General features: G+C 34.6%; 1 pseudogene; it reads right to left on the bottom strand.

Annotated features, from left to right (window-relative positions):
• Window positions 1-26,481: 26,481 nt before the first annotated feature.
• On the bottom strand, window positions 26,482-26,674 carry LOC137751854 (ATP synthase subunit epsilon, mitochondrial-like; annotated as a pseudogene).
• Between the last annotated feature and the right edge of the window lie 117,505 nt (window positions 26,675-144,179).

The raw sequence follows: 144,179 nt of genomic DNA on the forward strand, positions 1-144,179 counted from the left end.
CAATAACAAACCCAAAACATTTAAGAAAATGGGAATAGGAACATACGTATCGATAATTACCTTAAATGTAAATGGATTAAATGCTCCCACCAAAAGACACAGACTGGCTGAATGGATACAAAAACAAGACCCGTATATATGCTGTCTACAAGAGACCCACTTCAGACCTAGAGACACATACAGACTGAAAGTGAGGGGATAGAAAAAGATATTCCATGCAAATGGAAATCAAAAGAAAGCTGGAGTAGCAATTCTCATATAAGACAAAATATACTTTATTTTATTTTATTTTATTTTTTTAAATAGACTTTAAAATAAAGACTATTATAAGAGACAAAGAAGGACACTATATAATGATCAAGTGATCGATCCAAGAGGAAGGTATAACAATTGTAAATATTTATGCACCCAACATAGGAGCACCTCAATACATAAGTCAAATAGTAACAGCCATAAAAGGGGAAATCAACAGCAACACAATCATAGTAGGGGACTTTAACACCCCACTTTCACCAATGGACAAATCCTCCAAAATGAAAATAAATAAGGAAACACAAGCTTTAAATGATATATTAAACAAGATGGACTAAAATGATATTTATAGGACATTCTACCCAAAAACAACAGAATACACATTTTTTTCTCAAGTGCTCATGGAACATTCTCCAGGATAGATCATATCGTGGGTCACAAATCTAGCCTTGTTAAAATTAAGAAAATTGAAATAGTATCAAGTATCTTTTCTGACCACAACGCTATGAGACTAGATATCAATTACAGGAAAAGGTCTGTAAAAAATACAAACACATGGAGGCTACACAATACACTACTTAATAACTAAGTGATTGCTGAAGAAATCAAAGGGGAAATCAAAAAATACCTAGAAACAAATGACAATGGAGACACAACAACCCAAAACCTATGGGACGCAGCAAAAGCAGTGCTAAGAGGAAAGTTTATAGCAATACAATCCTACCTCAAGGAACAGGAAACATCTCGAATAAACAACCTAACCTTGCACCTGAAGCAATTAGAGAAAGAAGAACAAAAAAACCCCAAAGCTAGCAGAAGGAAAGAAATCATAAAGATCAGATCAGAAATAAATGAAAAAGAAATGAAGGAAACAATAGCAAAAATCAATGGAACTAAAAGCTGGTTCTTTGAGAAGATAAACAAAATTGATAAACCATTAGCCAGACTCATCAAGAGAAAAAGGGAGAAGACTCAAATCAATAGAATTAGAAATGAAAAAGGAGAAGTAACCACTGACACTGCAGAAATACAAAAGATCATGAGAGATTACTACAAGCAACTCTATGCCAAAAAAATGGACAACCTGGAAGAAATGGACAGATTCTTAGAAATGCACAACCTGCCGACACTGAACCAGGAAGAAATAGAAAATATGAACAGACCAATCACAAGCACTGAAATTGCTATCCTTCTCAAACTCTTCCAAAATATTGCAGAGGGAGGAACACTCCCAAACTCATTCTACGAGGCCACCATCACCCTGATACCAAAACCAGACAAAGATGTCACAGAGAAAGAAAACTACAGGCCAATATCACTGATGAACATAGATGCAAAAATCCTCAACAAAATACCAGCAAACAGAATCCAACAGCACATTAAAAGGATCATACATCATCATCAAGTGGGGTTTATCCCAGGAATGCAAGTATTCTTCAATATATGCAAATCAATCAACGTGATACACCATATTAACCAATTGAAGAAGAAAAACCATATGATCATCTCAATAGATGCAGAGAAAGCTTTCGACAAAATTCAACACCCATTTATGATAAAAGCGCTGCAGAAAGTAGGCATAGAGGGAACTTTCCTCAACATAATAAAGGCCATATATGACAAACCCACAGCCAACATTGTCCTCAATGGTGAAAAACTGAAACCATTTCCACTAAGATCAGGAACAAGACAAGGTTGCCCACTCTCACCACTATTATTCAACATAGCTTTGGAAGTGTTAGCCACAGCAATCAGAGAAGAAAAAGAAATAAAAGGAATCCAAATCGGAAAAGAAAAAGTAAAGCTGTAACTGTTTGCAGATGACATGATACTATACATAGAGAATCCTAAAGATGCTATCAGAAAACTACTAGAGTTAATCAATGAATTTGGTAAAGTAGCAGGATACAAAATTAATGCACAGAAATCTCTTGCATTTCTATACACTAATGATGAAAAATCTGAAAGTGAAATTAAGAAAACACTCCCATTTACCATTGCAACAAAACGAATAAAATATCTAGGGATAAACCTACCTAAGGAGACAAAAGACCTGTATGCAGAAAATTATAAGACACTGATGAAAGAAATTAAAGATGATACAAATAGATGGAGAGATATACCATGTTCTTGGATTGGAAGAATCAACATTGTGAAAAAGACTCTACTACCTAAAGCAATCTACAGATTCAATGCAATCCCTATCAAACTACCACTGCCATTTTCCACAGAACTAGAACAAATAATTTCACAATTTGTATGGAAACACAAAAGACCCCGAATAACCAAAGCAATCTTGAGAACGAAAAATGGAGCTGGAGGAATCAGCCTCCCTGACTTCAGACTTTATTGCAAAGCTACAGTAATCAAGACAGTTTGGTACTGGCACAAAAACAGAAATATAGATCAATGGAATAGGATAGAAAGCCCCGAGATACACCCACGCACATATGGTCACCTTATCTTTGATAAAGGTGGCAAGCATATACAGTGGAGAAAAGACAGCCTCTTCAATAAGTGGTGCTGGGAAAATTGGACAGATACATGTAAAAGTATGAAATTAGAACACTCCCTGACACCATACACAAAAATAAACTCAAAATGGATTAAAGACCTAAGTGTAAGGCCGGACACTATCAAACTCTTAGAGGAAAACATAGACAGAACACTCTATGACATAAATCACAGCAAGATCCTTTTTGACCCAGCTCCTAGTGAAATGGAAATAAAAACACAAATAAACAAATGGGACCTAATGAAACTTAAAAGCTGTTGCACAGCAAAGGAAACCATAAACAAGACAAAAAGGCAACCCTCAGAATGGGAGAAAATATTTGCCAATGAAACAACTGACAAAGGATTAATCTCCAAGATTTACAAGCAGCTCATGCAGCTCAATAACAAAAAAACGAACAACCCAATCCAAAAATGGGCAGAAGACCTAAATAGCCATTTCTCCAAAGAAGATATACAGATTGCCAACAGACACATGAAAGAATGCTCAACATCATTAATCATTAGAGAAATGCAAATCAAAACTACAATGAGATATCATCTCACACCAGTCAGAATGTCCATCATCAAGAAATCTAGAAACAATAAATGCTGGAGAGGGTGTGGAGAAAAGGGAACACTCTTGCACTGTTGGTGGGAATGTAAATTGATACAGTCACTATGGAGAACAGTATGGAGGTTCCTTAAAAAACTACAAATAGAACTACCATACGACCCAGCAATCCCACTACCGGGCATATACCCTGAGAAAACCATAGTTCAAAAAGAGTCATGTACCAAAATGTTCATTGCAGCTCTATTTACAATAGCCAGGACATGGAAGCAACCTAAGTGTCCATCATCGGATGAATGGTTAAAGAAGATGTGGCACATATATACAATGGAATATTAGTCAGCCATAAAAAGAAATGAAATGGAGGTATTTGTAATGAGGTGGATGGAGTTAGAGTCTGTCATACAGAGTGAAGTAAGTCAGAAAGAGAAAAACAAATACAGTATGCTAACACATATATATGGAATCTAAGGGAAAAAAAAAAGGTCAAGAAGAACCTAGTGGCAAGACAGGAATAAAGACACAGACCTACTAGAGAATGGACTTGAGGGTATGGGGAGGGTGAGGGGTGAGATGTGACAGGGTGAGAGAGTGTCATGGACATATATACACTACCAAATGTAAAATAGATAGCTAGTGGGAAGCAGTCGCATAGCACAGGGAGATCAGTTCGGTGTTTTGCGACCACCTAGAGGGGTGGGATGGGGAGGGTGGGAGGGAGGGAGATGCAAAAGGGAAGAGATATGGGAACATATGTATATGTATAACTGATTCACTTTGTTATAAAGCAGAAACTAACACACCATTGTAAAGCAATTATACTTCAATAAAGATGTTTAAAAAAAAAATAGACAAATACATGCAAAAATTATTTAGCACACTGCCTTGATGCATAATTAATGATTCATAATATTAGTTATTATTCTTATAATTAACACAATTAAAATAATTGTCTTCTTTTCAGGCTATTAAAAATTGAATGTATTTATTATCTTGTGATGGTTATATGCTATCTTAATCAATAAATGATATAGTGGTGCTTGTGGCATGTGGTACTTAGTGACCTAGATTTTGAATTATCATCACCTAATCAGACAATGACATTGTTGAACTTAATTTAATAGGAATGTAGATAGTATGTGTATACAAGCTTGCAGATTTCATAAGAAACAAAAATTAAAGACTTTTAAATTTTTTTTAAATAATTTTATTTATTTATTTATTTTTGGCTGCTTTGGGTCTTTGTTGCTGTGCGTTCTCTAGTTGCGGCAAGCAGGGGCTATGCTTCATTGTGGTGCACAGGCTTCTCATTGCAGTGGTTTCTCTTGTCACAGAGCACAGGCTCTGGGTGCATGGGCTTCATTAATTGTGGCACGTGGGCTCAGTAGTTGTGTCTCACGGGCTTAGTTGCTCCACAGCATGTGGGATCTTCCTGGACCAGGGCCCGAACCCATGTCCCCTGCATTGGCAGATCGATTTTTAATCACTGAGCCACCAGGGAATCCCGAAGTCTTTTTTATTAAAAATAAGATATCACTTATACAGTTTAAATTAGGGACAGTGTTATTTAGTGGTTTTATTGCATTACATTTTTGGTGTTTTCAAGTTGGTTTGAAAAATGGATACTGATAATACAAAAATGCATTTAATATTATATAATAAACATTTGATATTTATCTCATGATTAAAAGAATAAGTGTGTATTCAAAAATTGTAACTAATATAAATAAGACAAATTTAAAACTTTCTATGTGTTCCTAATAGAGATCGATTTATTCTTGCCACATTCATCTATGGAGAGGTATGTGCAAGCAGTGTGCTAGACATTGAAGATGTGGAGTGGGGGAATAGTGAACAAGAGAAACTTGGTCCCTGTCTTCAAGGAAGTTATATACAAATGGGAAATCTAGAAATCAAATTCTTATTTAGAGAGCTATAAAGGTTATGACAATATGCAGACTCTTTTGAGTCACATGGTAGTGAAATCTTAAACTTCTTTGAGGAAATATGCTTAAAATAAAATCCAAACATTGAGCAGATTTGGCTAAATATAAGTTGTAGGAGAAGGAAGGTATCTAATTTGGACAAAAGGAATTATGTGTGCGAATCCTAGTGAGAGGAAAACAAAAGGAAGAAAGATCTATTGTGGCTAGAGAGTGAGAAGTTAGAGTTGACTAATCAATGACAATGTTGTCACCATTGGTTTCAAAGACCAAAATATGTCCACATGAGGTTTTTTCTTAAAGAAAGAGGTTAGCCATTGATGTGTTTTGAAGCAAGGGAGTAATATAATAATATTTTTAATTTACAGATGTCTGTCTGTGTTCAGCGGGGAGAATGAGCTTGTGGCAGCAAATGTGGATGTAGAAAGTCAAATTAGTAAAATTGGTGTGAGATATAATGCTAATTTATACAGTAAAGAGGCACTTGAAATAGATTTAAGGAGAATCCAGACACATTTGAAGTGATTAATAATAAAAAGTTATTAGCCATATAGACTTTGGAGACAAATTAGAGTTGAAGTATTGGTTTTGCCATTTATTAAGTGTATGCTTTAACTCTAATTTTGGGCAAAATTTTGTATTATTTATCTCTAAATTATTATTGGTAATAATAGTATATACATCATGGGGTTGTTTATGGATTACATTAATTAGTTCTTGCAATGTACTTTGTCTGTCGCCCAATATGTCATATTAATACAAGCTATAAGTATGGCTGCTAAAATAATACAAATCATGAGACTTGATTAGACAGATGTGGGGTTAAGGAAGTGAAGAGAGTCAACTATGACCCCAAACTCTCAAGACTGAGAGACTAAATGAATGGTGGAGTCATTTAATGAAGGCTAGAGCCTGGAAAATGAGAAAAATATTCTAGGAATATTAAGGAGTGGGATGATTTCTATTTTAGGTAATAATGTCCATATTCCAGGTATTCTATTATGATTAAGTAAAAATAAAATGAAACATATGTCATAGCTCAGAGCCTTCCAAGTATTAAATAATGTTTACATGTTTATTTTTTTCTTATGTAGATGGAACCAAATAGATAATTTTGATTCTTTTTCTAGCTAATTTTTCATCCCTCTATTTATCAGAATGCTGTTCTAGCTGTTGTCCTTCTTCCATACAACCTTAGCATTTCTTTCTTTCAATACTCCTTCATTACTACAAATTGAAAAAAAAAATTGTCTCTCTGAAAACCATGAATATTTCTCTCTTGATTACAGTTTTCATAGGTCTTAAAGCCTAGTCTATGCTGGGTTTTAAATTCCTTAACTATGAAACCATTCAATGGTGTTATTTATTTCAATGCTGTTTTTTCATTCAACCTAACAATTTTGGAAATTCAATTAATTAATTAATTAATTGCAATTAAAATTTACAAATTCAACTACTATTTATTTTTTATTCAATGTAATGATTTACAATTTTAATCAATATTTATTTGCAAATTCAATTAATATTAATTATTATATACAAAAACTAAACTTGTCTTAATATTCTAAGCCACCTCAAATTATATGTCACCAAGTCTCTTTTGTGAAACCTTTCACTCATCCATCCATTTATTTATTCATTCATTAATTCATGTACTCATATGTCTGTGCCACAACAGTTGTTTTTGCTAGGCATTCAAAACACAAGATTTACAAGTTCATTACATAAATTTATATATTGAGCACCTACTTTGGGTCACTATTTTAGGTTCTTGGAATGATTCAGTAAACCAAACCCTGGCATTAGTTGAGCTTACATTCTATTGTTGGGAAACTGAGAGAAACGTAAATAATAAATAGATTTCAACATAATTTTTAGAATTTAAAGTGTATGGAAATAATATAGCAGTAAAAAGAGAATCAGGAATTTGTGGATACAGAGCTCGTAGGGTTAGCTGCAATTTAAAAGAGAACACAAAGATAGACTTTGTTAATTTAACATTTGAGCAAAGACTTGAAAGAGTTAAAAGACATAACCTTGAGGATATCTTAAGGAAGATTATCTCAGACAGAGGAAAAACACAATACAAATACTGTAAAGAAGAGCAAAAAGGAGACAAGTGTGACTAGAACAGGAGAGAAGTAATGGGAAGTCAAGTTATGAAGGGCCTTGTAAAGTATTTAAATGGCTGTGGCATTTAACATGACTGAGTAAATGGGGAGTGAGTAACAATTTGAATGGAGCAGGGATCAGCACTCTTATTCTGTAAAAGGCCCAACAGGAAGTAATTTTGGCACTATACAGTCTCTTGTCATAACTGCTCATCTCTGCAGTTTTAGCACAAAAGCAGCTATAGATAATACATAAGTAAAAGGGGATGACTGTGTTCCAATAAAAATTTATATACAGAACAAACATTAAAGGTGGTGGGCCAGTTTTACTTGTGGGGTGTAGTTAGCCAGACCCCTCCCCTGGAGTAGAGGAACAGCATGATCAAACATTTATGTGTAATGGATAACTCTCAATGCGATGTTGAGAAGAGACTCAACAGGGGTATGAGTGAAAGCATGGAGACCAGTGAGAACACTATCATCATAACGAAAGTAAGTTGGTATGGTAGCAGTGTTGGTGGTAGGAAATGGTTGGATTCTTCATATATTTTGAAGGTAAAGTAAACAGGAATTCCAGACAGATTGGATATGGGTTGTGAGAGAGGGAGGTCAGTGATATTGTTAAGACTGGTACATGTAACTGGAAATTTATAAATTCCATCAAATGAGGTGGGAAGAAAACAATTTACTCATTATAAGAGTAAATTGAGGGGTAAAAATTAGAAGTTAACTTTTGGACATTTTCAGATTCTGATGTTATTATATATCCAAGTATGATGACAAGTAGGCAGAAAAATAAAATAATCTGGAGTCCAGGACAAAAAATATACAGAAAACAGAGATTTTGGAGTCTTCAGCTATTGTTTTTAAAGCCACAGAACTGAATGTGATCACCTAGTTAATGTAAGTACATAGGGAAAAAAATGGAGAAAGGAGTAATGATTGTCACATGCCAATATAAAGATAAAGGGAGAAGAGGGGAACAAAAATGTAGTGGTAGGGGCTTATTGTTGAAGAATACAACTAAGTGGATGACTATTTTTTGTGAAGAATACTTGCTTTACAATATTATATTAGTTTCAAGTATACAACATAGTGATTCAAATTTTCAGGAACAAGACAAAGATGTCCATTTTCACCACTTTTATTCAACACAGTTTTAGACGTCTTAGCCACAGCAATCAGAGGAGAGAAAGAAATGAAAGGAATCCAAATTAGAAAAGAAGTGAACCTGTCACTGTTTGCAGATGACATTATACTCTATATAGAAAATCCTAAAGAAACTACCTGAAAACTACTAGAGCTCATCAATGGATTTGGTAAATTTGCAGGATACAAAATTAATACACAGAAATCTGTTGCATTTCTATATACTACCAACAAAAGGTCAGAAAGAGAATTTAAGGAAACAGTCCCATTTACCATCACAACAAAAAGAATAAAATACTTAGGAATAAACCTACCAAAGGAAGCAAAAGACCTGTACTCTGAAAACTATAAGATGCTGAGGAAAGAAAACAAAGATGACACAGATGGAAAGATAAATCATGTTCTTGGATTGGAAGAATAAGTATTGTCAAAATGACAGTACTACCCAAGGTAATCTAAAGATTCAATGAAATTCCTATCAAAATACCAGTGGCATTTTTCACAGAACTAGAAAAAATTTTTTTAAATTTGTATGAAAACATGAAAGACCCCAAATAGCCAAGCAATCTTGAGAAAGAAAAACGGAGCTGGAAGAATCAAGCTCCCTGACTTCAGATTATACTACAAAGCTACAGTAATCAAAACTATATGGTATTAGCACAAAAACATAAATGTAGATCAATGGAACAGGATAGAAAGCCCAGAAATAAACCAACACACTTATGGTCAGTTAATCTACGACAAAGGAGGCAAGAATATAAAATGGAGAAAAGACTATCTCTTCAATAAGTTGTGCTGGGAAAACTGGACAGCTACATGTAAAAGAATAAAATTAGAACATTCTCTAACATCATGCACACACACACACACATGCACACACAAAAAACTCAAAATGGATTAAAGAACTAAATGTAAGACCAGATACTATAAATATCCTAGAGGAAAGCATAGGCAGAACACTCTTTGACATAAGTCACAGCAATATCTTTTTGTATCTGTCTCCTAGAGTAAGGAAATAAAAATTAAAAAGTGGGGCCTAATTAAATTTAAAAGCCTTTGCACAGCAAAGGAAACCATAACAAACAACCTATAGAATGAGAGAAAATATTTGCAAATGATGCAACCAACAAGGGATTAATTGCCAAAATATACAAACAGCTCATACAGCTCAATTTTTAAAAAATCAAAAATGGGCAGAAGATCTAAATAAACACTTTTCCAAAGAAGACCTACAGATGGCCAAAAGGCATATGAAAAGATTATCAACATCACTAATTATTAGAGAAAGGCAAATCAAAACTACAAAGGGGTGTTATCTCACAAGGGTCAGAATGGCCATCATCAAAAAGTCTACAACAAGTAAATGTTGCAGAAGGTGTGAAGAAAAGGGAACCCTCCTACACTGTTGGTGGGAATGTAAATTGGTGCAGCCACTAAGGAGAAAATTATGGAGTTTCCTTAAAAAGCTAAAAATAGAGTTACCATATGATCCAGCAATCCCACTCCTGGTCATATATTCAGAAAAGACGAAAACTCTCATTTGAAAAGATACGTGCACCCCAAAGTTCATAGCAATATTATTTACAATAGCCAAGACATGGAAACAACCTAAGTGTCCATGGACAGATGAATGGGTAAAGAAGATGTGATATATATATAGAGGTACAAACTACTATGTATAAAATAAATAAGCTACTAGGATATATTGTACAGCACAGTGAATATAGCTAATATTTTATAATAATTATAAATGGTGTATAATCTTTGAAAATTTTGTTATTTTTTGGCCTCATTTTTCTTTTTATAAGTATAGTTGATTTACAGCATTGTGTTAGTTTCAGGTGTACAGTACAGTGATTCAGATATATATATATATAATTTTTTCAGATTATTTCCCCTTATAGGTTATTTATAGGTTATTACAAAATATTGGGTATAATATCCTTTACTATAGAGTAGGTCCTGGTTGGTTATCTATTTTATATATAGTAACGTGTATGTTAATCCCAAACTCCTAATTTACCACTTCCCCACCCCATTTCCCCCTTTGGTAACAATAACTTGTTTTCTATGTCTGTGAGTCTCCTTCTGTTTTATAAATATTTTCATTTGTATAATTTTTTTAGATGCCACAAATAAGCAATATCATATGATATTTCTTTGTCTGGCTTACTTCACTATGATAATCTCTAAGTTCATTCATGTTGCTACATATGGCAGTATTTCATCCTTTTTATGGCTGAGTAGTATTCCTGTGTGTGTGTGTGTGTGTATTCCATTTTTTCTCTCCATTCATCTGTTGATGGACATTTAGGTTGTTTCCATATCTTGGCTATATTATGTAATACTGTTGTGAACATTGTGGTGCATATATCTATTTGAATTAGTGTGTTTTGGTTTTCTTCAGATATATACCCAGGAGTGGAATTGCTGGATCATATGGTAGTTATATTTTTGGTTTTTGAGGAACCTCAATAATATTATCTACAGTTGCTGTGCTAATTTACATTCCTACCAACAGTGTACAACAGTTCCCTTTTCTCCACATCCTTTCCAAATATTTGTTATTTGTGTTCCCTTTTGATGCTAACCATTCTGACAGGTGTAAGGTGATATCTCAGTGTGGTTTTGACTTGCATTTCCCTGATCATTAATGATGTTGTGCATCTTTTCATGTGCCTGTTGGTCATCTGTACATCTTCCTTGGAAAAATGTCTATTTAGGTCTTCTGCTCATATTTTAATTGAGTTGGTTGTTTTTAGTATATTGAGTTGTATGAGCTGTTTATATATTTTGGGTATTAACCCCTTATCAGTCATATTATGTGGAAATATTTCTGCCATTCAGTAGGTTTTCTTTTCATCTCATTGAATGGTATCTTTTGCTGTACAAAAGCTGTTAAGTCTAATTAGGTCCCTCTTGTTTTTATTTGTTTGTTTGTTCTGTTTTGTTTTACTTTTGTTCCCTTTGTGTTAGGAGACAGATACAAAAACGTATTGATGTGATTTATGTCAAAGAGTGTTCTGCCTATTTTTTCTTCTAGGAGTTTTATGGTTTCTGGTCTTACATTTGGGTCTTTAATCCATTTAAATCTTGTTTTTATATATGGTGTAAGAAAATGTTCTAATTTCATTCTTTTACATGTAGCTGTACAGTTTTCCCAGCACCACTTGTTGAAGGGACTGTCTTTTATCCACTGTATATTCTTGCCTCCTTTGTCATAGAATAATTGAACATAGGTACATGGTTTTATTTCTGGGCTCTCTATTCTGTTTCATTGATCTATGTGTTTTTGTACCATTACCATACTGTTTTCTTTCCTTTTCTTTTTCTTTTCTTTTCTTTTTTTTTTTTTGGCTGAGCAACACGTGGGATCTTAGTTCCCCAACCAGGAATCAAACCCGTGCCCCCTGCAGTGGAAGCATGGAGTCCCAACCACTGGACAACTAGACAATTCCCACCATAATGTTTTAATTCCTGTAGCTTTGTAGTATAGCCTGAAGTCAGGCAACATGATACCTACAACTCTATTCTCCTTTGTCAAGATTTTTTTGGGTATTAGTGGTCTTTTGTGTTTCCATACAAATTTTAGAATTATTTGTTCTAATTTTGTAAAATATGTTTGGTGTTTTGATAGGGATTGCACCCAAGATTGCCTTGGGTATTATGGTCATTTAAACAACACTATTTCTTACAAACCATGAACACAGTATATCTTTCCATCTGTTTGTGTTCTCTTCATTTTCTTTCATCAGTAAGAGAATGATGTTTTAACAATGCCAGGCAAAGAAAGCAATTAAATGCCTCAAATGCTGGTGATATGTCAAATAACATAAAAACTGACATTTCACCACTAGACTAATAAGTGTGGAGATTATTGCTGACCTTGATAAAAAAAAATTCTCTTAGAGTAAAAGTTGCAAATGTCTATTTGGAGTGGATTTAAGGAAGAAAGAGATTAGTGAAATTGGGGACAGAATACAGAAAACATTTTTCTAGGACTTTTGTGACAATAGAGAGCTGTTGATTAGAACTTTAACAGGGAAAGTTGGGTCAAGCAAGAATGTTGTTTAATTAGGTCCCGTTTGTTTATTTTTATTTTCATTACTCTAGGAGGTGGGTCAAAAAACATCTTGCTGTTGTTTATCATGTATACATGGGGGGGAAGGGGAGGTGTGTGACGAATTGGGAGATTAGGTTTGATATAAATACACCACCATGTGTAAAATTGATAGCTAGTGGGAACCTGCTGTATAGCACAGGGAGCTCAGCTCGGTGCTCCATGATGACCTAGATGTGTGGGATGGGGATGTGGGAGGGAGGTCCAAGAGGGAGGGGATATAGGTGTACATATAGCTGATTCACTTCATTGTACAGCAGAAACTAACACAACATTGTAAAGCAATTTTACTCCAATAAAAAGAAAGTTGTCATTTAAGTTAGAGAAATAAAAACCTGTTTTCATAGCAGTGAAGATAGCAAAGAAAAGAGAGAAACAGTTGTTCTGAGAGAAAAAAAAAAAGAATTGTTGGAATAAAATCTTTCAGAAGCCATGGAAGAAGATAAGATCCAGTGCAGGAGAGGAGGAATAGGTGAGAACAAGGACTGTTTATTCATAGAAATAGGCAGTGAGCAAGAATAAACAATGAGAAATAGGAAAAAGAAATGTAACGTAAGAAATGAGGCTTGAAAGCACAATGAACAAATCTGTTTTTCTTAACAGTATTTCTGAAAAACATAATTCATTTGATACTTTGATATTTCCATCATCAACAAAATGATGTGGCACAAATGATTTCAGAAAGAATGCAAAACAGATGTCAAGAAATCTTTTATTGTACAGAGACAAATAAACATTAAGAATGACCCACAAAGCAAACTGGATTTGGAATCATTGGAGCCCTGTAGGAAATAATTTAGACACATCTTTGGTGATCAAAAGTTTTATGAAGGAAAGAGTTTAATGAATTGCATGATATTTAGTTTTTTAACCAACATTTTCTGTTTTATGTTTTTCCTGATGGTTTTGTAGGAAGATGTATTTCTTCCATCTGTTATTTACCATTTTAGGTACTATAGACTAAGCTTAAGAATTCAACCTAAATGTTCAAGGAACATCTTCATTGACTAACATTAGATAAATTTTAAATACAATTGTTTACAAACATGAAAATCTATTTTCTGCAAATGCTTAATTTAATAATAATAATAAATTAAATAAGGCAAAATGAATTTTTCTTAGTTTAATTGAAAAAAATTACTCATTTACTCAAAAACATTTGGAAATTTCAGTAGATATATGTGGAAATACTTTAAATTAAGTGATTCATAAACCTTGTGAATCTCAATATCTCACTTTTTGTTTACTTCTGTCTGTGGATAACAGTGGATTTAGGGGAAAACATAAGAAGGCAATAAATTGGAAACTAAGAAATTATCGTTATTGCCTACTAGATTTTTGAGAAAGTATTATTTCTTTTATGTAATTTTTTCCACAGATGCTATTTTTATTGTGTTAAATAATGTTTATGTAGTTCACCACAAATAACTGGAAATAAGGTTTATAAAGTTGTAAATATTTTCAAACAATTTAAAATGCATTCAACAAAGGAGAAGTGTTTTACATTATAATGATTAATGAAAGATATGTTCATGTATTTCTATTGTGTGTACTGTTTAATTGCCAGTTTTCCCTGCTATTGAAATCAAAGAAAGAAAGTACACTTTATATGATTACTGTTCAAATATAGAAAAGATATGTTGGATGGTATTCTTGATTATTATTTATAAATATAGTAGGTATTAAATTGAGAGCAAAAGTTTATTTTGATTTGACAATTATTAACCACATTTATTTACTTAGTTCAAGTGCAATTTTATTCTTCATATAATGAGGTCATAATATGGAAAGCTCAGCAAAGCTTTACCTACATGATTCCCTGATTGAAAAATTGAATTAATGAAAAAAATATACAAATTATGGGCTTCAGCAAATTTCAGTGACTTCATTAGTGCCCACATCTGATCCAGTTGACTAAAAAATGCATGCTTTTCAAAATACTAATTTAAACCTTTCTTTTAACACTTTGCAATTCCAATATTTGCAATTTCAAATACTGTGTATATGCTTTAGCATCCTTGTATAATAAAATGATATTTGGCATGTCTCTATCTTCTTGCAATAAGGATTTAAGAGTGGTTGTTATTTCAGACATTTATGTTAAAACATCACAACCCATTGTATACATATCTTTACTGTTTTCATTTATATTTGTGGAGAAACGGGTTTATAGAATTTGTGTAACTTGTCTGAAGTCACACTACAATCAGTTTTAGAGGGAGTATTTTATTAAAGCAGATTCATTAAAATATTTCTTAAAATGCCTATACAAATATTAACTACAATTATTTATTTTAGGAAGCTATTCAATTCACTTAGAATTATTTCCTGTAATTCCTACATGAGACATTACTTACTGTACCATGAAGAAGGTTGTTTATTTTAGTCTTATTGACTAATCCTCTGCTTTTCTTCCTCTCTCCAGTGACAATGGAAGATGCATTCTTCCTCCTATGCAAGGCAAATTCTATCATCATGATCATAATATTTTCTCTCCATCTTCTCAATGACCCCAATGCAATTCACTTTCTTTTTTTTAATAGATATTTATTGGAGTATAATTGCTTAATAATACTGTGTAAGTTTCTGTTGTACACCAAAGTGAATCAGCCATATGCATACATATGCCCCCATATCCCCTCCCTCTTGATCCTCCCTCCCATCCTCTCTATCCCACCCCTCTAGGCCATCACAAAGCACCGAGCTGATCTCCCTGTGCTATGCTGCTGCTTCCCACTAGCTAGCTCTTTTACATTAGGTAGTGTGTATATATCGATGCTATTCTCACTTTGCCCCAGCTTCCCCTTCCCACCGCGTGTCCTCAAGTCTATTCTCTATGTCTACATCATTATTCCTGCCCTGCAACTAGGTTCATCAGTACCTTTTTTTTTTTTTTTTTTTTTTTAGATTCCATATATATGTGTTAGAATACGGTATTTGTTTTTTCTCTTTCTGACTTACTTCACTCTGTATGACAGACTCTAGGTCCATTCATCTCACTACAAATAACTCAATTTCGTTTCTTTTTATGGCTGAGTAATATTCCATTGCATATATGTGCCACATCTTCTTTATCCATTCATCTGTTGATGGACATTTTGGTTGTAACACTTTTTTCCTGGATTTTCTAAATCTCTCTTTCTACTCAAACATTCTAAGATACATTCAGGAATTCTGATTTCAGAATAAACTAATAACCATGTAAGTAACATTCTCTTGACTTGGTTTCTATTACTGTCTGATCTCCATTCATTTATCTAAATGTAAACTTCTAACAGGAATTTACTACAAATATTGCATTTATTTACATATTCCCCATCCACAATTCATTCCTTTCTCATCTAGCTTCCCATCTGACCTACTCCTTCAAAGCCACTCATGCTACATTTATGATGACTAAGCTGTTACCTAATCAAATGGAAACTCTTCTTTTCTCAGAATCTTTTATGTCAGCCACATTAAACCCAACATACCACTCCCATCCTCTTAAAGAAACATTATTCAGGTGTAATTAACATACAATAAATTCATATTTTTAAATTATAAAATTTGAAAAGTTTGACAGAGGTAATGTGTATGATTGCAAATATCATAAAAATAAGAAAATGTATATACCCATGATATCCACATGCTTCCTTGTCTGTTTTATATTCCCTTCTTCCCATTTTTTTCTTGCACCAATACTCACAGATGTTTTCCATCCCCAGGATAGCAGTGATATACTTTCTGTCACAATAGATTAATTTGCATATTCTAGATTGTGATATAAATACAATTATATTATGTTTCCTTTTTTGTATGACTTCTTTTATTCAGTGTGATTATTTTGAGATTCTTCCATGTTGAATTGTAAATCAATATTTCAATTGATTTCATTCTGAGTACTATTCCATCATTGATAATACCATAGTTTGTTTATCCATTTATACATCAGTGGATATTGGAGTTATTTCTAGTTCTCAGCTATAATAAATAGAACTGCTGTAAACACTCCTTTGAAGCTTTATGTAGACATATGCTTTTATTGCTCCTGGGCAAATACTTAGAAGTGGAATGGCTGCCTGTTGTGGTAGTTGAATATTCAACTTTATAGAAAACTGGCAAACTGTTTTCCAAAGAAGCTGTTCCCTTACATCCTCACTACCATTTAGTATGGTCAATGTTTTTAAAATTTAAGCCTTTTTTACTATATGTGTAATGCTATCTCATTGTGATTTTAATTTGTAATTCCCTAATGAGTAAAGATGTATATTTTAAATCTGCTTATATTTTCTCTATATAGATTTTTGTGGAAGTTTTTTTCAAATATTCTGACCATTTTAAAACTGTGTTTATTTTCTCATTATTGAATTTTGAATACTTTTAGACATTCCTTATTAATTATATTATCTAATAATACTAAACCCCAACATGCAGTTTATCTTTTTATTACCTTTACACTGTCTTATGAAAATAAGTTTTTCAAAATTTTATGAAGTATAATTTTTCAATTTGTTCTTTTATGGATCACATTTTGCTGCTATAACTACGAAATCTTTGTCTAACCTACCAGCACAAAATTTTTCTACAAACTGCAGAAAATAACATTGAACTTAAAGATACAGTAATAGAAAAAATTCAAATTCAATCACTCAAAGAATAAAAGAGTGAACAAAATAAACAGAGCCAGAATTAATAATGGGACAGTCTAACATAAATGTGACTGGATTCCAAGTAACAGGAGAGATAGAAAGAAGAGAAAATAATATTTGAAGAAACAATTGCCAGAAATTTTCAAGTTTTTTTAAAGCATAACACACAGATCCACAAAGTGCAATGATACACAATAAATGATGAATACAAAGAAAACCAGTCCAAGGCTCATTGAAAGAAAAAAATAGAAAATCAGCCTGAGTGGGGAATAAAGAACCACATTAGGTAGGGAGGAACAAAGATAGAAATCACAAATTTCTTGTAAGAGTCTAAACAAATTAATATATGAAATGGCATCCTTAAATTTTTAAAGAAACAAACTCTCAACTTAGCATCCCATAACTAGTAAAAATGCCTTTCAAAATAAAGACAATAGATTTTAAACAAGCGAAAGCTGAATCAATTGCCAGAATGGCTGCTACATTAGAAATGTTAAAACAAATTGATCATTCAGAAATAAATGTTGCCATATTAAAACCTGAATTTACAGAAAATAATTTATAAAATGCTGGAAATGATAAATACAAAAATACATGGGCAAATAAAAATAGTTTTTATTGCAATGTCTTTAAACAATAACTGATTATTTAAAGGAAAACAATAGCAATACATTAGGGGGTTTGTATAATAAAGGTCAATTGTACAACAGTGGTACATAGGATGAGAAGAGAGAAATAAAAATAAAAATATATTACCTTATCATGTTTGCATTATATATGAAGTATTTTTATGCTATTTGAATGTGAAATGTCACATGCAATGTGTGTGTCTGTGTTTATAGCCACTTCAAAAAATGAAAGAGACATGACCAATAAGCCAATCATAGAGATAAAAAAGGAATACAAAAATAAATATTCTTAATTAATTTAAATGCTGAGAGGAAAAGAAGGACAAGACAAAAAAAGTGAGGAGACAAAATACAAATAATAAGATGATAGATATAAACCTAATCACATCACGATGAATATGAATGATCTAAACCCTCTAGGTAAAAGGCAGAGATTTCCATAGTGTGTGTACAGAAGACAAAACTATGCTGTCTATTAAAAACAGAAACGTTAGTTATAAAGTGTGGAGACAGATATACTATCCAAACTCTAATCATAAGAACAAGGAATGTTTCCAGATATATAAAGTGACTTTTTTTTATTGATAAAAAGTTAGTTTATTAGTAAGACATAATTTTAAATGTGTATGTTCTTAATAACAAAATATATGAAATATGATAACTCATAGAACATCAAAAGAAGAAAAAGATAGTTGAAGATTTCTACACAAATCTCTCAGAACATTATAAAATAATAATCAATAAGACATAGAAGATATAAGTAACTGTTGATCAATATGAATAGATTAGTATTTATAAGGGATTCACTCAAACTAAGAAGAAGACACACTATTTTCAAGTGTGCATCAGACTGTCAACAAGGTAGACTATAGAAAAGAATTATCAATAAATTACAAATGATTTAAATCATATAGAGTATGTTTTCTGAACACAATAATATTAATAAAGTTGAAACTATTAATGACTATAAAGTATATATTTGTCATTTAGACTGCTGGGATTAATTTTAACTCAAATCATTTTATACAAGTTGAAATTAAAATATAAAAAATGATACAACTGAAAAGCATAAACTCACTGATATTGAAAAATCACTAACAGTGGAAAAGTTTAGAACTTAGGGAATTGTACTAAGCATTACTAGAATTCACAACAAATGTATTTAATAATATTAATTGGCTAAATATATAATTATAAATTCCATATAATAATTTTTATATTCATATTACCAATATAGTATATCAGATAAAAGCATAGATGCTGAAGTCTGATTTTCTGAATCTTGTCTGCATTGTGAGCTAAATAAATTGCTTAACTTGCCAGATCATCAATTTTTTCATTTGGAAAATGATATTTATAAGAAAAATTTTATCATAAGGTTTGTTTTCTAGAATTGAAATAAATTTTTTTCTTATTCTATGCCTGCATGTTGCTTGGAATACAGTGACTAGCCAGTGGAATTATATTCTTTTAGTAGTCACAAAGGAGCAGCAGTGATAGTAGTAGAGGTACTGTGGTAGTGTAGCCATGTTATTACCATTTATTCACAATATGCTTATAGACTAGTAAATTACTCCAATATCAATGCCTTCATCATGTGTTTTAGGTCTATATTTTTATAACTGCGGTTTTTCCTTGACTTTAGCCTTCTGGTAAATTTCTTCTTTCATCCCATATGAATGTGCCAGACCATACAGAAGATTCCAGAAACAAAAAGATGAAAAAAACTTGCATATTTTCCATCACCATGGAACTTTGGATATTGCAGAGGGGGGTGAAAATAAATAATACACAAATAGATGCATACTTACATACTTTAAGGTTGCCATATGTACTTTGAAGGAAACAAAGAAGGTGTAGTGTTGGAAAATAATTGGAGATAGAGCATGACCTACTATGGAATCATACTATCAAAGAAGTCTTCACTAGTGGAGATGCTGTTTAATCTGAGACTTGAAAGCAGAACATGGACACTGGAGAGACCAAGTAGTGTTCCAGGACAGAGATAATAGTAATCAGTCCAAGAGAAGAGTAATACTGCTGGAGAGAGAAAATTTATTTGAGATATTTTGAAAGTGAGATATTAAGATTAGCATCTAATACATTGGGAGTCATAGTACAGTTAGATGGTATTTTAAACCTTTGGGATGGATTTTTGAAAAATATATTGGGTGGCCTAAGACAGTGCACTGATGAACTTCCACATTTTGGGATCTGAAAGAAAACTGATGGACGGAAAAAAAAAAAAAAGACAAGACTGGTTAAGACTGAGAAAAAGCAGAACAAAAGATAAATAGCACTATTGTAAAGGAAAAAAAGGTAAGCAAGACATAAAAGGACAGCATAAATTTTTCTGAGAAATCCAAATTAGAATCTTTAATTTCCTAAAGTATTTATATATACTACATAAAAGATTGCTTCATGTGTACACCATATATCTAAGGTTTAGGGTTAAAAAAATTAACTGGATATTTCTTTGATATCACTGATTAAAATTATTTTCCCAAAGTTCTTATTTTCTCTGCCTTTTCATTATAATCCTTTTATTTATTTATTTATTTATTTATTTATTTATTTATTTATTTATTGTCATCAACAGTCACCTCTATCAAGATGGCTCTTTATTTTTCTTTTTTCTAACTTTTTCCTGAATACCAAGTTGAAATTTCTAATTGCCTGCTAGATGTTTCTGACACATACACACACAATAATAAAATGGTGAGAGCAATATCCTACATCAGGCAGAGAATTTAGCATAAGAACATATTGTTAAAATTTTATCTAGATATTTAATTTAACTTCAAAATTCTTTTGTACAATCATTCTGAGTTCAAATAAAATCTTTGTTAAACTGTTTATATAGATATTTTAGCTGGTTAGCCTAGAGTGATCAATTCACTTTTGTGGTTTCACTTGGGATAATATATATGCATATTTTTAGCATAAAGTGTTTCTAAAAATCCCTTTTCTTCAGTCTTCTTAGCACATACCTTCTGTTGCTGTTAGATGATGTATCTGCCCTCTCAATTCCCTCTGAATTTTCAATGCTAGCTGCTTTGATACCTTGGTTATTTCTTTAAAATACTATCTCTCTGACTACAACATTGCATCTAGTTGTTTCCTTAACTTCTTCATTCCATAATCTCTTCTTAACGACCACTCTTATAGGACAAATTTTTTTACAAATAAACCTTTTTAAAAATATACTAAAAACTTGCATTCTATAATCTTAAATTGCAACAAATTTTCTACATAACACGCACAGCAGTACTACTCTGAAATCACCTTCAGTTTGATATAGATATATTTATTTCAAATAATTGTTATGAGTTTATAAAATATATGTATCCTTTAATTTCTCAGATGATAATCTGAATATGTTTTTTGAACCTCAAGTGCAATATGTATAAAATATAGCATACCACCCCACTTTGCCCCCACACACTCCTACACAAAACCACTCAATTTTGGACATCTCTATTTTTAGTATTTTTGAATGAAGTCCTTATTATCCAAGACAATTTTTCTTATTTCTCTTCTTCTAAATTACATTTAATTACTGCATCCAGAGTCTAGACTCTGGAAATTTATTTGACTTTTCTATATTGGGTTTACACTGTTTTGCAATTCCCAAATAGATTAAACTGCTTCAGCCATTTTCACTTCTGTAAGTGTTGGTAGTCCCTTCCTTTTAAGAGGAAGAGACAATGTCATCATTTGTTTTACATAAACAACATATCGATATTAATAGGCTTGCCAGGGAAATTCTACCATCAAGGTAAACTACCTAATTTTTCTCCACATAATTAAGAAAAATAAGAATGCTATGCATCCATAAAAAATTTGTTTTTCTAAGAAAGTTAATTTATAGTATAAACATATGAAAGAGATATTTATCATTTCATCTCATAGCTACCTCATGTGTTTAGTGGTTGAGTTATGAATATTGGATGGATCTCTCTGGCTTTTAGGGAGGGACACAGAATGAATAGCACCCAGAAAGAGGGACGGACATGAACTAGATGGTCACATAAAGACAAAACTAATGTACATAATCAAAAGACAATGTAGACTCTTAGTGAGAAAGAATACATTCAAGAGTGGACTCTTATTGCTACCAAGTCCAATCTCATACTGCTCACCACACAACAGACCAATAGATTGAGAGATGAGCTGCTGGGGCAAGGAATAGCAACTTTATTCAGAAAGCCAGCAGACAAAGAAGATGGTGGACTAGTGTCTCAAAGAACCATCTTACCCAAGTTAGAATTCAGGCTTCTTTTATACTAAAAGAGGAAGAGGTGTGGCTGCTTGTGCAAGCTTCTTGGTGCCAGAATCCTTTGTTCTTGCAGCTGTCCATGTAGGTCTGGTCAAAATGTACCTATAAGCATCCAACAAGACAATTATTTTCTGCTCTGCAACTTTTTATCTCTATTTGAATGGAAAAGTGTTATACCTTTAAAAGTCAGAGCCTTGAGAATGGGCTATTATGTATATATCAGGTTAGAGGCAACATTCTTTTACAAAGGTGCAGAGCCAGCATGACTAAGCACAGGCAACAAACCACAAGGGTTAGAGTTAAATGAATAGATCCAGTGTAGAGTCAGGTTTGTTCTTCTCTGTTACACTATGAATTTTAGTGGGTTTCTGTTTTCAGCTTTCCATATGTGTCTTTGAAATTAAGCCCCTAAATTCTAAGGAGACATGTAAGAATCTTCCCCAAAGTCCCCTATCATAATCCAATTTATGGGTTATATCTCCTTTCTAGAATTTAATGGCAGTTAGTTCCCATAACTTGTTTTAACATTTTTTATTATTCTGTTTTTTATATTCTTTTTTGCTTCTGGTATTTCCTCCGTATCACCATAACAGGTTGAGATGCTTTTTTATTTAATTGCATTTATTCCAAATATCTTTCTTAAACCTCAGAAATCTATTTCAATGTCTGCCCCAAGTTTTCTCACCTTAAAAATCCATTTTCAATATTTTTTCCTCTTCCTAACCCTTGGAAGATGGTGGCACTAGTGATAAAAAATACTGATGATATTAACAATTATCATGAGTTATTTTGCCTTATGTGCCACACTTTCTGCTTAGTGTTTTTCTTCTAGGTCTACACTCCCAAGTTGTATATTTGACTTTAAGTATCTCCTATACTTTGACAATGGAACAAACTACATTGTTACTCTTTATTTGTAACTTGAAATCTAAAGCATTTTTCCTAACTGCTTTTAATATTTTCCAGTCAGATTTCTACACAGTGGTCACATGAAATGAGCACCAGAGTTAGATTCAGAAAACATTTGAACACTATTTGTTTACTATATATGTGCTGTCAATAGGCCATGGTAGACTTTCTGAGCCTTAATTTCTGCCTCATTTGTGAAGTGTAGCTACTTACACAATAGTGAGATAAAGTAAGATATCAATTAGATGTGCCTGATGGTTTTCTGTTCATATTTTGGAATCCATTGAATGCCTTTTAAAAGTTTATATTTTTTTCTTCTCATATTTTTTCTTTTCTCTATTCACAGCATCACTGAGTTTATTCTGTCAGCCTAATTAATTTTTTCTATCATCCATTAATCTTTCTCCTCCCTGCTTCCCATTGTTTTTCAATTATATTATGTTAAAATAATATATAAGAATTATACAATTATATAGTTAGATAAAATCTAACTTTTCAACTTTTTTCTATTTAACTATTGTAATTTAAGTACCCATTACTTCTTTCTAACTAACTTTTTTATTAAATTGAATTTCCTATTTATGCTATTGGCAAATATATTTCTTAGTCACCCAAATTAGAAATTTCCCCTTGACATATTTAAACTCTTTTTTTCCCAATTTAGTGATTCTTATGTCTGCACCTAGGAAACTTAAAATAAAAAACAAAACCCACAAAGCAATGCTAAGAAAAATGTCAGTCACAAGAAGGTAAATATTATGAGATTCCACTAGGCCAGTCAAATTCATAAAGACAGAAAGTAGAGTGGTGGTTTCTAGAGACTGGGGGAGGAAGACATTGGTAGTTATTGTTTAATGGGTACAGAGTTTCATGTTGCAGGATGAAAAGTGTTCTGGAGGTAGATGGTGCTGATGATTGTACAACAATGAGAATGTACTTAGTACCACCTATCTTCAAAATGGTAAAATAGTAAAAGTTATGTTATGTTATCACAATTAAAAATGAAAATAATAACATGTAGGATTCAACTCTGGACTTTTTATCTGTACCCATAAGGAAACCCAACCAATCAGATTCCTGATTTTTTGGGAATTAAAATATAATACAAACTACTTGAAGATGGAAAAATCCACAAAGCAAAACAAAACAAGCAAACAAACAATTCCTGGAACACCATTCAAAAACCATTAAATCAGAACTTCTGTATGGTGGTCCTGGGCATCAGTAAATTTAAGTGTCCCCAGGCATTTATTATGCAACCAGAATTGAGAGACACTGCTTTGTTTCCCCATGTATACATTCAGAAATAAAGTCTTATAAAGTGAATATATTCATCACTGTATTGAGCAATTCTAAAGTAATAGTTTTGTTAACCATTTTAGTGCTGAAATATAAATGCTATTCAATTAATACTAACTGAGTCATTTGATTAATATGAGAGGAAACATCCTAAGGACCAAAGAGATTCTTGAGTTATGTTGAGGACAAGTAAGCTATGCTTGTGAAAATATTTGAGCCACTATTGGAAATTATGATCTAAAATACAGAAAAAAGACAAAAATTTGGGCAAAATTCATGTGGGGAAGACATTTTTAGTTTTGGCACTTTGTGATATTATAAAGAGACAACATCAAGAATGAGAAGAAAGAGAGTGAAAACTAAAACATTCAGATAAATTAAGGACTGTCATAATTTAAAACTGTTGTACTCAGAATCAAAACTCCTACATGCAGGTATTATAATAATCCATGGAGGAAATTGAGCAAAATAGTCATTTGCTCTAAAGCTCTGTAGTGAAATTTGTTCACTTGTTGAGTAGGATTATTAATATTTTCCTGAGTTTATGTGAGAAACATGTATATGATAACTGAACATTGAAAAGCAACCCTAAATATAGAATATTAATATTTTTGTGATTATTCTTGAAGTGAGAAGGTAGGAATACATCCAGGGAAACACAATATCAAAAAAAGTACAAAATATATTTTCCTATGTTACTCTCTACATTTTTTATTGTTCAGGGTGGAATGAAGAGATAGGGAGGATGGGGCTTCCCTGGTGGCACAGTGGTTGAGAATCTGCCTGCTAATGCAGGGGACACGGGTTCGAGCCCTGGTCTGGGAAGATCCCACATGCTGCGGAGCAATTAGGCCCATGAGCCACAACTACTGAGCCTGCGCATCTGGAGCCTGTGCTCCGCAACAGGAGAGGCTGCGATAGTGAGAGGCCCACGCACTGCGATGAAGAGTGGCCCCTGCTTGCTGCAACTAGAGAAAGCCCTAGCACAGAAATGAAGACCCAACATATCAATCAATCAATCAATCAATCAATCTTTAAAAAAAAAAAAAGAGATAGGGAGGAAACAAAATATTTTTGAAGAAAAAAATTTTAGTAATTGGTACTGGTTGAATCCATTTCCCAAGGAAACAGTGAAGAAGGAAAAGAAAAATATGTCTTTGCAGAATATTGTTAGAAAGTTAGCAAGGGATATAAAATGATATGCTACAATAAGATTTTTTTTTGATAACAGAAGTCTTAGAATCATTCTCAGTTGAATAGGCAAAGTGCAGTAAACTATTAAAGATAGGAAAATAAAATACTATTTTTCAACTATCAAATTGAGCAAAATTTCAAATGATAATAATGAAGACAATAGCGTGGTTAAATGAACCACTGACCACATATGGTTGCTAAATACTTGAAATGTGGAAAAAATTGAGATGAGCTGTGAGGTAAAATAATAGTTTTTGAAGACTTAGTATGAAAAGTGAATAAAAAATAGCTCAGTTTTTATAGTCACTACATTTTGATATAATATTTTAAACACATTAGGTTAAAAATATATATATACATTAAGACTAATTTCACCTTTTTTACTTTTTAAAATGTGGCTACTAGAAAATTTAAAATCACCTATGTGTCTCAATTTCTATTTGTTTCGAATGGAGAATAAAATGTTCTCTACTTATTACTTTTACTTTTTTAACAAATAAATATTGAAAGTAATGATGTGTGCATCAAATTGCTGACTTTTCTTTCAAGGTTTAATTAGCTTCTACCACCTTATCACCTAATTAAGATTTAGCTATATTTCAAAAGGTGACAACCTCCATGGTTTGCACAACCATGGAGCTCTTCCTTTTGAATACTAATGCATGATTCAGATGAGAATGCTTGTGTCTGCTTCTTCCATCAGAATAAGTTTATTCTCAAAAGACTGCATTTAATCAGTCAAAGAAAAAGACAATTGGATGTCATCACATCACTTCCCCATTTAACTCAAGTTAGAATTACTTGTTGTTTTGTTTTGTTTTTTTCCATGAAGGGAGATTATTTTCAATCTGCCATAACACATGTCCACATTACATCTTCATCTTGAACATGCAGCATTTCAAGCTGTAATCAGGGTAGATTTTTTCATTTTCACAATTTTTATGCTGCTGCCAGAAGTCTTCTTGGCATTTGCTTTGAATCCTGTCTTCAGTGCACCCCCCCACTGCTTTTGCACAGATCTGGGAGTATCAGATGTAGCTGAGTTCAGCTTGTCACCAGTATGCCACCATGATGCTGCGAGAGGGGGTGCGTCAGGCCGAATCGCGAGGACCTGTCAATGTCGTCTCAGCTTGTGGCCCGGCTGGCAGAAGGTCAGGTCTGAGAATTACTTGTTCTTTGTTTTTCTGGATTTTTCATTTTCCACATGCAGTTTTGGATATATGAGATTTATAAGAACTTATAAATATTAATTTTAAATTAATTGTTTTAAAAGATTGAAACCACTCTTGTTTTTCTTAATTTATATTCAAAACTTATATTTTTCTATTCTCCATAATAAGATACAGGGCATATTACTAAAGTATTTTTTAAATTTATTTTTATTTTTATTTTTTATTTTTTTAACATCTTTATTGAAGTATAATTGCTTTACATTGTTGTGTTAGTTTCTGCTGTATAACAAAGTGAATCAACTATATGTATACATATATCCCCATATCCCCTTCCTCTTGTGTCTCTCTCCCACCCTCCCTATCCCACCCCTCTAGGTGGTCACAAAGCACCCAGCTGATCTCCCTGTGCTATGTGGCTGCTTCTCACTAGCTATCTATTTTACATTTGGTAGCGTATATATGCCAATGTCACTCTCTTACTTTGTCCCAGCTCCCCCTTCCCTCCTCCCATGTCCTTATGTCCATTCTCTACATCTGCATCTTTATTCCTGTCTTGCCCCTAGGTTCTTCAGAACTATTTTTTTTTTTAGATTCCATATATATGTGTTAGCATATGGTAATACGTTCTAATAGAGTTACAACAATATTAAACTATTTTAGTAGTCAATTTTTCAAACTAAACTATATGCAAAGGGTTTAGTAGTTTACAAAAGAATAAAATGTTGCAGTTGAACAGGAAAACTGGATCCATGCCTGGTTTATATCATGCAACCACTATACCAGGTTTGGAGACATGTCTGCATTATCATAAAATGCAGGACTTCTATTCTTATTTATAGGAAAATATAATTACAAAGAAGTTGTGAAGCCAATAAAAGTTTAAAATTTAAATATTTTTAAAAAATTTTCCAAATATAAGTTTAATTGTATTTATCAAATTTAAATTTAAATGTAATCCTTCATCATTTAAAAAATAATTTTGTAATTTCTCCATCTTCAATAAAGAAATTTACTATCCTGTATTATTGCCACTATAATTTTATATTATTTTTACTCTGATAACTAATACTACTAACTATAACACTTCTACTACTACTACTTCTATTACTGCTACTATAATATTAACATTAATATGTTAATGTTATTAATATGTTGGTTAATTAATATTAACCATCCAGGGGTTGGTTTTGATTTGTATTCAAATGTTGATATTATTATTAGTGTTTGTTTTAAAATAATCTTTTTATCTCTCTCTCTCACATCAGAAACTTATAGAAATATAAGCATAATTACATTGATAAAAGCATTTTCAATCATAAAAAAATAGTTGTATTATTCTACAGTGTGTCTTGAAGAAGAAAAAATTAACTTAGGAATATTGAAATTAAAAGTTCACCACAGACATTATTAGCTCCATCTTTCAGTCTATAACAAACTGAAAACAAGTAAAACTTTAGTTGTCATTAAAATTAAAACATAATGAGAATTTTTATCTACCTCTTTTACTTAAAATTACTTAAGGGGAATATTAAAAGTTTTGATTGGAAATATCACCACAATAAACAAATTATAATGTTATAGCATAGGTATTCCATAGAGTGAATTAACATCACTATCTAGGGATATTAGGATCCTGTGAAGTTGCATTAATTTAAGAGCTATCTTTTTCCCTTTGCAAAAACATTGGTCATCCATTTCTTTGTCTTCTTGTATTAGTTCTGGGTAATAAATATCTATTATACATTTTTTTAAATTTTCCATTTTACTTTCAGAATCTATGTTTTCATCTTTTCTTACTTAATTGTTAAGTGGAACTGACTGTTTAATTTTACAAAACATATTTGGGGACACATTCCATTATATAAAATAGTTTTACTCTATATTTACACTAGTTTTACACTCAATATGTTTATGCCAAAGATCAATGTATAATCTTAGATTCTATCTTCTCTGGAAGTTTAAATTGCAATGGAGAATTCTGTTTTATAATATGCAGGAAGACACATGAATTCCTTGTCACTAAGTCTTGTTACCAAGACATCTTAAAAGAGGTTTTTGTACTGACTGTTACTGTCTAAATCAGCTGTTTCATCAATTCTGAAGCTATTTGTAATCAAAAGTAATGGTTGTCTCAGTTGCTACTTCTTAGAGTTCAAAGCAATATATTAGAAAATCACATGTATAAAAACTCTACTGAACTTCAGATAGCAATATTGACAAGGCAATTACATCATACAACAATTACTTTTTGATGTTATTAGCAACTGTCAACTTAATTTCATTAAAAGTTATGTCATGGTGTTCAGTATAGGATATTAATATAAAGGTCAAAGATAAAGATTTATCACAGAATACAGATTCATTTGTTAGAATATGTGAAAGAGATTTTAAAACTTGCTCTCCTAAACATGAATGCAATATCCATGACACAGAGTCTATTAAAGGAAGTAGGTCACAATTTATTCTAGTCATTTTTTCAGATTTGTGAAAAAATAGAGAAACCGTCATCCAGAAATAAGGAACTGATTATCGGCTTTCAATATGACTAACAGGTTCCCCAGTTAAAAGCACGCTTCCTAAAAAAGATAGGAAGACATATACAAGGGTATCACATAGATGCAAAAATGAGCTTCATTAAGAAGTGATATGGAGAACAGCATTTCAGAAAGTTTCTTTGTAAACTGTTACATTTGTAAAGTGTTTTGAGATTGCTTAACCACTTACCCAATCCCCCAAATTTAGTTGGGACAGAAGTTTATTTAAGATCATATTTATTTATTGGCCAAAGACATCAAAAGGTATGAAAAAAATCTGATATTGATAGTAGAATTTTGTAATATTATTATCTGGTTTAGTTCCAATGAAAACATGCATATCAACATCTGGTCATGATTATTGAAATTGTTTTCACAAATTTTCAGGGCCAGAATTTCATTGAAGTAAACATTAAATTGTTCAAACTGTACAGATTAGTTAACCAAAGACAAAGATCTTTTTATTTTAATAATTACTGAAGACTGATGGTGAATATGCTGTTTTCACTAACTCATAATTAAATTGCACATACTTTATTTTGTTAGCTATAGTTACAGTAAAAACTACTTAAAAAATTCTGTTAAAAGGATAATTGAGGCTGTTTACCAAGAATAATCAAAACAAAATGAAATATATACGACTATAGGAGATTATTTTTAATGTTATATCCCTTTTAAATATTCTTAAAATATCTTAAAATGCAAAAGAAATATGACCCAACATTCTACCAAAAGGAGAGCATACATTTTAAAATAAGAAAGTTTTAAGAATGTTCTTTAAATTAATATGTAAATCAAAATATAAATTACAATTTGACTAATAGATGTAGAGCTCTTTACATAAATACTAAAAAATGTTAAATGTATGATTTTTCATGTGGTACTGAAACTAAATAAGAAACATACTAAATAAGAAAATATTATAGAAATAACCATTAAATTCAGTAAAAATATGACTGTTATATAATTAGTGGCACAAAAAAATTATTATATTGTAAAATAATAGAATAGATTTTGGGGGTCAATATAATTAAAATAAAAACAAATGTTATTTTAATTGTTCAGTGTTAAACTAAATATTAATGTGTTGTTGAATAACTATTATCATTTCCAGGATACCTTTATGCTTTTAAAAAAGTTGTAAATATTAATGAACTTTGAACTAACTATGATCCAATAAATCCAGTGAACTTATTTAAGGCATGTTAGTGGAGAGCAAAGGCAACAAAAGCTGGCCTTTGTGCCATGTTGAATAAGATGCAAGAAAATATGAATGCAAAACTGTCAACAATCTATGGGTTTCATAGCCTAAAAGTACAAGTTAGGCCAAATTTATATTAATATCCTTAAATTACAGTCATTCTCCATTTGTTTTATTGGCATAGAATCGAGGCTTAACTGAGCTTGATCCAGAGAACTCCCAAGGCCCAAACACATTTCCTAGAATTCTTTCTGATCACCATTACCACTTGAGTATATTCAGACTACCCTTCAAGAAAGACACACAAATTATTGCCTCAGTTCCTTGCTGCTCAAAAAGTTTGTAATTAAAGACTGTTCTTTCTAGACTTCCAGTTTCTACTCCAACATGTAAAAAGTTTGCAAGTCATCAGCCCTGCCTTCACAGCAAGAAAAGTATTAAACAGTTGAAAGCCAATGATTTTTCTTAGATTTATTAGAGAATTAGATCACTGGTTTTAAAGCAAAAATTCTACTGGATAAAGTTAAATAGGAAAGGAAGATTTTCTTCTGGATAATTAAAATAGGGGAGAGAGATTAAATTTAACTCCACTGACACAATAAGCAGGAAGACCTTTAAGCACTGGGATGAACTAGTGGAAAGTACTGCAGGATATTAGGGGAGGGGTTACTCAGTGAGGTCAAAGGCTTATAATCTGGGAGAAACCTGTCTAAAATTTAGTCAAGCTCAGGGGAACATTAAGGTTGTCTTGGTCACAAAACAAACTATCACTCTGAAAATGAAGGGGAGAAAAGAAAAAAAAAATAGAGATCAGCTTATCTGAAGCAGAAGCTGATGATTTCAGTAACCTTCAGTGACACAGTAACTGATGAATTCCTGGAGGCAGACCATCTGTATTAGATGTCCTAGCTAATGTTATAAGATGTGAAAGGAAATTAAAGGTATACAAATGCAGAGAGAAGAAAGAAAACTGTCTTTGTTCATAGATAACATAATTGTCTAGGAAGAAAATCTCAATGAATCAATAACAAACTCTGGAATTAATAATTGATTGTTTGGTATATCTGTTAATATACCAAAGTCAATTGCTGTCTTCTATACCAGCAATGAACAATTGGAATTTGAATTTTAAAACATAATACCAATTACATTAGCACCAAAATAAAAGAATACTTAGGTATAAATTCAACAAAATTTGTACTGAATCTAAATGAGGAAAATAACAAAACTATGATGGAAAAGATCAAAGAATATATAAATAAATCAAGAGATATTTTCTTTTCATTAATAGAAAGACTCAATATTGTTGAAATGTCAGTTCTCTCCAACTTGATTTATAGACTCAAAGAAATCCCAGACAAAATCACACAAAGTTATTTTATGGATTTTGACTAATTCTAAAGATTATATGGAAAAGCAAAATACCCAGAAATGCCAACATATTACTTATATGAATGAGAAGAGAAAGTTCTCACTGTATGAAACCAGACTGCAAAATATGTGAGAATTAGCAGATTCCTCAAATGCCAAAATCCTCACAATGAAAAAGTGACAAGTCATACAAAGAAACAAGAAGCATATTTTAAGGAACAAATTAAATATCTAGATACTGATCCTAAATAATGAGACATATGAATTGTCAAATAAGAAATGAGACATATGAATTGTCAAATAAGAAATTCAAAATTGTCATCAAAAGGATGTTCAATAAATTAAAAGAGAGCACAGATAGACAACTAAGTGAAATCAGGCAAACATTGCATAAGCAAAATTAAAATATCAACAAAGAAATAGAAAATATGAAGAACCAAGCAGACATTATGGAACTGAAAAATACGATAACTGAATTGAAAAATTCATGAGAGGAGCTCAACAGGAGACCTGACCAAGTAGAACAAAGAAATAGCAAATTTATAGGCAGAACTTTTGAAATTGCAGAGGCATTGGTTGAAAAATAAAAAGTGAAGGAAAATGAAAATAGGTTAAGGGACTAATGGGACATCATCAAGAAAAACGTACAAATTATGAGAGTCCCAGAAGAAAATGAAATAAAGGGGCAGATAACCTACTTGAAGATATAATCACCAATAACTTCCCAAATCTAAGAAAAGAAATGGACACACAAATTCATGAAGCCCAAGGAACTCCAACTTGGATAAAGAGACCTACACCAAGACAAATTATAATCAAATTGACAAAAGTCACAGGAAAAGAGAGAATCTTGAAGGCAGCAAGAGAAAAGCAACTTGTCATGTACAAGAGAGCATCTATTAGATTCTCAGCAGGTTTATCTGCAGAAACAGGTTAGAAGGGAGTGGGGTGATATATTCAAAGTGCTGAAAGAAAAAAAATGCCAGCTAAGAATACTATATCTGGCAAAAGCATCTTGCAAAAATGAAGGAGAAATTAAGATTTCCCCAAATATGTAAAAGCTGAGAAATTTTACCACCACTAGAAATTAACCTCCAAGAAATGCTAGAATGATTTCTTCAAGTTGAAGACAAAGGACAATAAACAGCAATACAATGCCATACAAAAATATAAAACTCCCAGATAAACATATAAGCAAATATATAATTCTGTATTATTGTAACGTAGGTGTGTAAATCACTTTTAAATCTGGTATAGAATTCTAAAATCAAAAGCATAAAAAGTAATTATAAATCTATGTTTGTGAATGTGCAATATAAAAAGAGGTAATTTATGTCATCGATTACAAAAATGAGGTAAGGCAGAGATGTAAAAAGTAGAACTTTAATATGTGAATAAAGTTATTATCAACTTTAAATTGTTGCAACTTTAAGACATTTTATGTAATGCAATGGTAACTACAAATAAAGCATCTATAGAATACACACAAAGGGAAATGAGAAGGAAATCAAAAGAGGTCACTACAAAAAATAAATTAAATGAATAAAGCAGCAAGGAAAAAAAGGATAGACAAAAAAGCTTCAAAACATGCAGAAAAAAATTTACAAAATTTCAATAATAAGTCCTTCACTATCAGTAATTACTTTGAATGTAAATGGTTAAAAGCACCAATTTTAAGACATAGGCTGGTTGACTGGATTAAAAAAAAAAAGAACAGGTCCTACTCTAGGCTGTCTATAAGAGAATCATTTTTTCCTATAAGGACACACAGAGGCTAAAAGTAAAAGGTTGGAAAATGATATTCCATACAAATGGAAATCTCACGAAAGCAATGATAGCCATAATTATACCAGACCAAATAACTTTATGACAAAATCTGTCACATGAGAAAAAGAAAGACATTATATAGTGATAAATGGGTAAATTCACCAGAAAGATATATCAATTTAAAATATATATGCATGAATAGAGCTCCTAAATATATGAAGTACATGCTTACAGAACTGAAAGAATAGACAGAAACACAAAAATAGCAGAAGGTTTCAATAATCCAATTTTAGTTATGAGTAGTACCATCAAACAGAAAATCATTAAACAAGGACATGAACAACACTATAGAGCAAATGGACCTAATGGACATATACAGAACACTCCCTCAACAACAGCAAAGTACACACTCTTCCGAAGTACACACAGAACATCTCTAATATAGACAACATGTTAGGCCACAAAACAAATCTTAGAAATTTAAGAAAATTGAAATCATACAGAATATCTTCTCTGACCACAATGGAAAAAAAAAAAAATAAAAAATAAAAACACCTAGAAATCAATAGCAGGAAGAAAATGGGAATTCCACAAATATGTGGTATTTAAACATTGCACTCTGAAATAGCCACTGGGTCAAAAGGGGAATCAAAAATAAACTTAGAAAATATCTGGAGACAAGTGAAAACAAAAACACAACATAACAAAACGTATGAAATACTATGAAGGTGGCAATAAGGGGAAAGTTTATAGTGGCAAAACCCTATATTTAAAAAGAAAAAAGATCTCAAGTCAACAACTTAAACTACATCTTAAGTAACTAGAGAAAAGAGCAAACTAAACCCACAGATAGCAGAAGGAAGGAAATAACAAATATTAGAGAGAGACTAAGAGAGAGAGAGAGAGAGAAAAATGAAATAGAGAATAGAGAAAATAGAAAAAAATCAAAAAGCTAAAAGCTGTTTTTTTTTAAAAGATTAACAAAATTGACAGTCTTGCTACATTAAGGAAAAAGAGAGATGACTCAAAATGCAAAATTCAAATTGAAAAAAGAGACATTACACCAATGTAACAAAAATAAAAATAATTACAAAAGACTGTTATGAACAATTATACATCAAAAACTGGATAATGGAGAAAAAATGGATAAATTCATAGAAACATACAACGTACCAAAACTGGATCATTAATACATAAAATATCTGAATGGACTTATAAATATTAAGGAGATTGGAATGGTGGTGGAAAACGTCCCAACAAAGAAAAGCCCAGTACCACAAACATTCAAGGAAGAATTAATTAACATCCTCCTCAAATTTTTCCTATAAATTATTGTATGAGACTAGCATTATTTGGATACCAAAGACAGATATAAAACTACCAGATAAGAGGACTAGAGGCCAATATGCCTTATGAACATTGATGCAAAAATTCTAAATGCAAAATACTAGCAAACTGATTTAAACAGGATATTAACAGTATTATCAATACATGATCAAGAAGGATTTATTTACAGAATGCAAGGATGGTTCAACATATGTAATATACCACAATAGAAAATGAAGGGCAGAACATACAAGATCTTCTCAACTGATGCAGAAAAATCATTTGACAAAATTCAACGCCGCTTTTTTGATAAAAAACATTCAACACACTAAGAATAGAAGGAAACTACTTCAACATACTACAAACCATATTCTAAAAGCCCACAGCTAATACCATACAGAATGGTGAAAGACTGTAGAATCAGGAACCAGGCAAAAATGCCCACTCTCATTATTGCTATTTAACACAGTACTGGAAGGGAAGTTCTAGATAGAGCAATTAGACAAGAAACAGACATAAAATACATCTATGCTGGAAAGAAAGAAATAAAATAATCTGTATTTGCAGATGACATAATCTGATATGCATAAAATCCTAAAGAGTCCACCAAAAAAACTGCTATAACTAATAAACAATTATAACAAATTTGCAGGACAAAAATTAACATAAAAAATAATTTGGCATTCTATACTCTAACAATGACCAGTCTGAAAAGAAAATTAAGAATGCAATCCCATTTACTAGAGCATCAAAATGTTAAAATACTTAGGGATAAGCTTAACCAAGAATGTCAAGGACTTGTACAGTGAAAATTATAAGACATTGCTAAAAGAAACCAAATAAAATACAAATAAACACAAAGACATTCCATGCTCATGGATTGGAAGATTTAAATTCTTAAAATTCCATACTACTTGAAGTGATCTGCAGATTCCATGCAATCCCTATCAAAATTCCATTGGCATTTTTTAAAAATAGAATAAAACATCCTAAAATTTATATGGAACATCAAGGGACCTTGAATAGCCATAACAATCTTGAAAAGCTGGAGGACTTTCACTTTCTGATTTCAAACGTTACAAAGCAACAATAAGTAAGACTATGTTGTAGAGGCATAAAGACAGATATACAGACACACTGAACAGAAATGACAGCCCAGAAATAAATCCTTGTATATAAGGTCAAATGATTTTTGAAAAGGGTACCAAGACAATTCAATGGGAAGAGGACTGTTCTTCAAAAAATGGTGTTAGAAAAACTAAATATCCACATGCAAAATAATAAATAAGAACCCTTACCTCATACCATATACAATATTATCACAAAATGGATCAAAGTTGTAAATGTAAGACCCAAAACTTTAAAACTCCCAGAAAATATATAGGAAAAAACTTTAGGACATTGGATTTGCCAATGATTTCTTGGTTATGACACCAAAGGCAGAGGCAACAAAATAAAAAATGAACAAGTGGGACTACATCAAACTTAAAAACTATTTTGTGTCAAAGGAAAGAACTAATAGAGTGGAAAGGTCACCTACAGAATGGGATGAAATAATTGCCAATCATATAGATGTTAAGGGATTAATATCCAAATTATATAAGAGGACTTCCCTGGTGGCACAGTAGTTAAGAATCTGCCCATCAATGCAGGGGACACAGGTTAGATCCCTGGTCCAGGAAGATCCCATATGCCATGGAGCAACTATGCCCATGCGTCACAACTACTGAGCCTGTGTACTGCAACTACTGAAGCCCGAGTGTCTAGAGCCTGTGATCTGCAACAAGAGAAGCCACCACAATGAGAAGCCTGTGCACTATAACAAAGAATAGCCCCCACTCGCCACAACTAGAGAAAGCCCGTGCACAGCGACAAAGACCAAAAAATAAATTAATTAATTAAAAAAAAACTTACATAAGAAATCTCTACACCTTGACAACAATGACCAATTTACTCACTTAAAAATGGAAATAGGGCTTGAATACACATTTCTCCAAAGAACATACACAAATGACCTACAAGCACATGAAAATATGTTCAACATCACTAATCATTAGACAAAATATAAATCAAAACCACAATGAGATATTAGACCCATTAGGATGGCCATTATCAAAAGAAAACACCCAAAAAACAGAAAATAATATGTTGAGGATTCAGAGAAGTTGGAACCCTTGTGCACTGTTGGTAGAAGTGTAAAATGGTAGCAATGTTATGGAAAACAGTATAGAGGTTCCTCAAAAAAAATTAAAAAATAGAATTGCAAGATGATCCAGCAACTCTACTTCTGAGTATATCCCCCAAATAATTCAAAGAAGTATCTTGAAAAGATATCTCTATACCCATGTTCATAGTAGCATTATTCACAGCAACCTGGAGGAGGAAGCAACTCAAATGTCTATCAACAGATGAATGGATATAGAAAATATGACATGTACACACAATGAAATATTATGCAGCTTTAAAAAGTGGAAATTCTGTCATGCTACACAAGAATAATCCTCAAGGATATTATGCTAAGCAAAATAAGTCAGTCACAAAAGTATCTAAAGTAGGAAAAATCATAGAAAAGAGAAAGTAGAAAGGTGGTTGTCAAGGGATGAAGGAAGAAAGACGGGTAGTTAGTATTTTGTGGGTATAGAATTTCAGTGTCACAAGATGAAAAACTTCTAGAAATCTGTTGCAAAATAATGTGAATATACTTAACACTAGTGAACAGTACATTTAATAATGTTTAAGATGGTAAATATTATGTATTTTTTACCACAACTTTTGAAAAATGGGCAAAGACTTTGAGTAGGCATTTATTAAGATATGCAGATGGTCAATAAGCACATGAAAAAATGAATGATATTACTAATCATTAGAGAAATACAAAGCAAAGTTACAGTGAGATACTACTTTCTGCTCATTAGGATGGTTATTATCAAAGAAACAAAAATAAGTATTAATGATGATGTAAAAAATTGGAACCCTCATGCACTGTTAATGGGACTGTAAAATGGTGCAGCCATTATGGAAAAGAGTACAAGGGTCCTCAAAAGACTAAAAATAGAGTTTCCATATAATCCAGCAGTTCTGCTTCCAGGTATATACCCTGAAAATTAAAAACAGGGACTCACAAAAATATACTTTTACACCTGTGTTCATAACAAGATTATCCATAAAAGTCAAAAAGTGGAAGGGAAGCAATACGTGTTCACTGACTGAAAATGGATAAATAAAATGTGGTATATATATAACAATGGAATATTTTTCAGCCTTAAAAATGAGGAAAATTTCTGACACATGCTACAACATGAATAAACCTTGAGGACATTATATCAAGTAAAATGTCAGTCACAAAAATACAAATACTGTATTATCCTACTTATATGAGGTACTTAGAGTAGTCAAATTCATAGAGACAAAAAGTAGAACAGAAGTTACTATGGGTTAAAGGGAAGGGAAAAGGGGAAGTTAATGCTTAAAGGGTACAGAGTTTCTGTTTGGGATGATAAAAATGTTATTGAAAAAGATAGTGGTAATTGTTACACAACTGTGTATTTAATGCTATTTAATTGTATACTTATAAATGGTTAAAGTAGTGAATTTTATGTTATGGAAACAAATGAATATGAGTTTATTATAGAGGATAGAGGGACGGAGGAAGATATTTTTATCTAAGCTAGACAGTGAAAGGTATAACATTTTAGAAGAGAGGAAGTAAATGAACAAAGAAATTTATGTGTGCACATAAATGAAAGGTAATAGAGTGAATATGAACTTGTTAGAAAATCTCCCAGTATTGAAAAGGAGATCATATCTTGGTGATTGAAGAAGACCTTAGTACTACAGAATTTATTTTCTTCTAACTGATGAAACAAATTTAAAATATAGGTTCAAAAGTGTTTTCTGTATATTCATATAATGTATACATAGTTTATATATAATAGACTATACAGTGAAGATATATCTCAAAAAGTTGACTTTACCATAAAATTTTAAAATATTAAACAATATCATGGGCTTACTATGAAATGTGTACTTTATATCCCTCAACTTACTTATTTTTAACATCTTTATGAAATACTAACTCTTAAGTAGGATGAGGAAAGTACAATGTATTTAGATGAAACAATGTGACCAAAATCATGCACCTACTAAGTTGTTGAACCAAGATTTCAAGCCAGTCTTTCTAATATCAAGGTTCTGTGCTTGAAAAGTTCACAATGCTGCCCAGCATGATACCTACTTAGACAGAGAACATCATGAGGGATAGGATTATAGGGGGGCAGTGGTTACTTATATCTCGACCTAGAAGAATTTGGAGAAGTAACACTTGTACTTGGAAAAAAAGTCATTATATTTCTCAGTTGTTTTCAAGAAAGAGCAGAGAATTTTATGAATAAAGAAATTATTATAAACAGAGAAATGTAAGTTCATAGTTACTGTAGGAGACACACACACAGTTCAGACATGTTTTGAAAGGTAATTTAGTCAGATTGTTAAGGGCATTCATTAAGGTTATAGGATGTAACTTAGATTGTACTGTAAAGGAAATAACAAGAGATTTAGTAAGTGAAAATAGACTGTCAAACATAATTCATAACTTAACAATCTGTTCCATTTGGAATACTTAAAAATGTGAAATATAAGAAATAATATTAATACATATATATGGTATCTCTCTCTCTCTCATTCATATATGTGTGTATATATATATATACACACACACACACACACACACACACACACACACTTGTTTGCCCCATAAAATTTCTAATCAGCTATATGTATACATATAACCCCTCCCTCTTGGACCTCCCTCCTACTCCCCCATCTCATCCATCTAGGTCATCACAGAGCAGCGAGCTGCACTTCCTGTGCTTTATAGCAGGGTCTCACTAGCTATCTATTTTACACATGGTTGTATATATATGTCAATCCTAATGTCCCAAATAGTCCCACCCTCGCCTTCCCCCCTGGTGTTGGTGTCCAGATGTCCTTTCTCTATGTCTGCTTCTCTATTCCTGACCTGCAAATAGGTTCATCTGTACCATTTTTCTAGATTCCACACATATGCATTAATATATAATATTCGTTTTTCTCTTTCTGACTTACTGCACTCTGTATGACAAACTCTATGTCCATCCATATCTCTACAAATGACCCAATTTTATTCCTTTTTATGGCTGAGTAATATTCCATTGTATATATGTACCACATCTTCTTTACCCATTCATTTGTCATTGGACATTTAGGTTGTTTCCATGTCCTGGTTATTGTAAATAGTGCTGCAATGAAAAGTGAGGTACATGTGTCCTTTTGAATTATGGTTTTCTCAGGGTATATGCCCAGTAGTGGGATTGCTGGATCATATGGTAGTTCTATTTTTAGTTTTTAAAGGAAGTTCCATACTGTTCTCAAAAGTGGCTCTATCAATTTACACTTCCACCAACAGTGCAAAAGTGTTCCCTTTTCTCCACACCCTGTCCAGCATTTATTGTTTGTAGATTTTTTGATGATGGCCATTCTGACCAGTGTGAGGTGATACCTCATTGTAGTTTTGATTTGCATTTGTCTAATAATTAGTGATGTTGAGCATCTTTTCCTGTGCCTCTTGGCCATCTGTATGTCTTCTTTGGAGAGATGTCTATTTAGTTCTTCTTCCCATTTTTTTGATTCGTTGTTTTCTTGATATTGAGCTCCATGAGATGTTTGTATATTTTGGAGATTTTTCCTGTGTTCATTGCTTCATTTGCAAATATTTTCTCCAATTCTGAAGGTTGTTATTTTATCTTTTTATGTTTTTTTATTTTCTTTGCAAAAGCTTTTAAGTTTAATTAGGTCCCTTTTGTTTATTTTTCTTTTTCTTTTCATTACTCTAGGAAGTGGGTCAGAAGGATCTTGCTGCAATTTATGTCAAAGATTGTTTTTCTTATGTTTTCCTCTAAGAGTTTTATAGTATGTAGTCTTACATTTAGGTCTTTAATCCATTTTGAGTTTATTTTTGTGTATGGTGTTAGGGAGTGTTCTAATTTCATTCTTTTACATGTAGCTGTCCAGTTTTCCCAGCACCACTTATTGAAAAGACTGTCTTTTCTCCATTGTATATTCTTGCCTCCTTTGTCATATATTAGGTGACCATAGGTGCATGGATTTATCTCTAGGCTTTCTATCCGGTTGTGCTAATCTATATTTCTGTTTTTGTGCCAATACCATACCTTCTTGATTACTGTAGCTTTGTAGTATGATCTGAAGTCAGGGAGCCTGATTCCTCCATCTCTGTTTTTTTTTCTCAAGTTTGCTTTGGCTATTCAGGGTCTTTTGTAATTCCATACAAATTGTAAACTTTTTGGTTCTAATTCTGTGAAAAATGCCATTGGTAATTTGATAGGGATTGCATTGAATCTATAGATTGCTTTGGGTAATATAGTCAATTTGACAATATTGGTTCCTGCAATCCAAGAACATGGTGTATCTATCCAAGAACATGGTGTATCTATCTGTTTGTATCATCTTTGCTTTCCATCATCAGTGTTTTATAGTTTTCTGAGTACAGGTTTTTTGCCTCCTTAGGTAGGCTTATTCCTAGGTATTTTATTCTTTTTGATGCTATGGTAAATGGGATTGTTTCCTCAATTTTTCTTTCTGAACATTCATTGTTAGGGTATAGGAATGAAAGTTATTTCTGTGCATTAATTTTTGTATCCTGCAACTTTAGCAGATTCATTATTTGCTCTTGTAGTTTTCTGGTGGCATCTTTGGGATTTTCTTTACATTATCATGTGCTCTGCAGACAGTGATAGGTTTATTTCTTCTTTTACAATTTAGATTTATTTACTTTTCTTCTCTGATTGCTGTGGTCCAACTTCCAAAAATAAGTTGAATAAAAGTGGCGAGAGTGGACATCTTTGTCTTGTTCCTGGTCTTAGAGGAAATGCTTTCAGTTTGCTGTGGGTTTTTCATATATGACATTTATTATGTTGAGGTAGGTTCTCTCTATGACCGTTTTCTGGAGAGTTTTTATCATAAATGAGTATTGAATTCTGTCAAAAGCTTTTTCTGCATCTATTGAGATGATCATATGGTTTTTATACTTTAATTAATTAACATGGTGGATCACATTGATTGATTTGTGTATATTGAAGAATCCTTGCATTCCTGGGATAAATCCCACTTGATCATGGTGTATGATCCTCTTAATGTGTTGTTGGATTATGTTTGCTAATATTTTGTTGATGCTTTTTTTGTCTATGTTCATCACTGATATCGGTTTGTCATTTTCTTTTTTAGTAATATCTTTGTCTGCTTTTGGTATCGCAGAGATGTTGACTTTGTAGAATGAATTTGGGAGTGTTCCTCACTCTGCAATTTTTTGGAAGAATTTGAGAGGATAGGTTTTAGCTCTTCTCTAAATGTTTGATAGAATTTGCCTGGGAATCCATCTTGTCCTGGACTTTTGTTTGTTGCAAGGTTTTAATCACAGTTTCAATTTCATTACTTGTGATTGGTCTGTTTATATTTTCTATTTCTTCCTGGTTCAGTCTTGGAATGTTTTACCAGTCTACGAATTTGTCCATTTCTTCCAGGTTGCCCATTTTATTGGCATATAGTTGCTTGTAGTAGTCTCTTATGATGCTTTGTATTTCTGCAGTGTCCATTGTAACTTCTCCTTTTTCATTTCTCATTTTATTCGTTTGTGTCCTCTCCCTTTTTTTCTTGATGAGTCTGGCTATAGTTTTATCAATTTTGTTTATCTTCTCAAAGAACCAACTTTCAGTTTTATTGATCTTTGCTATTGTTTTCTTCACTTCTATTTCATTTATTTCTGCTCTGATCTTTATGATTTCTTTCCTTTTACTGACTTTAAGTTTTCTCTGTTCTTCTTTCTCTAGTTGTTTTTGGTGTAATGTTGCATTGTTTATTTGAGATTTTTCTTTTTTCTTGAGGTGAGATTGAATTGCTATAAACTTCCCTCTTAGAACTGCTTTTTCAGTGTCCCATAAGTTTTGGGTCATCATGTTTTTGCTGTCATTTGTTTCTATGTTTTGCTTTATTTGCTTTATTTCCACTGATTTCTTCAGTGATCTCTTGGTTATTAGCAGCACACTGTTTAACCTCCATGGTTTTGTGTTATTTACAGTTTTTTTTTCCGTAATTGATTTCTAATCTCATAGCGTTGGGGTTGGAAAATATGCTTGATATGATTTCAATTTTTTTAAATTTTCTGAGGCTTGATTTGTGACCCAAGATGTGATCTATCTTGGAGAATGTTCCATGTGCACTTGAGAAGAAAGTGTATTCTGCCACTTTTGGGTGTAATGTCCTAAAAATATCAGTTAAATTTATCTGGTCCATTATGTCTTTTAAAGTTTGCGTTTCCTTATTAATTTTCTGTCTGGATATTCCATCCATTGGTATAAGTGGGGTATTAATGTCCCCCACTATTATTGTGTTACTGTAGATTTCCCCTTTTATGGTTGTTAGCATTTGCCTTATATATTGAGGTGCTCCTATGTTGGGTGCATATATATTTACAATCGTTATATCTTCATCTTGGATTGATCCTTTGATCATTACGTAGTGTCCTTCCTTATCTCTTGTGTCCTATCCTTATCTCTTCTTTATTTTGAAGTCTGTTTATCTGATATGAGTATTGGTACTTCAGCTTTCTTTTGATTTCCATTTACATGGAATATTTTTTTCCATCCCCTCGCTTTCAGCATGTATGTGTCCCTAGGTCTGAAGTAGGTCTCTTGTAGACAGCATATATATGGGTCTTGCTTTTGTATCCATTCAGCCAGTCTGTGTCTTTTGGTTGGAGCATTTAATCCACTTACATTTATGGTAATTATTGATATATATGTTCCTATTAACATTTTCTTAAATGTTTTGTGTTTGTTTTTGTGGGTCTTTTTCTTCTCTTGTGTTTTCCACCTAGAGAATTTCCTTTAGCAATTGTTGTAAAGCTGGTTTGGTGGTGCTGAATTCTCTTAGCTTTTGCTTGTCTGCAAAGCTTTTGATTTTTCCACTGGATCTGAATGTGAGCCTTGCTGGATAGAGTAATCTTGGTTGTAGGTTTTTCCCTTTCATCACTGTAAATATATCTTGCCACTCCCTTCTGGCTTGCAGAGTTTCTGCTGAAAAATCAGCTAAGAACCTAATGGGGGTTCCCTTGTATGGTATTTTTTGCTTTCCACTTGCTGCTTTTAATATTTTTTTTTAAATAAAATTTTTGTTAATTTGATTAATATGTGTCTTTTTGTGTTTCTCCTAGGGTTTATCCTGTATGGAATCTCTGTGCTTCCTGGAGTTGGGTGGCTATTTCCTTTCCAATGTTAAGGAAGTTTACCACTGTAACCTCTTCGAATATTTTCTCAGACCTGTTCTTTTTCTCTTATTCTTCTGGTACTCCTCAAATGTTGGTGCATTTATTTTTGTCCCAGAGATGTCTGAGACTGTCTTCAATTACTTTAATTCTTTATTCTGCTCCTCGACAGTTATTCTCACCATTCTATCTTCCAGGTCCCTTACTTGTTCTTCTGCTTCAGTCATTCTACTCTTGATTCCTTGTAGTGTATTTTTCATTTCAGTTATTCTGTTTTTCATCTCTGTTTGTTCCTTAGTTCTTGTAGGTCTTTGTTAAACATTTCTTGTATTTTCTCAATCCATGCCTCCATTCTATGTCTGCGATTTTGGATCATCTTTACTATCATTTCTCTGAATTCTTATTAAAGTAGGTTGTCTTTTTCCACTTCATTTATTTGGTCTTGTAGGTTTTTACCTTGCTCCTTCATCAATAACAGGTGTTTTGGTAGTCACATTTTTTTGGTATGTTGTACTGTGTTCCTGTCTCACTAGTTGTTTTGCCTGAGGCGTCTGCCACTGGAGTTTGCAGGCAGTTGGGTATAGCCAGGTCTTGGTGCTGAGATGAGGATCTCTGGGAGACCTCACTCTGATTACTATTCCCAAGGGTCTGAGGTTCTCTGTTAGTCCAGTGGTTTGGACTAGGTCCTCCCACCACAGGAGCTCAGGCCCAACCCCCGGCCCATGAACCAAGACCCCTCAAGCTGCATGACATGGCAAAAAAAAAAAAGGAACAAAACAATAACAAAGAAGAAAAAAATTTTTAAATGAGAAAACTAACAGATATATTAGAAACTATAAAAATATAAATGAAACAACAACCAGAAGGTAAAACAGAAACACAATAGCAAAAAGAAAACAGGGAGGAAAATTCCTTGGCTGGGCAGTGGAGCTTAGGTGGGGGCAGGGCCTATGCTCAGCATCCACAGGGTTGGAAAATGTCTTGGGTGGGCGGGGGCAGGGCTTAGGCTCAGTGCAGTTCCTCTGTGCTTGGAGGGCAGAGGACCAAGCCCGGGACCCCAACAGTCTTCCCAGGACCTGAATGGGTGGGGGAAATACTAGCTGCATTCCCCTCTGATCTTCTGAACCCCTGAAAGTCTCTCCCTGCCCCCATTGATCCCCTTGCAGTGAGTGGGCCTCTCCAGACATGGGAACTCGGCCCATCACCCAGCCACCCCTCTGGCACATGTGTCCCATCCTGCTTCACCTTCTCCACCACCCCACCCCAGCTCCCCTCTATGCCTTAGCCAGAGATCTGGGGTTCCTCTCATCCCCTTGGGTGTCAAGGTCCCCCACCAGCATCTGGTATGTGCCCTAGTTGTGAGGAGACATGAACTCTACATCCTCCTATTCTGGCATCTTTGCCCCTTAAGATTTCCAGTTATATTAGATTCAAGCAGTTGAACTAATTTGGATGCTGAGTTATCAAGGATGGTGTCGAGAGACTATTAAGAGACTTTGTATCATTCAGGTCCATTCATATATATTTATTCTCCTTCACACATTTAACTATATAGGAGACCCACTATGATCCAAATTATTCCTTTTAAATCTGCATCTCAATTGTTTGATGATTATTGTGTCCCAGAAGGAACTAAAGTAAAAATCCAGCAAGTTGAAATGATCAAAGGCTTTTGAGTCAGACTCAAGGAACTTTGCCAAAGCACACACTTTGGACAAGATAGTAAAATTTTCAAATTATTCATTTTTTATGTATTGAATGGTGGGAATTTATTGCTACTCCATGATGTTACTATGAGGACAATGTAAAATGGAAGACACATAGTAGTATGATCAGAATTATTAGCTACTATCTTTCCACCATGTCTACTCCTGGTCATTACTTTGAACTAAGATCACCAATCTTTCAGTTTTAGCTAGAACATACTGCACCACATTTAGCAACTAAATCTGAGTTTGATCTAGACAGGCAACCTGGACATGAGGTTGTGTTAAAAAAGGGTCATAAACAGGAATTGAGTCATTGAATATTTAAAATCTTTTCTCATTATTAGTGATTTAGTTACAGAATTTTGGAAGGCAGAAGGACCTTCAAGATACAATTTGATAGCACTGTAAATATATTTCAGTGTTTTTCTCAATTTTCAATTCTTTCCGGGTAGCTCCAAGATGGATCTCTGAGGAGGATTAGTGCTTTATGTTCCCAGACTTTACTGAATACTGAAATCATGTAGTGAGCTTCTAAAACTCTTGATGGCAAGGTCATATCCTGTATCAATTAAATCTGTATGCCTGAAGGTAAGAGACAAGAATCAATATCAATATTTTTAAAGACCCTTCTCTTCTTTCACCTCATGATGATTTTACTGTGCAGCAAAAGTTGAGAATCTCTGGCTTTGGGAAATGTTATCTTCCAATTTGGGATTCAAAGATTTTTATATGTAGGCAGAAAAAAAATTAAATTATGTTATAACATAAATGAACAATCTAAAGTTATTTACTTTTAATTATCAACTGCTGATAAAATTATTAGTTTTTTTCAAGTATTCCAAGTTCTATTATTATTTATTGTTTAATATACAAAGTAATATAAAACTTATATTATTGCATTTCTATAATTGCAAAAATAACCCTTAGCTTTAAGTGTTTGGATTCAAATGGGGAAGGAGCATAAATGGCAGAAGATTTAAATATTGGGCAATCAATCTAAATTCAGATATCTAAGGATTTTCTACCTACTTTCTCATTGAAAATATAATGTTTCCTGGGTTTTTTCCTCTATCCAATTTGACAAAAATCATGATGACATATAATCATCATCTCTCAGCTTATGCTTTTAACTGCATTCAGCAGGACTTTTTATCAGAAGTTATGTAATAAACTCCATTACCAGGTAGATATTACCAGAAATTGTTATCAGTAACTCAAGTTGTTTTTCTGTGACTTCTTCTAGTATATCTCATTTTATAATATTTGATTCCACTTAAATTAATTATTTTCTTCTCTTAAAAATTACTCTCTAACACTACCATTTTTGTTAGCTGCAATGACCTTCATTTACTACACATATTGTTGCAGTTTATCACTATTTAGGTAAAATTTACTTTTGCTGAGGACTTATAAGTTTTATCCTTATCACTAAGTTTTGTATGTATAACATATATATATGGAACATATATATATATATATATATATATATATATATATATATATATATATATATATATATATATATATATATACCCTTTTAGTATGTCACATAGTTTCTTTCCACTCAGTGAGTTGTTGACATGATGCAAAATTTATGTCAGGAAATACAATTATCATACAGAATAACCCAATTGCCTGCTTAGTGGTAAACAAGCTGAAAAGAAAATAGTGAAAGCACAGATCAAGTAATCATGTCCAATCATTGTCATTATGTAGGATGCCTTTTTATAAGAGTGCTGGGTGTTTTTTGTTCTTTTTCCTTTTTTTCTTCTTACAGTATGATATCAGTATATATTTTCTGTTAGAAAAAATATTATCATATATATTATTCTATCAATACACTTTTATTTTATTAATTATTTGCAATGAGGACCTGAAAATCATAACACGCTGATATAATAAATTAAGCATATGCTATACTGTATTTTATAAATATATATTGCATGAGAATCTAAGACCAATCACAATGTTGCCATCAAACTCCACTGACAAAATATAAGTAGCATAAAACTGCTTGAATGAATAATTAAAATTTACTATCGGGGGCTTCCCTGGTGGTGCAGTGGTTGAGAATCTGCCTGCCAATGCAGGGGACACGGGTTCGAGCCCTGGTCTGGGGGGATCCCACATGCCGTGGAGCAACTAGGCCCATGAGCCACAACTACTGAGCCTGCGCATCTGGAACCTGTGCTCTGCAATAGGAGAGGCTGCGATAGTGAGAGGCCCGCACACCGCGATGAAGAGTGGCCCCCGCTTGCCGCAACTGGAGAAAGCCCTCACACAGAAACGAAGACCCAACACAGCCAAAAATAAATAAATAAATAAATATTTAAAAAAAAATTTACTATCAAATTATTTTTAACAAGCTCTTGCACAGACAGATCATGCTGGTTTTACGAATGTCTTATATCAGCAATGGGGAAACTTTAGGAAATCTATGTACATTCTGAATAAAAAGCTTTCAGTAGTCATGAGGTTATTGTGTGGTGTGTCTGGCAATAGGGTGTGCATACATCTATGTGAATATATAAATTGTACTCAAGGTTTTAAATACAAAATGAACATATTAGAAACTGAGTTTTTCTTTTAAGTAACCAGATGTAGAAAAAAATTGATGACACCTATTACACAATAATTTTGGGAAGTTATTAACTTCCTAATATTTTTACAAGAAGAAATCCTTAAATTTATTTGTGTTGCTCTTTGGTGCTCAGTGTAATCCAGTAATTGTCTGAAACACATATGCATATACTACTTAACTAATCATTGGTACATATAACAAAATGTATATTCACAAAAAAATAATTTCTACACTTAAAAAATAAGTGCTAAACATTATCCCTAAACCAACACTTTCAGAAAATTCAGATTTCATCTTTTCTGTTTAAAGTTGCTCCAAACTTCTTTTTGCATTTTAAGACTTAATTTGTATAATAGTTATTGTCTATGTAGTAACACTGAGCTTTTCATGGTTCTCCAAATAGTTCCTCATTAGCCACTTCTTCCTAAATGGACAACAAGTTTCAGAAATTCGCATATTAACATTTTAAACTTCTCTTTGATCTCACATCACTTACCACTTTGCATAATGCCTGATTTTGATATCCTTTTTATATTGTTTTTCAAATTAATATCCACTCTCCAAACCATCAATCTGTATTAAGCTGTAATCTATATGAATGTTTGAATAATTACTAATATTCCTGCTACAAGGTTAATATTTGTATCATGCATTACAGTTTTATAATAATTTTATGTCAAGATTACCTTACATTTACTTCAATTTCCAGCAAGTCGGCCAGAAACTTTTTTTTTGCCAGAGACTTCTCAGTGGAGAAGTGATTCTTGTAGCATATAAAAACTTGAGTCCAGCACCTTGATTTCATTAGTATCAATTATGATAAACTCAAATAACAAAGCAATGATTAAAAAGTATAAATTGCAAAGAACATATTATATCAATGAACTAGACTGGCCATTTGCTGCTAGTTTGTTTCCAAGGACTATTTATAATATTGACTTCAGTTTTTAATTTTCTATATCATTGGGACAGTTATTTTGTGAAAGTATTTCTCTTTCACCTTAGGCTAACAAGGATAAGGTGAAGTATTTCTGCTAAACAACTACTAGATTCCTTTGTGTTTACATGTTTGTTTTTGAAAGAAAATCTCATTTCAGACTTGTTAAAAATGTGAAAGAGTTCATTGGAGGAAAATACCGCATTCAATTATTATGTACTGACTTTATTTAGTCAATCCCCTGGTACATTTAAATCTGTCTATATAAAATTTTTAATAAAATGTTATGATTGGTAAACTTGATACCATCACAAATGAAAATTCTACTAAAATTACTTTTTAATTGGAGAAAAGTATTTTAACTGAGAATAATTTGTAAAGTTTTTTAAAATTCAAAAACAAACTAGTATAAGGAAAGTAAATATATTGTGAACAAGTTATCCTCTCCTGATGAGAAGGAGACAGGAAGGTCAGAGAAAGAGTAGTGGACATGATGATGGAAGCAGAGGTAAGAGAGACTTGAAGATGTTGCACTACTGTTTTGAAAATTAAGGAAGGGGGCCATGATCCATGGAATGCAGGTAACCTCTAAAATCTGTAAAAGACAAGGAAAGAGATTCTCTCCCAGGGCTTCCACAGTACAGCTTACCAACACATGGATTTTAGGTCTTCAGATCTCCTTAACTGAAAGATACAAAATCTGTGTTGTTTTAAGCCACTAAGTTTATGGTAATTTGTTACAGCAACTACAGGAAATTAATGCACTCTTATTAATTAATTAATGTAATAATACATTCATTAAAACAAACTTTGACTTGTAAATGAACTGAGGAGTAAATGTGTTAAATTCTTTTATTTATGATTTTAGCTTTTACTTATGAATACTTGCTATAAGACATCTCTGTGCTAATCACTTATCTCAATTAATACTCCAAAGGCTAAGAGATAAAATTTATCCAGGTTTTATTTTTGTAGTACCTTGTTTTTATACCAATTAACAGAACTGAAATGCAATATATTTTAGATATATTTATTATATTTATTTTTATCACTGAAATACAATAACGTCTTTTTATTAGACAGATATTTAATTGTTTTAACCACTTTTTATCATACTTAGAAAACCTAGCCTTAAGTTTAGCCCTAACAAAATGTTTTTGGTGGTATGGTGAGCTTTTATCAAAGCTCCTCAAATTCTGCAAATTCTCAACTTTTTACAAGGTAGATGAGTATAAAAGTTATTTTCAGTCTCAATTTAGCACATTAAAATTTTATCTCAGAAATTATTGAGTACAGGTATACCTCATTTTATTGCACTTTGTTTTATGGGTTTTTTTTTACAAACTGAAGGTTCGTGGCAACCCTGAGTCAAGCAAGTCTATTGGTGCCATTTTTCCAACAGCATTTTCTTACTTCCTGTCATTGTGTGACATTTTGGTAATACTCATAGGATTTCAAACTTTCTAATTATTATTGTATTTGTCATGGTGATCTGTGATCAGTGATCTTTGATGTTGTTGTTGTAATAGTTTCAGGGAGCTACAAACCACCCCCATTAAAACTGGCAAACTTAATTGATAAAGGTATGTTCTGACTGCTCCCCTTACACTCCATTGTCTATCTCTGTCCCCCTCCTCAACCTCCCTGTCCCCTGAGACACAATAATAACAAGTTTGGCCAGTTAATGACCCTACAATGGCCTCTAAGTATTCAGGTGAAAGGAAGATTTGTCCATATTCCACTTTACATCAAAAGCTAGAAATAGCTTAGCAAAGAAGGGATGTTGATAGCTGAGATAGGCTGAAAGCTAGGCTTCTTGTGCCAAACAGTTAGGCATGTTGTGAATACAAAGCAAAAGTTATTGAAATAAATTAAAAGTGCTACTTCAATGAACACATGGATGAAACAGCCTTGTTGTTAATATGGAGAAAATTCTAGTGGTCTAGATAGAAGATCAAACCAGCCACAATATTTAATTAAGCCAAAACCTAACCCAGGGCAAGGTTCTAACTCTCTTCAATTCTATGAAGGCTGAGATAGGTGAGGAAGCTGCAGAAGAAAAGCTTAAGCTAGCAAGGGTTTTTTCATAAGGTTTAAGGAAAGAAGCTGTCTTCATAATATAAAAGTGCAAGATGAAGCAGAAAGTGCTAATGTAGAAGCTGTAGCAAGTTATCCAGAAGATCTAGCTAAGACAATAAATGAAGGTAGGTACACTAACAACAGATTTTTTATGTAGATGAAATAACCTTTTATTCAAAGAAGGTCCCATTTAGGACTTTCATAGCTAAAGAGGAGAAATCAATGCCTGGCTTCAAAGGACAGGCTGGCTTTCTTGTTAGGGGCTAATGCAGCTAGTGCCTTGAAATTTAAGCAAATTTAAGCTCATTTACCATTCTGAAAATCCTAAGTCCCTTAAGAATTATGCTAAATTTACTCTGCCTGTGCTCTATAAATGGAACAACAAAGGCTTGATGACAGCAAATCTATTTATAACATGGTTTACTAAATATTTGAAGCCCACTCTTGAGACCTACTGCTCAGAAAAAAAATATTCTTCTCAAAATATTACTGTTCAATGACAGTGCACCTGGTCACCTAGGAGGTCTGATGGAGATACAAAATGAGATGAATGGTGTTTTCATGCCTACTAATACAACACTCATGCTGCAGCCCATGGATCTAGGAGTACTTTTGACTTTCAAGTCTTATTATTTAAGAAATACATTTTGCAAGGCTATAGCTGCATAGTGATTCTTCTGATGGATCTGGGAAAAGTCGATTGAAAGCTTTCTGGAAATTATTTTCTTCTTATGGATGAGCAAAGAAAGTGGTTTCTTGAGAGGAAGTATACTACAAATGAAGACAGTTGAAATGCAAACAAAGAATTTAGAATATTACTAAGCTTAGCTGATAAATTAGGGGCAGGCTTTCAGAGGATAGACTCCAATTTTGAAAGAAGTTTGACTGGGTGTAAAATGCTATCAAAGAACTTACAGAGAAATCATTTGTGAAAGAAAGAGTTAACCAATGTAGCAAAATTCACTGTTGTCTTTGCCACAGCCACGCCAGCCTTCAGCAACCACCATTTTGATCAGTCAGCAGCCATCAACATTGGGGTAACACTCCAGCCTGAGAGGCAGACCAGACAGTCTCACTGCATGAGTGACCTGTAGGAGAGGCAAGCCCAAGTTACAGGCAGTGCAAGAAGGTGGTCTGGAGATCAGTCCAAGGATTTGGAGAGTGTAGAAGTCTGCCAAAGGATCCTTTTAAAATCTGTTTAAAAAAAAAATCCCGCTGCGTTCTAAAAAAACCAAACCAAACAAAACAAAACATTGAGGCAAGACCCTCCACTAGCAAAAAATTACAAGTCACTGAAGGATCAGATGACGGTTAGCATTTTTTAGCAATAAAGATTTTTTAAATTAAAGTATGTGTATTATGTTTTAGACATGCTATTTTGCACTTAATAGACTACAGTATATTGTAAACATAACTTTTATATGCACTGGGAAAACAAAAAATTCATGAACTTACTTTATTGTGATATTCACTTTATTGTGGTGGTCTGGAACTGAACCTGAAATATCTCTGAGATATGCTTGGGTTCATTAATGCTCTTCACCTTATAAGCCCTGTTTCCTTTTTTCTGGGAACATAATAGGATTTTACTTTCTCAACTCTTTTGAAGATAAGCACAATCATTACATTGGCCAGTGAAATGCAAGAACAGGAAATAGATATCAGTACCCTGTTGAAACATTCATTAAGTGCCAGTACACATTTCCCTGTCAAAGCACAGGTGAATAATTGCATTGATATGAGACCTTCATTAGCCTCTATCCCTTTGTGACCTGTCTGCCCCTTCTTGGTCATGTGGTGTAAATGAGAAATAAACTTTGTTGTTTTTAGACAATAAGATTTTGGGTTAAATTTTGTTAACCACCACATAACAATTTAACCTGACTGATATACTAGCACCCAAAACAAAGTAATTTTAATAAAAAACTATACCACATTTAACCTAATTACTAGTTTTTTCACTCTCATTTCCACCATCATTATAAAATCTATATTCAATTTTGGAGATAAGGTGATAAATATCTGTATCCTGATTATCTACAGATTCTCTATAAAGGAATACATTTTAATTGTTATAAAATCAACTGAATTTCTGTTCATAAATTTAATTTCTGCTTGAGATATAACATATGCAGGGCATAACTGCTTAAAAATAATTTGGTTCTGCCACTGTGCCAGAGAGGTTTGCTGTCAGATTTGATATAGGAAACTTGCAAGAGACAATATTTTCTTGATCTTCAAATGCAAAAGTATAAATTATAAAAGTTATTTGAAAGAAGCAAATTTGAATTCAGGATTTTATTGGAATGTAAAGCTTATATTTCTCCTTGTTTATAACTTTACTGTTTTCCTAAATTTTTGTCAAGTTGTAGAGCCTCACAATATTAAATTCTTCTCTGTCATATTTAGTAACTTAATGTTTTACTTCTATAGCAGGTATATAATGTGTGAACCTAAACCAAAGATCTAGCCACCTCCTTCCCAACCTAACATGGCATTTACCACTCTACAAATACTCTCTCCCTCTCCTCTCTCTCTCTCTGTCTCTCTCTCTCACACACACACACACACAGAGAAATTTATGACTATCTCCATTTTTCATTAAGAATTTCAGCTGAGGGGCTTCCCTGGTGGCGCAGTGGTTGAGAGTCTTCTTGCCAATACAGGGGACACGGGTTCAAGCCCTGAACCAGGAAGATCCCACATGCCGCAGAGCAACTAGGCCTGTGAGCCACAACTACTGAGCCTGCTCGTCTGGAGCCTGTGCTCCACAACAAGAGAGACTGTGATAGTGAGAGGCGCACGCACCGCAATGAAGAGTGGCCCCCGCTTGCCGCAACTGGGGAAAACCCTCACACAGAAACGAAGACCCAACACAGCCAAAAATAAAATAAAATAAAATAAAGAAAGAATTATAAAAAATAATAAAAAAAAAAGAATTTCAGCTGATACCACAAAAGAAGCTCCAGTTGAATACTATATAGGTGATATATTTAATTGAACTGGCCTATTATATGCTGTTATGTTTTATTATACATAACATTTACCATATTGTTCTAAGATTACCTGAGACAACAAAATGCATTTTTAAGCCATTCTTTGGTCCTATATTATATTCCACACTCAATCCCAGTTCCATCAGAAAAAAAAAATTATGAGCTTATGCTTTTAGTATACAACAAAATTGTCTCCCTGCTTCACACTTACTAATTAGTACAGTTCCAAATTATCATTTCCCTACACTGGAAGTTTCCTTCCAGATTATATTTTTCATGTTATACTGGTACATTTCTCATGTGTTCTCCTACTTCCCATCACCACTGAGTTCTCATTTCAGAAAAACTTTCAAAGTGAATTTATTTTATAACAGTTTTATTGTGGTATAATTCACATACCCCCTTTAAAAATTATACAATTCAGTGGATTTTGGTGTATATCCACAGAGTTGTGTTATTGTTATTACTTTCTAAATTTCAAATATTTTATAACTCCCCCCAAAAAGCCTATAGACATTATTACTCATTTCCCATTCCTCTCTAGCAAACCAACCCTAGCAATCACTAATCCACTTTCTGTCCCTAAGGATTTGTCTATTCTGGACATTTCACAAGAAAGGAGTTATAGGCAACTGTGAAATCAAAGGCAAGTAGGCAAATTCACAGGATATTAAAAATCAAGTTCATACCACACCAATAAAAGTATTCAGTGTAATAAAAAAAAATGGTGTTTCACTAATGATGGACCTTTCTATGTAAAGAGTTGATTCCATTTGTATTTTCTGTTCTGCAACCTAAAGCCTTCAAGATAATGAATAATTCTAACCTCTAGAATCACTCAATGAAAATGATACTGAATAAACAGGTAAGGACATAGATTTTGCTAAAACCTTAAGTCTATAATTACATTTAACTTATTCGTTTTTGTACCAAGACTCTAATGGAACAACTGAAGAGCTAAATGCTTCTGTGGGACAGATAGTTAATGGGAGATAGTTCTTTTGGTATTACTTATAACAACTTTTCGCAATATTCAAACACTATCGTGTGATTGCTGTTTTGATAAATTATTGCTATTTATAATTAACAAACTTGGAGGAGCTGGGCAAGATGGCAGAAGAGTAAGACGTGGAGATCACCTTCCTCCCCACAGATACATCAGAAATACATCTACACGTGGAACTGCTCCTACAGAACACACACTGAACGTTGGCAGAAGACGTCAGACCTCGCAAAAGGTAAGAAACTCCCCACGTACCTGGGTAGGGCAAAAGAAAAAAGAAATAACAGAGACAAAAGAATAGGGACAGGAACTGCACCAGTGGGAGGGAGCTGTGAAGGATGAAAGGTTTCTACACACTAGGAAGCGCCTTCATGGGCGGAGACTGCCAGTGGCAGAGGGGGGAAGCTTCGGAGCCACGGAGGAGAGGGCAGCCACAGGGGTGCAGGGGGCAAAGCGGAGAGATTCCCACACAGAGGACTGGTGCCGACCAGCACTCACCAGCTCGAGAGGCTTGTCTACTCACCCACCGGGGTGGGCGGGGGCTGGGAGCTGAGGCTCGGGCTTCGGTCAGATAGCAGGGAGAGGACTGGTGTTGGCGGCGTGAACACAGCCTGAAGGGGTTAGTGCACCACAGCTAGCAGGGAGGGAGTCCGGGAAAAGGTCTGGAGCTGCCGAAGAGGCAAGAGACTTTTTCTTGCCTCTTTGTTTCGCGGCACGCAAGGAGAGGGGCTTGGGAGCACCGCTTAAAGGAGCTCCAGAGATGGGCGCCAGCAGCGGCTATCAGCGCAGACCCCAGAGATGGGCATGAGACACTAAGGCTGCTGCTGCCGCCACCAAGAAGCCTGTGTGCGAGCACAGGTCACTATCCACACCACCCCTCCCGGGAGCCGGTGCAGCCTGCCACTGCCAGGGTCCCGTGATCCAGGGACAACTTCCCCGGGAGAACGCACGGCTCGCCTCAGGCTGCTGCAACGTCACGCTGACATCTGCTGTCGCAGGCTCGCCCCGCATCCGTACCCCTCTTACCCCCGCCCTGGCCTGAGTGAGCCAGCGCCCCAGAAGCAGCTGCTCCTTTACCCCCGTCCTGTGTGAGCAAAGAACAGACACCCTCAGGTGACCTACAAGCAGAGGCGGGTCCAAATCCAAAGCTGAACCCCGGGAGCTGTGCAAACAAAGAAGAGAAAGGGAAATCTCTCCCAGCAGCCTCAGAAGCCGTGGATTAAAGCTCCACAAACAACTTGATGTACCTGCATCTGTTGAATACCTGAATAGACAATGAATCATCCCAAATAGAGGAGGTGGACTTTGGGAGCAGGATATATTATTTTTTCCCCTTTTCCTCTTTTTGTGAGTGGGTATGTGTATGCTTCTGTGTGAGATTTTGTCTATATAGCTTTGCTTTCACCATTTGCCCTAGGATTCGGTCAGTCCATTTTTTTTTTTTTACGTAAAAATTTTTTTCTTAATAAATTTCTTATTCTATTTTATATTTATTTTAGACTCTTTCTTTCTTTCTTTCTATTTTTTCTCCCTTTTATTCTGAGATGTGTGGATGAAAGGCTCTTGGTGCTCCAGGCAGGCATCAGGCCTGTGCATCTGAGGTGGGAGAGCCAAGTTTAGGACACTGGTCCACAAGAGACCTCCCAGCTCCACGTAATACCAAATGGCAAAAATCTCTCAGAGATCTCCATCTCAACACCAAGACCCAGCTTCACTCAATGACCAGCAAGCTACAGTGATGGACACCCTATGCCAAACCACTAGCAAAACAGGAACACAGCTACATCCATTACAAGAGAGGCTGCCTAAAATCATAATAAGGCCACAGACACACCCAAAACACACCACCAGACGTGGACCTGCCCACCAGAAAGACAAGATACAGCGTCATCCACCAGAACACAGGCACTAGTCCCCTCCACCAGGAAGCCTACACAACCCACTGAACCAACTCTAGCCACTGGGGACAGATACCAAAAACAACAGGAACTACGAACCTGCACCCTGTGAAAAGGAGACCCCAAACACAGTAAGATAAGCAAAATGAGAAGACAGAAAAACACACAGCAGATGAAGGAGCAAGGAAAAAACACACCAGACCTAACAAATGAAGAGGAAATAGGAAGTCTACCTGAAAAAGAATTCAGAATAATGATAGTAAAGATGATCCAAAGTCTTGGAACTAGAATAGACAAAATGCAAGAAACATTTAACAAGGATGTAGAAGAACTAAAGAGGAACGAAGCAATGATGAAAAACACAATAAATGAAATTAAAAACACTCTAGAAAGGATCAATAGCAGAATAACTGAGGCAGAAGAACGGGTAAGTGACCTGGAAAATAAAATAGTGGAAATAACTACTGCAGAGCAGAATAAAGAAAAAAGAATGAAAAGAACTGAGGACAGTCTCAGAGACCTCTGGGACAACATTAAACAGACCAACATTCGAATTATAGGGGTCCCAGAAGAAGAAGAGTAAAAGAAAGGGACTGAGAAAATATTTGAAGAGATTATAGTTGAAAACTTCCCTAATATGGGAAAGGAAATAGTTAATCAAGTCCTGGAAGCACAGAGAGTCCCTTACAGGATAAATCCAAGGAGAAACATGCCAAGACACATATTAATCAAACTATCAAAAATTAAATATAAAGAAAACATATTAAAAGCAGCAAGGGAAAAACAACAAATAACACACAAGGGAATTCCCTTAAGGTTAACAGCTGATCTTTCAGCAGAAACTCTGCAAGGCAGAAGGGAGTGGCAGGATATACTTAAAGTGATGAAGGAGAAAAACCTACAACCAGGATTACTCTACCCAGCAAGGATCTCATTCAGATTTGATGGAGAAATTGAAACCTTTACAGACAAGCAAAAGCTGAGAGAGTTCAGCTCCACCAAACCAGCTTTACAACAAATGCTAAAGGAACTTCTCTAGGCAAGAAACACAAGAGAAGGAAAACACCTACAATAACAAACCCAAAACATTTAAGAAAATGGGAATAGGAACATACATATCGATAATTACCTTAAATGTAAATGGATTAAATGCTCCCACCAAAAGACACAGATTGGCTGAATGGATACAAAAACAAGACCCGTATATGCTGTCTACAAGAGACCCACTTCAGACCTAGGGACACATACAGACTGAAAGTGAGGGGATGGAAAAAGATATTCCATGCAAATGGAAATCAAAAGAAAGCTGGAGGAGCACTTCTCATATCAGACAAAATAGACTTTAAAATAAAGACTATTACAAGAGACAAAGAAGGACACTACATAATGATCAAGGGATCGATCCAAGAGGAAGGTATAAAAATTGTACATATTTATGCACCCAACATAGGAGCACCTCAATACATAAGGCAAATACTAACAGCCATAAAAGGGGAAATTGACAGTAACACAATCATAGTAGGGGAATTTAACACCCCACTTTCACCAATGGACAGATCCTCCAAAATGAAAATAAATTAGGAAACACAAGCTTTAAATGATGCATTAAACAAGATGGACTTAATTGATATTTATAGGACATTCCACCCAAAAACAACAGAATACACATTTTTCTCAAGTGCTCATGGAACATTCTCCAGGATAGATCATATCTTGGGTCACAAATCAAGCCTTGGTAAATTTAAGAAAATTGAAATTGTATCAAGTACCTTTTCTGACCACAATGCTATGAGACTAGATATCAATTACAGGAAAAGGTCTGTAAAAAATACAAACACATGGAGGCTACACAATACACTAATTAAAAGCGAAGTGATCACTGAAGAAATCAAAGGGGGTATCAAAAAATAACGAGAAACAAATGAGAATGGAGACACGATGAAACAAAACCTATGGGATGCAGCAAAAGCAGTTCTAAGGGGGAAGTTTGTAACAATACAAATCTACCAAAAGAAACAGGAAACACCTCGAATAAACAACCTAACCTTGCATCTAAAGCAATTAGAGAAAGAAGAACAAAAAAACCCCAAAAATAGCAGAAGGAAAGAAATCATAAAGATCAGATCAGAAATAAATGAAAAAGAAATAAAGGAAACAATAGCAAAGATCAATAAAACTAAAAGCTGGTTCTTTGAGAAGCTAAACAAAATTGATAAGCCATTAGCCAGACTCATCAAAAGAAAAAGGGAGAAGACTCAAATCAATAGAATTAGAAATGAAAAAGAAGAAGTAACAACTGACACTGCAGAAATACAAACGATCATGAGAGTTTACTACAAGCAACTGTATGCCAATAAAATGGACAGCCTGGAAGAAATAGACAGATCCTTAGAAATGCACAATCTGGCGAGACTGAACCAGGAAGAAATAGAGAATATGAACAGTCCAATCACAAGCACTGAAATTGAAAATGATTAAAAATCTTCAAACAAGCAAAAGCCCAGGACCCGATGGCTTCACAGGCAAATTCTATCAAACATTTAGAGAAGAGCTAACACCTATCTTTCTCAAAGTCTTCCAAAATATTGCAGAGGGGGGAACACTCCGCAACTCATTTTACGAGGCCACCATCACCCTGATACCAAAACCAGACAAAGATGTCACAAAGAAAGAAAACTACAGGCCAATATCACTGATGAATATAGATGCAAAAATCTTCAACAAAATACTAGCAATCAGAATCCAACAGCACATTAAAAGGATCATACACCATGATCAAGTGGGGTTCAATCCAGGCACGCAAGGATTCTTCAATATACGCAAATCAATCAACGTGATACACCATATTAACCAACTGAAGGAGAAAAACCATATGATCATCTCAATAGATGCAGAGAAAGCTTTCAACAAAATTCAACACCCATTTATGATAAAAGCCCTGCAGAAAGTTGGCATAGAGAGTATTTCCTCAACATAATAAAGGCTACATATGACACACCCACAGCCAAAATTGTCCTCAATGGTGAAAAACTGAAACCATTTCCACTAAGATCAGGAACAAGACAAGGTTGCCCACTCTCACCACTATTATTCAACATAGTTTTGGAACTTTTAGCCACAGCAATCAAAGAAGAAAAAGAAATAAAAGAATCCAAATTGGAAAAGAAGAAGTAAAGCTGTCACTGTTTGCAGATGACTTGATACTATACATAGAGAATCCTAAAGATGCTACCAGAAAACTACTAGAGCTAATCAATGAATTTGGTAAAGTAGCAGGATACAAAATTAATGCACAGAAATCTCTTGCATTCCTATACACTAATGATGAAAAATCTGAAAGAGAAATTAAGGACACACTCCCATTTACCATTGCAACAAAAAAATAGAATATCTAGGAATAAACCTCCCTAAGGAGACAAAAGACCTGCATGCAGAAAATTATAAGACACTGATGAAAGAAATTAAAGATGATACAAATAGATGGAGAGATATACCATGTTCTTGGATTGGAAGAATCAACATTGTGAAAATGACCCTATTACCCAAAACAATCTACAGAGTCAATGCAATCCCTATCAAACTACCACTGGCATTTTTCACAGAACTAGAACAAAAAATTTCACAATTTGTATGGAAACACAAAGGACCCCGAATAGCCAAAGCAATCCTGAGAACGAAAAATGGAGATGGAGGAATCAGGCTCCCTGACTTCAGACTATACTACAAAGCTACAGTAATCAAGACAGTTTGGTACTGGCACAAAAACAGAAATATAGATAAATGGAACAGGATAGAAAGCCCAGAGATAAACCCACGCACATATGGTCACCTTATCTTTGATAAAGGAGGCAAGCATATACAGTGGAGAAAAGACAGCCTCTTCAATAAGTGGTGCTGGGAAAACTGGACAGGTACATGTAAAAGTATGATATTAGAACACTCCCTAATGCCATACACAAAAATAAACTCAAAATGGATTAAAGACCTAAATGTAAGGCCAGACGCTATAAAACTCTTAGAGGAATACGTAGGCAGAACACTCTATGACATAAATCACAGCAAGATCCTTTTTGACCCAGCTCCTAGAGAAATGGAAATAAAAACAAAAATAAACAAATGGGACCTAATGAAACTTAAAAGCTTTTGCACAGCAAAGGAAACCATAAACAAGATGAAAAGACAACCCTCAGAATGGGATAACATATTTGCAAATGAAGCAACTGACAAAGAATTAATCTCCAAGATTTACAAACAGCTCATGCAGCTCAATGACAAAAAACAAACAACCCAATCCAAAAATGGGCAGAAGACCTAAATAGACATTTCTCCAAAGAAGATATACAGATTGGCAACAAACACATGAAAGAATGCCCAACATCATTAATCAATAGAGAAATGCAAATCAAAACTACAATGAGATATCATCTCACACCGGTCAGAATGACCATCATCAAAAATCTAGAAACAATAAATGCTGGAGAGGGTGTGGAGAAAAGGGAACACTCTTGCACTGTTGGTGGGAATGTAAATTGATACAGTCACTATGGAAAACAGTATGGAGGTTCCTTAAAAAACTAAAAATAGAACTACCATATGACCCAGAAATTCCACTCCTGGGCATATGCCCTGAGAAAACCATAATTCAAAAAGAGTCATGTACAGAAATGTTCATTGCAGCTCTATTTACAATAGCCAGGACATGGAAGCATCCTAAGTGTCCATCATTGGATGAATAGATAAAGAAGATGTGGCACATATATACAATGGAATATTACTCAGCCATAAAAAGAAATGAAATGGAATTATTTGTAGTGAGGTGGATGGAGTTAGAGTCATACTGAGTGAAGTAAGTCAGAAAGAGAAAAAAAAAAAACCGTATGCTAACACATATATATGGACTCTAAGGGAAAAAAAACAAAAAGTTCATGAAGAACCTAGTGGCAAGACGGGAATAAAGACACAGACCTACTAGAGAATGGACTTGAGGATATGGGGAGGGCGAAGTGTAAGATGTGACAAAGTGAGAGAGTGGCATGGACATATATACACTACCGAACGTAAAATAGATAACTAGTGAGAAGCAACCGCATAGCACAGGGAGATCAGCTCTGTGCTTTGTGACTACCTAGAAGGGTGGGATAGGGAGGATGGGAGTGAGGGAGATGCAAGAGGGATGAGATATGGGAACATATATATATGTATAATTGATTCACCTTGTTATAAAGCAGAAACTAACACACCATTGTAAAGCAATTATACTCCAATAAAGATGTTAAAAAAATAAAATAAATAAAATAAAATGTGCTCCAGAAAGAAAGGAAAATAAGAAAAAAATGCCTGCATGGTGGTATAAAATAAATGCTTATTGAAAATGTTATTGAATTAAAATTATAAAAGTCATTCTTCATTCATAACCACAAGTAGTCAAGAAACGTTATGTTAAATTTAGCTTCATTTCAGTCAACATGTATTGCTGTATTGTCTTGTTTTTCTTTAAAAGTAATAGAGCACCACTTTTTGTATCTAATTTTGTTTAAATATGTTAGAAATGTAATCTTAACAGAGAAAAATATAAACTTAACTATTAATTTCTTTTATTGACATTAAGAAAAAGTTCTAAGATTATGCTAAGTAACCAAGTATGATATATTGATATATATATAACTAGGTATGATATAAATTCAACCCAATAAAACATCATTTAAAACAGAGGTATCAGACTATATGCATTTAAATATTTATATGTTCCAGATTTTAAAAGAAACCTCAGAAAAAGTTACAACATATATGACAAAGGATTAACATCCCTGTTATTTGTATGAAGAACCTCTTGTGTACCACTTCAGGCCCTCCTGTGTCTCCCTGGTCTTGGTCAGGTGTTCCACCCCAGATATTGCTATAGCAACTGTCACTTTGCTGCTTGCCCCTGATTTCATGTACATGGGTCCTTACTAAGGCCAAGCTCATGTAAGTTTGGCTTGGCAAATCTCAGGCCAAGCTTTTTCCTCCAAACCTGGGTCTTCCTTGAAATCTGGAGCTTCCCTGTTGACCTTGAGGCTTAAAATGTCTCAGCTCATATGCATGAAAGACTTAAATTTGCGGGTCAGTTAAATGTAAAATGTAGGAGTGCAAATCTTTGACTAACGTCATTTAGGATGTAATTTCTTACGTCTCCCTCTTTCATATAGTCTCTGCTAAGATGCATCCATTTTACTGTTACTCAGAAGAATGTAATAAGATCAAGCAGTCAGTAGTGTTAATAGTAAGTGATAACCATCTTGCCCTGACTTCCTCTTTCCCTTCTTGTCCCCTTGGTCTTCACTCTCACTCTTCTGATTTTACATTTCCTCAAAAAATAAGTATGACATAAACATTTGTCTCCAGCGATGCTCTCTGAGAATCCCACCATACAAACCTTTGTTAGAAATAAAACAGACCAGAGGTAAATTCTGTAATATAAAAATAAGCAAATAACATGAAACATAATTCACAAACCAAGAAATGCTACAAGAATATTGAAAAAATTTTTTCTACTTATGAGACACAATGTAAAATGTGATCTCCCCAAATTTAACTGTGTTTTTATACTAATAAGAACATCAAACATTGCTAATTTTGAGGAAGAAATCATACATTGTTGAATAAAATGAAAATTGTTCATTCTCTCTTCCAAAAAAATGTGTTTACTAATTGATTACTATAGGACAGTTATTTTTCTTAGTGCTTTGCATAAATAATGCAATTCTTAAACTAACTTTACTATAGGTACCATTGCTTTTATTTTTCAGATAAAAAGTGGAGAATCAGAGGTGAAGTTGTCAGAGTTCAAACTCAGCACTCTCACTCCAGAAGACCTGTTCTTTATTGCCTGCTCACTCTCCTGCCTATTATGGATTGCAGACACTATGGTAAGTTGTAGACATATGTACATCCAACTTCAGGGTATCCTCCCGGTGCTGACCTCAGTGCCTAAACTTCAGATTACTGAGACAACCTCCCCAAACTCAAGGTCATCAAATATCTGACTTACAAAAAGGGTTGATTAATCATTTTTGCGCCATGGAGCCCTTTGGCAGTCTGGTAAAACCAATGGATCCCTTCTGAGAATAATAAAGGTTTAGTTTAATAAAATAAATGATATGTAGAATTAAGGAAAATAATTTTATTTAAATATAGTTTACAAAATATTGAATAAGTAAATTTGTGATATAGAAATGTATATGCTTCTTTAACAAGATCTTGTCGTGGTTCCAATAACTAATTTCAAAGTAAGGATGGCTCAGAATGACTCTAAATGATATTTCAAGATATCACTACAAGAATTCATGAGCTCTGAATTAGAACTTCTGCCAAAGGTTTCAAAAAACCCAGTTTTTAGGACAATGGTTGGCTCGAGTGGATTGGAGTTGGGTATTTCCTTTCTCCAGGTTAGTTAAGCTCAGATAATATCCCAGGAATTTAGGCTCTGGTTAACTAGTTATCCCTGAGGGCAGGCCTTTTTAAGAATAACAGAGTTGTCCTGGGATATTTCAAAATGGTTCATTTCCACTCCCCCTGTCAGAAACATGAAAGGATTTTTCTTTGATATTTACTGTGAGAACCTATTCAATCTCCTGGAGATAAAACTCAAAAAAGTATGGAAGCCTGCCTATAACTATGTCCCCTTGGAACTTTTAACTCTTAGAATTGTCCACACTGAGCCTCCAGCAATTTAATTACCATTCAGTTTTTTCTATCTCAACACTGGTTCCCACAGCAGCTTCTGCTCATCAGTCTCTTCCCCAGTCAGCCATGACTCCCTATATTCACCTCTCTCTGTCTCGCTACCATTGGAGGCAGCCACTTTCCCTGTGTCCTTATTTAAGTATTTGAGAGGAATTGGTGAATTTTCAGTCTGCTCAGCTTTTTGCTTATTGTTAAGACAGAGTGGAGGAATCCATGCTTCCTACATGTTGAACTAGAAGCAGGAAGTCCTATTATTTATTTGGGAAGAAAATAAATTTAAAAGAACTTAGTGTATGCTTGTTAAATTTATGCAGGATAACTTGATTTTTAAATTTCAAAGTCAGGGCCATATGTGGCTAGAGTATAAATAGATAACTAGACTGTTACTATAATTGTAAAAGATGTAAAAACCATCTTTTCCTATCACCTTGTCAAAGATTTTATATTTAAATTGTAGAAAATAGATAGAGTCAATATTCCAATTATATATTTCAATTACATTTCAAATGTCAAAAAAGTAATTTCATTAAATTAATGCTGTTCTTTACTAGAGTGAAATGTGTATTATTTCACTTTAGTCATCCATTTAATGTAGCCACATTTAATATAAGCAATATTTTCACAAGCATTGTTTAGCAACATAGACCAAATTAAAACAAATTTTCAGCTCCAGCGATAAAATTTAAGTTTGACCCCATTTCTCCCATGCTTAAATCTTTCAGTAGCTCCCCATTATATATAAGAGATTCATGACTTTTTCTGTAAAGAGCCAGATAATAAATATTTTAGGCTCTGTGTACCATACAGTCTCTGTCACAACTATGTAATTCTGTTTTAACATGAAGGTAATCACAGCCACTATGTGACCATATTCCAATAAAACTTCATTTACAAAAAAGATGGCAAGGTTGATTTGACAACCTCTAATATGTAAGAAAAAACCCACAATTTTAAGAATGTTTTGCAAAGCACTTCAATACCTGCCCAACCTACATATGCATTCACATTGACTACTAGCCACTGCCCTCACTTTATAGCCTAGCCATTCTAAACAGCTTACCTTTCCTTAAAGGTATTGTTGTGGAGGATCTTCAAGACCACCCTCGGGTAAATGATTCATTAGAAGGAATCACAGAACTCAGCAAAGCTATCATACTATCAGTTGTAGTTTATTACAGTGAAAGGAAACAGGATAAAATTAGCAAAAGAAAAAGGTGCATAAGGTAGAGTCTGGAAGAGACCAGGTGCAAGCTTCCAATTTTTCTCTCCAAGTGGAGTCACTGAGACCATGATTATATGCCTAGCAACAATGTGTAGCCACATACATAAAGTATTGACAACCATGGAAGCTCATCTAATAATTGGTGTCCAGGGTTTTTACTGGGGATTGGACATGTTGGCACAGCTTGACTGCCTGCATAGATGACTTTAGTTACTCAGTCTGAAGCCCCTCTGAAGGTCAAACTGATATAAGGTAGTCAAAGTCTTCACTGTAGATCACATTGTTAGCATAAACTATCCAGCATGGCCAAAGCCTCAGATAAACAGAGATGCCAAAGACATTCTTTTTTTTTTTTAACTTAAATATTGGAAGTGCATTTTAAATGTTTAAGTCAATACAACAGGAAACATAGGGGACCAAAATAACTTGGAAAGAACAAGAATCTATAAGCTTGACAGGCCACTCTTAACAGGCAGGATAGTGTAAACGTTTAGCAATTAACTTCCACAAGTGAGGCAAACACCAAAACTTTCTTTGGAATGCACAAAATTTGTGCAACCCAGACCTGTGGAGTTAATCCTTTACAGTGCAGGTACCCAACTGTTTTGTACCTTTGTAGCTTTGCTCATACAAATGCTTTTCTACCTGTCCCATCCTCCAAAGAGAAATAAAGATGTCACTTAGTGTAAATTCCTTTTAGCCTGGGCATTCTCTTAATCAGCTTTGTGTTCCTAGTGCATATATAGTGCCTAAAATTTAGTAGTGGACAAGTGTTAAAAAAATGTGAACAGGATATCACAATTCCACTCCTGGGTATTTATCCAAAGAAAATAATAACACTAATTAGAAAAGATACATGCAACCTTATGTTCATTGCAGCACTATTTACAATAGCCAAGATATGAAAGCAACCTAAGTGCCCATAAATACATGAATGGATAAAGAAGATGTAGAATATTACTCAGCCATAGAAAATAATAAAATCTGGCCATTCATAACAACATGGATGGACATAAAAGTATTATGCTAAGTGAAATAAGTCAGACAAAAAATAATAAATACTTTATGATATTATTTATATATGTGGAATCTAAAAAATAAAACAAATGAACAAACATATCAAAACTGAAACAGAGTTATAGATACAGAGAACAAACAGGTTGTTGCCAGAGGGGAAGAGGTTGGGGTAAGGGAGAAGTTGGTGAAAGGAGATTAAAAGGTACAAACTTTCAGTTGCAAAATAAATGAATCATGGGTATGAAATTTACAGAGTGGGAAATATAGTCAATAATAGTGTAATATCTTTGTATTATGGCATACTGTAACTAGACTTATTATGGTGATTATTTTGAAATGTACAGAAATATCCAATCACCATGTTGTGTAACAGGAACTAACACAGTTTTATAGGTAAATTATATTTCAAAAAAACAAACAAACTCATAGAAAAAGAGATCAGATTTGTGGTCACTAGAGGCAGAGGGTGGGGTGAGGGGAAATTGGATGAAGGCACTCAAAAGATATAAACCCCCAGTTATAAAATAAATAAGTACTAAGGATGTAATGCACAACATGATAAATATAATTAACACTGTTGTTACATTATATATAAAAATTGTTAAGAGAATAAATCCTACGAATTCTCATCACAAGGAAAAATGTTTAATTCCTTTAATTTTGTATCTATATGAGATAAGCGATGTTCACTAAACTTGTGATAATCAGGTCATGATGTACATAAGTCAAATCATTATGCTGTACACCTTAAACTTATACAGTGCTGTATGTCAGTTATATCTCAATAAAACTGGAAGAAAAAAATTTTATTCTGAACAAAAATAAATCACAATTTATTCTTTTTTTTTACTTTTAAAAAAAATTTATGTTGTTCAGGAAGTATACATTGGAATGCATCAATAACATAAAAATGCCCTCTAGTTATTGTCAACAATTTTTCATCTTACTGAATTAAAACATCTGCATATAGCTTTCACATACTAGAAACAGATGAAATGTGGGAAAAGAAATCTAATAATTAAGGATAAAAATTAAAGCAGGAAGTATACAATATCATTAAGAAGAAATAAAATTAAATTTTATATTATGTAATTTTCAAGCATTATTCCTATAAGTTTCATATAGTTCTAATAGGTCAACAAACAATAACCTGCCATCTAAATCTGGTCTAGTGCTTCTTTTTTTGTAAATAAAGTTTTATTGGAGCTCAGCCGTTCCCATTCATTTATGTATTGTGTATGGCTGCTTTTACACTAAAGTGGCAAAGTTGAATACAGTAGTTTGCCCTTTTCCATGGTTTCACTTTCTGCATTTCAGTTTCCTGTGTTCAACCATAGTCCAAAAATATTGAATGGAAAATTCCAAAAATAATTCATAAGTTTTAAATTGTGTACTGTTCTGAGTAGCGTGATGAAATCTCATGCTATTCACTCCATCCTGCCCTGGACATAAATCATCCCTTTTTTCTGAATATCCCACTTAGTAGCCCTTGGTTATTATATTGATTGTGTTCAAGTCATCCCTATTTTACTTAATAATGGTTTTAAAGTGCAAGAGTATTGGTGCTGGCAATTCGGATATGCCAAAGGTGAGGTGTAAAGTGCTTCTTTTAGGTGAAAAGGTGTAAAGTCTCAATAAGGAAAGAAAAGAAAAAAAAATATCCTGAAGTTGTTGAGATCTATGGTAAGAACAAATCTTCTATCCATGAAATTGTGAAGAAGGAAAAAGAAATTTGCTCTAGTTTTGCTGTCACAACTCAAACTGCAAAAGTTATGGCTGCAGTGCAAAATAAGTGCTTAGTTAAGATGGAATAAGCATTAAATTTATACTATGAGATACTTTGAGAGAGAGAGACCATATTACCGTAACTTTTTCCACAGTATTATATGATTATTTACAGTTAATCTCTTACTGTGTCTAATTATATTTTCAATTTTTAAAAAATTTTTAAATTAATTTTTATTAGGGTATAGTTGACTTAAAATGTTTTGTTAGTTTCTGCTGTACAGCAGAGTGAATCAGTTATACATATACACATATCCACTCTTTTTTTTAGATTCTATTCACATATAGGTTATTACAGAGTATTGAGTAGACTTCTCTTTGCTATACAGTAGGTTCTTATTAATTATCTATTTTATATAAAGTGGTGTGTATATGTCAATACCAATCTCTCAATTTATCCCTCCCCCTCTTTTCCCCCTTGGTAACCATAAGTTTGTTTTCTATATCTGTGACTCTATTTCTGTCTTGAAAATAGGTTCATTTGTACCATTTTTTTTAGATTTCATATATAAGCAATATCTTATGCTATTTGTCTTTATCTGTCTTACTTACATCACTCAGTATGAACATCTCTAGGTTGCAAATGGCATTATTTCATTCTTTTTATGACTAATATTCCATTGTATATATGGATTACATCTTCTTTCTCCATTCCTCCATCGATGGACATTTAGCTTGCTTCCATGTCCTGGATATTGGAACTAGTGCTTCAGTGAACATTAGGGTACATGTATATTTTTGAATTATGATTTTCTCCAGATATATGCCCAGGAGTGTGATTGCTGGATCATATGATACCTCTATTTTTAGTTTTTTAAGGAATCTCCATACTGTTCTCCATAGTGGCTGTACCAATTTACATTCCCACCAACAGTATAGGAGGGTTCCCTTTTCTACACACACTCTCCAACATTTCTGGATTGTAGATTTTTTGATGATGGTCATTCTGACTGGAGTGAGATGATACCTCATTGTAGATTTGATTTGCATTTCTCTACAATTAGTGATGTTGAGCATCTTTTCATGTGCCTCTTGGCCATCTGTTTGTATTCTTTGGAGAGACAAGGAAGGACACCACATAATGATCAAGGGATCAATCCAAGAAGAAGATATAACAATTTTAAATACATATGCACACAACATAGGAGCACCTCAATATATAAGGCAAATGCTAACAGCCATAAAAGGGGAAATCAACATTAACAAAATAATAGTGGGGGATTTTAACATCCCACTTACACCAGTGGCAGATCATCCAGACAGAAAATTAATAAGGAAACACAAACCTTGAATGACACATTAGACCAGATAGACTTAATTGATATCTATAGGCCATTCTATATGCCTATAGGCCATTCTCATTTCCTATGAGATAGGAAATCAATTACAGTAAAAAACTGTAAAAATCACAAACAAATGGAGGCAATACAATATGTTACTAAATAACCAATGGATTACTGAAGAAATCAAGGAAGAAATTAAAAAATACCTAGAGACAAATGACAACAAAAACACGAGAATCCAAAACCTATGGGACACAGCAAAAGCAGTTCTAAGAGGGAAGTTTATAGCAATACAATCTTACAACAGGAAACAAGAAAAATTTCAAATAAACAACCTATCCTTACACCTAAAGTAACCAGAGAAAGAAAAACAAACAAAACCCAAAGTTAGTAAAAGGAAAGAAATCATAAATATCAGAGCAGAAATAAATGAAATAGAGATGAAGACAACAATAGCAAAGATCAATGAAACTAAAAGCTGGTTCTTTGAGAAGATAAACAAAATTGATAAACCTTTAGCCAGACTGATCAAGAAAAAAAGGGAGAGGACTCAAATCAATAAAATTAGAAATGAAAAAGCAGAAGTTACAACAGACACCACAGAAATACAAAGGATTATAAGACATTACTACAAGCAACTATGTGCCAATAAAATGGACAACATAGAAGAAATGGCCAAATTCTTAGAAAGGTACACCTTCCAAGACTAAACCAGGAAGAGATAGAAAATATGAACAGACCAATCACAAGTACTGAAATTGAAACTAATTTTAAATTAAACTTTATTTTAGATATGTCTGTAGAGGAAAAAACAGTATATATTGGGTTTGGTACTATCAGTGGTTTCAGGCATCCACTGGAGATCTTAGAATGTAGTCCCTGCAGATAAGGGGGGGACTACTGTAGTTCCAAGGAAACCAGAGATCATATGGCCCAGAAAGCCTAGAATATTTTCTATCTGACTCTTTTTAAAGTTTAGTGAGTTCTGCCTTAGGTGAACAAAAACAACTATAAATTCAAAATATATAGTTTTAGTCACTTGATTGGTTGTACTTCTGAAGCAATTATACTTAGTGTTGTTTGGTGTCAAAATTAGAATTTCCACTTAATCTATTAAAATTTTCCAGGAAAATAATTGGTAATATTAAAAGTATCTCATATATATATTTATATCAGAGTTTTCTCTTTTATATTGTCTCCCTGTCCTTTCTTTGAAAGTGGTTAATTCCTAAATATATTGTTTTATAAATTGGTCTTCAGGTATAAAAAAATACTGACTTTTATCTATAAGATCTAAATTTATGATAGCTAATGTTTTAACAGTATTAATTCTGTTTCAATACTATTACTATTAATTTGCCTTTAATATGTATCTAGTGATGAAATAATGGTTCCCATTTTTCCCCATTAAATAAGGCTTTTTTAAAAATCCATATCCTTGGGCCAGGAGTGCTGAGTGCTTTGAAATTGTATCAGATCTGGTATTGAAGAGGTTATTCCCCATGACATTATTTTCCTTAACTAGGGTTTGGCTGGTTAGGTCAAGGCGATCATATTAAGCTCTGTGTGAAAGGTCCATATTAAATGAATTTCAAATAGCAGGCAGGAGGATGAAGTTCTTGCTGCTTAGTTGTTACTTTCAAAGAGATGTAGCAAGAAGGATGGGAAGAGATCCCAACAGACACTCAAATCACACCATCAGAAACAATCTGTCCACAAGTATAAGGAGTGGACACAATTATAGAACACAGCTGTTTGCCAAATTTAAAAAAGTCAGGCTGTATTTTATGACAAAATTCAATCATAATGTGAGGGAAACTGGGCCACTGGGCTTTGAACCAGGCAGATATTTGGAAACACGGAAGAAATTGGGAACCTAGATCTGGGAAGTAAGTGAGAGGCAAGGATTTAATCGCAAATGATTTGGAACCAGTTAACAGTAATATGGAACAAAGTCATAGTGGAAGCAACTGAAAGGATATTTAATGAATAACTAATAATCTCGTTCTTTGTTTTAATTTTTTTTTTTTTTTAGATTGGTCAATGAATCTGAGGAAAGGTGAAAATGTTAGGTGGCATTAAATGCTCCAAAATTCAAAATTAACATGACACAGGGTCATGGAGCTAAGAAAAACATTACAAATAATTATTTATACTCATTTGAAAGGTTTTTTTTTTTTTATGAAACGTATGTAATGTGGACCAATTTCTCTCTTGATTACATTCTTGATTACATTTTACTTTTCCTCTCTAGAATCTAGAAGAAATCTAGAAATAATTTCCTTTCTGGATTTGATTTGTCTTTTTACCGAATATTTATATTTACAGAATAAAAGAAGTATAATGCCATGACTTTATCAGAAAATAATATTGAAACTATGTCAGCCAAAATTAATGAAGTGAAAAACACTGTGACAACTAAAAGGAGTTTAGAAGGAGAACACTGCTAGAGTAAACACTGTTTTTGTTATTTATTTTATTACTTCAATTTGTTGTTATTCAATGAAACATGCAGAAATAAGCACCAATCAAGGTTATTAGAAAAATATAGACTATAGCATAGATGGATTATTATCCATCATAATGTTATTATTCATGAGTTACTGAATAACTTTTATAGAGTGTTTTTGTTATAAATGGACATATAAGAAGGCCATAAGGAGAATAGATTCTGAATTCAGACAGCCTGTTTTTGTTCTTGGCTCTGCCACTTAAAAAACTCACTTAATCCCTTTGTTCTTTGGAGTCATTTTATCTGAAAAACAATGGGAGAAGAGCTTCTCTTTATTGTGCTGTGAAGATTAAATAGGTTAGCTCAAATTGTGTTCACACCTGTGTCTTACTGAAACAAGTCTCAATAAACATTCGCCATTACCTTATACCACAAGAACTGGAAAAATATAGACATATATAAAATCCAAAATGTATTTTAATGTGAAATTTATATTGGGAGGTTATTAGTCTGTATACTTCTGTAACTAAGTTGCTAACTTAGAACTGAGATGTTAAAAGCTTTGCATCTTGAGAGCCATCATGGCTCAGAATTAAAGTGCTATTGGCTGCAAGTAACAAAAAAATCTAAGTCAAACATAAAAATGTAAACAAAGAATAAAATAGAATATTATTCAACATAGCATTAGGTAGGAAAACAACCAGTTTCTTTCTCTCTGGTCTTTTAATCAATGTTTGTCTTTCCTCTAATATTATCCCCTCATTGACATAAGATGTCAGTCAGAGAAACTGGAGCAATATTCTAGGTTGTAGTTCACAGCCAAAGAGAGAAAGTGAAAACCCTTTCTTCTCAAGTGTGGAGTAGGAGTCTTTCCCTTTAAACTGGTTGCTTCTTGCTCACCTTGTCCATGCATCAATTGGCTTACTTAACTGCATCTATTCCTACAGGATAGTGGCATGGGTTTGAGGAAGTTTTTCCAGATTTATGCAGTTCTGTGGCATTCAGCAGAGAATAGAATAAAATTGTTTATTTGGTAGAAAAAAATTAGGGGTAAGTAAATTTTAAATAGACAAAAACAGTGTCAATAATAGACCACAACAGTAGACACTTTAATTATATCTTACTGATTTTGTTCAATTTAGAATATTATTTTAGCAGGGAAATTATGCACCAATAGAGTGAGTTGTTGCTAATGTAAAGAACTTTTTCCCCACCTGTGTATTACTGCATAGATTTTTATTTTTCTAAGCAGTGACATGTTATTATAGGTAATAGTGACAAAATGCACATTTATGTAGAAAGAACTGATAAAAATACAATTTACTCTAAATATATTTTGACTAGGAAAACAGGCAAAGAAAAAGAGAATACAAGACTTCAAACATTTCTTATGGGTGGTGTGTTACAAAAAGAGAGAAGGATGAACATGTGAAATAGGAATTTCCCTCATTGCTAATTCTTGTCAGGATTGACATTCATAAGAAATATGTTTATTTTTATTTTTAAACTTTATTTATTTATTTTTGCTTTGGCAAGCTCTATTTATTTATTTATTTATTTATTTATTTATTTATTTATTTATTTATTTAACATCTGTATTGGAGCATAATTGCTTTACAATGGTGTGTTACAATGGTGCTTTACAATGGTATAAAGTTTCTGCTTTATAACAAAGTGAATCAACTACAAATATACATATATCCCCATATCTCCTTCCTCTTGCGTCTCCCTCTCACCCTCCCTATCCCAGCCCTCTAGGTGGTCACAAAACACTGAGCTGATCTCCCTGTGCTATGCGGCTGCTTCCCACTAGCTACCTATTTTACATTTGGTAGTATATATAAGTGCATGCCACTCTCTCACTTCGTCCCAGATTACACTTCCCCCTCTCTGTGTCCTAAAGCCCATTCTCTATGTCTGCATCTTTATTCCTGTCCTGCTGCTAGGTTCTTCATAAACTTTTTTTTTTTTAGATTCCATATACATGTGTTAGGATACTGTATTTGTTTCTCTCTTTCTGACTTATTTCACTCTGTATGACAGACTCTAAGTCCATCCACCTCACTACAAATAACTCAATTTCGTTTCCTTTCATAGCTGAGTAATATTCTATTGTATGTAGGTGCCACATCTTCTTTACCCATTCATCTGTCGATGGACACTTAGGTTGCTTCCATATCCTGGCTATTGTAAATAGAGCTGCAATGAACATTGTGGTACATGACTCTTTCAATTATGGTTTTCTCAGGGTACATGCTCAGTAGTGGGATTGCTGGGTCATATGGTGGTTCTATTTGTAGTTTTTTAAGGAACCTCCATACTGTTCTCCAGAGTGGCTGTATCAATTTACATTTCCCCCACAGTGCAAGAGGGTTCCCTTTTCTCCACACCCTCTCCAGCCTTTATTGTTTGTAGATTTCTTAATGATGGCCATTCTGATTGGTGTGAGGGGATACCTCATAGTAGTTTTTGCTTTTGTTTTTGTTTTGTTTTTTTTTAGTAATCGTTTATTTATTTATTTATTATATTTATTTTTGGCTGTGTTGGGTCTTCGTTTCTGTGCGAGGGCTTCCTCTAGTTGTGGCAAGCGGGAGCCACTCTTCATCGCGGTGCACGGGCCTCTTCACTATCGCGGCCTCTCTTGTTGCGGAGCACAGGCTCCAGACGCGCAGGCTCAGTAGTTGTGGCTCACGGGCCTAGTTGCTCTGTGGCATGTGGGATCTTCCCAGACCAGGGCTCGAACCCGTGCCCCCTGCATTAGCAGGCAGATTCTAAACCACTGCGCCATCAGGGAAGCCCCCCTCATAGTAGTTTTGATTTGCATTTCTCTAATGATAAGTGATGTTGAGCATTCTTTCATGTGTTTGTTGGCAATCTGTATATCTTCTCTGGAGAAATGTCTATTTAGGCCTTCTGCTCATTTTGGATTGGGTTGTTTGTTTTTTTGATATTGAGCCACATGAACTGCTTGTATATGTTGGAGATTAATCCTTTGTCAGTTGCTTCACTTGCAAATATTTTCTCCCATTCTGAGAGTTGTCTTTTCATCTTCTTTATGGTTTCCTTTGTTGTGCAAAAGCTTTTAAGTTTCATGAGGTCCCATTTGTTTATTTTTGTTTTTATTTCCATTTTTCTAGGAGGTCGGTCAAAAAGGATCTTGCTGTGACTTATGTCATAGAGTGTTCTGCCTATGTTTTCCTCTAAGAACTTTATAGTGTCTGGCCTTACAATTAGGTCTTTAATCCATTTTGACTTTATTTTTGTGTATGGTGTTAAGGAGTGTTCTAATTTCATTCTTTTACATGTACCTGTCCAGTTTTCCCAGCACCACTTATTGAAGAGGCTGTCTTTTCTCCACTGTATATGCTTGCCTCCTTTATCAAAGATAAGGTGACCATATGTGCGTGGGTTTATCTCTGGCCTTTTTATCCTGTTCCATTGATCTATATTTCTGATTTTGTGCCAGTACCATACTATCTTGATTAGTGTAGGTTTTTGGCATAGTCTAAAGTCAGGGAGTCTGATTCCTCCAGCTCCGTTTTTCTTTCTCAAGATTGCTTTGACAATTCGGGTCTTTTGAGTTTCCACACAAATTGTGAAATTTTTTGTTCTAGTTCTGTGAAAAATGCCATTGGTAGTTTGATAGGGATGGCACTGAATCTGTAGATTGCTTTGGGTAGTATAGTCATTTCACAATGTTGATTCTTCCAATCCAAGAACATGGTATATCTCTCCATTTGTTTGTATCATCTTCAATTTCTTTCATCAGTGTCTTATAGTTTTCTGCATACAGGTCTTTTGTCTCCTTAGGGAGGTTTATTCCTAGGCATTTTATTCTTTTTGTTGCAATGGCAAATGGGAGTGTTTCCTCAATTTCTCTTTCAGATTTTTTCATCATTAGTGTATAGGAATGCAAGAGATTTCTGTGCATTAATTTTGTATCGTGCTACTTTACCAAATTAATTGATTAGTGCTACTAGTTTTCTGGTAGAGTCTTTAGGATTCTCTCTATACAGTATCATGTCATCTGCAAACGGTGACAGCTTTACTTCTTTTCTGATTTGGATTCCTTCTGTTTCTTTTTCTTCTCTGACTGCTGTGACTAAAACTTCCAACACTATGTTGAATAATAGGGGTGAGAGTGGACAACCTTGTCTTGTTCCTGATCTTAGAGGAAATGGTTTCAGTTTTTCACCATTGAGAACGATTTTGGCTGTGGATTTGTCATATATGGCCTTTATTATGTTGAGGTAAGTCCCCTCTGTGCCTACTTTCTGGAGAGTTTTTATCATAAATTGGTATTGAATTTTCTTAAAAGCTTTTCTGCATCTATTGAGATGATCATATAGTTTTTCTCCTTCAATTTGTTAATATGGTTTATCACATTGATTGATTTGCATATATTGAAAAATCCTTACATTACTGGGATAAACCACACTTGATTATGGTGTATGATCCTTTTAATGTGCTCCTGGATTCTGTTTGCTAGTGTTTTGTTGAGGACTTTTGCATCTATGTTCATCAGTGATATTGGCCTGTAGTTCTCTTTCTTTGTGACATCTTTGTCTGGTTTTGGTATCAGGGTGATGGTGGCCTTGTAGAATGAGTTTGGGTATTGTTCCTCCCTCTGCTATATTTTGGAAGAATTTGAGGATAGGTGTTAGCTCTTCTTTAAATGTTTGACAGAATTCACCTGTGAAGCCATCTGGTCCTGAGTTGTTTTTTGTTGGAAGATTTTTAATCACAGTCTCCATTTCAGCGCTTGTGATTGATCTGTTTATATTTTCTATTTCTTCTTGGTTCAGAGTTGGAAGGTTGTGCTTTACTAAGTAGTCGTCCATTTCTTCCAGGTTGTCCATTTTATTAGCATATAGTTGCTTGTAGTAATCTCTCATGATCCTTTTTATCTGCAGTGTCAATTGTTACTTCTCCTTTTTCATTTCTAATTCTATTGATTTGAGTCTTCTCCCTTTTTTTCTTGATGTGTCTGGCTAATGGTTTATCAATTTTGTTTATCTTCTCAAAGAACCAGCTTTCCGTTTTATTGACCTTTGCTGTTGTTTCCTTCATTTCTTTTTCATTTGTTTCTGATCTGATCTTTATGATTTCTTTCGTTCTGCTAACTTTGGGGTTTTTTTGTTCTTCTCTCGCTAATTGCTTTAGGTGTAAGTTTACATTGTTTATTTGAGATGTTTATTGTTTCTTGAGATAAGATTTTGTTGCTATAAACATCCCTCTTAGAACTGCTTTTGCTGCATCCCATATGTTTTGGGTCATCGTATTTTCATTGTCATTTGTTTCTAGGTATTTTTTGATTTCCTCTTTGATTTCTTCAGTGATTTCTTGGTTATTAAGTAGTATACTGTTTAATCTCCATGTGTTTGTATTTTTTACAGATTTTTTTCCTGTAATTGATATCTAGTCTCATAACGTTGTGTTCAGATAAGATACTTGATATGATTTCAAATTTGTTAAATTTACCAAGGCTTGATTTGTGACCCAAGATATGATCTACCCTGGAGAATGTTCCATGAGCAGTTGAGAAGAAAGTTTATTCTGTTGCTTTTGGATGGAATGTCCTGTAAATATTAATTAATTCCATCTTATTTAATGTATCATTTAAAGCTTGTGTGTCCTTATTTATTTTCATTTGGATGATCTGGACATTCGTGAAATTGGGGGGTTAAAGTCCCCTACTATGATTGTGTTATGGTCGATTTCCCATTTTGTGGCTGTTAGCATTTGCTTTATGTATTGAGGTGCTGCCATGTTGGGTGCATAAAGATTTACAATTGTTACATCTTCTTCTTGGATTGATCCCTTGATCATTCTGTAGTGTCTTTCTTTGTCTCTTGTAATAGTCTTTATTTTAAAGTCTATTTTTTCTGATTTGAGAATTGTTACTTCATCTTTCTTTTGATTTCGATTTGCATGAATACATTTTTCCGTCCTCTCACTTTCAGTCATGTCCCTAGGTCTGAAGTGGGTCTCTTGTAGACAACATATATATGTGTCTTGTATTTGTATCCATTCAGCCAGTGTATATCTTTTGGTTGGAGTATTCAATCCATTTACATTTAAGGTAGTTATCAATATGTATGTTCCTATTACCATTTTCTTAATTGTTTTGCATTTGTTATTGTAGGTCTTTTTCTTCTGTTGTGTTTCCTGCCTAGAGAAGTTCCTTTAGCATTTGTTGTAAAGCTGGCGTGGTGGTGCTGAATTCTCTTAGATTTTGCTTGTCTGTAAAGGTTTTATTTTCTCTGTCGAATCTGAATGAGATCCTTACTGGGTAGAGTAATCTTGTTTGTTTGGTTTTTCCCTTTCATCACTCTAAATATGTCCTGCCACTCCCTTTTGGCTTGCAGAGTTTCTGTTGAAAGATCAGCTGTTAACCTTGTGGGGATTCCCTTGTATATTATTTATTGCTTTTCCCTTGCTGCTTTTAATATTTTTTCTTTGTATCTAATTTTTGAGAGTTTGATTTATATGTGTCTTAGTGTGTTTCTCCTTGTATTTACCCTGTATCAGACTCTCTGTGTTTCCTGGACTTGATTAACTATTTCCTTTCCCATATTAGGGAAGTTTTCAACTATAATCTCTAAATATTTTCTCAGTCCCTTTCTTTTTCTCTTCTTCTTCTGGGACCCCTATAATTCAAAATTTCTTGCATTTAATGTTGTTCCAGAAGTCTCTGAGACTGTCCTTGATTCTTTTCATTCTTTTTTCTTTATTCTGCTCTTCAGTCGTTATTTCCACTATTTTATCTTCTAGGTCCCTTATCCGTTTTTCTGCCTTAGTTATTCTGCTATCGATTCCTTCTAGAAAATTTTTAATTTCATTTACTGTGTTGTTAATCATTGTTTGTTTGCTCTTTAGTTCGTCTAGGTTCTTGTTAAACGTTTCTTGTATTTTCTCCATTGTCTTTCCAAGATTTTGAATCAACCTTACTAACATTACTCTGAATTCTTTTTCAGGTAGACTGCTTATTTCCTCTTCATTTGTTTGGTCTGGTTTTTACCTTGTTCCTTCTTCTCCTGTGTGTTTCTCTGTGTTCTCATTTTGCTTAACTTACTGTGTTTTGTGTCTCCTTTTCACAGGCTGCAGGTTCGTAGTTCTCATTGTTTTTGGTGTCTGCCCCCAGTGCCTAAGGTTGGTTCAGTGGGTTGTGTATTCTTCCTGGCCGATGGGACTAGTGCCTGTGTTCTGGTGGATGAGGCTGTATCTTGTCTTTCTGGAGGGCAGGACTGCATCTGTTGGTGTGTTTCAGGGTGTCTGTGACCTTATTATGATTTTAGGCAACCTCTCTGCTAATGGGTGGGGTTGTGTTCCTGTCTTGCTAGTTGTTTGGCATAGGGTGTCCAGCACTGTAACTTGGTGATCGTTGAGTGGATCTTGATCTTAGCGTTGAGATGGAGGTCTCTGGGAGAGCTTTTGCCCTTTGATATTATGTGGAGCTGGTAGGTCTCTGTTGGACCAATGTCCTGAACTCGGTTCTCCCACCTCAGAGGCACAGGCCTGACACCTGGCCAGAGCACCAAGACCCTGTCAGCCACATGGCTCAGAAGAAAAGGGAGAAAATAGAAAGGAAGAAAGAAAAAAATAAAATAAAGTTATTAAAATAAAAAATAATTATTAAAAATAAAAAATGTATAAAGCAATTTAAAAAAAGAAAGAAAGAAGAGAGCCACCAAACCAAAAAACATATCCACCAATGATAGCAAGCACTTAAAACTATACTAAAAGAAACAAACAACAACAACAAAAAATGGGCAGACAGAACCCTAAGATAAATGGTAAAAGCAACGTTATACAGACAAAAATCACACAAAGAAGCATACACATACACACTCACTAAAAGGAAAAATATATATATATTGTTGCTCCCAAAATCCACCACTTCAATTTTGGGATGATTCGTTGTCTATTCAGGTATTCCAGAGATGCAGGGGTACATCAAGTTGATTGTGGAGATTTAATCTGCTGCTCCTGAGGCTGCTGGGAGATATTTCCCTTTCTCTTCTTTGTTTACACAGCTCCTGGGGTTCAGCTTTGGATTTGGTCCTACCTCTGCATGTAGGTCCCCTGTGGGTGTCTATTCTTCACTCAGGACAGGATTAAAGTAGCAGCTGATTAGGAGGCTCTGGCTCCCTGAGGCTGGGGGGAAGGAAAGGTACAGAATGCAGGACGAGACTGCAGTGGCAGAGGACAGCATGATGTTGCAACAGCCTGGGGCATGCTGTGTGTTCTCTGGATCACAGGACCCTGGCAATAGCGGGCTGCACAGTCTCTTGGGAGGGGAGGTTTGGATAGTGACCAGTGCTTGCACACAGGCTTCTTGGTGGCTGCAGCAGCAGTGTTAGTGTTGCACGCCTGTCTCTAGTGTCAGCACTGATAGCCGCAGCTCATGTCTCTCTCTGGAGCTCGTTTAGGTGGTGCTCTGAATCCTCTCTCCTCGTGCACCCCAAAACAATGGTCTCTTGCCTCTTAGGCAGGTCCAGACTTCTTCCCAGACTCCCTCCTGGCCTGCTGTGGTGCACTAGCCCACATGCCACTAGCCTTCAGGCTGTGTTTATGCAGCCAACCCTAGTCCTTCCCTGAGATCTGACCTCCAAAGAAGCCAGAGCTTCAGGTCCCAGCCCCAACACATCCTGGCCTGTGGGTGAGCAGACAAGCCTCTGAGGCTGGTGAATTTTGATCAGCACTGATCCTCTGTGCAGGAATGTCTCTGCTTTTCCCTCTGGCCCCCTATTGCTGCACTCTCCTCCATGGCTCCAAAGCTTACCCCCGCCAACTCCCGTCTCTGCCAGTGAAGGGGCTTCCTAGTGTGTGGACAATTTTCCTCCTTCACAGCTCCCTCCCAGTGGTGCAGGTCTCATCCCTATTCTTTTGTCTCTGTTTTTTCTTTTTTCTTTTGCCCTACCCAGGTACATGGGGAGTTTCTTGCCTTTTGGGAAATCTGAGGTTTTCTGTCAGCGTTCAGTAAGTGTTCTGTAGGAGTTGTTCCACATGTAGATATATTTCTGATGTATTTGTGGGGAGGAAGGTGATCTCCACGTCTTACTCTTCTGCCATCTTGAAGGACTCTCCAAGAAATATGTTTATTTATAGAATTAAATATTCTGTAATTATTCTGTAAAACGTCTTTTCAGATTGTTTTCTGAAGGAATAAACCTATGGGGGAAAGAGACAGTTAAGTCATCGAAGAATTCAGAAACTTACATAAAATAGAGGAGGTAGATTTAGATAGAATTAGATTTTATGACTTTATTATTATTATTTTCCCTATTTAGCATTTACATCTGCATATAAATGTGATTGCAACTCAAATATATTTTACTGGGCAAAGTTATATTTGATTGTATGTTGGTCATCTTGAGAATAAATTTAATATATATCTAGGATTTAATTAGAACACCCAATACTCATTAGAAATTGTCTCCTACATTTTTTGGATTTATACTTAAAATCATTTTTGTTCTTTGTTAAATTAAAAAAATCTATAACTATAAAATTAAAATGGGCTGAGAATCACAGTGGTGCTATATAGAATGGATATTTGTCAATTATTATTCTAAAGCTTAATTGAGCACACCTAGTAGAAATTTTCAAAGTGCTAAATTACTTGAGGTATTTATTCAGAAATTATACATATTTTAAAATATAAAGATAACAAAGAATTTAAATAGAATCTTGCACTCATACACAATTTTTATATATGATTATGCATTCAATTTCATTTTTCCAATAATGTACCTATTAGCTTGAGAGTATGAATTTATGTCCAGCTTCACAATTTATTCCTTCTCCAAACATTAGAGAAATAGATTGCATTTTGTGTAGAAATGCTATATGAATTGTTGTGTGCTTACTAATCATAGGACTTGTGTATCCTCTATTTTATCCTTCTTTGAGTTTATTGATTACTCCATTGACTTTTCTATTTTCAACCTGTCTGTTCTTTCAGGCTATTTTGCACCATTAGCAAAATATACAGTTTATGTTTTATTCCTCCTTTCAATACCTATTTTTGAAATTAGGCTTTGAAATATAGCAGATGCTTGTCATTAAAATAAACATTTTAAATTTGCAATGAGACAAATTCCAGTGTTTTCTAAATTGAATAAAATATGAGCTGCTTTCAAAGTAAATAATGATACCCTAGTAGAAAATAGCTTATTGTTTATAGGATATAAATATATAATAGTATTTAGATAGAAAAATATATATGTGTAAAACTGAGGGATGTACCTCAAGAGTCTTTAGATGAGAATATTTTTACCATTAGGATTTAATCTTTATTGGTACTTGCTATAATTCAAAAACATTTTTAAAATCACACATTTCATAATATACCATTTGCATTTCTATATGATACAAAGTAAGGAATTGATCTTGGGTTGCTTCCGCCTGCAGTGGCTTGAAGCAGGATTTTGGTTTCCCAACCAGAGATTGAAGTCAGGCCACAGCAGTGAGAGTGCTGAATCCTAGCCAGTGGATCAGTGGCTAGTGACAAGGCCTTAGACAGTAGGCTTTGTAGAAATGAATTCCCATAAAGAGACAGAAAGAAGTGAAACAAGTAAAGTTGTTTATTAGGAGGAAAAAGGGTACATGTGGATAGACACATGGACCAACTCAGAGAGAGAGTCGTGACCTTGTGGTAGATTGAATCACTTATATGGGGCATTTCTTCTGGGTTTCCTTTGACCAATCATCTTGCTTTGCCTCGTTCTGAGTCCCTATTTGGTTTATCTCAAGGTTCTCCCATATGTGCCCCTGCATCTCTTAGCCAAGATGTATTCTAGAGAAGAGGCATATGGGTAGGTTGGCATCACTTACTGTGAGGTGATGTCCCCTCCGTTTTGACCTCTGAGGAGCCTTTCCATGCATGTGTAGTCTGGAAGGTCTCCTTGACCTCGAGAATGAGAAATATATGGTCTCCTATTTGGGCAGGTCTCAGCTCCTCTCTCGTTCCTGCTATTATCTTCATCTTGGAGTATCTATCCACAGGGGACAAACTCCAGCTGCTCAGCCTGAGGCCAGTCTATCTCTTGCCTCAGAATCATATAATTTAGATTCTTCATCATTTTTTCTTAGATATGTACACTTTCACAGCAATGAAGGTGAAATAATTCAATGAGTAGTTTTTTTCTCTTATGACAATATTTTACTCATGATTGAAAAACCCGAAAGTTCTAAATTATCAGAGCTTCTTCCATAATATTATAGATTTTCATATCCTAGACTACATGTTGTTGAATGAAAAAATAATACACAACCTAAAAGTTGAGAGTTATGTTTTATTCAGGGCACATTCTTAGGACTTTGAGCCTGGGAGGCAGCATCTCAATTAACCCTGAGAAAACTGCTCAGAGGAGGTGAGGAGAGAGCTAGAATATATAGGAGTTTTGCAAGAAGGGCAGGTAGTCGGAACAAAACATTACCATTAATAAAAGAAAACAAGATATCTCAAGTTAAGAAATTTAGCACTTTTCTATGTATGGGAAGATGCAAGAGTCCGAGCTCACTGAAATTATTCCTTTGATATGCACCTCAGCTATCTGGGGCCAGTATCCTGTGTTTTCACATCCTTAGTTTCCTCAAGCTGCACCCTTGGGGGAGGATGCAATCTGATGACTGCTAGATGGCAGGTATTCTTTGTTTCCTTCCTGAGTTCCCTCAGGCTAACCATCGGGCAGCTACAATCACTGATGACTGCGACATCCTTTGTTTACTGATATGGCAGGCAATTTTTAATTTCTCAATGTTGTCTTTATTATAAATAAAAAAATGTGCAAATTACACACATGGGTTATATTGTGACATATGTATCCAATTTTGTCAGAGCTAAAACTAACCAAAACCCGGTTTTCTATTTTAGGTACATACTTCTACACAGAGAAAACTTATAAAGCAATGACTTTGAAACAAATATGCTTCCTTTAAGTATGCTCAACAACATGTTTCAAAGTGGCAACAAAACTAACAGTAATGACTGTTCAATGCCACAAAGGACCAACATTCCTTAATTCAGACTTTGTTAAATTGTAAGTTACATATGAGTGAGGATTTTTATTTTACTTTTTATTCAGTGTTATATTTCTGTCACCAGGTTGACGTGCATTGTAACAAGACAGCTTCAACCGCGGAGGTCAATGGAAGACACGGACTAGCAATCTTGGTCCCGCGATAGTAAGCAAAGAATTGCAAAGTACCACTTTAAGCTTAAGCACAAAACAAAGTTTATTTAAGCATAGGTACACTCTCAGAGAGGGAGACAGAGAAAGAGAGGGAGAAAGAGCGACAGCCGGCTGTTTCTGAGAGCGGGCTGTTTCAGCAAAGCGAAGCAAACCCAAAGCAATATTTATCAAAGCATAGGTACACTATCAGAGAGAGAGAGCGGGCTGATTCTGCGAATTGAGAGCAGTATTCCTGTACAGACTTAAGGGCGCTTTTAAGGAGCATTTTGCAGGGAGGCGGGGGTGAGTGACAGGGGATCATTATTTGATTGACGGTCCTGAGCTATGTAACAAGTTTACTATTGTGCATACTCTCACCTTTAATGATGGTATAATGAGTTTGTGTTTACTATAGGTTATACGCCTGTCTGGTCTGGACATGTGCAGCCCAGGGAAGTTCCCTCACGTTACTGTGCTCCTCTTCATCAGGTTAAGCTGTCCACCACACCACCATAGTTTCGCCCATTCTGAGTGGAGTCAGGGGACAGTTTCCAGATGGTTGGGTGCGACATGATTGCTCCTTCTTGTCTTTCTCACCACTGTCACCTCTTTGCTGCTAATGTCTAACTACCTAACATTCCCCCTCAAGAGTATGGGACCCATTTCTTTGGGACATGGACAACAACCTCTCTGGCTGCTTCCTGTTGGTAAGGGGTAGAGTTTTGATTGGGTCCCTCTTCTTGCTCTCTTTCAGCAAGGGGGTGGTCTGGAGTAATGACCATCAAGGGACCTCATGTAGATCTCAGTCTCAGGGCTAGGCTGAACAGACCAGTAGCCACCTCACAGAACCATTTGGAATCAGATAGCTTGTAGGCATTCTGAAACGAGTCGAACAAGTAGGTTAATGATACAAGGGCCTAACAACAAAACAAAGGCTAACAGGATTAACGGTCTCAACGAGGCCATGTCCATATCTTGGTATCCATAGAGGAGAGGAGGGAAGAAAGCCAGCTAGGGCCTTGTCCTGCTCTCTCTTTCAGATCCTCTATTAGTTTGATGTTTTTCTTTAAAACCCAAAGGTTTTCTTCAACCTGCCTGGAGGTATTAATTTAGAAGCAGCACGTTTCATTTAGCAGGGCACAGACACCTCTAGCCTTAGCTGTCATAACATTGAGGGCTCTCAATATTTTGTAAAACCACCTCGGCCAGAGAATCTAAGGCTGACTCTTGCTCCTCAGTGGCTGCTACTGCAGCCTTCCAAGATTCCTGGATCATGATGGTAAGATTGAGAATGCTCCTCTCTAAGAGGGTTATACCGCAAACCAAAAACCTCCTCTAAAGACACTGTGTATCACTTCGGGCCGATCAAGAACTGGGCTATCATGAGCATGTCCCTCCCCCTCCTCCCATCAATAGTTCGTTTTTGTCTCTTTTGGACAGGTTTTAAGGTTTCTTCGAGGAATGACCCAAGCTTGGGAACATCTCCTGAGGAAGCTAAATCCTTTGTAGTCATAATAGATGCCTCTGGGAGAGCAGCAATGATTGTGCAGGTGCCCCTCCAAAGTGTGGGAAGATCTAGATATAACCCGGTACAACACGGGAATGAAAATCTGGTGGTCCTCAAGAATACCCTGGTTGTGGGTCCCCAGAGCCAGGCCTTCACCTGTTGGGAGTTTTCCTCTGGAGAAAGGCTGGGGTCCCATGGCCTAGGATTATATTCGGAAGGCCCAACCCCGAGGAAGTAATCATCTATACACAGAGGGGAGAATCCGGGTTCTGACTGATTATGAGTGTGATGCGGGGATTGACATAACAAATTTCTGAATATTAACTGGATTACATTATATTTTGGAGGACGATTTTGTAGGAAGGTTAGGTTAAGTAAGTGTCTGGTGGTCATGCCAATCCCTACATACTCAGTTTCCAGGGCTTATCTGTTTATGGGGATATGGTCCTCACTAATATATTTCTTAGTTGCATTTTTCCTTGAGTTTCCCCAATACAAAGTGAAATTACCTTCGTGTACATTGTATTCATCTTCTTCTGACCAGGGATCCCACCCCAGACTAGTCCAATTAAAATTGAGGGTATAGTTACAGAAGGAGTCATTTAACCAGCCCAAGATGGGTCCCCATCCCTCCAGGTTCTGGAAGCAAAGCTGTGCCTTTCCTAGAAGTTTGGAAGCTGTACTTACACAGACAGCTAGGCCTAAGGCAAAAGAGTCAGGGTCTACTTGGCTTTGGTCCTCATATAAAAGGTAATCCATCCCATAATATTGACCTGCTAAGTTATACAGCTGTTTGATGGAGGTAAGAAGGACCAATAAGTAGATGTCCTCTAGGTTTGGGGTTCCCTTGGGACATATCCAAATGTCAGTTTTATTGGTTAATTTTGCAACTTGATTTACAGTGGTTGTCAGTAGATGGTGAGAATATGAAGAAATAAAGGGAAAGGAGCAAAGTTCAATAACTGCAAGGAGAGATGTCATATTAGGGAAAGAAGGGGCAGCATGCAAATTCATTTTGTGACGATATGCAGAATAGAATGAGAGCGGGCACAGTGAGACAAGTCAGGAGATACAGTAGGCCTATTACTTCTGCCAGATGTGGGGATGGTGGGTTCATGGATTTAGAATGTAATTTTCTTGCAGTTTTCATTTGAACAGGATCTGGAGGTCCTCCAAATGTTCACAGATATACTTCACTGGGGAGATGTCCTCAGACTCGGTGGCTGTCCAGGGCTTTATCTAGGAATGGTGAATTCAACTGGTGATCCCTGGTACTTTAACAACTGTAGGAGAAGAGAGACTGGATATGGTCCCTTTCAGGTCGGCTGAAGTTGAGAACCAGGGAAGCCGTCCTTCCAAGTTTTGATGAGTACTTGTGTTCCTGGAGAGTAAATGCAAGGAGCAGACTCTGGGGAAGGAAGACATTTTACCCCGTAGTCCTGGAGGGCTTGTTGGAATTGTCCAAGGGAGGTGACATAAGGTGTAATGGCAGAGGTGTCAGCATCCATCAGTAGATCCCCTTATAAGAAAGGCCTACCATACAGCATTTCATAAGGGCTAAGGTTAAGTAAGGCCTTTGGGGCTGTTCTGATCTTTAAAAGAGCAATAGGGAGGGCTTCCTTCCAAATGAGGGAGGTCTCTTGGGTTATTTTTCTTAAAGTAATTTTAAAATGTTGGTTGGCTCTCTCTACCTTTCCTGAGGATTTGGGTCTCCAGGAAGAATGAAGGTGGTACTCAATATCTAGAGCCTTGGATATCTGCTGAGTAATTTGGGAAACAAAGGCAGGTCAGTTATCACTCTGAAGAGACAACAGAAAGCCAAACCAAGGGATAATTTCAATTAAAAGCTTCTGGACTACCTCCAAAGCTTTTTCTTTCCTGGTACAGAAAGCTTCTACCCAACAAGTTAAGGTGTCCATGAACACCAAAATGTACTTATATTATCGGTAAGGATAAACCATTCTAAAGTCCATTTGCCAGTCTTCCCCTGGATATGTTCCATGTCTCTGAGCCAGACGGGCCAATGGTGGTGGCTTACTTCCCTGAGGATTGTTAGTCAGACAAGTAGGGCACGATGAGGTTACCTTATTAACTACATTGTAAAGTCCCTTCCCAGAGAAGATAGAAGAAACAATCTCGTATAAGCCTTCTCTCTCTAGGTGAAAAGCCTCATGTAAAGGTTTAGTAATTTTCCATTGTAGCGATTGGGGCAGGTGAGTTAAGCCTTCTCTCTGGTGCCGTCTGTCTGGGTCAAGATGCTACCCATGATTTATGGCTCATTTAATCTCCTCAGGCAGGTGAGACAGGGAAGGGAGAGAACTAAGGGAAAGATCTAAGGCACACGCTATCACAAAGGGCTGAAGGGCTGCCTATCAGGCAGCCTGATTGGCTAGCTGCTTTCCTTTTGTTATTTCATTGTCACCCTTCTAGAGACCTCTGCAGTGAATCACTGCTACCTGGGAAGGCTTGAGGACTGTGTCCAAGAGGGAGAGAATTTGAGATCCATACTTAATCGGGCTCTTTCAGGCCATCAGGTAACCACGTTCCTTCCAGATAGCAGCATGAGCATGTAGAACCAAAAAGACATATTTAGAGTTAGTATATACATTAAGGGCCTTATTTTCAGCTAGGGTTAAGGCTTAAGATAAAGCAATTGTTTCTGCTAATTGGGCTGAGGTTCCTGGGAGAAGAGTCCAGGCCTCAGTAACCTGTGTCAAGGAGACCACCACATATCCTGCCCTTCTACATCCTTTGGAAACAAAACCACTTCCATCGGTGAATCAAACCTCCTCAGGGTTTTGTAGTGGAATATTGCTTAGATTGGTTCAGGGCAACAAGGAATGAGATATTATATCTTCACATGGGTGAGCTGGTAGACCTTCCTCAGGGAGGGGGAGCAGGGTAGCTGGATTTAAAGAAGAGCAGATCATGACATGCAGGTCTGGATTCACCAACAGTAATGTCTGATACTTGAGGATCCTGCTATCTGTGAGTCGGAAATTACCTTTCCCTTCCAAGAGAGAGGTAACCTGATGGGAGGTATATACTGTCAGGGGTTGCCCCAACATAAGCTTGGAGGCTTCTTCAACCAATAAGACCAAGGCAGCAGCTACCATAATACAGCTATGCCATCCAGTGGTCACCAGGTCCAGTCTCTTTGACAGATATCCTACAGGTCTCCGGACAGGGCCATGTTTCTGATTTAAGACTCCTAAAGCCATCGCTTGTTTTTCTGCCATCAATAGTTGAAAAGGTCTATCTGTTCTTGAGATTCCCAAAGCTGGGGCCTGGTATAGTAATGTCTTTAGCTGCTGGAAACTCAGGTTTGGTTAGGGCCCCAGAACAGAGGTTCAGAGTCAGATTTTCCTTTCAGGGCCTCATAAAGAGGTTGTGCTTTTAGTCCTTAATTAAGAATCTATAATCTGCAATACCCCGTGAGGCCTAAAAAGGCTCAGAGCTGTTTTAGGGTAGTTGGCTCTGGCAGATCTAAAATCCCTTGTATTCTATCAGGGGAGATGCTTTGTTCCCCTGGGGAGAGGATTGCTCCCAGATATTTGACTTCTTATTGTGTCAATTGGACCTTGGACTTGGAGACGTCATAGCCTCATTTGACCAAAAATTTGAGGATCTGGGTAGCATGAGTTAAGGCTCCCTCATTGTCCGGAGAGCAAATAAGAAGGTCATCCACATAGTGGAAGATAGTCCCTTCCTCCAGGTGTAGATCTTGGAGGTCCTTGGCCAGGGCCTGGCCAAAATGGTGAGGACTGTCTCGGAACCCTTGGGGTAGAACTGTCCAGGTGAGTTGTTGTCCTCTATTCTCTTCCTCATGCCACTCAAAAGCAAAGAGGTAGAAAGACCTGGGTTCCAGAGGTATGGCAAAGAAGGCATCCTTTAGGTCTAACACAGTAAACCAGGAGGCTGTGCCAACAAGTTGTACGGGTTGGGGACTACTGGATGGAGTGGGACAACTGCCTTATTGATAGCTCTTAAGTCTTGGACCAGTCTGTATTCTCCATTTGGCTTCTTAATAGGTAAGATAGGGGTGTTGCAGGGAAAACTGTGAGGAATAAGTAGCCCACATTGTAAAAATTTAGTTATGAGTGACTGCAGTCCCCTTCAGGCTTCTGGGCAAATAGGATATTGTTTCTGATTGGGGAAAGAGGTTGGGTCCTCCTCCACTGGGGAGGCTGTTATAGCTCTCCCTGGCATTCCATTGGCCCAGACCTGGGGGTCTACTGGCAAATCAGCTAAGGCTGGTGTGCCAGTCCTTAGAGGAGGCTGTGTCTCTAAGACTAAGAACTAGAGGGGTGTTACTGGGGTGATTTCCTCAAGTACCAGTTTGGCTCCCTGCTTGTTCATGATGTCCCGACCTAATAGTGGAAGGGAGCATTCAGGTATGACCAGGAAGGAATGACAGAAGGTATATCCTTCCCAGTAATAATATAAAGGGACAGCAAAAGGCCTAGTAGTAAGTTTACCTGAGACTCCTGTAACCTGACAGGAGTCGGAGGAGAAGGGCCCAGAGAAGGAAACTAGGACAGGGTAGGCGGCCCCCATATCTAAAAAGAAAGATGGTCCTACCTGCCACATCCAGGTTTGCCCTTGGCTCCAGTCCAGTAATACTGACGTTAAACAGGGGGGCCATCTGGAGCAGAGGGTCCCGTCAATCTAGAGCCATCTGAGGGGCTGCACCTGGGCCCTTTGGCCCAGGGGAAAGTTGTTTCCCCAATGGACACTTTTTTGGCATTTTGGACAGGATGTTGTAGGAGGCTTGTCCTCGTTGGGGCATTCCCTCCTCCAGTGACCAGGCTTTTTGCAGACCTGGCATCGGTCTTGGTTTCCATTGGGACGGGTCAGGGCTTCTCTGTATGGGGGTTGCCCCTGTAGGGCTGCCAGTAATTGGGCCTGCCTATTCTCTTTCCTCTTTTCCCTCTCCCAAGCCTTGACCTCCTCCTCCTGGTCCCGGTTATAAAAGGTAGTGGTGGATGTAGCTAAAAGTTCATCTAGATTAACACTGGGATCCTGCATAAACTTTTGGAGTTTCTTCCTGATGTCCGGTGTGGACTGGGTAAGGAAACTATCTTTTAAAGTGGGTTGTGCTTTCCTATACCAGGTCTAGGTTGGTATATTTCATTATTGCCTCCTTGAGCCTTTCCAGGAAGGCTGTAGGGTTTTCACTGTGTTCTTGGCTGAGGGCAGAAACCTTTGAGTAATTAATGGGTTTCCTTCTGCTTGCTTTGAGTCCAGCTTTTTATACAGGTTATAAAATGTTATACATTTTCATTCACCTGTACTTTGGTTCCCAGCTCTGAGGCTGTTCCACAAATACCATTCATTATACACTAGTGCTCCCACCATGATAACAGTGCCCACAAGTCAGACCTGGTGCCATGAGGGATTCCCACAGCCATAGACATCCCTGTGTGAGAAAAAGTGATTAAGACATCCCCAGCAGCCTTTGCTACGGAAGACCACAGTAGCCCTTGCCACTGCTACAGATACCCTCAGCTTTAGCCACTGAGGATCCCTGTGATCTTCACGAGATGCTGACCCCAACTAATGAAGGGGCATAGAGACTGGGTCTTCCCTGGAGCTGGAATCACTAAACCTCACCCAGCTGGCATCCTCACACCCACCCAAGGTGAAGATCTTTCCCACAAACCAACAAACCAACCAACAAACAGTCTATAAAGTCTGGAAGAGGAAACTGCTCCATAAAATGTGCAGACGTCAACACAAGACTTTCCCAGGAAACAAAAGGTGAAGGAGTTCATCACCATTAGATCTGCCTTATGAGAAATGTTAAAAGAGTTTCTTCAAATTAAAATAAAAAGACAATCATTTTTATCAAGAAAATAAACACAATTTTATCTAACATCAAAACCTATGTTGTTCAAAATAATCATATATTTCCTTCGGAATCTAGCACAGTTTATAGTATACCTTTCGTGATTTTACAGTAAACACAGGACTGTTAGGAAAGACAAAATAATATTAAATAAAAACAAAGTTACAAGATATATTTGTGTTATCAGATTAATTACTTCCATTTAAAAAGATTTGAGTGGCCTGAAATTGATTTCTTGAGTACCAATTAATTAACATTTATAATTTATATATTTATATAATACCTACTGAATTGAATAGGTGTTTAGCTCTACATTGTAGCTATTACTTTGTCTTCAATGATTTTGTTTCAAAGTACATGCATAATAAGGGGTACTATCTGAGTAGTACAAAGTATATTGCTGTATTATTTTCTAAATGTCAGCTGTGTTATAATGTTATAATTATTTTCTATAATGTCACCTGCCTCTATGGTGGCTTTAACCATGACTTTCCTTATTTATACTTGTCATACACATATAGCATTAAAGTAATGGTTGAATGAGACAAAATCACTCACACTGCATATCATTACAATGGTTATCTGGCAAGAGCTACCTTCAAAGGCTTTAAAATCATTTTCACAAAATTATGTCAATCATTGTCAAAAGGAAAGCTTCCTATAAGTATATTCAAGAAGTAAATATCAACAGTGTTTTTCTTCGGTTCAAGATATTATATTCCATACTTTATCTTAAATTATATGAAAATTTTTTTCAAACAAATTTATAGTCTAACCTGTATTTATAAAACTAAACTAGGAGGAAACACACAAAAAGTTACTTCTTTAATTACCAAATAAACTCACTATTTCATAATCAAAGTCAGATACTCCAGGGCATGAATTGCATAGTATTAATTCACCCTTAGGTGTATTGATGGCTCAGAGCCTTCAGCCTTATGCTTAGCAACACACTAGGTTGAAACATTACAACACAATTCACAACCTGTCATGTATTATGACTTAAATTAGGAATGTTTATGATCTTGTTATTCATACTCTATTAGTAACAGACAACTAAAAAAAGAGACAAGGGACAATAGGCACAATAGCATCATCATCACATAAACTGAGAGCTCAATTGTGGCTTAATTCAGTCTGGAATGGTAACTGAAGAAATAATGAAAATAAGCATCATAGGAGAGTAGCACAGCACAAATATTTTGCCCAGAAGAAGAACTATGAAAAAACATATACAAATATTCTTTGACCACATTATTGGATACACGGATATTTGAGGATATTTACTTAGTAACCTAAGAGACATTCAGGTAGGAAATCACCATATCTATCTATCTATCTATCTATCTATCTATCTATCTATCTATCTATCTATCATCTATCTATCTATCTATCTACCTATTTATCTATCATCTATCTATCATCTATACATCTAGATATAGATATATGAAAGGAGGAAATAGAATTAAGCCATCAACATACTAGAAGATTTTTGACTCTTTAATACCTAAACTTAAAGATGATTTTGTTTTATTCTCTAATGATGTAACAAATGTTTTCAATATTGCTTATACCTAAATGACTACGTAGAGATTCCAAAACAGTTAGATACTGTTTTTATTTTCATATCTATGCAGTAATAAATATTTAATCATTTATAATAGTTAAGAATTATGTTGTATTAGAGGAAAGTTCATCTTAAGACTGTTCGTGTAAAGAGCACTTATAGAATAACCTGAGAATTATAGTACATCCAAAAAATCCAAAAAAGATTTTAGGAAAGAAGTTTAGTAAAATAGAATTTAAAAAAAAAAAATATATATATATATATATAAAGTGTTTTATTTTTACCTGTGATACCTACTGTAGATTTACCTAATTTTTTTCATGTAGTCAGGAAAAATAGATTTTCATGTCTTTGTACTGGTCAGAACATGAATATCTACTAGAGCTTGTTAGTGGATAGTAGTTAAGACACTACTAAAAAAATGTTTTTTATGTTTCTCCATTTTATCCCTTAGCTCAAGAGTTCAATTGTTTTTCCTGGCCCACAAGGACTAAATATCATTTATCATGACATCAGGTATGTCTTAAAACCAGATTGCTCTGAAGTGTTTTTTGAAAGTAGGAAAGGCACCATTTTCTTGGTACTTTCAACTAAAACTGTACTGAACATTTTTTTCTTTTTTAAAAAAATTTATTTTATATTGGAGTATAGTTGGTGTACAATGTTGTGTTAGTTTCAGGTGTACAGCAAACTGATTCAGTCATACATACACATGTATCTATTCTTTTTCAGATTCCTTTCCCATATAGATTATTACAGAATATTGAGTAGAGTTCCCTGTGCCATAGAGTAAGTCTCCTGTTGATTATCTATTTTATATATAGTGTATATGTTAATCCCAACATCCTAATTTATCCCTCCCCCCACAACCTTCCCCTTTGGTAGCCATAAGTTTGTTCTCTAAGTCTGTGAGTCTGTATCTGTTTTGTAAATAAGTTGATTTGTATCATTTTTTTTTTTTTAAAATATTGATTTATATATTTGGCTGCACCAGATCTTAGTTGCAGCACGCAGGATCTTCATTGTGGCATGCGGGATCTTCATTGCAGCATGCGAACACTTAGTTGGGGCATGAGGGATCTGGTTCCCTGACCAGGGATGGAACCCAGAACCCCTGCATTGGGAGAGTGAAGTCTTAGCCATTGGACCACAATGGAAGTCTCCTGTATCATTCTATTTTTAAGATTCCACATATAAGTGATATCATATGATATTTGTCTTTGTCAGACTTACTTCACTTAGTGTGATAATCTCTAAGTCCATCCATGTTGCTGAAAATGGTATTATTTAATTCTTTTTTATGGTTGAGTAATATTCCATTGTATCTTTTTTATCCATTCATCTGTCGATGGACATTTAGATTGCTGTCATGTCTTGGATATTATAAATAGTGCTGCAATGAATATTGGGGTGCATGTATATTTTAAATTATTATTTAGTCCAGATATATGCCCAAAAGTGGGATTGCTACATCTTATGGTAGCTCTATTTTTAGTTTTTTAAGGAACCTCCATACCATTCTCCACAGTGGCTGTACCAATTTACATTCCCACCAACAGTGTAGGAGGGTTCCATTTTTTCCACATGCTCTCCAGAATTTACTGTTTGTAGAATTTTTTATTTTGGCCATTCTGACCAGTGTGATACATCCAATTTGGAGAACTTTATTTCTTTTTCTTGTCTTATTACTGTGGCTAGAACTTCCAAAACTATGTTGAATAAAAGTGGAAAAAGTGGGCATCCTTGTCTTGTTCTTGATCTTAGAGGTAAAGCTTTCATCTTTTTACCATTGAGTATGATGCTAGCTGTGAATGTGTCACATATGATCCTTATTATGTTGAGGCATGTTCCCTCTTTGCCCACTTTTAGGAGAGTTTTTTTTTTTTATAATAAGTGGGTATTGAATTTTGTCAGAAGCTTTTCTGTATCTATTGAGATGATTATAAAGTTTTAATTCTTCAATTTGTTAAGGTGGTGTATCATACTGATTGATTTGTGGATATTGAAAAGTCCTTGCATCAGTGGGATAATTCCCACTAGATCATGGTGTATGAAATTTTTGGGGTATTGTTGGATTTGGGTTACTAATAGTTTGTTAAATATTTTGTTGAGAATTTTTATGTCTATGTTCATCAGTGATATTGGCCTGTATTTTTTTGTTGTTCTTTTTTTGGTATCCTTGTCTGGTTTTCATATCAGGGTTATGGCAGCCTCAGAGAATGAGTTTGGGAGTGTTCCTTCTGCAATTTTTTGAAATAGTTTCAGAAGAATAGATGTTACCTCTGCTCTAAATGCTTGATAGGATTCCGCTGTGAAGCCATGTGGTCCTGGACTTCTGTTTGCTGGGAAACTTTTCATCACAGCTTCAAATTCAGTGCTTATGACTGGTTGATTCATATTTTCTATTTCTTCCTGGTTCAGTCTGGGATATTGTACCTCTCTAAGAATTGTCCATTTCTTTTAGATTGTCCATTTTATTGGTATACAGTTGCTAATAGTAGTCTTTTATGATCCTTTGCATTTCTTTGATGTCAGTTGGAATTTCTTCATTTTCGTTTCTCATTTTATTGATTGGCACCCTCTCCCTTTTTTTCTTATGAGTCTGGCTAAAGGTTTATTAACTTTTTTATCTTTTCAAAGAACCACCTTTTGGTTTCATTGATCTTTTCTATTGTTTTCTTCATATCTTTCATTTATTCCTGCACTTATCTTTATGATTTCTCTCCTGCTGCTAACTTTGGGCTTTGTTTGATCTTCTTTCTCTAGTTGCTGTAGGTATAAGGTTAGGTTGTTTATTTGAGATTTTTCTATTTTCCTGAGTTAAGCTTGTCTTGCTATAAACTTCCCTCTTAGAACTGCTTTTGCTGCATTCCATAGGTTTTGGATCATTGTGTTTTTGTTTTCATTTGTCTCTAGGTATTTTTTAATTCCTCTGATTTCTTCAGTGATCCATTGGTTGTTTAGTAGAATATTGTTTAGTCTCCATGTGTTTGTGTTTTTTCCAGTTTTTTTCTTGTAGTTGATTTCTAATCTCATAGTGGTGAGGTAGGAAAAGATGCTTGAGAAGTTTTCAATTTTTTAAAATTTACCAAGGCTTGCTTTATGGCCAAGTATGTGATCTATCCTGGAGAATGTTCCATGTGCACTTGAAAATAAAGTGTATTCTGTTGCTTTTGAATCGAATGATCTATAAATATCCATTAAGTCCATCTGATGTAAAGTGTCATTTAAATCCTGTGTTTCCATATTGATTTTCTGTCTGGATGAACTGTCCATTGACTTAAGTGGGGTGTTAAAGTCTCCCACTATTATTGTGTTACTGTTGACTTCTCCTCTTATGGCTCTTAGCATTTGCCTTATATACTGGGGTGCTCCTGTGTTGGGTGCATACCTATTTACAATTGTTATACCTTCTTTGTGGATTGATCCTTTGATCATTATGTAGTGTCCTTCTTTGTCTCTTGTAAAAGTCTTTATTTTAAAGTCTGTTTGTCTGATGCGAGTATTGCTACTACAGCTTTCTTTTGATTTCCATTTACACAGAATACATTTTTCCATCCCTTCACTTTCAGTCTGTATGTGTCCCTAGATCTGAATTAGGTTTCTTGTAGTTAGTATATATATGGGTCTTGTTTTTGTATCCACTCAGTCTATGTCTTTTGGTTGGAGATTTAATCCATTTACATTAAAGGTAATTACCAATATGTGTGTTCTTATTGTCATTTTGTTAATTGTATTGAATTTGTTTTTGTAGATCTTTTTTCTTACCTTCCTCTTTTGTCCTCTTCTCTTGTGATTTGATGACTATCTTCAGTGATGACTTTGGATTCTTTTTTCTTTTTTGTGTGTATATGTATTGTAGATTTTTGGTTTTTGGTTACCATAACTTTAGCCATCTATATATATACAAGATTGTTTTGAATTTCTGGCCTCTTAATTTCAAATGCATTTCAAATATCCTGCATTTGTACGCTCCTCTTCTCATGATTGCTGCCTTTGATATTATACTTGTGTGTGGATGGTTTCCTACATTTTCTGTATTTTTGCCTTTACTCGCGAGCTTTCCCATTCATAATTTTCTTGTTTCCTGTTGTGGCCTTTTCTACCTAGAGAAGTTCCTTTAGCATTCATAGTTAAGCCAGTTTGGTGGTGCTAAATTCTTTTAACTTTTGCTTGTCTGTAAAGCTTTTGATTTCTCTGTCAAATCTGAATGAGAGCCTTGCTGGGTAGAATATTCTTGGTTGTAATCTTTCCCTTTCATCACTTTAAGTATATTGTGCCATTCCCTTTTGACCTGCAGAGTTTCTGCTGAAAAATCAGCTGATAACCTTATGGGGATTCCCTTGTATGTTATTTGTTGTTTTTCCCTTGTTGTTTTTAATAAGTTCTATTTGTCTTTAATTTTTGTCAATTTGATTTACATATGTCTTGGCATGTTCCTCCTTGGGTTTATCCTGTATGAGTTTATCCTGTACGGGCTTATCATGTATGGGACTCTCTCTGCTTCCTGGACTTGGGTGACTGTTTCCTTTCCCATGTTAGGGAAATTTTCAGCTATTATCTGTTCAAATATTTTCTTAGGCCCTTTCTCTCTCTCTTCTCCTTCTGGGACCCCTGTAATGCAAATTTTGGTGTGTTTAATAATGTCCCAGAGGTTTCTTAATCTGTTCTCATTTCTTTTCATTCTTTTTTCTTTATTCTGTTCCTTGTCAGTGATTTCCATAATTCTATCTTCCAGCTCACTTATCCATTCTTCTGCCTCATTTATTCTGCTATTGATTACTTCTACTGTATTTTTCATTTCAATTTTTGTATTGTTCAACTCTTTTTGTTTGTTCTTTATATATTCTAGCTGTTTTTTAAACATTTCTTGTATCTTCTTCGTCTGTGCCCCCATTCTTTGTCTGAGATCCTGGATCATCTCTACTATCTTTACTCTGAATTCTTTTATGGGTGTATTGCCTATCTCCACTTCACTTAGTTGTTCTTCTGGGGTTTTATCTTGTTCCTTCTTCTGGAACATATTCCTCTGCCATCTCATTTTGTCTTACTTTATGTATTTCTGGTCTCTGTTCCACAGGATGCAGGACTGTAGTTCCTCTTGGTTCTGGTGTCTGTATCCTGATGGATGAGTCTGGTCTAGAGGCTTGTGCAGGCTTCCTTGTGGGAGGGACTAATGCCTGCCTACTGGTGGGTGGAGCTGGGTCTTTTTCCTCTGGTTGGTAGGACAGTGTCAAGGGGTGTGTTTAGAGGTGTCTGTGGGCTCAGGAAGACTTAAGGCAGCCTGTCTGCTGAAGGGTGGGGCTGTGTTCCTGCTCAGTTGGTTGTTTGGCCTGAGGTGTCCCTGTACTGGCACTTACAGGCTATTGGGTGGGGCTAGGTTTTGATGTCAAAAAGGCAACCTGCAAGAGAACTCATAGCAACGAGTACCCCCTGGTACCTCTGACACCAATGTCCTTGTCCACTCAGTGAGTTACAGGCGCCCCTTGAGTCCTCAGGAGACCTTCTAAGACCAGCAGATAGGTCTGGACCAGGCTCCTATGAAGTCAGTACTTTTTCCCTTCATCATGGTGCAAACAAGACGTGTGTGCACCCTCCAAGAGTAGAATTTCTGTTCCCCCCAGTCCTGTGGAATTCCTGCACACAAATACTGCTGGCTTTTGAAGCCAAGTGCTCTGGGGGCTCCTCTTCCTAATACCAGACCCTCAGACTGGGGAACCTGATGTGGGACACAGAAGTCTCACTCTCATGGGAGAACCTCTGTGATATTATTATTTTCCAGTTTGTGGTTTGCCCACCTGGTGGATATGGGACTTGATTGTATCATGAATCTCTCCTGCCTTCCATCTCATTGTGGCTTCTACTTTGTCTTGGATGTAGAATATCTTTTTGGTAAGCTCCATTCTATTTTGGTGGTGGTTGTTCAGCAGTTATTTGTGATTTTGGTATTTTGGTGAGAGGAAGTGAGCTCAAGTCCTTCTACTCCACCATCTTGTCTCCAACCTGTATTTAACTTTCTTAAAGGTTTTGGAAAATGATTTCATAAATTTTAAAAATGACAACCTAGAAATAATTAGTGAGATACTGACTGTTTCTTAAATATATTCAAGTTAACTGGCATTCATGGAAAAATTACTAGTTCTAAGACTGATTTGATTTAGTCTGTTAGCCCATACTCATCCATTCATTCAACAGATATTTAGTGAGCTCTTTCTAGAAAGCAGCACTGTGATATAATGTGTGTACAGTGGTGAATAAAACTGACATTCTCTCTTGTGTTGAACAAAATTCTCTCTCTCCCTCTCTCTCTCTTCTGTTTTTACCACATTCCTTTCCAATCTTAATTTTTAAAAAAATTCCAAAACTATTTTATATAATCTCTGGGATTATGTAGTTACACTTTGTATCTCAGTGAATTTAATTTCTAACTGTGTTTCATCATAAGCCATTACCATGTAGAAAAATTAGAGTCATTAATATATTTTCTCTAAACTTTATAGTTATCAGTAGTTCCTTTCATTGGCTTAGGTTAAATTAATCATCCAAGAAATTTGAGCAAAATTATAAACATTCTTCCATATTGAAAAACTGAGAAGAGTTAAAAAATTAAAAAATCTTCTTTGAATGAATCAGTAAAAATGTTCCTCTCTATTGATAAAACATACTTGATAATTTCTCAACCCTTTACATTACTGCACTGGCAAATGCATCCTGTGATGAGTGATAAAACTCTGGATATATGCAGTATTGATAGAAACATATTTTGCAAGAACAAACTGCATTTTTGCCTTCAGTAAGTTCATTATTTTTAAACCTCAAGGACATGTAAATGACAAAGTACAGGTGATTTGGGTAATTTTATATGAGGACAAATATAATTGTTTTAACATAAAGACGAAAATTTTAATTGCAACTAATCTCAGGAGGGGAAGAGCAATACTCTGACTATTGCAACATCAACTTACCTATAGACATCAGTAAGATTATCCAATAATTGATCTCTCAAATTAAGAATATACAAGACATTTCTCTTAACAACCTCTTGCCGCATTAGAATCAGTGAGTGAACACAGCATAATGTGATATGATTATAGTCAGATTGATTTAGAAATCTATTTAAATTGATTTGAAATAAAATTGCAATAGTTTCAAAACTGCAACATCATAGTTTGTTCTTCTTTTTCTTTTCTGAATTTATAGATTATCTCATACCAGTAATATGTAATATAAATATTTATGATTTAGTGTTTTGGGACAATAACAACATAGGGGATTCAAATGACTATTTTATGAATTTATTTAGGATTGGCAATCAATCTTGAAGTCATTTGTATTACTTCAAAACTCTTCCTAATATAGGTTTATTTTAACCTTTTTAAAAAGTTTGACTTCAATTCTCAATTTTACTTTAACCATTTACAAGTTGTACTACATTATAATAATTGTATTTAAAAACTAGTAGTTTATATAAAAAGAGTTCAGCTAACCATCCTTCCAACACATATCTTTAAATATCAGTTTGTTAGTCTTCTACAAAAGGAAAATTAATTCACATATCAATATGAAAGAACCATAATTATTTTACAAGAAGTATTTTATATGTCAAAGTTTATTTCAGTAAACATTATCACTATACAATTTTTTCATCTTCATATTTAAAAAGCAGGTGAAATAACAGACACTGGGATTTTAGCACAGTATGAAGATAATCCTTTTGCATCTCCATTTAATGCCAATTAGAGTTGTACTTCCACTCCCTTGTACACCATGCAACTCCACCTAAAAGTGTCTAAAAATGTAGAAAGTTCATTAATGTTATGTTTGGTCTCCATGTTTATTATCATCTCCTGTGGTGTTCTGTGGATTACTAAAATGTAATCCAAATTATCTATTAGAGTTGTATAACATCTAATACCATCATTTATGGGGACTTTAAATATTAAACTATACATTAACACATTAGCATTAGTCATAGTTCTACAATTTTGTGAAACATTTCCAGAAGTTTTAGATTAAATGCTTTGAGGAAAGAGAATTTTTAAAATTTGTCACTCTTGACTTTCCAAGATGGTGGAGGAGTAGGAGGATATGGATTTCATCTCTCCCCACAAACACATCAAGAATGCATCTACAAATGGAATAATTCACAGAGTACCTGCTGAAAACTAGCAGAGGACCTCGGACACTTAAAAGGACAAGAAATATCCCCACATAACCAGGTAGGATGAAAGAAGAAGGGAAAAGGAAGAGGAAATGATGCAGTATGGGCCCTGATCTCCTGGCAGGGAGCTGAAGATGATGAGATGTTCCCACATCTGGGGAGCCCCTCACTAGTGGGGAGATCAGCAGGGACAGAAGGGGAGACTCGGGGGCTCAGAAGAGAACCCAGCAACTGTTTGGTGGCAGGCAGGACAGAGTGGGACCTACACAGATGGTCCATGCTACAGCACTGTGTGCCCCAGCCTGAGATGGGTGTCCACCAGTGCACACAGGGGCTGGGTGCTGGAACGTGGGGTTTGTAGAGCAGACCCAGAGAAGGGACTGCTCTTGGCTGTGAGAAGACAGCCTGAGGGGACAGGAATGCTCATGGCAGAAGCCTGGACTGCCACAAAAGCAAAGCACCAATGTTGAGTGATGCATAAAGGGTGGGGCCGCCATTGCAGCCTCTCTCACATGCCAACCCCTGCCTCCACAGGCAATAGAGAGGGCTCCCACCAGAGCCAGCTCACATGCCCCTGCCATCACCTCCTCCTCCTTTCATTCACCTGGGCCACCTGCTCATCCCAATCACCACCTAATGGGCTCATTTATTCCAGTTACTACCCCACACCCTCCTGCCTGGGTTGCCTTCTTGTCCCAATTGCCACTTTGGCTCCTTCCTTCCTGATGGGCTTGTGTGCTCCAGCAACCTTTGGAGAGATTCCAGTGGGAGGAGCACATGTAATGGTGGGGCTGAAACCACAGCTGAGCCCCAGGGGCTGTGTGACTAAGGAAGAAGAGCTGAAATCTCTCCTCATGGTTTTGCGGATTGTGGAGTCACACCTCTGCTGACGGCTTCCTAAATTCAGCACCTGTGAAACATCTGAAAGGACAGCAAGTGCTCCTGCAGCTGAGATGGGTCTGACTTTAGCAGCTGTGGGCTTTGTGGGCACATACACACAGGGGTTGGGCCAGACCAGAGTCTGAACTGCCTCCATATTTCCCACAGCAGGCCCAAGTGCATAACTACTGCAGTCCTGGGAACTGACCTCAGTGGATCTGTGTCAGTAGCCTGGTGAAAACAGCACCTGAGTGTTACCAGGACCAACTACCAGCATACACACGGTTAAGGTGGGAATGAGAGCATTGCCAACAGTGGTGTACTTTGTGAGCCCACACAGTGGGTGAAAGGGGACACAACAGAGTAGAGTCACAGGTGAACAGCTCCAGAGGAGGAATACTCAGTGGCTTCTCTCCAAGTGGGAGTGCTCCAATCCTACCCACATCCCACCACAGATCAGAAACACAGCTAGGAAACAGATCTGTGTGTCTCTATTCCAACAATTAGGGAGCATACCCTGCCACTGACAGGGCAGTAACAACCACAGAGCAAAGGAGAGGCCCCTTCAATATCCCATGCACACTCTGGTCACCACAACACCAGTCAAACCCCCTATCAAGCGAATAATGGTGCAAGCCTCTGGACCAACCTCACTAACCAAGGGGAAGACACCGGAAACAAGAGGAACTCTGATCCTGCAGCCTGCAGAAGGGAGACCACAAACACAGTAAGTTAGAAAAATGAGACATCAGAGAAATAGGTTGCAGACAAAGGAGCAAGATAAAAACCTACAATAACAACTAAATGAAAAGGAGATAAGCAATTTACCTGAAAAAGAATTCATAGTAATGGTAGTAAAGATCATCCAAGATCTCAGAAAAAGAATGGAGGCATGGATAGAGAAGATACAAGAAATGTTTAACAAAGACATAGAAGAACTAAAGAACAAACAAACAGAGGTAAACAATGCAATAACTGAAATGAAAAATACACAAGAAGGAATCAGTAGCATAATAACTGAGGCAGAAGAACGGATAAGTGAGCTGGAATACAGAATAGTGGAAATCACTGATAAGGAACAGAATAAAGAAAAAAGAATACAAAGAATTGAGGACAGTTTCAGAGACCTCTGGGAAAACATTAGAAGGAAAAAAAGGGCCTGAGAAATATTTGAATAGATTATAGTTGAAAACTTACCTAACATGGTAAAGGAGATAATCACCTAAATCCAGAGAGTACAGAGAGCCCCGTACAGGATAAACCCAAGGAAGAACACACCGAGACACATATTAATCAAACTAACAAAAATTAAATACAAAGAAAAAATATTAAAAGCAACAAGGAAAAATAAACAAAAACTGGTAAAGGCAAACATACAGTAAAAGCAGGAAATCAGCCATAAGAAATATGATATCAGAACCAGCAAACTTGAGAAAAGAAGAGGACAAATGCAGGAAATGGGAATTGCATTTGAAGTTAAGAGACCGGCAACTCAAAACAACCCCATACATATATCTAGACCTAGATTTATATATATATATATATATATATATATATACAGATCTATATACTGCCTTACCAAAACCTCATGGGAAATGCAAACTTATCACTACAAGAGATACACACACACAAAAGAAAAAGCAACCCAAACACAACACTAAAGATGGCCATAAAACCACAAGACAGGAGAACAAAAGAGGAAGGGAAGAAAAAATGTATTCAAAAACAAACCCAAAATAATTAAGAGAATGACAGTAGGAACATACATATTGATAATTACCTTAAATATAAAAGGATTAAATCCTCTAACCAAAAGACATAGACTAGCTGAATGTATACAAAAACAAGACCCATATATATGTTATCTACAAGAGACCCACTTCAAACGAAAAGTGAGGGCATGAAAAAACGTATTTCAGAACAATGGAAATAAAAACAAAACTAGAGTAGCAATGCTCATATCAGACAAAACAGACCTTAAAATAAAGATTTTTACAAGAGACAGAGAAGGACACTACATACTGATCAAGGGATCAATTCAAGAAGAAGATATAACAATTTTAAATACGTATGCATACAACATAGGAGCACCTCAATATATAAGGCAAATGCTAACAGCCATAAAAGGGAAATCAAAATTAGCAAAATAATAGTGGAGGATTTTAACACCCCACTTAAACCAATGGATATATCATCCAGACACAAAATCAATAAGGAAACACAAACCTTAAACAACACATCAGACCAGTTAGACTTAACTGATATCTATAGGACATTCCATAGGAAAGCAGCAGAATACACTTTCTTCTCAAGTGTATAAGAACATTCTTCAGAAGAGATCACATCTTGGGTTACAAGTGAATCCTTGGTAAATTTAAGAAATTTGAAGTCATATCAGCATCTTTTCCAACCACAACACTATGAGATTACAAATCAATTACAGGAAAAAAAACTGTAAAAAACACAAACACATGGAGCCTAAACAATAAGTTACTAAATACCCAGTGGATCACTGAAGAAATCAAAAAATACCTAGAGACAAAAGACAACAAAAACACGATGATCCAAAACCTAGTGGATGCAGCAAAAGCAGTTCTAAGAGGGAAGTTTATAGCAATACAATCTTATATCAAGAAATAAGAAAAACTCAAATAAACAAGCTATCCTTACACCGAAAGCTACTAGAGAAAGAAGAGCAGACAAAACCCAATGTTAGTAAAAGGAAAGAAATCATAAAGATCAGAGCAGAAATAAATGAAATAGAGAAGAAAATAATAACAAAGATCAATGAAACTAAAAGCTGGTTCTTTCAGAAGATAAACAAAACTGATAAACCTTTATCCAGACAGATGAAGACAAAAAGACAGAGGACTCAAATCAATAAAATTAGAAATGAAAAAGGAGAAGTTACAACAGACACCACTTAAATACAAAGGATCATAAAAGACTCCTACAAGCAAATATATGCCAATAAATTGGACAACCTGGAAGAAATGGACAAATTCTTAGAAAGGTACAACCTTCCAAGACTAAACAAGGAAGAAAGAGAAAATATGAACAGACCAATCACAAGCACTGAAATTGAAACTGTTATTAAAAATCTTCCAACCAACAAAAGTCCAGGACCAGATGGCTTCACAGGCGATTTTTTTCAAACATTTAAAGAAGAGTTAACACCTACAGTTCTGAAAATCTTTCAAAAAATTGCAGAGGAAGGATCACTCTCAAACTCATTCTATGAGGCTACCATCACCCTGATACTAAAACCAACACAGATATCACACAAAAACAGAAAATTACACACCAATATCACTGGTGAACATAGACACAAAAATCCTCAACAAAATACTAGCAAACCAAATCCAACAAAACATTAAAAGCATCATACCTCATGATCAAGTGAGGTTTATCCCAGAGATGCAAGGATTCTTCAGTATTTGCAAATCAATCAATGTGATACACCATATTAACAAATTGAAGACTTAAAACCATATGATCATCTCAATAGATGCCTAAAAAGTTTTGACAAAATTCAACACTTATTTATGATAAAAACTCTCCAGAAAGTAGGCATGGAGGGAACATACCTCAACATAATAAAGGCCATATAAAAAAACCCACTTCAAACACCATTCTCAACGGTGAAAAATTGAAAAATATCCTCTAAGATCAGGAATGAGACGAGGATGTCCACTCTCTCCAGTTTTACTCAACATAGTTTTGGAAGTCTTAGCCACAACAATCAGAGAAGAAATAGAAATAAAAGGAATTCAATTTGGAAGAGAAGAAATAAAACTGTCACTGTTTGCAGATGACATGATACTACACATAGAAAATCCTAAGGATGCTACCAGAAAACTACTAGAGCTCAAAAATGAATTTGGTAATGTTGCAGGATAAGAAATTAATACACAGAAATCTCTTGCATTCTTATGCACTAACAACAAAAGTTCAAAAAGAGAAATTAAGGAAACAATTCCATTTTCCATCACATCAAAAAGAATAAAATACAAAAAAATAAACCCACCTAGGAAGGCAAAAGACAAAGATACTGATGAAAGAAATAAAAGAATTGCAGAGATGAGGAGATATCCCATGTTCTTGGAATGGAAGAATTGAAATGACTATACTACCCAGAACAATCTACAGATTCAATGCAATCCTTATGAAATTACCAATGGCATTTTTCACAGAGTTAGAAAAAAATTTTTACAATTGTATGGAAACACAAAAGACCATGAATATCCAAAACAATCTTGAGAAAGACAAACAAAACTGGAAGAGTTAGGCTTCCTGATTTCAGACTATACTACAAATCTACAGTAATCAAAACAGTATGGTACTGGTGTAAACACAGAAATATAGATCAATGGAACAGGATAGAAAGTCCAGAGAAAAACATACACACCTATGGCCACCTAATCTATGACAAAGGAGCCAAGAATATACAATGGAGAAAAGACAGTCTCTTCAGTAAGTGTAGCTGGACAACTACATGTAAATGAATGAAATTAGAACACTCCTTAACATCATACACAAAAATAAACTTAAAATGGATTAAAGAGCTAAATATATGGCTGGATACTATAAAACTCTTAGAGGAAAACATAGGCAGAACACTCTTTGACATAAATCACAGCAAGATCTTTTTTGATCCACCTCTTAGAGCAATGAAAATAAAAACAAAAATAAACGAATCTTAAAAGCTTTTGTACAGCAAAGGAAACCATAAGCAAAATGAAAGACAACCCTCAGAAAGGGAGAAAATATTTGCAAATGAAGTAACCAACAAGGGATTAATCTCCAAAATATACAAACAGCTCTTGCAGCTCAATATCAAAAAAACAAACAACCCAATCAAAAAATGGGCTGAAGATCTCAATAGACATTTCTCCAGAGAAGACATACAGATGGCTACAAAGCACATGAAAAATGCTCAACATCACTAATTATTAGAGAAATGCTAATCAAAACTACAATGAGGTATCACCTCACACCAGTCAAAATGGCCATCATTAAAAAAATCTACAAACTATAAATGCTGGAGAGCTTATGGAGAAAAGGGACCTCTCCTACACTGTTGGTGGGAATGTAAATTGGTAAAGCCACTATGAAGAACAGTATGGTGATTCCTTAAAAAACTAAAAATAAAGGTAACATATGATATAGCAATCCCACTCCTGGGCATATGTCCGGAGAAAACCATAATTCAAAAAATACATGCACTGATATGTTCATTGTAGCACTTTTTTACAATAGCCAGGACATGGACACAACCTAAATAGCCATCAACAGAGGAATGGATAAAGAAAATGTGTTTATATATATATATATATATATATATATATATATGTATATATATGTATATATGTATATATATGTATGTGTATATATATGTATATATATATATATATATAATGGAATATTAGTCAGACATAAAAAATAATGAAATAATGCCTTTTGCCCCAACATGGATGGACCTAGAGATTGTCATACTCAGTGAAGTAAGCCAGATAAAGACAAATACCATATGATATCACTTACATGTGGAATCTAAATAAAACGTTACAAATGAATTTATCTACAAAACAGAAACAGACTCACAGACTTCAAAAACAATCTTATGGTTACCAGGGTGTAAGGGGGTGGAGGGATAAATTGAGAGATTGGGATTGATATATACACACTCTTATATATAAAATACATAACTATTAAGGACCTACTGTATAGCACAGTGAACTCTACTCAATAATCTGTGATAGCCTATATGGGAAAATAATACAAAAATTAATGGATATGTGTATATGTATAATTGATTCACTTTGCTGTACACCTGAAATTAACACAATATTGTAAATCAACTATACTCTAATAAAAATTTTTAAAAATTGTTACCTTAAAGGTTTCATTCAAGAAGTCATTACTATGCTTTACTAAAATGAGTCTAAAAAGCTCCCTATAGTTGCTGGAAGAATTATAATTTGCATTTATATTGGCAAATATTATATTGGTTGTATATGTACAGAGGTAGAATATTTTATTACTTTACCTTTTTAACGGTCTTTCCTCTATAGCATGTATATGCAGGTAGGATGTTTTATATTGAAGAGCACTTCAAACATATGCAAATTTGATCCAAAATAAGAGATATCGATTAGTCAGACAATAAATATAAGTTTTAATATTAATTACTTACATATAAATGAGCTCTGATCCATAAAATAGTCTATAAACATCTGCTTGATGTATCTATATGCTGTTTTTTTAAAATATTTTTTATATATTGAGGCAATCAAGGTACAAATCTGAACCAGGTTTCTGAGACCAAAACTAAAATTTTATTTGGAAAATTTGGTTGTTTCCTACAGAAATGACTTTGGGGTTGATCTATAAATATTATATTCATGTATAAGTAAAATTTTAACTAAATTCTTAACCAAAATTACAACACCAAATAAATACCAACAGACCTGGAAATGACTACTGATTCCAACCGTTGGGATATTACAGCATGTACCTATGTTAAGATGCACACATACAATGACAGTTGAATTGCACCAATGCAATTCAGTTGAGAATGGCAAATCTTTAACAAAGATGTCAGAATAAGTGAATTATCTTTTAAGAAAAACAATATATATAAAGAAAAACGATGTACTTTAACCCATACCACAAACCATAAAGAAAATTTAGTTAGGAATGAATTGAACATTTGCCCATAATGCACTTACCAAAAAAAATTTTATAGATAAATGGTAACTTCATAAAAATTAAAGCCCATCTATCAGAATTCATCATTAAGAACATGAAATGAATGATACAGATTAAAAGAATTTAATAAGTGTATATATAAATATATCTATAAATGTATATGTGTGTCTAGAAAAGGATTTATAAAAGATTTCTACAAATCAATAAGAAGACAAATAGCACAGTTTTTTAAAAAGAAGCAAAATTTGATCAGACCACTTCACAAAAGAATGTATACCAATAACCAATAAGAACATGAAAAATTATTCAACATTTTTCTCATAGGAGAAATGCAAATTAATGAGATACTACTTCACAATAAGATACCACTTCACACCACTAGGATAGCTATAATTAAAATGCCAAAAATTTGGAGAGGATGAAGAGCAACTGGAACTCTCATACTTTGCTGGTAGAGCCACTTTGGTGATCTAGTTGATAATTTTTAAAAATCGAAATATATGTTGTATACTTATTTTATGGTAATCCATATGACCTATTCATTTAACTGCTAGGTATTTACCAAACATATATCCACAGAGACTTATAAAAGAATAATTGATGTGGCTTTAGTCATATGAAAGAAAAACTGGAAAAAATACAAATGTCCACAACAGAAGAATTCATGAAAAATTATGCATATAGATTCAGTAAAATTCTACTAGCAATAAATTAAAAATATAATTACACAACAACATGGATGACTTTCAGAAACATTATTTTGAGAAAAACAAGTAGACACAAATAAACCCATATAAAATGATTTAATTCAAATGAACTTCTAAAACAGGCACAACTAATTTATGGGGGTAGAAATAAGAACAGTCATTGACTAGAAAAGTTCACAGTAGAGGCTGGTGGAAAGAGACACAAGAAATTGGTAAAGTGATGGAATTGTTTATAACTTTTCAGGGATATGATAGGTATATACTTGTCAAAACTCACCAAACTGTCCATTTACAAACTGTGCCATTTATTCTTGTCATTACATTTCAACAATAGAAAGCTCATAAGATATATGTTATTTTATATTATTTGCTTGTGTAGTTTTGTATGTAGTATGGTGTTAAGAACTGAAAATTCTAAGATTTTAGCCTATTGTAGCTTGACAAATTTGCCTACCTCTGTTTTAGGGATGGTGGCAGAAGAAGTTAGATTCCTAGGTTGACGTCAAATGTCTCTATTACTTATGGGACAAGAGTCAGGATAAGCTGTGTGTTTGCATCCGCTCCCCTTGCTCCCATAGTCACACATAGGGATGTGGAGTGGCCCTGGTAGATGGTTGAAATGTATACCATGTACACCATGGGTTTATTTCAGAGCAGAGGAACCCTGAGTCTAGGAATCTCTCAATTTTCTAAGCAGGCTGCTAGCAAACCTGCCCAAACATTGCCCTACAAACAGACAATGTATTATTTTGTTCAGGAAACATATCTACCTTTACCTTGAAAAGAGACACTACATCCATCTTCCAAAGCTGTTAGCTACACAAACACACTTGAAAAGATATCTGGGAAAAGCTGATGTTAGTCATACAGAAAGGCCATGGAAAACTGTCTCCAACATATAGGTATTTTCATTTAAAGATAATTATGTGGGAAAGTACTAAACATAGTAAACGTTATTTTTTTTTACAAACATGTGTGTATATTAGATATTTAGTATAATATTCTGTCAAAATCATTTAGCCATGTATATTTTTTCAGGAAATAATGTAAAATAAGACCAGTGCTGTCTGTTTTTAGTAATTAAAAAAGAATAGGCTTTCTATTGGATTTCATAGACATTTAAAAATGCTAACATCAACACTGATAAATTTTATTCTGGAAAAATAAACTTTGCCAAATATTATTTTTTCTGTTGTTGGTTTTGTCATTTAATACTTTTAATACCTTTCTGCATTCTCAGAAACCAAAGTGAATGTAGCTTTCTTTTCTTCCTTCACTGTGAGAATGATATAAGTATTTTGGGCTTCCTGGTATTCTCATGTTTACTGAGGGAATATTAGTAAACTGGTTTTAGAGTTAGAACACATACATGATAGAATAAGCTCTTGTTGAAAAGGAAAATTTTTAGTTGGAAAACCATTTTTTCTCTCTTTTGAGAAATGAAATAAAAACATTCTAATTAGCAACAAATATCAAGTTAAACACTAAAATAACACTTGAGTTTTGGGAGCCTTATCTCTTACTACACTCACAACAGCAACCTACAGAACAAAAGCACAAGCTTATAAGAAAGAAGAAAAAAATTTTTAAATAACAAAAGTATTTCCATTTTGGTGAGAATTTATGAAAATATATTTTTCTATAAAAGAAATAGCAAACTGACAAGAAAAAATTCTCAATTCCAAGTCACTGAAATTGATTTACATCTTTATAATTCTTACATTCTTTTGTCAATCATAAGATGTTTAAAAAATTTGTCCTCCAAAAAATACACTTTAATATTTTATACCTTATTTTTTAAAATTGCATCATGCTAAGAAATTGAGAAAATTTACACAAAGAAACAACAAAGTCTCCTTATTTTGATAAGCAAGAGAAGTAGATTATAAAATAGGTCCTATCTATCTCTAAAGTAAATGACCTCTCATCAACCATCTAGCAGCAAAATGGAAAATGAAGCTATCTTATAAAAAAAGAAAAACAGGAAACAAGCAAATAACAAATAATGTAATACATGCCATGGTCCACACATGCTTGGTATGGAGGGTCTCTCATGTTTGAGGCAAATATAAAAAGAAATACCTTTTCAGGTAATGTGTGTAAACATTCATCAAAATACTTTGGAATTTTAGATACTTAAATACAGTTTTCTAATTAAGAATATTTTTTCCTTGGTGCACTTTACCCAAAAATAAATGAAGCAGCATTTGGTGTATATAATGAACTCCTCATTGCTGCCAACACTTCATTCTGATTCTATTCTAGGACAGCTTTTCATCATTAACATAATGGTGAATCTAGGTTTATTGAAATATTTACTGTGTAGATTTCCTTTCCAACTCTGGATTCTGGGCCCAGGATTGTGAGCTCTATTCTGGTTAGGATCACCATCTCCTTCAGCATACCCACTTTTACTTCAGATAATATGGAATGTCGAAAGTTGAAGGAAAGGATACATTGTATCCTTTACCTTCCGTTAGCACTTCAAGACACTTGGGATATGATGAAGTGCATTCCACTCAGAAAAAGGCTTTGTGAGTCTTATTGTCAAAGAAAAAGATAGCAAACAAAACAAAACAAAAATCTACTTGGTTCCTGGAAGGATACCTTGTCATGAATGGCTTTTCAGTAGCAATCCTTGTAAATAATGGCAGTCCTTCTGGCTTTCCTGAGACTCAGGGATGATGCAGACTCCAGGGTGACAGTGACAGTGATGTATGTAAAGGGCACAATAGTATCAGTCTGTAATATGCCTCAGGTGTACACCATCTACTGATTAATGAAAAGGAGCTGTTGGGAGGGAGGATGCTATTGAGAGAATGACACTTCACACTTAAAAATCTTTCAGTTTCACACAATTGCCCTCAGGAAAAACCCAAATTAGAGCTGATCTCTAGGTATCAGCCACACTTACCTCACATTCCTTTTCTTTTCCTCTCTCATTGTGTTCCAGATATACTGAACACCTTGTAATCCTTGAAAGAAATGTGCTTTCCTGAATCACAGAGTTTCAACCAATGTATTCATGTCATTATACACTACATAATAATTCCTTGTCTATTTCTTTCCACAGCTTGAAAGCTCTTTCAGAACAGGAGACTTTCTTTCCCCTTTTTTATTTTCAGTCCTTGGCATACAGTAGCAATAAAGAATATTAGACAAATTCATGAATTAATTCCCAAATGGATAAAAATATGAATTTTAAATTAGGGAGCTCGTTTCTAGAATTATACTCTCTACTAAAGAGTTGTAATAACTGGCCAGATTACAAGAATGCTGAGGCATCCGTTATGACAAAGGGGCCCTCCTATTCATATCTCTAATCACCTTAAACAGACTATTATATGAGTTATATGTGTGAGGTATTGAGCTATTACAGAGAACTAGTTTCCCTTTCAATTAATAGAAAGCAGAAGCAAATATCAGTTTTATAAACTGATCAAAGCTAAATAAACAACTATTAAATTATTTGATTAAAGTAAAAAAGTAGCAGATTATTTGAATAAATATTGATGTTTTCCTCATCTCCCAGCACCACTGTAGCAGGTGGGATGTTACACTAAAGTTGTGTCTACATATAAAAATACTTAATATCAAGAAGGCAAAGAAAAGCCATACAAGTTGTTGGTATAAGCTAGCAGATGACCTCCAACTCCATCACATCTATTATTAGGCACTTTGAGAAACACCTAGAGTCAAGTGTTTACTCCCATATTTTAACTGGATCAGGTGATCCACTTCTGATCAGCGTTCTCCATTAAGTGCTTGGCTGCTAGGTTCATGTTTTTATACATTGGTCATGGAAAGATGGTAATGCCTACGTAACCTTTCTTGGCATACACATTTTTTTTTAACACTATCCATTTCTCCAGGGAAAATTATTTCTAGCATCCCTAACATTAAATTAAAACCTTCTGGTAAATATTTAGATAAGGATGATTAAAGGGTACAGCTTTTTATGTAGTGTGCCATTAGTTAATAATGACTTTCAAATGCTAATTATCTGCCCCCAAAGTTGTAGACGATTAACCTATATATGCATATGCAGATATATATTTTTTTAATTACAGTATGTTTCAGATTTATAAATATTTGGTGAAAAGGTGAGAAGCAAAATCTCAATCCTGAAGACCACTCGGAATCATTAAGAAAGACATTGTTTTACCTTCATCCCCTTTGTCCTCAAAGGTCTTTGGAACCATAACTTTATTTCGTGCTTTTTTTCTCCATATCTTCCCTAGGATAGGATCATTTTCCTCGACTTCTTGCCCTCCTATGGTTACTCCAGCTGGTGTCTTTTTCTCAGTAATTCAAGTATGCATAATCTCTTAAAAAGGCAAATAAACAAAACTACACAAAACTGAGAAGAAAATCTGCTCCAAATATTTTTTTTCTTCTCTATTTTGTTCTGAGTCATATGATCAGTAGGTTGCTAAGGTTGCTGTTTACTACACTTCTTTTCAGTATGTGACTTAAATATTATATCTTACTTTCTTCAGAAAACATGGCAAAAGAGTTAAATAACAATCCATTTAGGGGACTATTTGCTCTAAATTAAGGTGCATTGTTGAGCAAAAGGAGAAGCATATGAGAAAACAAAACTTTTATACACCATGGCTTATATATGAAAGAGCTACACCTGCATTGACTTCCTAGGAGATATAAAAGTTCATGAATAAGTTATCTTATTAAAATAGAAGAAAACAACACAAGTGTATCGCAGTCATAGCAACAAGCAACAGATGCTGAACTAAGAGGGACATAAGTTTTTGTGGAGGTGGCCCTGGATAGTTCACACTGAAAAAGGAAGGCATGTTGCTGACTCCCCAGAATTGACAGTGACTAAATTTGAGCTGTCATGCCTCTGGGAGAAGTGGGTATATAGTGGACTGCTAGGGAAAACCTACCAACAAGTAAAGAATTGATGTGAGAAATGATTTATCTTTTAGAACTCTGTTTTCCTTTCCAATGCCTAGCATACTAGAAATTGGCTTATCACACTGGGTAAATTAAGGGATATGGCTGTATGGGCCTTGGTGATTAAATATTTTATATAAAATGTATTTAAGAGGAAAAACTACAAAATGTAAGGAAGATATCAATATTATATTAGAATAACATGTTCAAATATTAAGTTAGGAAATACAAATAATTGTACAATATTGAATAAAAAAATAATGAACCTAGTCCCAGCTAGTATATTGAAATTGCTAAACAAAATTCTAGATCAAGACTTCTTAAACATGATCTCTCTAATTTCTTTATATCAATATTAACTACAAACATCGTTCACATGAGTAGTTGATAAAAAATTAAACATTTTTTACAACCATTCATAATTAAAAAACAGTTAAAATTATGTTATTAAAAACCACATCTTCTATTTCATTAACATAGATAATGTTGAAAATGTAAATTAATTGGATTTTGATTGAATTTTTCTTATCAAATCTTTCAAAATAATTAAGAAGCTCTAATTAGCAGGTTGATGGAGCAGTTCTACCCTAGCCAGCCTTGATGCCATTAAAAGGATATTTCTAACATAAAGAGAGGAAAGTACACAATATGCGAGAAAGGTAGATATTCAAGAGTCTATACACTAGAGCTGTGCCCCAAAAGGTATACTGATTCCTCCATTCCCTCCCACCACCAGCCATCTCTTTCCCTGACATACTTCTGGGCTGAGTGCCATGTTTCTTAGATCCTAAGAAGTTAGTTCCAAGCAGCTCTACAGTTTTTTTATCTACCATGTGCTATAGTGTTCTCGGCTGATGGCTGTTGAAGTCAATATCTGGGGATAGAACTGATCCTTGGCCATGCTCAGCACATTTTTTCAGGATAGTGTGTGCTAAATATCACTCTTGCTTGCCACCTCTGATGACCACAAGGTAAGCCATTTGACCTTGTTTCAAAAGTGACATTCTACAAGGACCCTCAGAGGAGGATGCTTGTAGCCAGGGATGACAGGCCCAAGAACTCTAGCCAATCTAGTCCCTGGTCAATCACCCTAAGGACAAGTATCAATTTCCTGGTGCAACTGTTGTATGTAATCATTGGGAAGCTCTGATATGGTAAGCTCTAACATTATAGAAGAATGTTGTGGTAGCTCTGTATGAACTGTAGAAATTTCTGGCTCACGTGTGAGAAGTTATATTAACTATAAAAAAAGAAACCAAACAATTGGTAGAAACTTAAAAATTATTTGTTCAATCAATGTTCAATAAAATTCAAAGAATTATAAATTAGATCAATCTGGATTCAAATCTCAGATGTATATCTTTTCAACATGAAAAGCAATGACTCAAAGTTTACTGTTCATAATTCTTATTCTCTGTAGAAGGAAACAATAAATGTCTCATAATAGAGCAGATACCTAAAAATGAGTCAAAGAAAGCAATTAACTAAACTCATAAAAATGTGTATTGTTGTATAATATAGAGTAGTAAATTTTTTTTTATAAATGTATTTTATTTTATTTATTTTTGGCTTCATTGGGTCTTTGTTGTGGTGTGTGGTCTTCTCATTGCTGTGGCTTCTCCTGTTGTGGAGCATGGGCACTAAGCACACGAGCTTCAGCAGTTGTGGCACATGGGCTCAGTTGCTCCATTGCATGTGGGATCCTCCTGGATCAGGGCTCAAACCCATGTCCCCTGCATTAGCAGGCAGATTCTTAACTACTGTGCCACCAGGGCAGCTCTAGAGTAGTAAATATTTTTAAACAGTCCATTTTTATAATAATTCAGTAATGAAGTGATTCTCAAAGTGCAGTCCTCAGACCAGCAGCATCAGAATCACTTGAGAATGAAAATTTTAAGGAACCACTCCAGACTTACTGAACCAGAAACTCTAAGAGGACAGATAAGCAACCTATGCTTCAGGTAGCCCTTCAGAGTAAGATGCATGCTAAAGTTTGAGAACCACTAATTTAATGAACGATGAAGCATAAATACATTTTTTGTGCTGCTAAAATAAACATTGTTTAAACTGGGCAGAAGCAAATTATGATATACTATTAAATGTAAGTACAAGTAAGGCATTTGATATAAATATATAAACTTGTGTGGATGTGATCAAGGTAATTAGTCCACAAATATGAAAATAGGCATGGAGGTCTGACAGAATTATTCTTCATATAGTAGTTAGAACACATTTTGAGAGTTCTCAGTTTTCCTCTATATATAGAAGATAGCCAATCAAAATTTTCACAATCTAAGAAGAGTACAAAATTAACCATAAACAAGTAAAATAGCAAAAGCCTTAATTTGTGCTTTCATAAGAAAATAATTTATTTTTATGAGTTAAGGGAACAAATACCTGTTCCGTTAGCAGAATTTTTAAATTAAATGTTTGAGCCATTATATTTATATGTTTCTTAGTCAAACAATTACTTATCTCAGAAAATATTTTGTTTTATTTTCATTAACTATCAATAACTTATAGAAATACTGTAACCAAGACAACAGGAGGAGGAAGGTGTATTTAAATCTTAACTAAGAAATTTATCCCATTTGTCTTGTCTCCAAAAAGATGCTTTGCTTACAATAATATTTAAAATTTGAACATTTCTCCAATGTTTTTGTTTTTATTTAAAATAATTTTAATGTCACTTAAATTCTAAAATACAAACATAATTATAGAATAGATTTCTGTAAATAGAATAAGTGGAAATAACTAAAATCATAGTTTTTATTTACATGGTATTATCTTATTTCTATCTATTCATAGATTTTTTATTTATAAATTATTTCATGAGTATTATAGAAGGTAAATTGGAGAATATAAGGAAAATTTTGCTAAAATCTCATTATTTCAACACAATGAATATGCAAACATTTACATAGCTTCTCTATATCAACTCCTAACAAAGTCTTAGGAACAAAATAGGTAATGAAACAATATAAATAAGTAATATTGCATAACCCTTGTCCTTATATCATACTTATAATTTAGTAGGGAACATAAGAAATTTTATTTGTAGATTTTTTAAAAATTCAAAATTTTTTGTAAGAGGGGGTATAACCATAGTATTAGAGGGATTAGAATCAAGAAAGATGACTCCCACTGGTTTGTTCTGAGAATTCCTCTTAGTGACTTGATCTCTAAGACTAAGTAATCAGATAATTGAAAATTGCCCATACAATTTTGCTTCTGATGTTTAATTGAATTGAGTTATAAACATATTTTAGCAATCAAATAAATTAGTGGTTAGATGCAGTCAAATAAAAGAAAAATTGATTTATTACCAGGCTTAAAAATTTGGTATTGTTTCTTTCTCAACACTAATCTCATGACTATCTATCAATGACTAAAAAGTTTACTTAGAAGAAACTAAAGGATTTTTTTTTACAATAGGATGATTTCTACTCTGCATTGAAAACTTGGATCATTAATTTAAGATTATAGTTTGCACCTAGTATAAATAGAATATGATGGACTTCTGCCATCCTTTGGATTCAGGAGAAACTGCACATTTGGTAACTGTGGTAAGCAGCACAGAGATTTTCTGTTATAGCAGCTAAGTTTTACAAAGAACTTTTAAAAAAATCACCAGCAGATAAAGCTATTCATTCGTGAACAGGGCATTATCATCTACTGAATAACTGAATACAAGAACGTTTATCATTGTCAGCCTCCGACATCTTTTGCACAATGAAAAACGTATGTGATTACTGAATCATTTGAAAAAATTTAAAACTACAATTTTACAAACTGCTTAAGAATGCCATTATATTTATGTTAATAATGTAATACACTATTTGAATTTGTAACTGATGTTTGGCATATTTTATACTATTTTCTCACATTTTAATATGGTGAAAATAATTGCAAAATTTGAAATATGAGAGAATCTTTGTTTCTTGTAGAAACTTAGCTTATGACTACAGATTAATTTAATTTCAAAGAAAGTTTTCCTTAATTCTGTGAAAATAATTTTTCATTTACCAAATTACCAGTCACCATTCATAATAGAAAACAGTTCCTTTCCCTGGAACTAGGTCAGACCACCCCTCATTATAGCAGACATATTCCCTTTTGAGTTATTTTTTAATCATTCCAATCTTTTATAACATTTCATCCTCCAAATTATACATGAACTTTTACCAGTTGACTTGGTAAGTGACCATCCTGACCCTTAGTCCCCTCAGTTTGACTAAAAGTTTCTTCCTGACTATAGGTCCCAGACCTTCCTTTTCTTAGGGCATATACTTTAGAAAACTTGCGATTATAATTCTTTCTCTAGCCCTTTGAGAATTAAATCATCTCCCAGCCTCTTGCTAGGTTTCTAACCCAGAAATGCCTTTTTCAAGGACTAGGAGTCATCCCTTTGAAATGTAATCATCAAGAAAGATAAAACCCCTATCTATTAGTCTCTATGGGAGAATAGGATTCTGACTTTGATAAGTGCCAGTTAGTAAGCACATGTGATCTAATCACACTGACCAACTTCTCTCCTACCATCGTCTAGTACTTTTCCACTAGCTAATCCTGGCGTTTAAAAACACTCCTGTCTTTTCTTTCTTCAGAGGTAAATTCAGTCTCTCTCCCTACTGAAGTAAGCATGAATAAAATCTTCCTTTCCCCTTTAACTTTTCTGGTGTGATTTTTCTTTGATATTAGCTACGAGCATATTGGTAATCAGAAGTTTTATTATTTCTATAGGGAATTATAACTTTTGTTTCCCATCGCCTTGTTTAATATGTTTAAAAAATACATTTGAGGATTACATATTTAAAACTAAAAGATTATTACTGAGAAAAAATAAAAATAATTCACAAGCAAGTTTAAAGTGCATTTCTTAGAGGGAAGACAAACACTAGTATTTATTCATATGCCTTCATAATCTGCCTCTCCACATATGGAAACCTCACTCCATTAATGAACCTACAGTTTTTTCTAGCTATGGTTGACTTGAAACATTAAGCATATTTTATTCAACATTTACTGCACATCTGTTATGCCCCAGACAACTTAGCTGTATTATTTGTTAGCTCAGTCTATTTTAACTAAATATTTGTGAAAAGATATTTCCCTTTCATAAGCCATTTAAAAGTAGACTATGTCTGAATAATTCTTGTACTCCCAATAGCACATATTATTGTGCCTTGGATAATAGGTATTTGATAATTTTAGACTGAGGTGTGGAATGTATTGTATTCACTAGAGTTTCAAAGTCAATTTCTTTTAGAATTAAAACACCTACATGATTTAACAAGTTATTACTTTTATATTTATATAATATATATTACATGTAATATTATAAAATATATCTATACAGTTTACCCTTGAATAACATGGGTTTGAACTGTGAGGGTCCACTTACACGCAGTTTTTTTTCAGTAAATATGTACTATAGGACTATACAGTCTAAAGTTAGTTGAATCCGAGGAGGCAGAACCTGGGATATGGAGGGACAACTGTAAAGTTATAAGGAGATTGTTGACCACCTGGGGCTCAGCATCCCTAACCCTTATATTGTTAATTCAACTGTATATTGATTCTTATATATTAGATTTTTACCCTAAGATACAAATAGATATCACATACCTTTAACACACAAACAGATTTATTTGCATAAAAACATAATCAAAAATTTAAGTCCTAATAATTAATATATCTGATAAAAATTTTTCTAATAAGTTATCATCCTTGTCACTAAATTTGGGGGGGTGAGTAGTATCATAATAAAAGAACAGTATTTTAGATAATCTGGTTAAAATATGAAAGGTAAAATTTAGGCAAGCAAGTCTAAAATACAGAAAGTAATTCCAAGAACCATCTAGATTGCAAGAAAGGACTAAACTTGGAGAGCAGAAGTAAAAAAGATAAAGAAGGATATATAAGAAATATAATTTATGCATATATATTTTTTCAATAAAAAAGAAGTAATTTATTAACAGTGATTATCCATGTATATTAAGAGTTGGAAAAAGAAAGAGTTAAATATAACTCTAAGATTTCCCCTTTGTGGCTGGGGGTAAGGGAACACTGTGAACAGAAAGAGACAAATGAGGAGAGGGATTGTGTGGGAATGAAGGTGAGAAAATGGTTTGGACAAGTTAAAAGGACATCAAGATGGGATTTTGTTAGATGGAATTAGACAAGACAGCCTTAGAGTAGATCTTCAGATTCTGAGCAATAACATCTACCTAACAGGACCAAATGGGGCAAAAAGGCAATAGTGAAAAAAGAAAGTTGGGCAGATTTTTATGTACTGTATATTCTCCCAGAGTTTCATTAAACAACCAAAAACATGTACTAATCGATGCTATGTGTACAGGGTTCTGCACCTTGTATTTTAATTTAAGTGTATGTCTTAGAGCACATGTCAAGGTAATATTTAGAATATTTAGTGCTCTGCATGGCTACTCCATGATTTATTCAAACCTTCCTCTCTTGATAAACACTAAGATTTCCTGTCTTTCCACATTTCAAACTCCTCTTCTAATCAGTTTTTGTCACTTATATCTTACCTCTCCTATATTTTTCAATCAACATATAATAGAAAAATCATATGGAAGGAATAAATAAACCACCAGTAACAAAAAATTAATGCCAAAAATTTAGTACAATGCAAATTCAAAGATTTTACTGCTCTTAATTTGTTTTAAATCACACTTTATTATAAAAGACTATTAACATTCATTAGCAATCAATTGCTTCATTTCATCACTGGTGATTAATCAGTTTAGGATTTAAAAACAACCCTCTAATTATTTTGTTAACATAGATTACTCTGTTTGTAGATTATTTAAGTAAATGTCTCAGGAACTTCTAGTATATACTTTTGTTAGGGCCAAAAAAAACAGTATAATGTGAGAGCCTGCATTGGATGTTAAAACACGATAAACTCCAAAACACCCAAAACAGTTTGTGGCTCTGTCTCTTGCATTTCCACCATTTAACCCCTCATAAATAGAGAAAGGGGAAACACAACCACAAAATTACTGGGTGGTTCTTGAATTAGTAAAAGTTTATGAATTATTAATTTTATGACAATATTTGGTAATCTGCCTAGACTCTTAGTCTCCTGTTGAGGGTCTCAGATGAAAAGAACACGAAGTAAAGATGCATAGCTGTCCACCAAATTTATGATCAACCTCTGTGATGTAACCTCTTCCTGAGAAGTGACTGAGAAGCCTAGAACTACATTAACCTGCTCCCCTTAACCTAGGCATGCAGGTGATTAGCTCTCACCAGTCAGAATTTATTATATTGTGACAATTGTTTATAATGACATTTATGGAACAGGTTTGTTGATGTATCCTTCCTCCTATGCCAGCTGGATATAGATAAAAACCAGCCAATAAGGGGTGGTGGAGGTTCAAATTGGAAGAATCCTGTGTCCTTGATTCAGAGTATAAAGGAAGGTGCCTGCTTACCTGAAATACCCCATGCGGGACTGTCATATGAGCAAAATATACATTTCTACTATATTAACCCACTGAAATTTCACAATATAGATTTTTCAGTGCCTAGTGTAACAACAATTAATACAAAATAGCTCAGCATATGAGGTCATGTAAGATTTACAACATGCCTTCTGAATTCTTTCCTTTTTTTCCCTTTCTTCTCTTCCTTCCTTCTTCCTCCCTTCCTCCCTCTCTCTCTCCTTTCTTTCTTTCTTTCTTTCTTTCTTTCTTTCTTTCTTTCTTTCTTTCTTTCTTTCTTTCTTTCTTTCTTTCTTTCTTTCTTCTTTCTGTTCAGGTATTTCATTGATTCACTTCATGTGATTATTGACTGAAGGGAACTTGAGATATCTTTTTAAAAATCAGGCTTCTATAACTCATCTGAAGACTCTTTAATGACACACACCAGTTAGGCTGCAATGGGTGTCTGTGCATCTGCAAACATTCTGATAATGGGAATATCAAAGGAGAGTGGTAGACAAATAAGGACACTCAGTGGAGGTAAAAGCTCTTACCTTTCACTTCAGCTTTCCTAAGCAGCCTCTCAGGACTAGTTAAATACATACTTCCCAAAGCATTCTGGCCCTGACTGATAAAAAAATGTAAGATGATAATAAATATATAAAGAAATTCTCAACAAGTCTTCCTATATCATATAGGAATATAGAATTTCCTGTTAATATGAAAATCATATTTAAAAATTAATGATGTGTTACATAATAGTAAAGTTCTAAAAGACAAAGTGAACTTGACAAAATATATGGAGAAAGATTAAACAAACAAACAAAAAAACTTGTATTTTGGATGTACACTCCAACCACTAAACATATATTCTCCCTAATCTTACTTGTTCAATTTTCTTCCCTCCCTCAGTTGTAACAGTTGAAAGGGAAATATCATTCTCAGACATTATTAATGCTCTCTATAATTACATTAGATTCCGCATAGCTTCTGGAGACTGAATTCCCCAAATGATTATTTCAAGCTGCCTACTATAAGCTATAAACTAGGTTCACATGAACAAGATTTTTAATAAAAGATATAATCTATTTAAATAAATCTATATATTCCTATCAGTTATATCTCTCAGAGAAAATGATTGTTTATAGAAGGATCACCACTCTAGGGGTGTGACAATAAATAATAAAATTCTCATCACATAATTCCAATATGCCTTGAAAGAGGCATGTCCTACAGTTTTGAGTGTTACTTTATGAATAAACTGAGACCCAGAGAGATTTAGTAATCAAATAGTCCATAAATATTCAAAGTATATATGAAATTGTATAATTGAACTTCACACCTATTAAAAGCAGTGTTCATTTATATTCACAATTAGGGCATAAAATATAGAACTGAAGAGAATTTGTTCTTTATGTGTTAACTTAACCTCTATACAGGAGCAAGATAGAAGTGAGAATGATTTCTAGCTCTAGCGCTCTGAGATTAATAGTCATGCATACCCTCTTCACATACCTGATTTGCAACCTCCCAGAAGGACATTTTCCTATGGAAAAATGCAGTTTCCTATAGCTGTAGAGGCTTTCCTTCCCGTGGTTTAGTTCAGGTTATGTTGCACAATTTAACTTTGGGGAAACATGAACTCACTCTTTCTATAGAATAAGTTAGCACACTGAGAGCCCATTCCCTTCTATTCTGTCTCTCGTGCCCTCATTATAAATGCAAATGAGCACTGCTTGCTTTCAAATGAGTTTCAAGTCTTATAAATTTCACATGCATTTGAAATACATCATTCATGGAGTATTCAATCAATCACCAAACAATCTGGGTCTCAGTTTGTTTATAAAGTTACACTCGTGACTGTGGAACATGCCATTAGCAAGACATTAGAATTATGCAATGGGAGGTTCACTCTCTAATATTGCATGCCCACCTCTACATTCCTCAAGTTGGTTTTCTCCTTCCATTTCCATAATCGTTTTAATGATTTTGCAGATGTAAATTATGTTAAAGCATTAAGATTTTCAGAATACTGGACTAATGTTCCCTGACTTAGCAAACGAACTTTATTAATGATACATTTTTTCATAGGTGTTGCACCACTACAGTTTTACCCATGTGTTTCCCCTCTCTTGACAACCTTGACCACCACCCTAGCCTCCTAGCTCTCCTGCTACAGTGTCAAGTTCTAAAGAAACTTTTCCCAGATCTTGACTCACTGATAGTTCTTTACCATGTTTTCCCATGGGAAACATCTTTTTCTTCATATCACTTATCTTAGCTATTTAGTAACTTTGTTTGCTTATTTTTTTTGTTTCTGTATTTACAAATTAATTGAAAATTCTAAAGCATGCAAGCAAATGATTGGGTATATTTTGGATCCTGTTGTACTCCCTTGTAGAGCTCAGTGCATTTTTGGGAGTTCAATACACTAATATATTTTATCTAATAGAAAGACACAACTTTATCCTTGATTACATTCAAATATAAGATTGTCTAGACAGAATAGAAAGAGTTGCCACTACAGAACTCAAGATCTGATGCACCTTTAAGGACATACAGCAGTAGAAACAATTTACAGCATGTGCTTTTCACCAGAACATTCTTTAACTGGCATAGATCTGTTCTTAATTTATTTCTTTATTTCTATGTGAGTTTTAGACATCTCTGAGGTGGAATTTTCAAATTAAAAGAAGCCAACTTACAGATAGTGAAAAGTGGAGATGGAGGATATAGCAAACAATTTACCTTTGGTGATGGTCAAGAATGAGCTTGGGAGATAAGAAAGTAAGCTGATTCTCCAGTCTGTAAACCAAAAGGCTTTTTTCCATAACTATTGCTTCTTTGAGGGCCTTTCTCTTCTACTCCAGTAAAATCCCAGATTGCCATCTACCAAGCATAAGACCTGAGAAAATTCATCCCCGTTCAATATGTTTCATAATATGTATTTCATTATTGGATATAATATTCTATAGTGAGTCCTGGAATGCTCCTTTTAAATTTTTTCTACTGATCCTGCTCCCAAATGTACACGGATAGGAAATGCTTGAATGCCATCCAGTTATCATGGCTGTTCTAATGATGTATTCCAGGTTCTTTGTTGTGTCTTTAGCTCACAAACTGTTTTCAAAAAAATTTAGTGCACTTAATAAAAATTAAATTTTTATCCGAGAAACAATAGCCTGGGTCAAAACATTTTTGTATGTTTAACAAATAATATATAAGGCAAGTTAACTATTTATCATATCACTGTAAAACAAGAACCAGACCATTTGAAACTATGCCAGTTATTTGTTTTAGGTTGAAGGTTTACAGAGAAATTATGTTCCAAAATATTTTATAACACCATCAGTAAGTAATTAGAAGTCTTTTTGTCTTATAATCTATGGAATCTCATAACAATGCAGATAATTATCAGGCATCAAATGTTCAATTATTTTTTAGACAAGTATATGATAAGCCAAGTTTCATCTCATTCACTTCAGAAAGAATTGACACTTTGAAAATCAAATCTTTACATGTATATATTGTTATTGCAGGCAACATACAGATAACTTGGCCTTTGTTTTAATTTGGAAGCAAAGTTTTATTCTATTTTATAAAATCTCCCTTTTTTTGTATCACAGTCTCAAAATGATTCTGGTCAAACCCTAACTGGCGTGGAAAAACACCTTTCAATTAATAAAGATAGTAAAAATCAATCTGAGTCAGGATAAATGAAAACCTTAAAAATTTATAGGATTAGTGCTGAATGAATGTGGCATAAATCTGTCAAGATTTTATACAATAAGCATGCTAAAACAGTCTGTTGAGTTCAAAAGTAGAAATCAACAAAGAAACACCTCATGTAGGTGAGGGATTCTGAGATTTAAACATCTTTTTGATTTATACCTATTGACTACACACAAATAGTTATTTCATCTGTTTACCCATGTAAGGTAGGTCTTATTTAAACACAATGATTTGAACTTCAGCTAAACATCTTTTGCAATTATAATGCAGTAGTCTCTTGAATATCCATACAAATGGAGGAGTGTTTCAGCAGATAAAAGAACACTAGAGTTTATTCAAACTACAAATCAAATTTTGTTTCATTAGAGTAGTGAAAAGTTATTTACCACTCCAGGGAAAATGCCTCAGTAAAGTCTATTTATTTTACATCAGAAAATAGATTTCTGCTATACTCATCTCCATTTGATATCAACTGTATGTATTGCCTAAATACCTAAAACTAGAAAGTATTTTTATAGGCAAAGCATGTAAATAATTTATTTCATTTCTGATTTCAAGATATAACTATTAAGTAATTTTCTATATACAAAATGTGCTTTTTTATGTCACTTTGACAATATGACAAAACAACTCAATCAGTAATAACATTTATAATTTGTCTGAAACACTAAACCACCTCCGTCTTAGGTACAAATCCTTACTTGTATTCAATTTAGTTTATAAACAGTGTGATTTAAGATATGGGCCTTTAGATTCATATTATTATTGTCTTTTATGTAATATATAATACTCTCCACCAGGATGGTGATAGAAATTTAGGTAGGTGGATAGATGGATAGATAGACAGCTGTATGATAGGATTTCTGGTTGAACCAAAAACAGTAATAGCCATAGGAATGTTTCATGACAGGCCTGGACTTGTGGGTGTTTGGATCTTAAGAATCCACACAGATACACAATTCTTTAAAAGGAAATGGAGCCTGAGTGGAAGAGATCAAGAAACAGACATTTGGAGACAGGAGTCAATAAGACATTTCTTTCCCATAGAATAGTTCTGAGCCATCATACGAAAGGAGTTATAAGAACAAAACTTAAAGATGGTATTTAACCAAGGGATTTATTTATTTATTTATTTATTTATTTATTTATTTATTTATTTAATGAGAGTTAGACCATAGGGAAATTGGAAAGTATAATGGTCAGAGGAACATTTCTAAACTTTGTGCACAGAATGGAAGGAACAAGCTATGATATTTGGGTTTCCCCAGGTTCAGTGGAAGCGATAAAAATGACAAGGCTGGCTTTCAAATGTCTTTGCCAGTAGCTGACAGTATGAAAGGGACCAAAATCTAAGAAAAATAAGACAAATGAAACTAGTGTTGTGATTATACATGAAATTCCCCAAAGGATTATCAGAAATAATTGGGAAAAAAAAAAAAAAAACCTTTTGAATGGGAACTGAGTTCCTATGTTACTTAGGTAGAAGTCAAGACGCAGTTAAATCAGAGATATTATTGTTAATTTTATTTCATGTTTAAACATAGTTTTGTTAGGCCTACACAAATAAATTTATATATATATAAATATATATATATATAACCAAATGAATAGAATCATACTTCTAAATGTGTATTACACATACACACACATTAAAACCCTGTGAATATGTGGGTGCATGAGGGGTGTGAAGTAGATGTTCAGATGTATGATTTCATTTATTTGATGTTAATTATAACAATGAGGAAAACCTAAAACTATGGAGAAACACAAATTTATCTGCTATAATTCAAGAGTATATTTCTTTATAGTGAATGTATTGGTTTCCTAGGGCTGCTGTAACAAAGTACCAAAGACAGTGGCTTGAATAACAGAAACTTATTTTATCATGGTTCTAGAGCTATAAGTCTGAAATCAAGTGTTGGCGGTGTTGATTACTTCTGAGGTTCACTAGGGAAAGATCTATTCCAAGACACTCGACTTGGCTTATAGATGACCAACTTTTCTTTGTGTCTTCACATTATCTTATCTCTGTACATGTCTAGGTTCAAATTTCTTCTTATAAGAACATGTAAGAACCAGTCGTATTGGATTAGGGCTCTCCCTAATGAACTCATTTTTAACTTAAGTACTTTTGTAAAGAGCTTATCTCCAAACTACAGCCACATTCTGAAGTCTTAAGGGTTAAGACTTCAACAAATGACTGGGGGCAGAGAAATCATTCATCAGTGAATTATTATTTTTATCTTCTACGTGAGAATATTGAGCCCATTTTAATAAAAGAGTTCTGATGTCTTTTGCCCAATGTTGATACTTTACCTAGGAATGTATTGGTTTTATTTGTTTGGTAGGGTTGAGGTGGGAGAAAGTTAAGGAAAATCACTTTGAAGAAAATCTTACACCACTTGCTTTGTTGAATTTAAATCTATACCTTGATTCAGTCTTTTATAATATGCTGAACAAATGTGACATGTGAACATTCTCTTAAGAACATCAGCCATATTTTTACTTAATTATTTTTTGTTTATAATCACCTTCCACAAACAGAATCTTAAAAAATGTCTTTCAAAAGTTAGTAGACCGATTGCTTTTGCTTGACTTGCACAGAGTTCAATGTTCATAGTAATAATGCCAACTTTTCATAAGCAGTTTAAACATGAATGGAGGAGAACGTGAATGGCTTAAAAGAGCATCAGGCCTCTTTTTAACTACAAATTAGATGTCAAAAAAGGCCTGTCAGTGCATTCAGGCTTCCAGTATGGTGGCTGGTTCTTGACACCACTGCCACAAAAGCACTGTATTTAGGAAACTTTGCTTCTAAGGATACTGATAAGAACCGTATTGAAGAAAGTTTGAGAATAGTTTGCATGGGATGGAAAAGAAATTTGTTTTCATATTTTAAGGATAAAAGCTTGAAAAGATAGTGGCTATAAAAAAAGTATAGTTACAATAAGCTTTCGTTATTGTTAAACTCAGTTTTCTTACCTGATAATAATTAAAAATAAGTTAAATCTTTAAAAGTCCTTATAAAATGGTATAATTTGGGGTTATTTAAAAATGCTGAATGTTTTATATAAATGCAGGCTCTGCCATTTATTCATTTTGTGAGTTTGATGAATCAATTTTCCCTTGTGTCTAAGATTTATTTTATCATTTTTTTTCCTGAAAAATTAAGACTGGGGGATAAATGATTTGAAGTTTCCTTATAGTCTATTTTTTTTTAAATGGAAGTTTGTAATTTTTAATATCCCTCACCTATTTCTCTCCTCCTTCCACTCCCCTAACCCTCTGGCACACACCTGTTTGATCTTTGTATCAATGAGTGTGTTTCTGTTTTGTTTATTCATTTGTCTTGTTGTTTTATATTCCACATTTAAGTGAACTCATACAGTATTTGTCTTTCTCTCTCTGACTTATTTCAATTAGCATAGTGTCCTATAGGTCCATCTATGTTGTGGTAGATAGTGGCAAAATTTCATTCCTTTTTATCACTGAGTAGTATTCCATCATATCTATATTATTTTTATTCATTCACCTATTTATGGGGACTTAGGTTGCTTCCAAATCTTAGCTACTCTAAATAATGCTGCATTGAACAAAGGGGTGCATATATCTTTTCAAATTATTGTTTTTGTTTTCTCTGTAAAAATACCCAGAAATGGAATTGCTGAGTCATATTTTAGTTCTATATTTAATTTTTGAGGAATCTCCATACTGTTTTCTATAGTGGCTACACCAATTCACATTTGCACCAACAGTGTCTGAAGGTTCCTTTTTCTCCTCATCCCTGCCAACACTTGTTAATTGTTGTCTTTTTGATAATAGCCATTCTGACAGATGTGAGGAGATATCTCAAGGTGGTTTTGACTTACATTTCCCTGATGAACAGTAATGTTGAGCATGTTTTCATATTCCTGTTGGAAATCTGTATGTCTTCTTTAGAAAAATGTCTATTCAGGTCCTCTGCCCATTTTTGATCAGGTTGTTTGTTTCCTCTGATGTTGAGTTGTATATGTTCTTTGCATATTGTGGATATTAACCCCTTATCAGATATATTGTTTACAAATATTATCTTATCCCCTCCAGTAAGTGTCCTGTTCCCTTTTTTGATTGTTTCCTTTGCTGTGCAAGATCTTTGATGTAGTCCCATTTATTTATTTTTGCTTTTATTATCCTTGCCTGAGAATACATATCCAGAAATATTACTAAGTCCAATGACATAAAGCATACTGCCTATGTTTTCTTCTATGAGTTTTAAGATTTCGGGGCTTTTGTTGAAGTGTTTAATACATTTTGAATTTATTTTTTAATATGGTATGAGAAAGTAGTCCTATTTGATTCCTTTGCATGTAGCTGTCCTTTGTGTCAACACCATTTATTGAAGAGATTGTCCTTTCCACATTGTTTAATTTTGCCTCTTTTGTCATAGATTAATTGATGATAAAACTGTGGGTTCATTTATGTGTTCTATTCTGTTCCATTGATCTATGTATCTGTTTTTGTGCCAGTACCATACTGTTTTGATTACTGTAGCTTTGTAGTATAGTCTGAAACCAGGGAGCATGATTCCTCCAGCTCTGTTCTTCTTTCTCAAGATTGTTTTGGCTATCTGGGGTCTTTTGTGTTTTCATACTGATTTTAAAATTATTTTTTCTAGTTCTGTGAAAAATGCTCATGGTATTTTGTTAGGTATTGCATTGAGTCTGTAGATTCCCTTGGGTAGTATGGTCACTTTAACAATATTGGTTCCCCCAGTCCAAGGATGTGGTATACCTTTCTGTTTGTGTTGTCTTCAGTTTCCTTCATTGGTGTCTTATAGTTTTCAGTGTACAGGTATTTTGCTTCCTTAGATAGGTTTATTCCTAGGTATTTTACTCTTTTGAAGTGATGGTAAATGGGATTGTTTCCTTAATTTCTCCTTCTGACACTTCATTTTTAGTGTACAAAAATGCAACATATTTCTGTATAATACTTTTGTATCCTGCAACTTTGCTGAATTCATTGATGACTTTTCATAGTTTTCTGGTGGAATCTTTAGGATTTTCTATGTATAGTATCAAGTTATCTGCAAACAGTGACAGTTTTACTTCTGCCATTCCAATTTGGATTCCTTTTATTTCTTTCTCTTCTCTGATTGCTGTGGATGGAACTTCCAAAACTATGTTGAATAAAAGTTGCAAGGGTAGGCATCCATGTCTTGTTTCTGATTGTAGAGGTAAAGATTTCAGCTTTTCATCATTGATTACATTAGCTGTGAATTTGTCATATATCACCTTTATTATAGTGAGATATCTTTTCTCTATGCCCACTTTCTGGAAAGTTTTTTTTTTTTTTTTTTAAATCATAAATGGATGTTGAGTTTTACCAAAAGCTTTTTTTCTAACAACTATTGAGATAATCATTTGATTCTTATTCTTTAATTTGTTAATGTGGGTTATTACATGATTGATTTGTAGATATCGAACCTTTCTTGTATCCCTGGGATAAATCCCACTTGATCATGGGGTACGATCCTTTTAATGTATTGCTGAATGTGGTTTGCTAATATTTTGTTCAGAATTTTTGCATCTATGTTCATCAGTGACATGGCTTGTAATTTTGTGTGTTTGTGATATCTTTGTTTTTGATCAGGGTGAGGCTGGCTTCATAGAATGAGTTTGGAAGTTATTCATACTCAACAAATTTTGGAATAGTTTTAGAAGGATCGGTTTTAACTCTTCTTTAACTATTTGGTAGAATTCAACTGTGAAGCTATCTGGTCCTGGACTTTGTTCGTTGGGCGTTTTAAAAATTACTGATTCAATTTTATTACTGGCCTTTGATTTGTTCACCATGTAACTAGGTAAGATAAAAGCAAAAAAGAATTTGGATGGGGCCTGCACCCCTGGGAGGGAGCTATGAAAGAGGAAATGTTCCTCTCTGTGGGAACCACCTTCACTGGCTGGAAGATCAACCAGGACAGATAGGGAACTTCAGAGACTCAGAAAAGAGTGCAGCAGACACCTTGCAACAGGAAGAATGGAGAGAGACTAGCACAGATGGTCCTGGTAACCTTGCTGCACTCCCCAGCCAGAGATATGTTAGTGTGCATATTGGTTGGGTGCTGAGACTCAAGTTTCAGCAGACAGACCCAGGGAGAGGAATTGATTTGGCTTCATGGAGATAGCCCAAAAAGCCTGGAATATGGACCAGGCCACAAGAGAGAATGTGCAAATCATGGAGACTGTGTCCTCCATAGGAGCCCCATTTGTCAATGTGTTCATGTGAACAGGATGTTGTGCTCTCTATAGCAGCCTCATTCTCAATGTGCTCAAAGTGGGCAAGGCTCCACTGCCAGGAGCTCTGAGAGCATACAAGCACTGGCAGGTTGCCCATATGCGTAGGTGGTGCTGAAATCTCAGCTGATTCACTGTAGCTGCAAGACTTCAGCATTCTGAGTGCAGTTCCTGTGGGATATTCAAGCAGATTACTGGCACTCCTGTGGTTTGGGTGGGTCCCACATCAGCAGTGGTGAGCTTTATAAACTCATTTACACAGAAGCAGGGCTGCAGTCTGGACTGATTCCCATCACTTCCAGAGCAGGTGCCAGATGTTTTGTGCTGGAGGCTTTATGAGTGCAGTGCCTGAGAAACATCCAGGCTGATTGCTCACATTCCCACTGCTGAAGTGGGGCCAAGGCAGTGCCACAACAGTGTATATGTGAGCACACACAACATGTGACAGGTGACATCACAGAGTGTACTTCCTGCTGGACAGCTCCTGTGGAGAAATACTCAGTGGCTCCCTTCCCAGTGGAAGTACTCCAGTTCCACCTACCTCACACCATAGCTTAGTGAGGTAAGTGGAGACTTTACTCCAACAACTGGGAAGCATATCCTGCCCCAGACAGGGCTGTGACAACCAAAGAAGAAAGACGAGGCTCTGTCCAGCATCCAGTGCAGGCTCTGGTCACCACCACACCTACCACAGTCCCTATGAAGGGGATAACAGACAGTACACCCTGAAGAAAGACATGGCAGACATCCATAGCAAAAACAGCCTTTTCACCAAGTATATTAGATGCCTGCAAGCTACACAGAGATGCTCCTACATAAAAACAGCCTTTCAAGACCACAGTAGATAACTGTCTGTCCTAAATTCATGAGTCAGAGAAATATAAATAAAATGAAGAAGCAGAGGAAACACTCCCAATTGAAAGAACAAGATAATTTTGAAAGATCAAACAATGAAACAGATTTCTCCAGTCTACTAGACCTCGAGTTCAAAAGGGAGGTAATAAAAATCCTGACGGTATTAAGAAAGACTATTGATAGAAATGCACATCATTGTATCAAGGAAGTAGAAACTATAAAGAGGAACCAATCAAAATTAGAAAACTAAATTGCTGAGATGAAAACTGAGTTAAGGGCAATAAATAGCACAGTAAATAATGCACAAGAACAGAAAGCTGATCTGGAAAATAGAATAATAGAAATCACCCAATTAGAACAGCATCCTGAAAGATAAATGGAAAAAAACGAAAGCAATATGTGAGACCCATGGGATAATATAAAGCATGACAATCTATACATAATACAAATCCCAGAAAGAGAAGAAGGAGAAAAGGGGATCCAAAATGTATTTGAAAAAATTATAGCTGACAACCTCTCTAACCTAAAGAAGGAAACAGATAACCAGGTACAGAAAGTACAGAGAGTCCAGAGAGATGAAGCCAGAAAGACCTACACCAAGACATATCATAATTAAAGTAGCAAAAATTAAAGATGAAGAGAGGATTCTAAAGGCAGCAAGAGAAAAACAAAGAGATAGTCACAAGGGAACCCCATAGCACTATCATCTGATTTTGCTACAGAAATGTTGCAGACCAAAAAGTTGTAGACCAGAACTGGCAAGATATTTTCAAAGACCTGAAAGGGAAAACACTGCAACCTAGGATACCTTTCCAAGCAAGATTAACATTTAGAATAAAAGGAGAGATAAAGAATTTCTCAGGCAAGAAAAACTAAAAAAAATACACCAATACTAAATGTATTCTAAAAGAAATATTGAAAATTCTTCTCTAAATAGAAAACAAGCAATAATCTGTAGAAAAGAGAACATCACAAAAGGAAAAGCAGGCATAAAAATGGATTCTAGATCACTTAAATAAGCCAGGATATAGTTTAATAACAACAATAAAAAAAATCAAAAAATGTTTGAAAGCAATTATAACTAGAGTTAATAGCAAAGGGATAAACATGAAGATATAAAATAGAATAACAAAATCATAACGTGGGAAGGGAAGTAAGGAAATGTAGTTTTTTTTTTTTTTTTTTAGAATGTGTTTATATGACTACCAGTCTAAAACAAGTAGATATAGTAATGGGTTAACATACTTGAAAACTAAGATAACCACAAATCAAAAACATACAATAGAATCACAGAAACTGAAAAGAAAGAATTCAAGCATAATACAAAAGTAAACTATCAAACCACAAAAGGAAAAACAAAAGAAAAAGAAAGGAAAAAAGAAAAAAACACAAAATCACCTAGAAAACAAGGTTTAAAACAGCAATAAATACATACCTGTCAATAATTATCTTAAATTTCAATGGATTAAATGCTCTGATAAAAAGACATAGAGTGGTAGATTGGATGATAAAACAAGAGCCTACAATATCTTACCTACAAGAGACCTATTTTAGGGCAAAGGACAAACATAGATTGAAAGTGAGGGTCTGAAAAGATACTTCAAACAAATGGAAGTGACAAGAAACTGGGGATTGCAATACTCATATCAGACAAAATAAACTTTAAAACAAAGACCATAAAGAATGATAAAGAAGGACAATATATAATGTTAAAAGAATCAATACAAAAGAGGTCATTACTCTTGTTAACATATATGCACACCTAAATACATAAAGCAAATACTAACAGAAATAAAGGGAGAAATTGACAGGAATACAATTACAGTAGGAGACTTTAACACCCCACTGACATCAATGGACAAATCTTCCAGACAGAAAATTAATAAGGCAACAGAGATCCTACATGACACAATGGAACTGTTAGACTTAATTTATATATTTCAGGACATTACATCAGAAAAGCAAAACAAAACAAAACAGAATACACATTCTTTTCAAGTGTACATGGAACATTCCCTAGGATAGACCACATACTAGAACACAAAACAAGCCTCAATTGCGTATAAATTATTTAAGAGGATTTAAAATATTTCAAGCATCTTTTCTGCCCAAAATGGCATGAAACCAAAATCAACCACAGAAAAATAAAAGAGAGAAAAAAAGATTACATGGAGACTAAAAAACATGTTAGTGAAAATCAATGGGTCAATAATGAAATCAAAGAGGAAATTAAAAAAAACCTTGAGACAAATGACAATGAAAACACAACTGTACAAAATCTATGGGATGCAGCAAAAGCAGTCCTAAGAGGGAAGTACATAACAATACAGACCTTCCTCAAAAATAGAGAAAAATCTCAAATAAACAACCTAAATGACCACCTAAAAGATTTAGAAAAAGAAGAAAAAGCAAAACCTAAAGTCAGCAGAAGGAAGGAAGTAATAAAGATCAGAGAGGAAATAAATAAAATAAAGTTTAAAATAGAGAAAAAATAAAATAAAACTAAGAGCTGGTTTTTTGAAAGGATAAACAAAATTGACAAACCTCTGGCCAGAATCAGCAAGAAGAAAAGAGAGAGGACACAAATAAGCAAAATAAGTAATGAAAGAGGAGAAATAACAACCAATACCAAATAAATGCAAAATATCATAAGAGAATATTATGACCAATCATATGTTGACCAACTGAACAACCTAGAAGAAATGGACATGTTTCTAGAAACATACAGCCCACCAAAATTGAATCAAGAAGAAATAGATAATTTGAAAAGACTGATCACTAGAAGTGTAATAGAATCTGTAATTAAAAGAAAAATCTCCATGCAAACAAAAGTCCAGGACCAGATAGCTTCACCAGGGAATTCTATCAAACATACAAGGAAGAACTTATACTGATCCTTCTCAAACTCTTCCAAAAGATTGAAGTGGAGGGAACAGTCCCAAAGACATTTTATGAAGCCATCATCACCCTGATAACAAAACCAGACAAATAAAAAGAAATAAAAGGTTTCCAAATTGGAAGGGAAGAGGTAAAATTGTCATTATATGCAGATGACATGATACTATATATAGAAAACCCTAAAGGATCCACACAAAAATATTAGAACTGATAAACAAATTCAGCAAGGTAGCAGGATACAAGATTAACATAAAGAAATCTGTCTGCATTTCTTTACAATAACAATGAACTATCAGAAAGAGAAATTATGGAAACAATCACATTTACCATCACATCAAAAAAAAAATACTTAGGAATAAATCTGAACAAGTATGTGAAAGACTTATACGCTAAGAACTATAAAACGTTGACTAAGATAATTGAAGATTATTCCAAAATATAGGAAGATCCCATGCTCTTGGATTGGAAGAATCAGTATTGTTAAAATTGCCATACTACCCAAGACAATCTACAGATACAATTTCATTCCTATTAAATTACCCATGATATTTTTCAAAAACTTAGAAGAAATAATCCTAAAATTTATGTGGAAACACAAAAGGCCCAGAATTGCTAAAGCAATCCTGAGTAAAAAAGAAAAAGATGGAGACATAACCCTCCCAGATGTCAGACAATGTTGCAAAGCTACACTAAGCAGAACAGCATGGTAATGGCACACAAACATATGGATCAATGGAAGAAAATAGAGAGCTCAAAAATAAATCCACACACCTCTGGTGAATTATTCTTCAGCAACAGAAGCAAGAATATACAATGGAGAAAAGACAGTCTCTTCAATAAGTGGTCCTTGGTAAACTGGATGGCTACATGTAAAAAAAAAGATATTAGAACATTCTCTAACAAACACCATATACAAAAATAAACTCAAAATGGATTAAAGACCTGAATGTAAGACCAGATACTATAAAACTCCTAGAGGAAAAAATAAACAGGACACTCTATAACATAAATCATGGCAATATTTTTTTGGATCTGTCTCCTAGAGTAATAGAAATAAAAACCAAAATATACAAATGGGACCTAATTAAACTTAAAAGCTTTTGGACAGCAAAGAAAACCATAAACAAAATGAAAAGGCGACCTACGGAAAGTGAAAATTATTTGCAAACTATGTGACCGACAAGGAGTTAATTTCCAAAATATACACACAGTTCATACAACTCGACAAAACAAAAACAAAAACAAAAACCAACCGTAGCCAAAAATGGGCAGAAGACCTAAAGAGACACTTCTCCATAGAAGACATACAGATGGCCGATAGACACATGAAAATATGTTCAACATCGCTAATTATTAGAGAAATGCAAATCAAAACTACAATGAGCTATCAAAACTGCAATGAGCTATCAAAACTGCAATGAGCTGTCACCTCACACCAGTCAGAATTGCCATCAACAAAAAATCTACAAATAGTAAATGCTGGAGAGGGTGTGGAGAAAAGAGAACCCTCCTTCACTGTTGGTGGGAATATAAATTGGTGCAGCCGCTATGAAGAATAGTATAGACGTTCCTTAAGAAACTAAAACCATATGGTTAAGCAATCCCAGTTCTGGGCATATGTCTGGAAAAGATGAAAACTCTAATTCAAAAAGATACATGCATTGCAATGTTCATTGCAGCACTGTTTACAATATCCAAGACATGGAAGCAACCTAAGTGTCCATTAACAGATAAATGGATAAAGAAGCAGTGGTATATATGTATGTATATATAAAATTTCTACTAGCTTTCTAAATGGTTTATGTACTACCAGCACTGTGTATTTACTTTTACCAATGAGGTTTTTTTTCATAATTTTTATATTTCTAGCTGTGGTCTTTACTTTTCCACTTAGAAAAGTCCATTTAACATTTCTTGTATACCTGGTTTAGTGGTACTGAAATCTTAGCCTTTGCTTCTCTGTAAAACTCTTTTATCTCTCCTTTGAATCTGAATGATATCCTTCTGGGTAGAGTATTCTTTGTTGTAGGTTTTTTTCTTTCACTACTTTAAATATATTGTACCACTCACTTCTGGCCTGCGGAGTTTCTGCTGAAAACTCAACTTTATAGTTTTATGGGAGTTCCCTTATACATAACAAGTTGCTTTTCCCTTGTTGCTTTTAATATTCTCATATTATCTTTATCTTTAAATTTTACATTTTAATTAAAATGTGTCTTGGTGTAGACCTCTTTTGGTTGATCTTCTTTGTTACCCTCTGTGCTTCCTGAACCTGGATGTCTGCTTTCCCTCCCAGGTTAGAAAATTTTTCAGCTATTATGTCTTCAAATATATTCTCTGCCCCCCTTTTCTCTCTCTTCTCCTCTGAGTCCCCTATAATGTGAATATTAGTTCACCTGATGTTTTTCCAGAGGTCATTAAACTATCCTAATTTTTTAATTCTTTTTTTTTTCTGTTCAGCTTGAGTGATTTTCACTTACCTGTATTCTAATTCACTGATCCATTCCTCTGTATCATCTAATCTCATCTGTATTCTTTCTAGTGTGTATTTTATTTCAGTTATACTCTTCTTCACTGTTTTGTTTTTCTTTATATTGTCTAAATATTTGTTAATTTCCTCACTGTGTTCACTTATTCTTCTCCTGAGTTCATTGAGCTGTCTTACCATCATTACTTTGAACTCTTTGTTTAGTAGATTGCTTATCTCCATTTCACTTAGCTCTTCCAGAGCTTTATCTTGTTCTTTCATTTAAAAATATTTCTCTCTAATCTCATTTTGCCTGATTCTCTGTTTTTATTTCCATGTATTAGGTAGGTTGATTACACTTCACAATCCTGGAGAAGTGGCTTTATGTAGGAGATGTCCCATGGTGCCCAGTGGCAAACTCTCTTCTGCTCACCAGAGTTGTGTGCTCTAGGGTTGTCCCTTACCTGGGCTGTGTGAACACTTCTGTGGTGGTGGGGCCAACTACTGTGATATTAAGTAGGTTTGGCTGTCTTCTAGCCCAGTTGGTTGCCAGGCCCTGCCTAGTGTAGAAGCTGCTGGTTGCTGAAGCGTGGTGCCAGGTCTCAGGGGCTGTCTGCGAAGCCCAGGGAGTCTTGGATGCTGGTGCCAAACCATTGGTGGGTTAGGCTGGATCCAAGTGCTGATGACTGAGGGCCCAAGGTGTCTCAGAACTTGTATCCACCTGCTTGTGGGTGATGCCTGGGCCTGATGCCCCTGATGTGTCCTGGGGGTAGAGTTGGCCCACTGGTATTCAGGGTCAGGTCCTGGGCCCTCTTGTGGGTGGGGATGAGTCCTGGGGTTGATGAAGAGCTCAAGGGAGCCTACAGCACAGTCAGAATGGTGGTGGGTAAAGCTGTTTCCTCATACAACCAGCTGCTTGGCCTGGGGTGCCACAGGACTGTTGCCAACCAGATGTTGGGTGTGGCTAGGTCCCGGCACTAATAAATTCAAGGAGAAGTCCAAAATGGCACTTGCCAGCACCAGTGTCCTTGTGGTAAAATGAGCTCCTACAATGGCTTCCAAAAGCATCTATATCCCCAATATGAGTCCCAGGTGCCTCCTACCTCTCCAGGAGCTTCTCCAAGGTCAAAAAGTCGGACTTCTTTCAAATCACTGCTTCTGCCCTTGGTCTCAGAGAAAGTGAGATTTTTGTGTGTGTCTTTTAAGAGTGGAATCTATTTCCCACAGCCCTCTGGCTCTCCTGAAAGCAAGCCCTGCTGGCCTTTGAAGCCAAATGTTTTTGGAGCTCATTCCAGTGTAGAACTCCTGGGCTGGGGAACCCAGTGTGGTAACCCCTTGCTCCTTGTGGAAAACCTCTGCAATTATGATTATCCTCTTGTTTGTGGATCACGTACTTGGGGAGTGTGAGTCTTGACTAAACTCTGTCTTTACCCCTCCTACCAGTCTCATTGTGGTTCCTTCTTTATATCTTTAGATGTAGTTTATTTTCTCTGCTAGTCTTTAGGTTGTTCTCATTGATAATTGCTCTGTAAATTGTTGTGTTTGGTGTGCCCATGAGTGAGCTCAGGGTTTTTCTACTCAACCTTCTTGGCCATATACTCATGGACTTAAGAGATTCTTGATGTTCAATAAACCAATCCGAATTCTCTTTCCTGGGAAAGCTCCATTTGGAACTTCGGTCTAAAGACTTGTCATTTTAATGGCAAAATGACCGAAGTCAGGAACCGCTGCAATATAAAGTCCTCTTGATGAAAACAGCCCAGAGATAGAGACTAACAGTGGAGAATCCACTTATATAAGGGACCTCAGGGAATGCATCTCATATGCAGACATTTTTATCTCTTTTGGATGTTTCCCTTGCTGGTCCTACAATGTTCTTTGTGATTATCTCTAATATCTCTTTAGGAATGATACAATCTATAGAGACAGCTAAAGAAAATGTAAATAAATTGCTTAGAATTTTTAAATTACTCAATTGATTTGGTGACTCCAAAGAAGTCTCCTTTACTTATGCAGGGTGCATACAGAAGGCCAGCAACAGTGAGAGTTTGGCTGAAAATTTGTAGTCATTCAACATTTTCAATATGTGAACTGTAGCTCAGCATTAGTATTCAAAAGCTGTAGAAAAAAAGTCATTGTTACTCTCACTTTGAAGAAAAGAAAACCTTTATCATGCTCTCTTAAAATAGCTCAGCAAGAACCCATAGCTCCATTTCACCTAATCCTAGGATCTAGGAATTTTTAGTTTTTTATTCTTCTATTGAAATAAGAGAACAATGAACATCTGCATATTGTCTAGAACTTAAACTTTTGAGTGTCCCATTCTCTACAGCAACCAAATAAGAAATCCAGTTGAAATAATGTTAATTTTTTCCTGCAGGGATGAATATTATCCGTAATAGGAGAGGAAGAATGAATTGTAAATGGATTCTGATTTGTTGAGTAAAAGTAATTCCATATTGAGTGATCCTTGAAAATTTGTGATGTTTGAGATCAGTAACGTCATAAGGTTGATGTGTTATCATTTCCTCCCATAATATACTCTTCATGGATTTATTAGAGGTCATTATTGAGATGATAAAAGCAATGTTTCAAAATAGTAAAATAAACTATTAAAATTTTAAGCTCATAACACCTCTCTCTCTCTCCCTTTCTTTCTCTCTTTTTCTCACCCTTTCTCTCAATATCTCTCTATTTCTGTATCTGTCTTTATCTCTATCTATTATACTTGTTACTATTTTTTTTTAATCTGAAAATTTTAAACCTGAAATTAGAGTCAAAGTAATTCTTCTTCTGAACTAGAACAGTGTGACATTGGCAAATCTTACAATTTTAAGATAGGGAAAATACTAACAATCCCCTAATAATATGCCAGCAATCATTGAAAGAGTTAATATATGTAAAATGTTTAAAATGGATTCTCACAATTTTTATTCTCAATAGTCAGTGCTGATGACAAAAATTATGATTTTAATGATTTATATTCCTCTCTTGGAAATAAATTGGATGCCTTATATTTACACCATATTTTTCAGTATAAGTTTTTTGTAGTTTTTTTTCTCTTTTTAATGACAATGCTGCAAACAAAGGGAATAAATCCCCTGTATAAAGTCATAAATGTATCTCCAATATAGAAGAGACACAAACAGAGACTGTTTCTCTTGATCACCAACACATCTGTGTTCCTCAATACTAAGTAGAGTTGGTGGAAAGGTAGAATCATTCTTTACCTTTGTAACAAATTAGTAACATGACCTGCTGTATTTGAAATTATTGCTTTGATGTCTGAAATTATTAAAAACTTGAGGAAATTTTCTGAAACTGCATTCAGTTGGAGATAGGTTCCATCACCTAGTGACTCACTGCAGGACATTCGTACCTTCAATCCTGACACCAACCTATTTTCTCAGAATTCATCTCTGCTGTTTTCCTTGCCAAATTGTTCACAAAAAGAACTATAAGCCTACCAGGTCAAGCAATATGTTTAAATGGATAGTTACGTTAAAAGTGGTCAAATAGTGTACATTTCAAAATTTTTTGTTAGTATGGCCTTTTTAGTATATGTTTTGAAGCATAAATTATTGAAGCACAAATATTTTGTAATGACAGATGATACTCATCCTGTGATATTTCTTATCAACCTGTGATGTACCATTGTGCATCTTACAATTTCTGGCATTTTTTTCTATATGTACATGAATAGAGGAAGTTATTTAAACCTTGAAGACAATGAATATTTATCTCATAAGGACTTATAAATATTAAATGTGTTATTACTTAAAAAATGCTTTAACAAGTGCTCAGTTAGGGACTCAGTAAATACTAAAGACTCAATAAATGTTACATATCAAATAATTATTATTGTTATTATCATTATTATTAAAATTCTATGTCTCTTATACCTGAACTTATAATTAACTTTATGTATGAACTGATCAAGTGTATTAGTTTCAGCTTCTACCAAACAAAAAAATATAGCATTTTGATTAGAGGACAGATACATTCTAGGAGGATCTCTGAGAAATAAAAAAGTGTTGGAAGTGATACTATTTGAGCTTTCTCTTTATTGAAGTCACTGGATATTTCTACTTCAATTAATATAACAGAGATATAACTTTACAAAAAAGAGTACACCCTTACTAGTACAAAGATAAAGGAGCATAAAGCATTTTAAGGGAGGAGATTTGAGCAAGGTGGTCCAGGGTTTTATATTTCTCTGAGTTCCTGCAGTTGAATGTGGCAGTAATTTAAAGTGAGGCTAACCAAAGAAGTTTTGCCATAGAGAAATTTCATCTTGTTTGTGTCCAGCTCATCATTAATTCACTTTACTACTTGCTAGAAAAACTAGTGCCTGACTTTCTGACTGCTTTTTTTTATAAATTGTTAACATGTACCATTGTACATATTACAATTCCTGGTGTATTGGCTAAAGTTTTAGAGATAGCTCTTTTCTTGAGTACTCCATAATGTTCAAGTGGCCTTCTCATTTCCATTTTTAACTTCTTCCATCCATTTTTCATATGATTGTCAGCATCTTTTTAAACATAAACCAGATTATGTCACTGTAGTTAAAACATTACAATGGCTTTCTATTGAACTGGGAAGAAATTCAGAACCCCTTACTGTAACTTACAAGGACCTCACATCCTAGTCATTGATCTCTCTGACCTCATCTCATCCACTCGAGACATTCATCACTTTCCAGCAACACGAGCCTTCTCTCTGTTCCTCCAAACTCCTTGGCTGGCTTGCCTCAGAGGCACTGAACTAGCATCTGCCTCTTTACAAGATTTTTATATGTTTGGCCTCTTATCATATTTAAATGATATGTTGCAATACAACTTTCACAAATATGTCTTCCCTAGACATGTAGTAGCCTGGACATTCTACACATTCTTCAATTCTCTATCACAGTTCACAATATTTCCTACAGAATAGTATCACCTGGGTAATTTAAAATAAAACAAAACAACCTATACCTGGATTTACTCCCCAGACCAATTAAATAAAAAACGTATGAGGACAGAGTCAGGGTATAAGTATTTAAAAAAAGATCTCATCAGGTGATCTTAAT

Source organism: Eschrichtius robustus, chromosome 18 (genome assembly GCF_028021215.1).
Source record: "Eschrichtius robustus isolate mEscRob2 chromosome 18, mEscRob2.pri, whole genome shotgun sequence".
Lineage (NCBI taxonomy): Eukaryota > Metazoa > Chordata > Mammalia > Artiodactyla > Eschrichtiidae > Eschrichtius > Eschrichtius robustus.